The 128,309-nt window shown below is 44.8% G+C and overlaps 3 protein-coding genes across 3 annotated transcripts; 2 read left to right on the top strand and 1 right to left on the bottom strand.

The window, feature by feature from the left end:
• Positions 1-7,544: 7,544 nt before the first annotated feature.
• MRPL20 (mitochondrial ribosomal protein L20) lies at positions 7,545-14,962 on the bottom strand. Its single transcript, XM_068112357.2, has 4 exons — positions 14,765-14,962; positions 12,307-12,417; positions 10,214-10,291; positions 7,545-7,941 (listed from the first exon to the last, which is right to left on the bottom strand). Exons 1-4 carry the CDS (start codon positions 14,849-14,851, stop codon positions 7,771-7,773), a joined length of 447 nt encoding a protein of 148 aa, XP_067968458.2. The 5' UTR covers positions 14,852-14,962; the 3' UTR covers positions 7,545-7,770.
• Positions 14,959-89,134, top strand: LSG1 (large 60S subunit nuclear export GTPase 1). Its single transcript, XM_078775725.1, has 14 exons — positions 14,959-15,276; positions 15,724-15,850; positions 18,398-18,518; positions 24,538-24,624; positions 24,958-25,044; positions 25,207-25,267; positions 26,235-26,405; positions 27,948-28,322; positions 28,417-28,518; positions 75,566-75,711; positions 76,045-76,166; positions 78,080-78,159; positions 88,146-88,337; positions 88,470-89,134. The coding sequence occupies exons 1-14, from the start codon at positions 15,181-15,183 to the stop codon at positions 88,647-88,649; spliced, it is 1,947 nt and encodes a 648-aa protein (XP_078631851.1). The 5' UTR covers positions 14,959-15,180; the 3' UTR covers positions 88,650-89,134.
• Positions 89,135-99,698: 10,564 nt separating this feature from the next.
• LOC137426096 (transmembrane protein 88) lies at positions 99,699-105,397 on the top strand. The gene is made up of 3 exons (XM_068114795.2): positions 99,699-99,788; positions 101,005-101,362; positions 104,631-105,397. Exons 2-3 carry the CDS (start codon positions 101,018-101,020, stop codon positions 104,916-104,918), a joined length of 633 nt encoding a protein of 210 aa, XP_067970896.2. The 5' UTR covers positions 99,699-99,788; positions 101,005-101,017; the 3' UTR covers positions 104,919-105,397.
• The last annotated feature ends 22,912 nt before the right edge of the window (positions 105,398-128,309 follow it).

The raw sequence follows: 128,309 nt of genomic DNA, 5'->3' as shown, positions 1-128,309 counted from the left end.
GTGAGTTGACAAAGTGGAAGACGCAGAAAACATGCTATGATATGATATTTCGCTCAAGGTTCAGACATACATGGAGGCGGCCATCTTGAATTTTGACGTGGCGAACCAATTTTCAATAGGGTTCTTCCTTATGCCTAGATACACCCACACACCAGATTAGAAGTTGGTACTTCGCTTATTTTTCAAGATATTCAGCTCACAAGGTTCAGACATACATGGCATCAGACATACATGGCGGCGGCCATCTTGGATTTTGACGTGGGTTGCACCCACACACCAAATTCGAATGTGGTCCTTCGCTTACGCAAGCACGCCCGCACACACGGACGGACGGACGGACACACGGACAGAGGGGAAAACCATAGTCCCCCTTTCGCTCCGCGTTGCGACGGGGGACAAAAAAAATGAGCCATGTCTTCCAATGGTAAACAATCCTTCAAAAAATTCCTGGATCCGGAATAATATCCTGAGCTTCACCAAAAACTAATCAATTCTTCCTTATCCCAAGGGCAATCATCCCACCAACTTTCATCCAAATCCGTTCAGAACTTTTCCAGATATCTTGTTCACGAACACACACACACGCATGCACGCACACACACACGGACACGATCGAATGCATTACTCCCTGGCGGGAGTATATATATATATATATAAATTCCCTTGTTATTTATCTTGTATTGTTAGAGGTGTTCAGATAATTCCTTCAGGATATTCTCAGAAAGACATTTTGCTGGATATGTAAATAGCTCATCAGTGAGGCATTCCATATCTATGGAAATGGAGTGATGTCAATAACTCGGCTCCCTAAACTTCAATGAGATGGCGTGTTTTGTAGGATTTCAACAAAGCAAAAGCAGTTCCATGTGCTGCTGGTTTGGTACTCTCAAGTCTTCTATGAACTTGGGATTGTCTTTCAGCGGCTTGTTCTTGTCACCTAAGCAACTCATCCCTTAAGTGTTGTCCGAACCCATACACAACTTTTTGAAATATCGTGTTGTATGTCATTTTTTTGCCGCATTTCAAAATGGTGAAGAATAAACCTGATAATTAAAAAAATAATTCTCATATCTCGTCTTCACAAAAATAGAATGAATTCGTCCTTGTCACACTCCCAACCTTTCCACCAAGTTTTGTCTGAATCCATCCATAACTTTGAGACAGACAAGGGTGAAAACATAACATCCATCCATCTTGATGGTGGACTTAACAATTCATGCACTAAAAGTAAAATCATTTCTATGACATGATAACTACACGAGTGAAAATTGGAAACGGTGTGGGGATAAAAAAAAAAACGAGGAACAACCATCACCAAAAGTTTGTACATATAAATAATTAATACATTTTAGATGCATTCACATAAAGTTTTGCTCATGTGGGTCTGGTTAGCCAATTTTGGGCATGAGCGGTTATGCACAAATTCCTTTTGAGAGTGCCACACTTTAACGCTAATTTGTGAAAAAGCGTCCAAGCAGATTTTTGTCAGATTCAGATACCTGAGACAGTTTAACCCTAGAAACCAGCCTCAAACCTTTTGAGAGATAAAATAAATAATAATAACGAGTTTATGCTCACATACATACAATATATACACTACATGACCAAAAGTATGCGGACACCCGAACATAGAAACATCTCATTCCAAAATCATGAGCATTAATATGGAGTTGGTCCCCCTCCACTCTTTTTGGAAGGCTTTCCACTAGTTGTTGGAACATTGCTGCGGGCATTTGCTTCCATTCAGCCACAAGAGCATTGGTGAGGTTGGGCACTGATGTTGGACGATTAGTCCTGGCTCGCAGTCGGCGTTCCAATTCATCCCAAAGGTGTTCGATGGGGTTGATGTCAGGGCTGTGTGCAGGCCAGTCAAGTTCTTCCATACCGATCTCGACAAACCATTTCTGTATGGACCTCGCTTTGTGCATGGGGGCATTGCCATGCTGAAATAGAAAAGGGCCTTCCCCAAACTATTGCCACAAAGCTGGAAGCACACAATCGTCTATAATGTCATTGCGTAGAGATTAAGATTAGCGTTAAGATTTCCCTTCACTGGAACTAAGGGGCCTAGCCCGAACCAGGAAAACAGCCCCAGGCCATTATTTCTCCTTCACCAAACTTTACAGTTGGCACTATGCATTTGGGCAGGTAGCATTCTCCTGGCATTCACCAAACCCAGTTTCGTCCATCGGACTGCCAGATGGTGAAGCGTCATTCATCACTCCAGAGAACGAGTTTCCACTGTTCCAGAGTCCAATGGTGGCGAGCTTTACAGCACTCCAGCCGACGCTTGGCATTGCGCATGATGATCTTAGGCTTGTGTGCAGTGGGTCGGCCGTGGAAACCCATTTCATGAAGCTCCCTACGAACAGTTGTTGTGCTGCCGTCACTTCCAGAGAAAGTTTGGAACTCGGTAGTGAGTGTTGCAACCGAGGACAGACGATTTTTACACGCTACGCGTTTCAGCACTCGGCGGTCCCGTTCTGTGAGCTTGTGTGGCCTACCACTTCGCGGCTGAGCTGTTGTTGCCCCTAGACATTTCCACTTCACAATAACAGCACTTAGTTGAACGGGGCAGCTCTAGCAGGGCAGAAATTGGACGAACTCACTTGTTGGAAAGGTGGCATCCTATGATGATGCCATGCTGAAGGTCACTGAGCTCTTCAGTACAGCCCATTCTACTGCTAATGTTTGTCTATGGAGATTGCATGGCTGTGTGCTTGATTATAAATATCTTTCAGCAATGGGTGTGGCTGAAACAGCCGAATCCACTAATTATAAGGGGTGTCCGCATACTTTTGGTCATGTAGTATGTGTATATATATATATTATATAGTGTGTGTGATGTGCATACAAGAAGTGCTTCGACAGTGAATGTTTAAAATGACTGAATAATAATGAAATCAAAATTTTAGAAGGCTTAAAATTCCCTACTCGACTGGAGTACAGGCTTTCGATGGAAGGCCGATCACACGCAATCTTTTTACGGGCGGTCTCTACTGTCCCATTGAGTCGGGATCGATTGTTCCGCATCGAGCTGCTATACCAGACAGTGAAAGACAGTGTTAGGACACTATCACTACCCGACAGATCAACACAGGATGGCCCACACCAAAACTTTTCAGCCTTCTAAGAACGAACCGTTGCTGAGCCTTCACACAGTGATTGGTGTTCATCTCCCACCTATAAAATTGTCAGCTCTTGGACTATTATATTTACAATATGTCGATAAGGGATATCTTTGGAATGCATTTATTATTATTTTTTTAAATCACTATAACCAACAATACTTTTTTGCATCTATTTCGATACTTTATTACTATTGTAAAAATATATATATATATTTTTGCAGTTTCCAAATATGAAAGGGGATAAATTTTTCTGCAATATTTTAATTGGATCGCTACCAACCTGAATATAATAAATGAAAATGCTAGTTGAAACACTATTTTGATGTCATGGAAACTACTCGCCTTAATGCGACCGCTTTTATGTCTAATACTATGCAGTAGTTGGGGAAGAGAGTGGCACTTGTATTTTATAGCCACGGGTTTCTTTCTATAGCGTAACTGATACCGAAAAATTGTGCTCTGACAAAACCACGTCCGGAGCTGCTGAAGCCATCAAGACTTGCGACTGCAGTGGTACCTACTTGTTCACGCTTTCTGCAGCTGTTGGACTGGGTGAAGCTGAAGAGCACCATAATAAGAAAACGTTTTTTTTAGGGGGGTGCTGATTCTTTGCAATCTTCCATAATGGTACTAAACATTTGAGGCTGCCATGCAGCCTTTTGCACAGTTTAACTAGACGACTTAGCCAGCAAAGGGCATTGTTGGCAGCAGCGAGTGCGGTGCTCCTTACCCGGTGCCCTTTTCTACAGATGCAACTCTGGTATTGCAATCGAGGCACAGTTGATTGATGCAGTACCTTGTGACAGTAATTATTATTTTTGATCCACAAATGATGTCTTGGTTAAAAACCAAAGATTGTGAAAATTGAGACTTTATAATGAAAATCACATTGTGTTCTATGGTGCTGATTTAATTTCTCACATTATACTGTTTCGTGAATGAGCCTTATGTAGATATACATTTGTCGAGTTTGTAAATAAACAAAGTGCAATGAAAAAGCGCTTGTGGAATGCAATCTATGGAACCGACTTCCCATCAATGTCGTGAAAGATTTTCTGCAGCGGAATCCATGATTTGAAATGGAAAACTGATTCTGATACGACAATCCAAAAACAATGTCGTAAATTCCAGAAAAAAAAGACAAGATAAGGTCCAATTTCAAATAAAATATGCAAGAAAGTCTGATTTTGTGTGTGCGATTCTCCACAGACATTTCCCACAGCGTAATTATGAAAAGTACTAAAAAAAAAAGACCATAATTCAATGCACAAGGGATACCCGGAGTGCAAGCACAGCCAATGCTCCACTTACGTCAATCGCAGCTGCTCTGGCGAGTGTCCCTGTGAATCTCGATTGCTGGCACTAAATACTGAATAAAACTCCATCCAACAATCTCTGGAGAGCCCAATCGGTGAAATTCAATTTGAAAGTCACCTCACTTTGTTGAAAATTCAGTGAAAATATTCCCTGAAAATACAATTGCCGACAAAAGCAAAATGTCGGACATCAACTTTTGAGAAACCTGTTTTTTTATGGTTGAAAAAAAATACAACTCCTCACTCCCACCCCTCACCCCTCCGCTGGCGAGATTGGAGAGACGACTTGTGATTTTTTTTTTTCCTCTACACGAAGAATAGTGCAAGTGCTTTAACCACTGACCCCTGCTGGAGGGAGTGGGAATTGACACCATGTTTCACAGGTGTTACTTGTTAAACGAGATGGTATTCATAGAATACTTACCCTGCGCAGTCAACTTGTTGCCAGCAACTCTTCTATTTTTGAACTTTTTTTTCTTTGATCCAATATGGCTGCCAGACCACGTGAGCGATGACATCATAAATTTATATTCTCTAGTATAATTGTTGCATAGATCACGCTCAATACATTTCAAACTGATCAGACTAAGCGTTGTCCCTGTCATAATTATGGCACCAATGACGTCATCGTTAACGCCTATTCCCCTTATGGAGTTCATTAAATGAGCCATGTTTCAATTTTTTCCATTCAGTGGTTTGGGAGATATAGAGGTGTAACGTTTTTCCAAGATGGCGTCCGTCCATACCACTTCATGGCGTCCGTCCACGTACCACTTGACCTATGACATCGTAATTATGAATAAAAAAATTCTGCAGGCGGAGGCGTTTCTTTGGTAAAATTTCGTGTCAATCGGCCCAACGGTTGCCGAGAAAATGAATTTTTAAAATGCAGACACGTAAGGCACACGGCCTCACCTGAATGCTTAACCTCGCTTTTCGCTTCGCGAGCGCAGGGTAACTAGAATGGCACGCGGTCGAGCTCATACTTCCACCAGCGTGAACAGTTTACACTTTGTATCCCATTGTTAGGCCGGATCCGGATCTTAAAAATCGAACAGATTCATTCTGGTAACACAACCAACCAGTCCATCAGGTTTCGTCCGAATGTCCATAAAATTTCGAATTATCATGCTTTGTATCGTTTTTGGCCCCATCTCTCAATGGTGAAGAATCATTTAAAGAATTCTAGGATCCAGATCCGGATCTTCGCCAAAATCGAATCCATTTATCATCGTCACACAACCAACCTGTCCACAAAGTTTCGTACCAAATCGGTCCATAACTTTTTTTAATATCCTGCTCAGACAAACAGACAGGGGTGAAAACATAATGTCCATACACCTTCGTTGGTGAAGGTAATAAACCCGTCAGGCTCTGCACTTGATTTTGCTGTCGGGAGTGGGGAGTGGAGGTGAGGATGATTGGTGTGGCAAGCAGAAGAACAGTGTTTTGAGATGGAAATTAAATTAGTTTTAACTATTATTTTATTATGACTCTCAGTACATATTCATCACCTGGTGTTCCTAAGGATCCATACCACCACCTGGTTGGACATATCACTCAATGGTGAAGAATCACTTTAAAAATTCTACTGGCGGGATCCGGGTCCGCATCTTCACCAAAATTGAATCGATTCTTCCTTGTGTCACACACAACCTCTCCACCAAGTTTCGTCCAAATCCGTCCATAACTTTTTGAGATATCCCGCTATGTATCGTTTTTGTCCCTAACTCCCAATGGTGAAGAATCACTTTAAAAATTCGAGTAGCCGGATCCGAATTCGGATCTTCACTAAAATCTAATCATTTCGTCCTCGTCACAAACACTACATCTCTGCCAAATTTCGTCCGAATCCGTCTACAACTTTGAGATAGATATTTTGTTCACAAACGGACACACAAACAGACAGACAGGGGTGAAAACATAACCTCCATCCACCTTTGGTGGCGGAGGTAACCAGCAGCCGGGTGCGCGCACACGAACCACCCATCCAGGACATATTCAAAAAGTTTAATTTGGAATAGCAAGACATTTAATCTTCATTTGTGGAGGAATTCTTCAAAACAATTGCAATTAACAAGCTCTGTAATATGCAATACTCATTTATGTATGACAACAAAATGCGTTTTTTTTTTGTATACAAGGTCGAGGCTCGTGTAAGAGCTAGGATTGATCACAAAAACACAAACTGACACATAGAACATAAAACATATGATAAAGGGAGCGGGAGACAAGATGGAGAGCAGGGACATCGGGAGATCTGTGGGAGGGAGAGGGCTTGGGGGGAGGACGCATGGGAAGAGGGAGGGGGGGGGGGGGGTTGGAGAAGTAATAAAACACATGGACACTGCGAGGACTTCCAGGAAAAAAGTTGGTATTTCAAAAAAATGGATCTGGGGTGAAATTAGTGGGGGTAGAAAAGATCAAGGTTTTGGATGGGGGAAGATACGAGATGGTGGTGAACAGCTGTTTTAAAGACCTGGAGGGAGGAGTGGGATTGAAGAGAGGGAGTTTGTTCCAGAGGCAGGAGAACAGAGGAATGAAAGAGTGAAGGTGAGCAGAGAGCCTAGATTTTGGCAATTTCACCAGACAAGGGTTGCAGGCAGATCTTGTCCGACCTGTAGGAATATTCGGGGGACAGAGCACAGACAGATCTGGGGGAGCTAGGCCGGAGAGGAGTCGGTAAAAGACAGAAAGACCACCAACCTGCCTGTGGTGAGTAAGTGAAAGGCCCTCAGAGTTAGCTTCATCGTGGGAGATTCCAATGATTTATTAACGAACCAACGGAAAATAATCATCCCAGCAATGGATGGTCAGGTGAAATAAATAAAGTGGGTTTCCCAAATATCACTTTCATTTGCATCCTTTTTGACGTCAGTTTTTCACATCATTTTCGGAGAAGCATGTCCCCAGGCCCCCGAGTAAGGAGTCGTTTTTCTTGGTACTTTCCTTTTGTTTTCAAAATTCTGCAGTTTCCCCCATGAGAAAGTATTTACTACATATCCTAGATCTTCCTGCTACTTCAGAGGCAATGCAAGAGCCGACCATAAAGTGTGCATGAAACCTTATGAGAAACATGAGAAGTGTTCAAGGCAACTCAAACACATCCGTTTTATTGCACAACTGCAGACAGAAACAAGGAGTTGTAGCATGTTCCGTAAAAACACGTACAGATTACAATCCAAACGCTTATTGTAAAATAAACAACTTGCAGAAACTCTTGAAGTCACATGTTCCTCCACGTGAAGACAAAACGGCTTTTAAGCTTTCACAAATAAAGCAGGTATGAATACATCGATCTAACATACCTCATTTACAGAAGATTACCTTTGCTGTACAATTCTAGAGAAAATTCCCGGCGGTTCTTTGTCATTGAGAAGAGCATGAAAACCCTCTTGTCTCCGACGTTCAGCCAGTGCAGCCAAGCACTTAAAGGTCTTTGGCTCTGTAATCGCCAGGTCTGCCAACACTTTACGATTCAGGTCCACTTGGCACTGGGGAGGTGGAGAAGCAAACCACAAGGATGAGCAAAACATATTTGTGTCCCATTTGTAGTCAATAAAGGGTTGTACCATTATTAAATAATCCATTACTGTGCAATACGGAAGTTTGAGGTTGAACAATGATGCAACTTTGACTTCTCTCCGATCTGCATTGACTGAGCGCAGTTGATCACGACACTGCACATGGTGTTGGTGTTATGAACCGCAACGCATTGAGGCAATCTTTTTTTCTTTTTTTTAAACAACGATCCTGGTACATGGCAGGATAGTTCAGGGTAATGAGCACTCGCCTTGAGCTGCCTTTCCTGGGTTTGAATCTCGACCCAACTATGGACCGTCATCCTGATGTTTCACAGGCAGGGCAAGGCATCAATATGTGCGTCATCCATCGAAAAGACGTTAAATTGGATGGCTATGACACCATGACAACCTATGCGAGGGGTGGTGGATTCATTGATGCGACACGCTCCGCTCTATGTGAAGCACCAATAATAAAGTTTAACCTTGGGTCGAAAATCAAATCCAAACAACACCATCCTGCCTGACTCGAGAGTGAATAGATGTTATTCAACAAAAGTGGCCACTTCGCTATATTGATATTATACACGCATATATATTGTTACGTTTATAGGGGAGGGGGGTGGAGGGGCTTAAAGATGATTGGTGGAGAAAAAAATAATAATGCTGATTTCATCGGTCACGTGGTTCGGCCGCCATATTTGTTTTAACACAAAAGCCTTAAAAACCACTGAAAACACATCCTGGTGAGGGTCTTCTGCAATCTCTGATTGCTCGTTTACAATGTGAAATGCAGCAAAGGGGAGCGTGTGGTGCTATTCAAGCACTTTCTTCCACAAGGCAAGCAATTGGGATATTCATGCAATCAAAAAGAGGGGGAGCAAAAATGTACAAGGGGAACAATAATTGCAAGCAATGAAGGTGCAATACACAGCAAACGAAATTAAAAACACCTCACAGCCACGAAACACGAAATTAAAAACACCTCACAGCTACGAAAGAAGTTTCGGGAAATGAGTGGCGTGCTGATGATGAGGGGAGTGTCGTTGAAGCTGAAGGGAAAGGTGTATGCTGCATGTGTGAGATGTGTTGATTTATGGGAGCGAGACATGGGTAATGAACGTAGAGCAGCAACAAAGGCTGGAAAGGGTGGAAATGTGAATGGTTCGGTGGATGTGCGGAGTATCGTTGAGAGAGAGGAAGACAAATGATGAATTGCGAAAGATGATGGGAATAGAGCCTGTGATTGATGCTGTGAAGAGGAACAGGTTGAGATGGTTTGGTCATGTGTTGAGGAAGGATGAAAGTGACTGGTTGAGAAGAGTGATGGAAATGAATGTAGAAGGAAGTCGAGGACGGGGAAGACCGAGAAAGACTTGGCTAAAGATGGTGGAAGAAGAAATGCGGGCAAGGGGGTTAACAAGGAGAGATGCAGAAAATAGGGCAAAATGGAGAAGATTGTCATGGGGACCGCAAGGCTAGCCCCCGCTCTTGCAGGGAAAATGGCCTTAAAATGCATGTTGTGTTTGTTGTTGTCACAGCTACGAAACACGAAATTAAAAAACACCTCACAGCCACGAAATTAAAAACACCTCAGCCTCGAAACACAAAATCAAAAACACCTCACCAACACGTTATTTAAAAACACCTCACCACCACATAATTCAAAACCACCACCACGTTATTAAAAACACTTCACAACCACGGAAACAAAAGTTTCAGGGAGTAGTTCAGTGACAACAGACACTGCCCAGATATGTAGATATATAGATAAATGTCTGTACCTGAGTTGCTGTTTTGTCATGGTTTACACCAATCATAATTCAAACAATCATAATGCACAAATGTATTTGTAATATACGTGATATTACATTTTATAAACAATTGAAGTTGGGGAAAAAAAAAATTCCCACCCCAAAAAAAAAAATTGAAATTTTTTTCTAAAAAAAAAGAATACCCTTAGGACATACCGACGGGAGAGATAGGTGCATACCAGAAGTTTGGTACGGTTTCACAAAAGTTTGAGAGAGTAGTTTAGTGACAACACAGACTATATATTACACATTAATAACTAACACTAACACTAACACACACACACACACACACACACACACACACACACACACACACACACACACACACACACACACACACACACACACACACACACACACACACACACACACACACACACACACACACACACACGACTTTCTAGGACGTGACTTTTTACCTTTGATCTCACCTTTAGGAGGCTTGTAATGAACTGAGAATACTTTAGGCCGTGCTCACCAGCACCCGCTGCGATTCTTGTAATCCAGAGCTGGGAAAGACAAGTCAATTGGATAATGTTATGCATTTGTAGTCACAACACTAGGCAGAAATTTTATTTAAAACTTGGAAATCTAAAAGCTCTTCGATTCTGTCCTGCTTCTGTCTTTTAACCTCAATTTGTTGGTTGTGGTTGCCTTGTTTATTAAACTTTAAGCCTTTGTGCTGGCAATGGCACAGGAAGCCTTTTAGTGGATATTGCATTGCACTGTGAATGTGAAACATCCATTTGTTATTTTTTGTGACTTTTTCAAAATATTTGAAAGTTTGAGCCTTGGCTTTTGGAGAATATGAAGTACAATGTATCAAAGAATAAATGCCTGCCGTTGCAACACGTCACACTAAAACGATGCAGAGATTGCAAAGGTACAAGAGCACAACCGCATAACCGACTTGAGATTTTATCTGAGAACAATGGCAGGGAGGTCCGAGTTTTTTGACCACAGAACAACCTTCAACTGGAACCAAGCATGACATATTCACAAAGCCCTAACATCCCTGTTCCCCTACAAAGAAGGAAATGTGAGGTGGGGACAGTTGCCGAAAGGAGTGAGGCGAGAGATGGGGCGAATCGAGGGCAAGGCTGGGGCGAATCAAGGGCAAGGCTGGGGCGAATCAAGGGCAAGGCTGGGGCGAATCAAGGGCAAGGCTGGGGCTAATATTCTAGCTACTAAACAGAAAACACTGCACAAATTCCCCTCAAACTATTTTTTATTTCGATATCCAGTAGTCTTTACAGAGCGTTGGTGTGCCAAAGCAGTTACTTGGCATGGGTTATACTGTGTGGTTTGCCATTACCTTCCCAGCGTTGTTTGTCTGTGCTCTATCCGTTTGGATGCTGAACATCAAGCAAGGAAACACCACGTACCCTTAAAGGTTTTTGGTTACGACTCGTACGGGGTTTGAACCGCCGACTTACCAGACTCAGAGTGGACGCTCTAACCATTACGCCACTGAGTCTCGTTCCTTAACCAAAACGAAAGTACATTTAAGAAATAATCACATTCAGGGCACATTCAAATAATTTCATGCTCGAAAACTATGAATATTCCACATTTTCATTCTTCTTTTGTAACAAACTTTGGTTAAACATTTAGTTTTTTTTCCTTTTCATTTCCTTTTTCTCCTTAACACGCCCTTTGCCTTAACGCCCCTACTTTCCATTGTCCTTCCGAACTTTCCTTATCATATTCCCCAATTTTATCTTTCCATTGTTACACACAATGACCTTATGGTTACAACATCCACTCAGAATCCGATAGTCTGGTGCTTCAATTCTGACCCTGGCGAACTCATACTTAATACTGTCTTTTAAAAATGGTACATGCTGCTCCGTTGCTTCACACTCAGCATTTAAAAGATAGAGCATGGACAAATCCCATAGGCTATCATCTGCTGGGAAGAGATTTCTCCTTGATCGTCTCACTTAATCTGCAGAGAAAAATATACATCATAAGATTCCCTCGCCAACACGGGTGAGGAGTGCCATGGGGGCCAGGGCATATTGGGCGTCTCGTTTGCCAGACCTCACGCAGTGCGATTCCTTATTGTGGGGCTTTCTTTTGGGCAAGGTTTTTACGCAACTCAACAGCGAACATTCAAGACCCAAAAGAGCAGATTCAAGAAGCCTTTGGATAAATTACATTCGGATTGCGACAGAAAATGGTCTTGGAGTGTCGCAAAAGGATGCACACACCGCTTGAAAATTCACGTAAAAATTCACAACTATATTTTGTACACTTCTGAATTCAATAAAAAAAATTTTACCACCAAAACTTGAAATATGTTGCTATATCCTGTAAATTCTTTGTTCAATTTTGTTTCTTAGCAACAGTATTGCAGGGGTACAAAACCATGAACAGATAAATGACCCACCCTGTATATAAAGCATCGTCAAAGAGGCTTTAAAATAAAGTGGTAAAAAAGCAATGTTGTTGTAAAAATAAAAAACAACAACAAAAGAAAACATTTTGGTTTCATTTGTAAAACTCCTCAACAGCTACTCACCTGCCGCATATCTCTTTTTTTCAGATGACGCCCAATTGTAGCATATCTCCAAGCTCGGCGTACCGTACGGATGGCCAGCGAGTAGCAACGGTTCTTGCGTCCACGGAAATGCTGGAGGGAGTAGTGGGCAACGAGGGTTCAGCGTCAGTGACAGATACCTCGTCAGTTATCCTTTAAATATATTTTAACAGTATAAGTGAAGCTCATGAGGGGATACATTGTAATTATTTACATTGAGCGAGCCAAAAAATAATAATAATAATAATTATATATACAGTATATATATATATATATATATTTTTTAAAACAAACCAATATATATATATATTTTAAAACAAACCAATATATATATATATGTGTGTGTGTGTGTGTGTGTGTGTGTGTGTGTGTGTGTGTGTGTGTGTGTGTGTGTGTGTGTGTGTGTGTGTGTGTGTGTGTGTGTATATATAATATATAAACAATGAAATACCTTAGTAGAGATAGAATTGTATAAATTAGCAGGCTCCGAGTCGCGAAGAAGCCATCTCGATGTACATAAGTAGGCCGCCTGTCCGGGTAAGAGCATTTGCATGTCACCATAAGGGGCATGGCTTTGTGCTAATTAATGATAGGGCTTGAAGATTAATTCCCCAGTATGTAATTTTCTTCCTATGGTCTTCCCTTCGGTTGTATTACATTCGGCCAGCCAGGAAATTGAGGGCTCAGTGAAACAACGAAAGCACTGCAGTGGGACTCATGCGCTCACAATGCCGCTAGGGCCGACAGAAACAGCATTTGCCGATCGGCAAGGGAACGACGTCATCCGAACATTCCTGAACAGAGATTAGACTCTGCCACCCCCCGCCCGCCCCCCTGCCGACGACGACGACGACGACTTGAAATGAGGAGGCCACGACCCGGCCTTCGTGATTCGTGAGAAAATACAGCACTGGATTATCAAGGGTAATCTGGATAGGATGTGGGTTTTGGTTGAAACTCCTCTACCCTCAAACCCTCCAGCCAGGTGAAGCCTTACAGAAACTACATGCAAGATTCACCCTTCCATAGACAACGGAAAAGAAAGAAGACAAGAAGAAACCATGCACGCGCACGCGCACACACACACACACACACACACACACACACACACACACACACACACACACACACACACACACACACACACACACACACACACACACACACACACACACACACACACACACACACACACTTTTTTCACATTTTGTTATGTTGCAGCCTTATGCTGAAATCGTTTAAATTCATTTTTTCCCTCATGAATCTACACTCAATACCCCATAATGACAAAGAGAAAACGGGATTTTAGAAAGTTTTGCAAATTTATTTTTTTTAAAGAAGAAAAAAAGCCCACTTGTTGTTTGCAAAAAAGCACCTAAAGGACTCTGACTGAGAGAAACAAATTCCAAGCAGGCTTTCATGTGTCTTTCACCGAGGAGAGGCTTCCGTCTGGCCACTCTGCCATAAAGCCCAGATCGGTGGAGTGTTGCAGTGATGGTTGTCCTTCTGGAAGTTTCTCCCATCTCCACCCAGGATCTCTGGAGCTCAGCCAGAGTGACCATCGGGTTCTTGGTCACCTCTATTACCAAGGCCCTTCTCCCCCGATTGCTCAGTTTGGCCGGGCGGCCAGCTCGAGGAAGAGTCCTGGTTGTTCCAAACTTCTTCCATTTAAGAATTATGGAGGCCACTGTGCTCTTGGGAACCTTCAATGCAGCAGAGATTTTTTTTTGTAGGCTTCCCCAGATCTGTGCCTCGACACAATCCTGTCTCTGAGCTCTGCAGACAGTTCCTTCGACCTCGTGGCTTGGTTTTTGCTGTGATATGCATTGTCAGCTGTGAGACCTTATATAGACAGGTGTGTGCCTTTCCAAATCATGTCAAATCAATTGAATTTACCACAGGTGGACTCCAATCAAGGTGCAGAAACATCTCAAAGATGATCAAGATAAATTGGAGGCACCTGAGCTAAATTTCAAGTGTCATAGCAAAGGGTATGAATACTTATGTAAATGTGATATTTCAGTTTTTTCTTTTTAATAAATTTGCAAAACTTTCTAAAATCCTGTTTTCTCTTTGTCATTATGGGGTATTGAGTGTAGATTGATGAGGGAAAAAATGAATTTAAACGATTTCAGCATAAGGCTGCAACATAACAAAATGTGAAAAAAGTGAAGGGGTCTGAATACTTTCTGAATGCACTGTGTACACACACACACACACACACACACACACACACACACACACACACACACACACACACACACACACACACACACACACACACACACTTTTTTTTCTCCAATTTTTGACCGCCGTTGCCTTATTACAGTCAGTGCGATACACATCTGTCATTTCGCAACAATCACCGTTAAATTAATAAATAATGTTATGGTGTGAATGTCAAGCATACAAATTACAACACGAGACACGAGGACCTTACCCGTGCATGCTTGAGCAGCTCCTGGTGTTTCCAGTAGCGATCCGGGCCGCGGTTGCGCATTAAAAGGGCCAATGAAAGCAAGACCATGACGCGGACGAGTCGGAAGAGCCGCCACAAAGACCGAATGAACGCGCCGGATCGAAAGCACGGCGGAAACGGTCCACAGGCCTCACGGTGCCCCTTTAAAGGTCAAAGGGCACTTCCGGTTTGAGCGCGCCGATCATGGCTTGGACGAAGAGTTCGGTTTTATTCCCCGTTCGCGCATAATGACCGTTACGTGACGATCGTGGCGAGTTTGTGCGGTGATTGTAGCGAATGTTACACGAGTAGTGACAAAAAACACGCGCGGCGCCTGTAAGGACTCCATTGGTTACCGACCCGAGTCCCTTCAGCACGCAGACGCCAGAGGGCCCAACATGGGGAAGAAGAAGCAGCAGGTCATGAGTCTTGGTCGCGCCATCATCAAGGACAGGAATTTCACCACAAGAAACCAGCGGAAAACGGATTCCTGGGTTTGTCGTCATGTTTTTTTTTGTAGTTGGGTATTTAGAAATCATATAATCGCACGTGGTTGAAAGATAGCTGCGAATTTGATTAATCTTGGAGAACGGTGACTGATGACAGTGATATGTTGCCTGTTGGTATTAATCAGTGAAGCATCCGCATTATCTTTCCGAGATTGTTTATTTCCGAGAAAGAATGAATTTTAAAGCTCTCGTACTGATACCCGAAACTGCTGCTAACTATTCCACTTGTGGAGCATGGCGACACGCACAGGACAGAAACTGCATTTTTTTTTTTAAATTGCATATAAACAAGCAGACGTGAGTTTAATCGATGTAATCGATTGCTATTCGCCATTTATAACAGATCGTTATTGTTGGTAAACAATTAATGAATATGCTTATTTGTATATCACAACTTTTTATTAATGTTATACCTGTGCTTTTGTGTCACAGCTTCACACCAGCGAGCTAAACGATGGAAGTGATTTGGATCGCCTCAACCCCGCCTCCATCACTGAGCAGAGCTCCATGGATGATTTCCTCCTCACGGCACAGCTGGCAGGCGCAGACTTTACAGCCGGTCAGTTCACCTTTCCCCAGCGAAGCATGTTGTTGATTTAACAGGTACCACGCACTCGCCTCTCAACTGTGTAGCCTGGGTTCGAATCCCGACCCAGCTACAAACAGCCATCCTGGTGTTTCACAGGCAGGGTGATTCATCAGTGTGTGTGTGTGTGTGTGTGTGTGTGTGTGTGTGTGTGTGTGTGTGTGTGTGTGTGTGTGTGTGTGTGTGTGTGTGTGTGTGTGTGTGTGTGTGTGTGTGTGTGTGTGTGTGTGCCGTCCCTCGGATGGACGTTAAACTGGACGTCCTATCTGTCGGCATTTAAGTTGGTGGACGCCAAAGATCCCGCAGTGTCCTTCACGAACAGTAGGCGAGCTACTGCTGGCACCGTGAACAAATGACTAATTCCTGCCCTAACCTACAGGGGGCACTGCATCAGCCGCACAGTCACACCCTCAGTCAATGATGCTATTCGCCATTTACAGCATCAAGGTTCAAATGCCGAATTTGAAACCCCCGCTACCTTGTGCTGTGTACTTGTGCTGATGATTTAAGTAACTGAACTAGAACGGCACTCGGCAAAGCACGTACCTTTGCCAGGCTGAACAGTTTACATTTTGTATCCACTGATAGGTCGGATCTGCATTCGAGCCTGAACCAAAATGTAATTGGCTTGTTCTTGTCACCTAACCAACTCGTACCCCCGAGTTTTGTCCGAATCCTTCCACAACTTTTGAGATTGTCATTTTTGGCCGTATCACTCAATGGCGAAGAATCACTTTTAAAGTTTTCTGATGCGGATTCGAATCTTCACCAAAAATGATTCAATCCCTCCTTATCCCATACCCAACATGTCTGCTAAGTTTCGTCCGAGTCCTTTCAAAACTTTTTGAGATATCGTGTTATGTATAGTTTTTGGCCCGATCTCTCAATTTTGAAGAATCGTATAATAAAATTTCGTATCCTGATCTGGATGTTTGCCAAAATCTAATCATTTAGTCCTCGTCACTTATCCAACCTCTCCACCAAATTTGGTTCAAATCCGTTCACAACTTTGTCAGATATCCTGTTTACAAACAGACAGACAGGAGTGAAAACATTCGTGAAACCTTCGGTGGCAGAGGTAATAAATTACTCGGCGTTAATTGTTTATTTAGCCAAATTTAATTTTTTGTGTGTGGTGACTCAGACTCGTGTTAACTTTTATTTTAAATTATCATTGATCGTTCTCGTAATCTAAGACTCGTAGAAGAGCCGAGGAGCTTGCACATTTTGCACATGTCACTTCCAAGGTAAACCCATGAGTAAACAAGCATCACTGTACTTTTACATTAATTACAAGGATATCGGTAGACGATCGACAAACGCACATGGGGTATGGGATTTGAACCTGGGTTCCCTACATCCCAAGCAATGGGTTCAAATTGGTCTCTCTCACATGTTGTCTTTGTTTTGCATCTTCTGGCAACAATATTCTCTGTTCCTGTTCTAGCCTGGGCACGAGTGAGCAATGAAAATCAGTTTGAGCTGTTTTTATTCCCACACTTTAAAAAAAAAAAGGGGGATATTCTAATTGACTGCGTCTTTCTGTCCGTCATGCTATCTCCTAAATGGTTGTGCAGAAATTCATCAAATGTGGTACTTATGATCACCACATAACAAGAAGGTGCGAGAGCAGTATCACTTTTGGCCTCACCCCCTGAGGCAGCATCAAAAGTTCAAATACCCCAAAAAAAAAACAATTCCAGGCACATTTTACACATTTTAGATGAAACGTTGAATATGCAATCAACATTGGCAGCCACATGAAATTTAACGAGCATTTGGATTTGACCCCTGGTTCATGCCCCCCAGGGGGTGGGGACCTAGGGCCACAGGGGTCGAAACAGAAGATTTTTATTTTAACTCAAAATTTGATATTGGATTATTCTTGGTGAAACTTTCTGCTATCTTTCAACCTTACTTTAGGTGGGAAGCGTGGGGATTTGCAATGGCGTACCATCAGCATTGGTCTCGTTTAGTATGGTGGCATTTGCTGTGTTTTTTAAACCACAAATGCTGAGTATAAGTGAGCGATAGTTTGATGCACGTGTGTGTTTCGATTGAAGCACGTTCTGCTTTGGTTACTGTTCGTAGCACCATGAGCATTCTGTAACTTGACCTTCAAACTTTAACCGAGATGGTAAAAGTTGTACGAGTAGATATTATTTTCCAGTTTGATTGCCAATATTCTGTCCACTTTGTACTAACCAAGTGAGCAAACTGGTGCTTCTTTCACTGAACTTTTCTTTCACTCACTCCTCCCCTTGCTCTCATTCTTCCCCTCACCCATTCTTCCTCCAAGTGGCCCGTTATTGCATCCCTCTTCCCCTGCTATTGGTGGTTTCCACAATTTATATTGTGTTTTGTTCTGTTCTTTTGTGTTGTTGCTCTTCCACAAGCCTAACTGTGTTTCCAAAAAACACATCCACCTGTTAGAATAGCGTTTCTTAATGAATTTAAAAGCCTGGTGTTGGATTAACGGTTAAAGTGTTATTTATGCCAATTTGTGTTTGTGAACCGCAGAAAAGCTGAACGTGAAGGTTTTATCCACCGGAGTTGATACGGGGTTGCCAAGCTATGAAGAGACCCAGCAGATCCTCAAGGCACAGGAAGAGAATAAGCAGTTTCTGTCTGTTCCCCGAAGGTACAGGTTTTACAAGTATCGAGCATGACCTACGTTCTGCTCACGATCCAATAATTGTGCATATTGCTGATGGTGCCGTGATCCTGAGTTTGTATTCCATATTCTGCATTGATTTTTCTTTTGTCTCCTAATTGTGAGAGATGACGGGATGCCTCTATGGACAGGTGGCAGGAAAGAAGCCATTACTGAAAAAGACGCATCTTAAAGCTCATATGTAGTTTGCAAAAAAGCATTTTAATGATACTGCAGGCATGTGGAGAAAAGTGTTGTGGTCAGATGAGACAAAAAAAACAAAACCAAAGCATTACGTCTGGCACAAGCTGAACACTGCACATCACCCAGTCATCACAATCCCTACTGTCAAGCACGGAGATGGCAGCATCATGTTATGGAGCTGCTTTTCATCAGTAGGTACTGGCAAGCTTGCCGGATAGAAGGAACAATGGACGGTGCAAAGTACAGGAGAATACTTGATGAAAACCTGCTTGGGTCAACCATGAATCTTAAACTGGGTAGACGATTCACATTTCAGCAGGACGATGATCCGAAGCACAAAGCTGAAGCCACACTAGAGTGGATGATTAAAAAGAAAATAAATGTTCTTGAGTGGCCGAGTCAAAATCATGACTTGAACCCAATTGAACATTTATGACGAGTCTTGTAGAATGCAGTCCATCGACGATCCCCATCAAACATGGCAGAACTAGAGCAATTTTCATCTGAAAGATTTCACCATCTCACTTTGCAAAGCCGGTAAAGACTACCCAAAAAGACTCGTAGCAGTTATTGCTGCAAAAGGTACTTCCACCAAATACTGACAAGGGGCTGAATACTTTTACAACCAGTGAATTTTGATTTGTACATGTTTTTTACAGGTATTCCTGACATGTAACCTCCTTCAGCTATAATAGTGTGTAGTTTGATCTCCTCGGTTATGAATAAAAAGTTCATTTGGAAAAATCATTTCTTCACAATTCGTAATTCATCTAAATGTGACATTATTGGAAGGGGTGAATACTTTTTCATGCCACTGTACATACTAGCATGGTCCTTGTTACCCCGTGGGCACGAAGCGAAAGCGAGGTTAAGAAATTGGTTCACTTCTGTCTGTCTACAAGCATCATGTTATGACCGAGGAACAACTTCAATTGAATGTTATATTTTGAACATGAATCGGAAAACGAGCCTGCAGTTTAGCAGTACTTTGGCTTTGAATCTCATCCCGGTCGTGCATGCACAGAGAGGAGAGATTTTTCTTTAGTGTCTGCCTGTCTGGCAGTGAAACAACATTGAAAATCATTCCAAACAGAAATCTCACTGTTTTTAAGGACATCATAAAGGACACAAACAACAAGCATGAATAACTAATGTAACGTGTTAAAGAAGATGGTGTAGAAGATGCTGCATTAACAGCAGTAAAGTTCTGGGAAAAAAATTCTACAACCTTTAAATTCTTTTTCTTTCAATTTAATTATATACGTGAACACTGTAGCACACAAATGATCCACCACGCGGTGACCCGGGTTGCCCCGTGATTTTTGACCATTTTACATAATTAATTAATTTATTTTAGGGGGAGTGTAACCCGGGTTCGCGTGATAGGAAAATCCTTTGTGTACCCATACTTTTTGGCAAGAACAAGCACGTTTCCATGCAATACACGTGCGCGTACCATGATTATTGATTGATCACTCGGTTCAGTACGACGTCGTGCAGTGTCTATAATTATACTGGGGCTGGTCTACGCTGGTACAGTCGTGTACGCAACCTATTGGATCGCCAGTATTGGCATTATTTTCCCGGTTTATTTTGATTGTTGAATTTGGTATCACATCTAAACAAACTTTATTGAAGAACTGCATGCCCAGTGTGGATGTTCTGGATCATTTTAGCCTTCACGAGAGAACTGGTTACTGTTAACTGGCCCCGATTTGAGAATTGCCGTATCTCACGAGGTAACCCGGGTTAATCAATATGGCGGCGTCATGGCGTAACCAGGGTTACCGCGTGGTGGATCAAATCACCTTATTGGCACTTTCAAAAATCTTTCGCTTAGCAGTACTTTTTACGACGGCATTTTTGCATCATCTCGACCAATCAAATTTTCCACTCGTATTGAGTGTGATTTATGTGGTACCTGTAGTCCAGCACGGTGCAAGATCGATGGCCAAGGCATTATATGCCCTCAACATCTGTTTAGGCGCCAGCTTAAGCTCGCCTCCATGAGAAAAGATTACTCTGTGACTTCTGTATCTTTGTTGTTTGATTCTGCCTTAGGATATGGTTCACTGCTGCTCATGCCATTTCTGCTTCTTGCAATGACCTTTGATTTGTACAACATCTAGTTAAGTATGAGAAGTTGAATTCTGCTTTTTCAGAATAGGCCTGTTCTAAATTTGCTGAACATCTTTGGTGTCTCAATAAGTATTTGATTTCCACTGTATCCACCGAGTCAAAACGAGGAATGTTAAAGGTACTAAATGAAAAGGAAGGCATGGTTAAACCTCGAAAGTGCACCCAGTTGATATATCCCCAGAAATCTGAAAAGCTGTCGATTTAAGATTTTGTCGCAAATTATGCAATGGACTTCTTCACGTGCCTCAAAATTTCAGATGTTTTCTGGATTCTTACCCCCTAGTTATGGGAGAGGATTGCAGGGAGACACTGCAGACAGTTGAGCACTTGAAGGTTGAAAATGACAATGCTGAAACATGCATGGCCCTTTTTTAGGAATATAACCACAAAGAAAGACGAACAGCAACAATTCCTCCAAGTTGTGTAAGACCATAGAAGCTGCTTCCCCAACACCAAAAAGGAAACGATATTGAAGCAAAACTCAGTAACCTTGCTTGGCCATGCAACTGAAGTCCAGAACTCCATCCTCGTTGAACAACCTCTAATTATGGTCAAGAATAGATGAATTTTTTTTTGGACATCTATCTATAATTCCAGTAATCTCTGTGTGTATGTTTGTATGTTTGTATGTTTGTATGTATGTATGTATGTTTGTCTGTGACCGCTGTTTCTCGACAACTACCGGTCCGATATACTTTAAACTTGCCAGGTATATTGCTGGGGACCCGAGGATGTGCCTTTTCAAGGTTTCATATTAATCGGACAAGTAGTTACCGAGCTATGGCGATTTCTTTACCAAACTCCGCAAGCCGTTCGCTTTGGACCAAACCATTGCATGTAAATAGAGGGGGGGGATTGTCACCGTACTCGCAAGCCGTTCGCTTTGGACCAAACCATTTCATGTAAATAGAGGGGGGGGATTGTCACCGTACTCGCAAGCCGTTCGCTTTGGACCAAACCATTTCATGTAAATAGGGGGGGGGGATTGTCACCGTACTCGCAGGCCGTTCGCTTTGGACCAAACCATTTCATGTAAATAGAGGGGGGGGATATAATTTTAGATATATATATATAGTACGGGCATGCCCTAGTTGAAACAAATTTAGCAAGTGATAGCTTTAAAAAAATTTACTTTCTATTTTACCTGTAAATAAAGATCACCTTAGTTCATATATTAGTAACTAGCAGGGTACCCTGTGTTGCCCAGTCTATTTTTTTTGGTGGGGGCCTAAAACACTTCCCACTAAGGAATTGGCTCAGGGATCATTTAATATATCACTTTTCACAACGCTACAAAGTAGTGGTGGGCAATACCATCGATTCTTTGTAATCGCGATTACTGATTACTTTTGCAAGGAGTAATCGAGAGTAATCGACTACTTGGTCTGATTTTTGTCACTCAGTTTTTTTTTGTGTTATTTTTGGGGGGGGGGGTCATGGGGGCGGTTCGAGACGGGTTGCTGTTTGTTGTTAGAGATGGGGACTATTTATGTATTGTAATCTTTGAGTTGATTTTTTTTGGGAGGGGGGTGTCTTTTCAAGTTTATTTTTCAAATCATTGTTACAATCGCAATGCAAAAAATGAAAATAAAGACGAAATAAATTTATTTACAGCAAGTTTTTAACGACATGTACAATATAGGAACATGACTTTACAAGTTCTTGTTAACGAACAAATACATGTTGACATGCTTGTCTTTGAGGCGATTTCTCTTCTCTGATATCAGCTCTCCGGCTTTGGAATAAAGTCGCTCCGACGGCACAGATGTTGCTGGTGCGCAGAGATATTTTTTTGCCTGCTTTGCCAACAGAGGGTATCCAGCGGCGTGTTCTTTCCACCATGCGAGGGGATTTTCTTTCATCCCAATGAGCTTCACTTTCATATAGGAATCTGTTTCCACTGTCGCCTCGGTGAATTGGGTGCGGTGACTTTCAGATGCCTTGGCTTTCTTGCTGAATCAGGACCACATGTCGTCGTCTTCTTCTTCCTTTGTTCCAGCTGCAAATGAAGTGCTGCCACCTGAAGCTTCAGCAGTTGCGTTTGACTTCATCTCTGAGACAAGACGAGCTTGCTGTGTGCTCGCTTGTTCATCATCAACAAATGGGATCTTCTTCAGTCGTGGATCCAACAATGTGGCAGCTGCCAGGGGAAAGTTGCTTTCGTAGTGGAGGAAGCGCTTTGTCATTTTTTTGTTCAACTCCTCAAGTAGCCTCTTGCCACTGTTTGAACTAATCGATTCCCCGCTCATTTTCATGACATTTTCTCTCAGTGTCCGTATATTGAAGATCACGCTTGATATTGACACGTGGAGGTCAGCACTCATCCCTGTCGTGATTTTCTAGAATGGGCGCAAAATGGTGATGGTTTCCCTCATGATGTTGATTTCATCTGTGGTTAAGCACATGTTGTTCTTCCCAAAGAGACACAGTGTCAAAGAAATGAAAGCAAAGATAGAAAAAGAGAAACGGTGTCAGCAATGAAAGCAAAGATACGAAATGCGAGTGAACTCAGTGTACAATGCAGCGAGAATATAAAATTAATAACAAATTAACTAGCTAAATCTAAAATAAATCGAAATAAAGCAATTTAATAGCTCTTATAACAATTTAATAGAATTTGGCATCTGTCAATCACGAGGACATCGGCGACCATCGACTCATCCAAGTAACCGACTACTCATGAAGTAACCGATTACTCCACCATTCTTAACAGTAATCAAAGTAATCGATTACTTTTAATCGATTACGCCCATCACTACTACAAAGACTAGGCACTATATAGCGATCTAAAATTTTAAAACTCTAATTATTTTGCAAAATTTTAAAAACTTTTTTTGCCTAAAACACTCTGCGGCGATCACTAATGAACCTCTAAGTTGGACGAAGATCCGTTCAGCCATCGCTAAGAAAAATGATCACACACAGACACACACACTATGGCAAATGGCTCTCTTGCAGTATAGATGTGGAAGATATCATGTGACATTTCTATATGTTACATGGCATAAAAAGTGGCCGATAAACCTAGTAAGACCAGCTGGAGGAGACAGGGCTTCATTCCTTATGAAGGAGGCGGTTACGAGTGGATATAACAGAGATGTTACAGATAATTAAGGGTATATACAAAATAAGTGCAAAAGAGTTATTGAGCACAATAGACAGTGATAGGTCCAAAGTCTACAGTCTGAGTGTAAAGAAGAGGAGTCTTAGCAAAGAGATTAAAGAAGAGTAAGGCAAGGGTCTTTCACTCAGATCAGTTATTGCATGGAATAGTTTACCTGGAAAGGTAGTTGCAATATAAACAGTATGCAGGTTTAAATTTGAATTTCATAGGTACCTAGTCTAAGCATTGATGACGAAGGGGTACAGGGATATTGGCAGGAAGCGTAGGCAACTGGGTCATTATCGTTATATGAGAGGGTCTCATGAAAAAGTGAACGTGCTGTCTGTTTGTTCGTTCCTCACTCTACAACAGTTGCATGATGTCTTTGCCTGCCCTCACTGTTCTCATCCCCACTCCACCACCTATCCCCCCCCCCCCCCCCTCTCCCCTGTCCCCTTGGTGAATTTAAGTTGATAAATTGTTAAGATTGGATATTCATGTGGTGTTGATGTAGTGCAGTCCTCACAATAATTAGTTGTACTTATGTGTACCACAATACAGACCAATGTGGAATGCCGAGATGACTGCAGAAGAACTAGCCCAAGAGGAAAGGGCCAGCTTTCTGCAGTGGAGAAGGCAACTTTCCAGGTGCATGACTGGGCCATCATCATTACTTATTGAAATAAATAAATAAAACGGTACATGGGAATCCTGCCTCGTGGAGGAGGTAAATAATAGAGGGCCGCAGGTTCATCGACTGACAGAGGATCGAAGGAATAATGGGAGATGAAGACATCGCATATGAGGGGCAGAAAGGAAAGTTGGGGGGTTGGGGGGGAGGAGGGTGGGGATTGGCGGTCAGTGAGACAGAACAGCGGGGGGTGTGTGGGTGGGCATCGGTGAGATTTATCATCCTGGGCACGTCTGAGGAGGAGACTGGAACTTTTAAGAGAAAGGACGAAGTGATGCTTTCTATTACAGGCTGCAGGAGAAGGAAAACGTGACTCTTACTCCATTTGAGAAGAACCTTGACTTTTGGCGCCAGCTGTGGAGAGTCATTGAGAGGAGGCAAGGATTTTTTTCTTTAATATATATTTGGACCGATTTTGTAAATCAGGAAATCGTGGAAAGTATATGAAAGTTCTGATTCCATCCAAAAAGGTTACTTTAATAGTAGGATTGACAGAATTAAAACCAATAACATGATTTATTTTGTTATTCTCGCTGCAGTGACATTGTGGTGCAGATTGTTGATGCCAGAAATCCCTTGCTTTTTCGCTGTGAAGACTTGGTAAAGAAATTTTACCATTTTGGGATGAAAAATACCGATTTATTTATTTATTTATTTATTTGTGTGTGATGGAAGTCGTGGTGTTGTGCAGTTAAACTGTCTCACATATTCAGTGTAGGATCAGAGGCCTTGCGCAATCAATTTTGAGCTGCATCTCACTGGCTTTAAAACAATTGTGTTACATACAAAACCAAAACGACATTCAGTAGAGCGCATACCTCCATCAGGCTGAACAGTTTACATTTTGTATCCCATTGATAGGCCTTTCCCCTATCTCTCAATTGTGAAGAATCACTTAAAACATTCTAGTTTCCAAATCTGGATCGTCACCAAAATCAAATCAATTTGTCCTTGTCACACTCTACCTATCCACAAAGTTTTGTCCAAGTCCATCCATAACTTTTTGAGATTTCCTGCTCACAGGCAAGAAGTGAAAACATAACCTCTGTCCACCTTTGGTTCGGTGGCGGGGGGTAAATGTAATGCAATTAAAGAATCCTGCTGATCATAACGGTTACGACTCAATTCATTTTACGGAGGAGTGCATCTTGTTGTATCAAAGAAGATTTTAAAAAATAAACACAAAGCTTCATGAGAATTGCTTTTTAAAAGTCTGGATAAAGCGCATAGTGATTTGAATGTACTGAAGAAGATGCACAAATAACCTAATGTGATGGAGCCGTTGATGATCTTCAAATGCAATTCTGAAGATGTTTTGGCTGAAATAGTCTTTAATCTGTAATGAAGAACAAGTCTTGCACGTGAAGGTTAAAGTCGATCTGTATTGACGGACAGATAGACCAATTAATAGATTCAACGAAGCGTTGATCAAAGTATGATAACTGTCATGGGAATCAAGGAGAAGCTGACATTTCAGGCATTAACCATTCGTCGGAGCAAAAGAATAACCTCTTACTCGACAGACAACAGCTGACTGTGCCTTTGCCGTGTTTTGTGAGCATTGCAGGAGCTGTATGTGAATGAAGTTTCGCCTGAAAAGGAGAACCTCGTCTTGCTTAACAAGGCAGATCTGTTGAGTCCCACACAGCGGCAGGCTTGGGCCCGCTTCTTTGAGAGTATTGGTGTCCGTGCTGCATTCTGGTCCGCACTTGCCGAGTGTGACCGGCTTGATCAGTTGGTAGGTGTTGCTGCCAAATTGTAGCTGAATGGAATGTGACGTTATTTTTGCTAGTTTGTCATGGTGTCGGTGGTACTTCACTGGCATGGAAGTGGTTCTAATAGCAACCACACTGAATTGGCATTTAAAGGTTGTGGTTTTCAGTCCAACACGCCCTGCAGCATAACTTCCTTTTCTCTGCTGTGATTTTTTTTCAAGCAAGTAAATCACCTATCCACTTTATTAAGCTGGTTTATTTATGAAGCACAGAATCTTGTTTCTCACAGTCTGAGAGTCCTTTAGGTGCTTTTTTGCAAACTCCATGCGGGCTTTCTTGTGTCTTTCACTGAGGAGAGGCTTCCTTCTGGCCACTCTGCCATAAAGCCCAGATCGGTGGAGTGTTGCAGTGATGGTTGTCCTTCTGGAAGTTTCTCCCATCTCCACACAGGATCTCTGGAGCTCAGCCAGTGACCATCAGGTTCTTGGTCACCTCTCTTACCAAGGCCCTTCTCCCCTGATTGCTCAGTTTGGCTGGGCGGCCAGCTCTAGGAAGAGTCCTGGTTGTTCCAAACCTCTTCCATTTAAAAATTATGGAGGCCGCTGTGCTCTTGGGAACCTTCAATGCAGCAGACATTTTTTGTAGGCTTCCCCATATCTGTGCCTCGACACAATCCTGTCTCTGAGCTCTGCAGGCAGTTCCCTTCGACCTCATGGCTTGGTTTTTGCTCTGATATGCATTGCCAGCTGTGAGACCTTATATAGACAGGTGTGTGCCTTTCCAAATCATGTCCAATCAATTGAATTTACCACAGGTGGAATCCAATCAAGGTGTAGAAACATCTCAAAGATAATCAAGAGAAATGGGAGGCACCTGAGCTAAATTTCAAGTGTCATAACAAAGGGTCTGAATACTTTTGTCAATGTGATATTTCAGTTTTTTCTTTTTAATAAATTTCCAAAACTTTCTAAAATCCTGTTTTCTCTTTGTCATTATGGGGTATTGAGTGTAGATTGATGAGGGAAAAAATGAATTTAAACGATTTCAGCATTAAGGCTGCAACATAACAAAATGTGAAAAAAGTGAAGGGGTCTGAATACTTTCTGAATGCACTGCACCTGAGGCTCATAGACGGGTTTGTGTAAAAATCACATGCAGAGCAGACATTAGGAATTACAACTTCCCTGGTAGGCAATCGACATATGCATAATCCATGTATTAAATGTGATGTGAACCTGAGTTCCAATCATTGTGAGCAATCATCAGTTGAGATGGGAACTCTAATCAAACAATATGATATCCATTCACATTTTTTTTTACCCTTTTTTGCCCAAATCAAACGGAAGACATCGACAAACAACAAGCTTGCTTTTCAAGTGCCGTATCGTACTTAAAACAGTTTTACATTTGACTTTTGCGTTTGCATTATGGTTTTTTTCTTTACACCGCTTTGATCCTTTTTGCATTGAATTTCATTATGTTTAGTTTATCATAAAAAAATAATTTACTGTTCACAGATTTTGACGTTTCACACGTCTTCATTGTAATGCTTCTCCATTTTACAGGACAAAGGGAAAAACGATGACGAAGATGAAATTGCAAATAAAGATGGACAAGGAGATGACATAATCAGCGATGGTGAAAAAACTGAGGAGGACTTTTACAGCGATTTTGAGATTGTTGGAGAGAGTAATGAAGAAGATGATTGGGAGACTTGTGATGAGCCTGAAGATTACGCTTCAGGGATACCGTGCAATGAGGGCAACCCTAGCGTGCAAACATTGGATTCCAACGATGGCGAAAAACAACAGTCGGGTGCTGGATGTTGTCCCCGAGTACATAATTCTCATCAGTTGTTACACAGAGACGAGCTTCTAAGGTTACTGAGAAGCCTTCACAAGGGTCGCAAGTTCAAAGAGGGTCAAACCACAGTGGGTCTGGTGAGTTGGGGTGATGATTGTAAGGTCGAGCGAAAGCATCTCGGTAAAGACAAAGTGGCACAACTTTTTGAATGTAAATGATTTTTTTTTTCAGGTTGGTTATCCAAATGTGGGCAAAAGCTCAACCATCAATACCATTTTGCGCAATAAGAAGGTGCCTGTTTCGGCAACTCCCGGTCGTACAAAGCACTTCCAGGTGAGCTCTTTCATTTTGAACCATCGTCAGTTTTACAAGTTAGCTTTTCCATTGTGGAATGCAGTGATTTTTACATTACTCTCATGTAAAAAACAACATAATTCAGCTTGGACAAATATTGTTTCTATTATAAGCATCGAAACAGTGGATTCTGTCATTGTCATCAACCTTGGAAAAGCAGACCAAGCATTGCCACCTACCTAGAAAGCTATATTGATGTTTGTATGTATATATATATATATATATATATATATATATATATATATTGTTACGGACACGACTTAAGATGTTGCTTGACCGAGCGGAATGGCCGCCGTGTTCGCACAGTTTACCCGATTACCCCCAACTCACCCGATTCCACTCGAACGTTGACCAAATCGCGCTATGCTAAATCAATGAAGGAAAGGACACAACGGCTGGGATTAATGAAACGACACAAGGGGGTACAGTTCTCAAGACCTCCGGAGGAGGATATAATTTGTGATGCAGAAACGGGTAGATTACACGGTAAGAGGTAAAGCACAGAAAAGATGGGCACTTAGACACAGTCTTATCTATCCCCGACAGACCACAGACAAACGGGACAAGACTGACTTACACAGGGATTGATGGCGGGGAAGGACAGGCAGTCGATAGCACAAGGTGCACCTTGGCTCAGGGACAGGATACAGCACGATCCAGTAGATGCAGGGAGGTGTCACAGCGCTCGGTTGGTGGCGTCTCTCTTCCTTCAAGTCCAGCGCGCATCTGACGTCACCTCCCTCTCTCTGCGCATGCTCAGCGGGGAGTCACACGCCCTCGGCTCCTTGGCTCCGCCCCAGATGGAATCGGTCCGCCGCTTCTATTGGGTGCGGGGGGTTACCAGGCTCCGCCCTTGACGAGGAGCTGACAGCGAGCCCATGCGTGGTAACCCCGTCGGAGCACATGTTCGATGGCGGCTAACCAAGCCGGAGTGAGGACGCACACTCCCCGCGCCGCCGCCGCTGTTGTTGTTGTTGTTGTTGTTGTTGTTGTACCATGAGGAAGAGCTGCGGGGAGGTATTGGGAGGTCCTAAACTTTCTAACGGTGCCATACAATCACATTCTGGTGCAACGAAGAGTCAGAATTAATGGAAACGAGTCCTTAACTGACATAGACTAAGAATAACTAGCAAGATGTCCTATAGTTGTCTACGTGAGATGCGGTGGACCTGGATGCGACATTTAATGGGGGAAAAAGGGGGAGGTCGGGTCTACAGAGTGTTGTTTACAGAAAATGGGACTAGGGACTAGGGAATGGGGGATTGGGGATAGTTGGGAAGTATTGGGGAAATAGGGGAATATTTACAAGCGGATATGGATGGAGGCCAATCTCATATCCGCAACAATATATATATACACGTAGTGTGTTCAAAAAGTATCCGACCTTTATTTTTCGTGCGTAAAAAAAAAGAAGCTAGGGAGGCGTTGATTGGTGCTCGTATGTAGGCGATCCTAATGCGCACGCGTGAATTTTTTCCCACCTGCAGAAGCTGTCATTCGACGGCAGACCGCCGATGAGTGAGGACATGTAAGTGAGCGCCGTCGGATTTTCGTTTTTGACAAAATGACGGAAAAACTTGAACAACGCTACTGCATCACATTTTGTGTTTTTTGGCCTCGGGGATGTTGGATGCTTCCATTGTGATGACTGCAACTTGGTTTCTGGGTCGTACCCATAAACCCAGGACTCATCGCCAGTGATCACTGTGTTGAGGAAGCTGGGATCGCTGTTCACAGTCTCCAGCATGTCCTGTGCGATCTCCAAACGGAGTTGCTTCTGCTCAATCGTTAGCAGCTTTGGTACGAACTTCGCTGAGATTCTCCTGAAGCCCAAATCCTCCTTCATAATGGAATGAACGGTGTTGAATCTTGCGGATCGTTTCCACTTGGGAATCGCCAAGCTTTACACAAAATTTGATGCAGTAGCGTTGTTCAAGTTTTTCCGTCATTTTGTCAAAAACGAAAATCCGACGGCGCTCACTTACATGTCCTCACTCATCGGCGGTCTGCCGTCGAATGACAGCTTCTGCAGGTGGGAAAAAATTCACGCGTGTGCATTAGGATCGCCTACATACATGCACCAATCAACGCCTCCCTAGCTTCTTTTTTTTACGCACGAAAAATAAAGGTCGGATACTTTTTGAACACAGTATGTATATAGAACACTGTATATATGTATATGTATATATGTATATATGTGTATATATGTATATATATATATACAGTGGAACCTCGACTTACGAGTGCCCCAACTTACGAGTTTTTCGAGATACGAGCCGTCACTCTGGCAGTTTATTGCTTTGAGATGCGAGCCGAGATCCGAGTTACGAGCTTTCGCCACCCGGTCACGTGGTTATCTTGCCGTTCAAGTACAGTATCTCTGTCGTATAGCGCTAATGATATATAACGCCGCCGATAATGATATGATAATTTATGATAATCTATGCAGCACGACGTGGTCCTCACGTCACACAAGGCGCCTTTGCCGGCGCAAAACGGCTCTCTCAGGGTCAAACTCGGTATCGTTTTGAGCGCACGGTTCAGACCTTCAAGAAAAAGTTTATTTTGTAAAAATCGAGCCACGCGTTCAAAAGATATGACCGGTTTTGTTCGCCGGCACGTCGGCGCTCGAATCGAATCGAGTTAAAACGAACACTGCCGTTGTCGGGTCCGTCTGAGACAACCACCGGGCCTAGAACGCTGGGACCGGTCTCGTTGGATAGGCCTGGATCAGATCTCGAAACGCTGGAAGCTGCACCTCTCTGTGATAATCTTGTGGACCATGACAAGAGATCGTGCGACACGTGGTTATCATGCCGTGCAAGTACAGTATCTCTGCCGTCAACTTGTTCAGAGTGCCGGCGATAGCTCGCCTTCTCTTTGTGGAAAACACGGTGAGATCCTTAACATCCAACAACTAATGGGACGCAAACGGGGCGCCCAGTTTAGCGGTACACCCATTGATGAATCACCCTGCCTGTGATTCACCCATGACAGGTTATAGCTGGGTCGGGATTCAAACCCAGGCTGGACAGTTTAGACTTTAGAGTCAAGTGTGCGTACCTCCAGTCCAGGCCATCCTGCCAACTTGTATGCTGCATACAGGTGAAATATAAAGCGCGAGATATTTTTATATATACTGTATATTAAAAAAAAAATTGGTGTGGTTTTTGGCGGGCTGGAACGGATTAATAGCATTTCAATGCATTTCAATGGGGAAATTTGATTTGAGATACGAGCAATTTGAGTTACGAGCTCGGTCACGGAACGGATTAAACTCGTAAGTCAAGGTTCCACTGTATATATATATATATATATATATATATATATATATATATATATATATATATATACACAGTCATGCATCGCTTAACGTCTGTTCGAACAACGTCCGATCGCTTATACGTCCGTGGCCCATAAAAACTAGCATTCTGAGTATTGCGCTGCAATACATGTCCCCTACCGGCAGTCTGTCGTCCGGAAAACTGTTGGGGAAATTACCAAAGTTCAAAGTGCCATAACTTTGTGAAAAATGATCGAAACGTCGTGAAGTTCGAACTTGATCTGTAACTTATCATGAGGAAACCATGCACCAAGTTTGAAATCATTACCATTAAGAGTTTAGAAAAAAAGTCTGGAAAACTGTTCTTTGCGTGACGGACTGACAGACAGACTGACAGACGGAGGGACGGAGTGCAAACCTATAGTCCCCTCAGGAGTACACCGGTAGGGGACTAATAAGCCCCCAAGGTCGCTCTGTGGAGCAGCCTGCACGTATTGCACTGTGTACAACAACAACAACAACAACATGCATTTTAAGGCCATGTTCCCTGCTAGAGCGGGGGTTAGCCTTGCGGTCCCCATGACAATCTTCTCCATTTTGCCCTATTTTCTGCATCTCTCCTTGTTTAACCCCCTTGCCCGCATTTCTTCTTCCACCATCTTTAGCCAAGTCTTTCTCGGTCTTCCCCGTCCTCTACTTCCTTCTACATTAACTTCCATCACTCTTCTCAACCAGTCACTTTCATCCTTCCTCAATACATGACCAAACCATCTCAACCTGTTCCTCTTCACAGCATCAATCACAGGCAATATTCCCATCATCTTTCGCAATTCATCATTTGTCTTCCTCTCTCTCAACGATACTCCGCACATCCATCGAACCATTCGCATTTCCACCCTTTCCAGCCTTCGTTGCTGCTCTACGTTCATTACCCATGTCTCGCTCCCATAAATCATAACACTTCTCACACATGCAGCATACACCTTTCCCTTCAGCTTCAGCGACACTCTCCTCCTCATCAGCACGCCACTCAGTTCCCGAAACTTCTTCCATGCACATCTCACTCGAGCAACCGTTGCCGAGTCTGATCCACCTTCTCCATTCAGCATGTCTCCGAGGTAGCAAAATGTTTTCACACCTTCCAGCTTCACGCCGTCTCCAAGATCCAACTCAACATTTCCTCCATCTGCAGCTCCCTCTGTGCACACCTTACATTTGAATGTAGCTGCCACACTGGTTAATGACCCTCTCAGACCACTACATTTTTGATGAACCCACTCAGCACACATTGTACATTGAATGGAGTTCACTCCGACACCCTTCCTGCACACAGCACACGGCCACTTCCCAGTTCTTTCCACCTCACCACATGCTTTACCACTTGCCATCACCTTTGTCTTTCCGATATTCACCTTCAGACCTTTTGTCTCCATACATTCCTTCCACTTGTTCATCTTTTCCTTCAGTCCATCCATACTTTCCGCAATCAACACCAGATCATCTGCATACAACAACTCCCACGGTAAACCCTCCTTTACGTTCTGAGCCAGCACCTCCATCACAGCTACAAATAGTAGTGGACTTAGTACCGACCCCTGATGCACTCCCACCTTCACCTCAAACTCACCACTGTTCCCGTCCTTCGTCCTTACAGCTGTGCGTGCTCTTTTGTACATTGCCATCACTACTCTGATCAACCATTCCTCCACTCTTAACTTCCTCAATGCCCATGTCAATACTTTGCGTGGAACCCTATCGAATGCTTTCTCCAGATCAACAAACCCAAAAAACAACTTCTTCCACTTATCCATGTACTTCTCCTGCAACTGCCTCACAATGAAAAGCGCATCTGTCGTTCCTCTTCCTGGCATAAATCCAAACTGCATTTCGTCGATCTTCACTTTCTTCCTTATCCTCCTCTCCAACACCCTTTCCAATACCTTCATTCCATGCTCCAATAACTTTATCGCTCGGTACGAGCCACACTCCAGAGGGTCACCTTTCCCCTTGTATAGAGGGACGAGGGTACTCAGTTCCCAAACCACTGGAATGCGGCCTTCTTTCACCACCAGATTACAGATCTCTGTCATTCTCTTCACACCCCAACTTCCTGCTGCCTTCAACATATCTCCCACAACTCCCGTCGGCCCTCCCGCTTTTCCACTCTTCATTGCTTTTATCGCTTCCTCAACTTCCTTCTCAGTTATCTTCTCTGCCGGTCCTAAAACTGGGTTACTCTCTATGTTGCCATCCCATTCATTCTCTGTATTGAACAGCATTTCCATATATCTTTTCCATCTTCCTTTAATTCCATCTGGGTCGACAACGATTTGTCCCACTTCATCCTTCAAGCAACTCACCCCCATCACATCACACCTCTCTTTCGCTATGTGCTTTGCAATCCTGAATACTGCTTTCTGACCCTCTTCCGAATCCAAGCGTTCTCCGAACATTTTCCTACATGCCTCCTGCGCCTTTGCTACCTCTTTCTTTGCAGCCTTCCTGGCTGCCTTATAACTTTCATGCTCTGCTGTTTCTGCTCCCGTACCCTTCGCCTTCTGCCACTCTTTGAACTTCTTCCTCTTCTCGTCAATCCTCTTTCCAACCTCAACATCCCACCACCATGTTTCCGAGTGCCTCGGTGGTCCTTTTGTCCATCCACATACCTCACCAACGGCTCCCAACAGACTAGCTTTCATTGACATCCAACCACTTTCAAGCTCAACCACATCATCCTCTACCCTACTCAGCCTCTCTTTTAATGCCTCCCTTACTGTCACCTCTTTCAACCTCCACACCTTCATTCTCGGTTGGTACTTCACCCGCCGAGCTCTTCTCGCACCTTTCACCCTTATGTCGCAGACAACCAAGTGGTGCTGTGAAACAGCCTCCTCCCCCGGGATCACCTTTGTGTCCCGGAGGTGCCCCCTATCTCGCCGACGCACCATCAGGTAGTCAACGGTTGTCGTCGACCCACCTGACGTGTATGTAACAAGCTTATTGTGCTCTTTCTGGAACTGAGTATTACAAATCAACAAATCAGCTCCATCAGCAAACTCCAAAATCCTTTCACCTTCCCCATTTCTCACACCATATCCGTATCTCCCATGAACTCCCTCAAAACCATCCATACTCCTTCCCACATGTCCATTCAGGTCTCCTCCCACCACAACAACTTCCTCATCTTTCACGTTTTCCATCAGCTTCTCTATCGCACACCAGAACTTGTCCTTCTCTTCATCGCTTCGACCAACCTGCGGAGCATATCCCGAGATGACGTTCACCAAGAGCTTTCCAATCATCATTTTCACCATCATCACCCTATCACTCACTCTAGTCACACTCACCACACTGTCTACAAACTCCTCAGAAAACAGGACACCAACACCATTCACGCCCTCCGGGCACCCTTGCCACACAAACTTGTATTTCTGTCCCTGCCTACCCTTCACCATTCTCACACCACTTCCCTTCCATCTCGTCTCTTGCACACAACATATGTCCACTCTTCTTCTGACCAATACTTCCACCACTTCACCTGATCTCCCTGTCATTGTCCCCACATTCCATGTCCCAAACCTCAGAAACCGATCTCCACTTCGGGCTGCACCCTGCCCATATGTACTTGTGATTGTCATGGTTCTCTTTTTGAGGCAATGTTTTTATGGCCGGATGCCCTTCCTGACGCCAACCCTCTTAGTCGTCTCTTACGACACACAGGGATTGCACTGTGTGAATTATATAATTACCAACTCATGGTCTGAGGTAACTCGGCTAAAAATTATCCAATTTCCACCAAATAAAGTTTATGAATGGTTGCACAGACCCCTACTTCTTACTAAAAGTGGAAACAGAATGTAAAGTTGAGTTAAAACAAGGAATATTAACAGCTCTGACTTACCGCACTCCAAATTATAGTCCAGAAAACTGTTGGGGAAATTACCAAAGTTCAAAGTGCCATAACTTTGTCAAAAATGATCGAAACGTCGTGAAGTTCGAACCTGATCTGTAACTTATCATGAGGAAACCATGTACCAAGTTTGAAATCATTAACCTTAAGAGTTTAGAAAAAAAGTCCGGAAAACTGTTCTTTGCGTGACGGACTGATGGACGGACTGGCAGATGGATGGACGGAGTGCAAACCTCTAGTCCCATCCGGTGTACACCGGTAGGGGACGAATAATAAGAAAATAATTGGTATTTTAAAAAAAACGTTCAGACAACTGGACGTAGCGGACATAAGTGGCCTTAGAGGGGGCGCGCTCACGCATGCATCACGTGTTCTTAAACAAAATAGATTGTGCTGCCAGGCGTATGATGATATAGTACAGTAACTATGCAGTATATCCATAATATGTTTTGATAGATATAAGAAATGCCTATGTTGCTGGTTTATGTTTTTTGGCTATTGTAGTGTATAGTACTTTTAATTTGATTTCCTTACTTACAAAATAAAAAGTTTACAAACAGTATTACAGTGTATGCTTGGTTTTGCCTCGTCGGCAGCGCCGCAGCATCATCAGCATCCACTCTCGATTACCCCCGCGTATCGTGAGCGTTATTCCATTGTCTTTTCATTTGATTTCATTAAAATAAATCCACCCTAAAGTTAATCATGGGCCCCGAACGCAGCGCAACCAGTCCTAGTGGTAGCAGCAGCACGAAACAACGCAAGAGCATTGATTTGGAGGAGAAGCAGAAAATAATAAGACAGCGTGAGGGCGGCAAGTCTGTGAATGCTATCGCACGTGATTTCGGCATGTCGCACTCTACGATCACGACGATAATGAAAAACAAAGAGAAGATTCTTCAAGCGGTAAAAGGATCGGCTTCAATGAAGGCAACAAGATTGACCAAGTCTCGAGAGGGGCCGAACACGTAAGTATAAATACAAAGTTCACAATGTGATCTTCGGACAACGTCCAATTCGGTTAACGTCACGTTTCCAAGAACGTATCTAGGACGTTAAGCGACGCATGACTGTATATATATTGTTACGGATCTCTACGTCGGCCTTTTTCCCCTTAAGAAGGGGGGATTTATCCCCTTGTGTGTGACTGACCGACGTGAGTCCTGAAGTTGCCCAAGCTCCCTCCGGAGAGGCAGGTGAGCAACCTCATTCGCGACCGCGGACACGATGTTAATTGCCGAGCGGATTAGCAGCCGCGGCACGAACCATTAGCAAGTAACTGACCCGATTCTTAACGTTGGCCAAATCGTGCCACAGGTATTCAATTGGGAAAAGACAAGGACGAAACGGATGTAAAGGAAAGAAGGCAAGGTAGGAAGAACAAATATAATTTATTACTACTATTTACACAATTAAAGGAACCAAGGAGAAGGAAAGATACGAAAATAATTTACAGAAGGATGGAAGGACCAGAAGGACACAGAGCAATTTCTAGCTTATACAGGCTTACTTAAACACCAGGACAACACAGAAGACGGACAACAATCAGACTTACACGGGGAATGATGATAGGGATGAATGGCTGGAAGGAGAGGAAGGTTCAGCTGGAGCAGGAGAATGGTCGGGCCGGGAGTGAGCAGCCGCCGCCCCTCCGCAGGCGTGTTCGCACGGCGGCGTCGCTTTGTGGCCGCAACTGCCATCACCGCTGTCGACGCTCAAAGCTGCGGTGGTCAAAACTGCTGTTGGTTCAAAGCTGCGGTTTGTCCAAAGCTGCGGTAAACTCCTTTTGATGAACTTCTCCCTTCTCTCTTACTCTCAGCAACAACCACCGGTGGACTCTCTCTGACGCATCTGAACTCCTCTCAATCATCTCGGTGGGGGCGTCGCGTGACGGGTTATATAGGTCACACCCTCGAATCTCCGCGAACCTCCCCGATCGTTCTTTTTCCGCCCTCTCAAGCCAAACCCCTCGTGCTTGATTGGTCGGCAAGGGCTGGCTCACTCCTCCTTCCGATGACGAGGGCGGAGACACGCCTTTCTTCTCCGAACCGACCGCGTGTTCAATGGAAGGCGAATGCAGTTGGCAATTGCGGACAAATGGGGAATTGAAAGGGGATCTATCTTATTTGAATTCGGTGCAATGTAGAGTCAACTAATGGGAAACACAACCTTAAACTAATACACATAATGAAGAAATAACTATTTAGAAGGGTATATGGTGGCCTGCGTGTATGTATATGGATTAACTAGGAGGACGACCTTTGACCTTTACACACCAAACGGAGATATATACAAGAATTCATTACACTTACAGAGGGTGATATTTACAATAATTACACATGATTCTCAAATCCATAACACTGCACCCTCATCTCCAGGCACGTACTCAGGCCTATAAAACTTTAACTTAGTGTGACACGTAGGTGTAGTTCCCTCTACATTTAACCTGACCCTGAGTGTGACAGTTTTAAAACACAAATAAGTATGTCCCCCTGCTGCATTGCACCCTGCCTAACAGATTTACGCCCACAGCTAACCGATTGTGGAATTGTCTTCAAACTCAACATGAACGGTGGGGAGCATTATCTACAAGTGACACAAAACGCAACCCAGGACCTGCGATTGTTCCTTTTGGGGGGGGGGGGGGGGGGTGCACAGTCACCACAGTTCTAACAAAAATAAACAAACCCCTGGTGCTGGTCTTCCTCTTCGGCTCCCTCTGCTGGCCATTGTTCTTTCAGATGTTGTCTTTCTTTGTCTTTTGCTGCCTATTTGGTGGAAATAGGCTCGAAATTATCTTTTGGTGTGTGAAGTTATTGTGTGCAACTTTGGTTGTTTCTCGGTGTTTATCTTTCATAAATTGATCGTCTGTTTGCCGTGTCGCGAGCAAGGCCTTTTGCCGCGTCGCGAACGATTTGAAATCGAAGTTAAGTGATTGTTCCCATTTGTATTTTCGTTAAAACTGTATTTATTTATGGTGTTGTACGTATATTGTGTCCCGACGAAGATTTTTCGGTGCAAATCTTTCATACCTGTATTGAAAATCGTGTTAATTCGTGTCGTGTCTTGAGGCCTTGTACAGTGTGCACTGTACAACCTTGAGGCTTTGTTTTTCTCTCAGCGGTCCGTCGTTTGTGATCCAATAACTTTCGTTCTCTGTATTCCCAGTCTTTTCACCCATAGCCTACTTCCTTGTGTAAATCTCAACTCAAAAAAAAAAAAAAAAAAAAAAAAATTCCTTCTCTGTTCTCATTCGTTTATTCATTCTTATTCGTTCGTTCGTTCTTCGACCACGTGTTTCTCCCCCATTTCCCCAGATAGTTTTCACTCATTAACCTTCAATGTTTACACTTTCCCCTCAAGTTATGTATTCCGTCATATTTTATAACACCTTTTGCTTCTTCTTCTTTAAAAGGCTGCTTTCGACTTGCTCACCAAATCAATTCATCCCAAAAAAAATATCCATCTCCTATAGTGCCTTTTTTCTACATTCCCTAAACTCTCCTGCACTCCATCCTCCATACAGCGTCCTTAAACGTATTTTTAACTCGAAGGTCACAAGAAACTCATTTTGCAATAAATGTTCGTTTCCCATAAATCGTACACTTTCAAAAATCCAATCTCACCCCTCCTCTCCAAATCTTCCCCATAACCCCTCCCCTCCAAATCTTCCCCATCACCCCTCCCCTCCAAATCTTCCCCATCACCCATCCCTTTCAAATCTCCCCCCTTGCCCCCTCCCTCCTAAACTACCCCCTCACCCCTCCCCGCCAAGACGCCCCCTCGCCCCTCCCCTCCTAGACTCCTGCCTCACCCCTCCCCTCTCACTCCCCCTCCTCAAAGTGTCCTCCCCGCTTCTTCCCCCTTCAAACTCTCACCTCCATCTCCCCCAACCTTCTGCCTCGCTCTTCCCCCTCCTCAAATAACACCTCATTGTGGCTCACCCAATCACCATCAAACCTTTTGTCCGCCCCATCCTTCCCTTTTTCCGAGCTATTCTGAAATCTCTGACACACCTTCAACAGCTCTCCCTACCTCTTCCACCTCTTCCACCTCTTCCACATCTTACCCTACCCCTCCTCCCCCCTGTTCTGTATCTGATGCTCCCCCTTCCTCTTCATTAACGGTATGGACCTCAAACATCCGGGGCCTTCATTCAAACTTAACTGATCTCTCCATACAGGTTGCTTCTGTCAAACCAGACGTGATCTGCTTAACAGAAACTTTCCTCCTTTATGATGTCTCTGATTCCATAGTATCTCTCCTGGGCTACTCCCTCCTCTGGTATGATAGACCTGAGCCTCGTCCTGGAGGCGGGGTTGCTATCTTTATCAAAAACTCTCTTCCTCACTCGCCCTGCACTGCACTCTCTCCACCTCACCCCCAGGAATACCTCTGGCTACGGCTTCCCCTTCGCTCCCACCTCTTGTTCATATGTGTGTTGTACCGTCCACCAAACAGTGATGACTCCATCTACATCTCGCTGTCTGATGATATGGACCAACTTCTATCTACTCATCCCAACTCTCTCTTCCTCATATGTGGTGATTTCAACTGTCATCATGCCAGTTGGCTGGGTGTGGGTACCTCTCTCACCAGCCATGGCTCCTCAGCAAAGGACTTCTGCGACTCACTGGGACTGACACAATCTGTCAATTTCCCGACCCGGATCTCAGTCAACGGAGCATCTTCTCTTCTGGACTTGGTTATGACTAACTTCCCTGAAAATGTCTGCTGCTCTTCTTCTGCTCCGATCGGATCATCTGATCATGTCCTTGTTAAAGTGGACATCTCTCTGACCATCCTCAGGGAGCCTGCTCAGCGTCGACGAGTCTGGCATTTCACTCAGGCCAACTGGCACGGTCTTCAAGCAGCCATCAATCATCTGGACTGGTCTCCCATCTCTACCACCTCTGACATCAACTCATCCTGGGAATTCTTCCAAAGTAAATTGCTCTCTCTCATGCACAGATTTATCCCATCTCGTCTTCAGTTGTCATACCCTTCCTCCCGTCCATGGTACACGGAGTCTTGTGGTGAGGCTGTTGCCCAGAAACAACTTGCCTTCGTCTCCTGGAAAGCAAATCCAACGGAAGGAAATCTCATTTCCTTTCACAAAGCCCGAAACAAGTGTGTGTCCACCCTCAGGAGAGCCAGGAAACAATATCTCTCCGTTCTCAAGACCGAACTCTCTTATCTGTCTCCCTCTTCCAAATCCTGGTGGCGTCTGGTCAAATCCGTTTCTGGTGTTTGTTCCCCCTCCATCCCCTCCCTTACCTCAAACGGCTACACAGCTGACTCCGCACGTGAAAAAGCTGAATGCCTCAACTCTGTGTTTGCCTCTAAATCTTGTGTCCCAAACCCATCCCTCTCTGTACCCACCATACCCAGTCGTACCCTGCTGCTCCTGGACTCCGTGTCCTTTCCTCCTGACAAGGTGGAAAAGTTTCTGTCAACCCTCGACTCTGATTCTGCAACTGGACCCGACGGCATCAGCCCACGGGTCCTAAAATCCTGCTCTGCTGCTCTATCTCACCCTCTCTCTGTTCTCTTCACCCTCTCTTTTGCTCAAGGTCAACTGCCATCTGCTTGGAAATCGGCCAACATCACCGCTTTGCACAAAAAAGGTGCAAAAACAGATCCTAGCAACTACAGACCAATCAGCCTTCTCCCAATTATCAGCAAAGTCATGGAATCCATCATTGCTTCGGATATGAAATCTTTCCTCTTCTCCAATGGCTTGATCTCTGATCATCAATTTGGTTTCAGACCAGGTCACTCTACTCTGGACATGCTGCTTCTGCTGTCTCAACAATGGATGGAGGTCCTCAATGCCAAACAGGAAATCAGAGCTGTCTCCCTTGACATATCAAGGGCCTTTGATACGGTCTGGCACCCAGCTCTGCTCACCAAACTCTCCTCCTTTGGTATCCATGGAAATCTCCACGCATGGCTGGCGGACTTCCTCTCTAGTCGTCGTCAACGTGTGGCCCTGAATGGGTTTCTCTCATCTCCTCTTCCTGTTCAGGCTGGAGTTCCCCAAGGCAGTGTTCTGGGCCCCGTGCTTTTTCTGGTCTTCATCAATGATCTCTCTGACTCTCTCGAAAATCCTCTCTATCTCTTTGCTGATGACTCCACCCTCTGCCGCTCCATTCCTCTTCCCTCAGATCGGCAGTCTGCTGCCTCCTCACTCTCTGAAGACCTAGACAAAATCACAGACTGGTCAAACAAGTGGAACATGTCTTTCAATCCTGACAAATCTCACACTCTTACTATGTCTCTCCGAAAAGATCGACTGGACAACCCTCCCATCTACTTTCTCAACAATCCTCTCCAAGAAGTTCTGTCGCTCAAGATTTTGGGTCTCACTATCTGCCATGATCTTTCTTGGGAAAACCACATTTCCAAGCTGGCCTCCAAAGCCAGTCGCCGACTGGGCATCCTCCGTCGTGCGAAGTCTTTCCTCGGCACACCTGAGCTCCTCACCACATACAAGGCTTTCATCCGCAGCTCAATGGAATACTGTTCTCCCCTATGGGCCGGTGCTCCTGCCTCACACCTAGCTCGGCTTCACGCTGTTGAAACCAAAGCTTTCAGAATTATTGGAATCTCCCGCGATGAAGCTATCTCTGAGGGCCTTTCACTCACTCACCGCAGGCAGGTAGGTGGTCTTTCTGTCTTCTACCGACTCCTCTCCGGCCTTGCACCCCCAGCTCTCTCTGTGCTCTGTCCCCCAAATATTCCTACAGGTCGCACAAGATCTGCCAGCAACCCTCTGATGGTTAAACTGCCGAAATCTCGGCTCTCTGCTCACCTTCACTCTTTCATTGCTCTTTTCTCCCACCTCTGGAACAAACTGCCTCACTCCCTTCAATCCCACTCCTCATTCCAGGTCTTTAAAACAGCTGTTCACCACCATCTCTTATCTTCCCCCATCCAAAACCTTGATCTTTTCTACCCCCGCTAATTCACCCCAGATCCACCTTGTTTGAAATTCCAACTTCTTTCCTGGAAGTCCTGGCAGTGTCCATATGTTTTATACCTCTCCCACCGCCCCCTTCCCATGCCCCCCCCCCCCCCAAAGCCCTCGCCCTCTCTCAGATCTCTCGATGTCTCCATGTCTCTCGGTCCCTGCTCTCAAATGTTGTGTTTGTGTCCTTCCCCCTCTCTCCCCATCTTGTCTACCGCTCCCGATGTTATATGTTTTATGTGTCGGTTTGTCTTTCTGTGTGATTAATGTTCGCTCTTTCACGAGCCTCGATCTTGTATACAAAACAAACAAACAAACAAAAAAAAAAATGCACAAACGTGTCCGTTTTTTATTTATGGCCCACAGGGGCCGACTCGGGGTGGTTCACCTGTGTGGCATAGGTGCCACGTCACCGATGTCCGCAAGCAAGATCTTGGGCCATCGTGGCCGGTTCCAGCAGAGGGGCCATGCCCCAACCCGTGGGGTCCATGAGTGGTGCTCAGCCACAGACATGTGGTCCATAAGTGGTGCATCCATGCAGACAGCTGGTTGCGGGAGTTCTGGCACACAATGGCGGACTCCCGCACGCTCCCCTCGTTGCCCAGAGACCACGATCCATGGGTCGGGGAAGGAAGACGGAGAGGGCAGGTTAGCGAGGGGTAAGGTCACAAGGGTACACATCAATAAAGGCAATGCAAGGCGAGGTGCGTCTGGAGAATGAGCGGAGAAAAGCTCGTCCCTACCGTACGTCACCCCCCCCCCCCCCCCCCCCCCCCGTTACCTGTTCTACCCTTGCCCCTTACCCCCGTATTTACAACAATTTACACATTACAAATTCGTCACTACTGTCTCGTCTTCCCCATATTTCCCCTAATACCAAATTCGTCACCACAATCCCTCTAATTCAAAATTTGCCATCACCAATTCATCATCAATCCCTCTTAAGGAGGGAGAGATGGAAGATCAACACAATGTCACACCCACGTCATGATGCGCCTCACAATCCAAAACATTTGCACAAAAATACCCAAAAACCTGGCATGGCGTGGAGCTCTGTCACCCCAGGTGAGTGGATGTAGATGGTGCGAGGAGATTCCAATCCTATCTACCTTCTAAATGACATTAACACACTTTACACTACCCGGGGTCTTTCCCTGCCAATCCATTGGCCATCTTACTCTATGCGGTTTTAAGAACCAAATTCCCATTGACCAAACTGGGGTGCTTCATCAATTTGGGGTCTCACTCCCCCGATTCAACTCCCTGTGCCTTTGCACAATTTCAGGACTGGGTCGTGTGGCTCTCCCAGCAGGTCTACCCACCTGCACACCTCCACCACTGCAGTTGCCTCTGAGCTTACCTGCTCCTCACCCTAACCTATCTACCTGGGGAAGGCCCTCTGGCACTCTCCCCACTCGGTGCCCTCTTGCACTGGGCTACCCGGGTCCGTCCTCCGGATCCTCGGGCCCCATCCACAACTCTAACGGCTCCCAGAGCCCACCTGCGGCCTCAGCTGGCCGACATCCTCACAGTGGCGGAGTGCCCATTCAACTACACACACTAACAGGCCACACGCCCAGCCATTTCCACGTCACTAATGCACCCATCCAAACACCATTCTTCCACACGCACCACAGATGCCAATATCCAACCACAATTTACCTACTCCCTCTACCTAACTCTTAAACTACCCTCCCCGGGTATTCGTGATGGGGTCCATCCTCCCCATCCACTGCCTTCGCACCATCCACTCCACTCCACAGTTTTCACCACACTCACTCCACACCATCCATTCCATACTCCATGTATTCCACACAACCATGCTCACCTGTATTTTCACACCTGTGCCATCACTCCTGGTGCCACCTGCACCCTCCTTCCTCCAGGACCATTTGCTCAACATAACACTCAATCGCTATTACTCACTCATACACTGCTCCATACACCTGTTCACTTGCACACCTGTGCAAACACACCTGGTGCTTCCTGCACCCTCCTTCCTCCCAGGTTTCTTCAATCATTCCATACAATGCACAACCACAATTGTTCCTCATGCACTGCTCCATACACTTCCACGCTCAATACAACTCACAATCACCTCACTCACTCATCCACTGCTCCATACACTTCCGATTCTCAAACACACGGCATCATCTAATCTAACTACTCCCCTCTGAAACTCGCGCTTCCCCGTCGCCCCTTACATTATTGCGCTCCCTCGTCATTATCATCCATTCTAACCTCTCTATGTCCCCGACTACCTGTCCAATGTTGCTACTTAAATCTACAGTTACCTGTGGTCATCTCTTCTCTAGATCCCTATACAATTATCCTAACCCTCCCTCGGCGAGCTTACACTGCCATAAACCCCATAGCTATTGCTCATGTGCCCTCGCTTTATGTGAGTGGATGTCAGAGTTGCCATCCCCCATATCGGGCATGTCCCACTATCACCCCCCCAGTCCTCTGACACTACGAGCCCCCGTCGCAAGAGGTACTGAGTCCTGCCTCGGCATCTAGAGCCGAGGCTATCCACGAGGGCGCCTGCTCGCCGGCATAAGGTCTTATCCGGTCGGCATGGACGATCCGAGGGAGGGCCCGTGGCCCCATTTTGATCTTAACGACCACGTCACAGACTTGCGACAGGACGACTCCCGGGCCTTGCCAGGGGGAGGTGAGTTTTGGGCACCTACCCTTCCGCCTCCGGGGATTAAAGAACCAAATCTTCATCCCCGGAGCGTACTGACTCCCCTGGCTCCGGTGCTGGTACCTGCGCTTCATCTTGGCCCCCGCCAGATGGAGCTGGCGGCGGGCGAAGGCATGGACCTGCTCCATGCCTTCCTCCAGGTGACGTGCGTAACCCTCCCTCGGCGGTGTATCCGTGGTGTCTGGCACGGGACCGCATAGCAAGTCGGCGGGAGCCCGCAACTCCCGCCCATACATAAGCAACGCTGGACTGCATGCAATGGCTCCGTGCTGGCTAGTTCGGTAGGCCATTAACAAGTACGGGAGATGCTCGTCCCAGTCATCCTGACGGGTGGTGGTGAACAATGCCAGTTGTTGGATCAATGTTCGATTGAATCTTTCCACCATCCCGTCAGATTGTGGCCGCAAGGGCGTGGTCCTGGTTTTCCGAATTGACAGGAGTCTGCACACATCTTTTTAGTAAGGGAAACATATGAAAATCTGTTAACTAAATTGTTACCAAAAAATTTCTTCACCAATATGTTTGTAAAGGTGTGTAATAACATGTGTTAAAATGTTGAAGGTCAACTCCCGTGGGAAACCCAGAAAAAAAGCTGTTGAATTCGGGTACCGAAAAATTATTTTCGAGAATTTTTATTTTTTTTAATCGGCCCTTAAGTAACTTATGAGGGGTCAAATAAGGGTTTTTCATGATTCTGAGTTGATTGTTAACATTTATATTTCACCACAGACACAAAAAAACCAAACTTCCAAACCAAAAACCAAACCAAACTTATTTCACCAAAAAAACTACAAATACTGCTTCCTTAATAGTAGGAGTGGAGATGATGTTCCAGATACTTCTGGCACTCTTGACACCATTGTGGAGGAAACCGATGAACAGATCAATGATGAGGTTGCGGTTGATGCTGCGCTTGAGGATCAATCAGTGATGACAGCCAAAGTGCCAGCCAGTGAAAGTGAATTGTCAAGTAATGATCAGGTGGTCTTTATGGAGGTTGGGGAAACAAACAATGCAGTCACTCAGTTTGTTGGAGACAATATAGATTTAAACATTGTCTCTATTCACGGAAACACTCCCTTTCACTCAATGGGTTGGATCGAAGTCACCTCTCCGGCACCACCTTTGCCAGATCCACAGACAACAGCAGCTTTCCCCCGGGTGAAGTTGAAGGCACTCGACAAAGCTAAGATCCTGAGAGGAACTGAAGTAAAGATTATTCCATTTACGAACAGGAAACAGATAGGAACGAACGCGATCATGTTTCTCCCCCTCGCTGAGCTTTCCTCCTCCCTGGCTCATGATCAGCCACTCCTCACTCCAGGTGACACACTCTGGGCAGCGGGGTGGGTGATCAAAGCCAACGATCCTGAGTTCCCACACTCCAACTGGAATGGCTGGATGAAGAGAATCCATGCTAATGATGCAAAGCAGAGCACACAGATCGAGTTCCTCCCAGTTATTGAAGGAGACCCTAATGACCTCAACACCATCTTCACCACTCTGAAAGAGTGCATACGGCGTGCTGGGGTCGCTATAGTGACCTTTGATCTTCCGATTTGGCTGAAGACTGTGAATATAATAAAGCAGGCAAATCTACCCGTCATTCCAAGGTTGGGTGGTTTTCACCTGCTGAAGTCTTATCTTGGATCAATGGGTAACATCATGGAAGATTCTGGACTACTAGATGTGATCCAGTTGATCTATCCTGGAAGTACGACAGCCAACCACATCATGGATGGAGGATGTTTTGACAAGGCAATCCGTGTTCACCTCCTCATCGATGCAGCCATCTATCAACACATCATGAAACTTGCCTTCACTGAGGAGGAGCGTGGTGACATGAAGACCTTCATGGAGAAGGTGGCTGATGGGAAGATGGGAGCCAGACACTCAGACCCAGTAGTGCCAGTGTTTGAGCAAAGGTTTGAAGAAACCTTCAAACGACTCGCAAAAGGAGGAAGAACACCTGCACTCTGGGTGGAGTACCACCACATGGTAGATGTGATCAAGGTCTTTATCAGAACCGAGCGACTTGCAGACCACAATGGGCATCTGTCCTGCATTGTTACCAAGATGCTTCACATCTTTGCCGCTGCAGGCCATCATCAGTATGCCAAGGGCGCACGGCTGTACTGTCAACTCATGAAGGAACTAGAAACTTTGCCTGCTTACAAAGACACCTTAGAACGTCTCACTGCCCACGGGAACCACGTTGTCCGTTACTCAAGTCATGAGTGGTCCGGCACATGGTGTGACATTTGCATTGAGCAGACATTAATGAAGGCAGCCAAGTCACAAGGTGGACTGAGCAGAGGAAGAATGAGAAACAGTTTTTCTGGCCACAAATGCTGGGTGCTCACCCTCAGTCACCTGTCTGATGTCAACCGGCGGATGGAGGAGGATGTCAGTAAACATGTTCCAGTCCACAGAGCCCCAGTGACTATGGATGGACAATAGGTGTGCATGGGTATGAGCCAGTTCCAACACTGGACCCCACGGCTCCTGAGGAGCTATTGCAGTTCACGAGCTGTAATTGTCATGGAGAATGCAGCAACCGGCGATGCAGCTGCAAGAAGAATGGGGTCACGTGCATCTCGGCCTGTGGAGTCTGTAATGGCATTACATGCAGAAACTGCAGTCATGATGTTGTTGAGTCTGAAGAAGACATAGACAATGACTGTTGAAACTTCTGACATTGTGAATGAGAAATAACTCTTGAGTATTATATATGTATGTGAAATAAAAGCTACTTTGTGTGTAAATGTAAAAGTGAAAATATAAATGTTAACAATCAACTCAGAATCATGAAAAACCCTTATTTGACCCCTCATAAGTTACTTAAGGGCCGATTAAAAAAAATAAAAATTCTCGAAAATAATTTTTCGGTACCCGAATTCAACAGCTTTTTTTCTGGGTTTCCCACGGGAGTTGAACTTCAACATTTTAACACATGTTATTACACACCTTTACAAACATATTGGTGAAGAAATTTTTTGGTAACAATTTAGTTAACAGATTTGTGAAATATCTCATAAAATGCCCTTACTATTTAGCAATTGGCTTTCAAAATTTCGACCCTGATCGATGTGCAGCTCCTGTGGAATCCCGTGCCGACATACAAATCCTTCCACGAAGGCCTGCGCTACAACCCCGGCTTCTTGGTTGGGGAGGGCGTAGGCCTCCGGCCACTTGGTGAAATAGTCCATTACAACGAGGATGTACTTATTACCTTGGCGGGTGCGGGGTAGTGGTCCTAGGATGTCCATAGCCACCCGCTCAAGGGGGGCCCCCACCTGGTGTAATCGAAGGGGGGCCCTCATCCTCCGTGCTGGCCCCTTTTTGGCAGAACAGGCGTCGCATCTCCGACACCAGTCCTGTATGTCACGCCCCATATTCACCCAATAGAACCTCCGGCGGACACGAGATGTTTTCTTTGTCCTGCCCAAATGGCCGCCGGAGCGGGTACCATGCACCTGTTGTAATATGACGTTCTTAAATTTGTCAGGGACTATCACCAGCCAGGAAGTTCTTTCAGAGGGAACCTCCACCCACTTGCGATACAACATGTTATCCTTCAATTCCAGGGTCTGCCACTGAGCCCAATACGCCTTTGTTTGCGCCCCGAGGGGGGTGACCTCTTCCCCCTTTGGTCTTTGCCCCAATTTGACCCATTTGAACACCGGCCCCAGAACGGGATCCTCCTGCTGGGCCGTGCTCTACGCCAAAGTTCCAAATTCTTCATCTGCGGTTAGTGGCAAAATTGGCCCTCTCACCCGGGTTGTCCGGACGACGAGAATCGGGGCAGAATCGCCCAATTGCTCCCTCTCCTCGTGTCTTGCACAAAATTTGCAGTTTTCCCCCAGACAAGGACGCCGAGAGAGTGCGTCCGCATTACCATGGGCCTTCCCGGCCCTAGGGGTCACATTAAAATCGTACTGCTGCAACTTTTCCAACCACCTTGCAATTTGGCCCTCCGGTTCCTTGAACCGAAGGAGCCATTGCAAGGAGGAATGGTCAGTTCGAACCGAAAATTTCCGCCCGTACAAGTACGGGTGGAAATGGTTCATGGCAGCCAGCATAGCCAATAATTCCTTGTGGGTTACGCAATAATTTCGCTCGGGCCTACTTAAGGCCCGACTATAATAACCAATCACTCTCTCCACGCCCTCCTGTGTCTGAGACAAAACTGCGCCCAATCCTTCCTGGCTTGCATCCGTGTCCAGGGTAAATGTCCCGTCACCAGTGGGGTAAGCTAGAAGGGGTGCGGATGTCAAACACCCCTTCAATTTTAGGAAGGCCTCTTGGCACTCCCTTGTCCAATTAAATCGCGTCCCCTTCTCCGTAAGCCAGTGGAGGGGACGGGCCAACTCCACAAATTTCGCCACAAAGCGCCGGTAGTAGGAGCAGAGTCCCAAAAATCCCCGCACCTCCTTGATGGTACGTGGTGCGGGCCACTCCTCTACCGCCGTAATTTTGCCTGGGTCCGTTTTTACCCCCTCGCGACCGATAACATGACCTAAATAGGCCACCTCTCTTGCAAACAAGGTGCACTTACTCGGGCTCAATTTCAACCCTGCCTGTCTGAGGCACCCGAACACCTGGTCCAAATTAGCTAACGCCTGGGGGAATGTTTTGGCATGTACTAGGACGTCATCCAGGTATACCAGGCATGATTGCCATGGCATGCCGCCTAGTACATGTTCCGTTAATCGCTCAAAGGTGGCGGGGGCGTTACACAAACCAAACGGCATCACAGTGAACTGATACAGCCCCTTACCTGTGGAAAATGCCGTTTTCTCCTTCCCGGTCCTATCCATCTCCACATGCCAATACCCACTCTTGAGGTCGAAAGTTGTGAACCAATTTGAGCCCGCAACGGCATCGAGGGTGTCATCAATTCTTGGCAGGGGATATGAGTCCTTGAGTGTCACGTTGTTTAGCTGGCGATAGTCCACGCAGAACCGCGTGGTCCCATCTTTCTTTTTAACCAGCACAACAGGTGACATCCAGGGACTTCCCGAGGGCTCGATGACGCCTGCATCGAGCATCTTTTCAACCTGCTCGTCAGCTTCCGCCCTCTTGCTCCAAGGGAGCCGTCGGGCGGGCTGACGAATAGGCCGGGCCTCACCGGTGTGGATCTCATGTTTCACCAGGCCCGTACGTCCAATATCCTCGGGGGACAAGGAGAAGAGATCCAAATGGGAGCCAATCAGTTTGTGTAAGGCCTCCCTCTGGGTACCTCCCAACTCTACACTACTACGATTTACCATCTCGCAAATGGGATCGGGCCAATTCCTAGTATTTATTGAAGGCTCCCCCTGGGGCCGGCTCGGCTGGACGTTCTCGCCCCTCACTGACGCGACTTCTCTAACTGGGGTGCAGCCAGCTACCTTTGTGCCCCTCACTATAGTGCGTGGTTCTGTGCTAATATTAATTACTCGGACGGCCACCACCGGCCCGTCCGTTTTTACAAGGATGCGGCCCACGATTAAACCAGGTATGGATCGTGCTGCCACCGGTTCGACCAGGCCGCAGGACTCCTGCCATGTCGGGCGAGCTAACCATTGGGCCGGCACTATGGCCTCGGCCCCCGGAGGGATGGTCACGGCCTCAGGAGCCTCCAGCTCCACCCTCTCGGCCATACTCACCCCCTCCAATGGTAGCTCTTCCACTCCCACTTGCAGGATCCCCCGGCTCAAGTCGATTTTACAACCGCTGGCAGTCAACAAATCCAGCCCTATTAAGCATGGGTCGCACACCTCCGCCACCCAAACCTCTATCTCTTGCTTTACCGATCCCAACTTGAGGGTCACAAAACCACGCCCTATGATCGGAGCCATTGCCCCGGTAGCCAACTGCAAACTATGATTTTCCAGACGCTGGATTTTACCCCAGCCATCTGCACTCGAATTAAGGATCACGGGGCTGATGATCGTAGCGCTGGCTCCCGTATCCACAACGGCGTCTACCCCCATGCCGGCAATTTTGCATCGAATTGTTAAACTACCGATTCTAATTTGGCCACAATGAATGACCTGTCACGTCAATGAGGGCTCCTCTCCATCCCCTACTGCCGAACACCGCCCTGCATGCCCGGCACGTTCTAGATTCCCAGACCCTGGCGGGGGGTGTCTGAGGTCGGCTAGGCCGATCGATACGGGGCAGAGTTGAGGGCATCGGCTGGCGGGGAGCGTCCCGGCACGGAGCTCGACACTCCCACGCATGGTGACCCAGCCAAGCACAATTATAGCACCTCACCTGGTAAGGTGCTTGCCTCCGGTATTCCAAATTCCCCCCCCTGAATGTCCGAATTGGTGTACTTTGCCGTGGACTACCGGGTGCCACCGCTGAAGCCGCCTGCCATGGTCCAGGTCCCGCCAGGCGCCGATCCACCAGCCTCCGGACCATGCTCTCCAGGTCAGGGCCCCCTAGGGGGGCCGCCACCCATCACGGGCCCTACCTGACGCACCGCCACTGCGTGGCGCTCGCCTCCCCGGGCCAGCGGCCTCGCTGCTTTCCAACGGGCTGCAGCGTCGGCCGCCTGACTCATGGTCTGCGGGCGCCACATGGCGAGCTGTTGTCGGAGCTCCAGATCCGGAAGGGCCTGGATAAAGTGATCCAGCCCCAGGCTTTCCTGGGAACTCGCTGCCATGTCCACGTGTGCGATTCCGACTGCGCAGCGAATGTCATGGGCAAGTTCCCCGATGGTCTCCTGGGGCTTGCGTTTACGCTGAGCAAGCTGAGCTTTAACAAGCTCGCTTTGCTGTTCAATACCAAAACGATTAATTAAGGCCGTGCGGAGAGCTGGCAGGGTGAGAGCACCCGGTGGTAAAGCTGTCAGCACCTCCGCCGCCGCACCGCGCAGTGCCCCCACAAGGTGTACTCCACCTTCGTCCGGATTCCAACCGTTGCCTCTGCACACGTATTCAAACTGCGCCAGGTACGCCCTCAGATCACTCTTGTCATCATACGGCGCGAGTGGGACCTTGTGGGCGCCTGAAGGCCGGACCCCGTCCGTCACTCCTTGCGGGATCAGCGTGAGACCCAACCGTTCGGGCCCCCACAGTACACTATTCCCGGGGGGCTCCCGCGCATCCCCCGTCCCTCCAAACACTACCCCTCTTGGTGTCGATGCCTGGGTCGCCCTTCCGCAACCCGCTACCCACTCCATACCCGCACACCCTTGCTCACCAATACCCCTCTCACTCCCCATAGTCAGACCTCCTTGCACACCTCTATCCATACACTCCGGACCAGTCATACACCTCACCATTGGTCCCTCACGAACACCCGGGTCTACACCAACACCCAAGCCGACTGAATCTCCCCTCACACCATATACATTTCCGAGTATATCGCCACTCACCTCAGCACCTCGTCTCTGCTCCTCCTCCGCCACCTGCAAACTCTTTATTTGGTTAGTAAGCACATCATCATGATTTGAGCACAGACCTTGTACATATTCCATCACTTCCTCCTTTATCTCCCTCTTAGTTTCCCTCCGTCTCTTCTTAATTTCACTCACCCCCTCTTCCACATTCTCTAATTTTTGCTTCACCTCTTTCATTTCCCGGTGCGCCCCCTCAATTTCGTCCTCTAAGGTCACTTTGATCGTTTCTATGTGTGTCCTCACCTCCCGTTCTTTCGTCTCCATTGCCTCTATTACCTCGTCCAACCTCTTTGTCAACCCCTCATGTACCATCTGACATTCCCTCTGTCGCTATGAGTTCTTTCTTTATCTCCTTCTGCGTCGCCTTTAACCCCCCGATTATCGCAGTGTTCTTCTCCACTTGCTCCACTAATTCCTTTTGTCCCACCGTCAGCTGCCCTACTCCCCTCGTCAGATCCTCTATTCCCCCCTGTAACCTAGCCGTACTATTTCTCACCTCTTTCTCCATACGCTCCTCACCTCGCTTTACCTCCTCGCGTACCCCCGCGACCTCCTCACCCACACCTCGTCTGATCTCCTCCCCCATTTCTCCCATCACTTTGGTAGATGCTGCCCTCGTCTGTTCCAAATCATTCCTCTGGGCATCCAATTTGGTTTCTAACCCGATTTTCACCTCCTCTATCTGATCTCCCATTTGTTTAATTTCCCAGGCGGATTGCTCCCCTATTTCCCTTAATTTGCCTGCCATGGTGTTTTCTAACCCCCCTAACCCATTCTTCACCCCTCTCATCTGGTTCTCCTGGGCAGCCATTCTATTTTCCAACCCCGTTAACCCCTCCTTCATTTCCCAAATTTGATTACCCATGTCTTCTAGTTGGCCCCCCAATTTACCTTCGAGCCCCCCGATTTGGCTTTCTAATCCCGCAAATTTATTGTCTAAACCCTCAAATTTATTGTCTAAACCCTCCAATTTGCTGTCTAACTTCCCAATTTGGGCACTAGTACCCCTTGCTTCGTCCCTCATTGCCCCCAATTGCTCACTGGTACCCCGCGCTTCGTCCCTCATTGTCCCCAATTTCTCACTGGTACCCTGCGCTTCATCCCTCATTGCTCTGATTTCCGCCCTTGATTTGTCCCCCTGCAGGTTCAGGGACGCCTGCATTTGTGCCATAAATTGCTCCATGAGGGCCTGCATTTGGACCATCCCCATTGGTGCAGCGGGCGTGGCCGCCGCAACCATGTGCGAGCCGCCATTTTGTGCGCCTCCAACCTCGTGCGTGGCGTCGCCATTTTGTGCGCCTGAAACCTCTACAACCACATCCTCACTGCTCTCCTCCTCCATCGTTACTCCCACCTCCTCCCTGGGGTCCTGGGTTGATTCTAACCCCTCCTCTAATTCACCCACCAGCATCCGATCGCCTTGACTATCCATGGCACGATTTTAAATTTAGGATATTATAAATAAAAATTTTATACCACTCGTAATTTGAGTGCGCTAATCGCACTTCAGGTCCGAATCCCACTCCTGGCACCAATTGTTACGGCCAATAGCACAATTGGTGTCCAAAATTTGGGCTAAATAAATTTAATCCCAGGTTCGAATCCCACTCCTGACACCAATTGTTACGGATCTCTACGTCGGCCTTTTTCCCCTTAAGAAGGGGGGATTAACCCCCTTGTGTATGACTGACCGACGTGAGTCCTGAAGTTGCCCAAGCTCCCTCCGGAGAGGCAGGTGAGCAACCTCGTTCGCGACCGCGGACAAGATGTTAATTGCCGAGCGGATTAGCAGCCGTGGCACGAACCATTAGCAAGTAACTGACCCGATTCTTACACGTTGGCCAAAATCGCGCCACAGGTGTTCAATGTGGAAACCTCAAAGACGAACGGATGTGAAGAAGAAGAAGGCAAAAGCAGGAAGAACAAATATGATTTATTACTACTATTATGTACACAATGAAAAGTAACCAAGGAGAAGGAAAGATAAGAAAATAAAGACAGAAGGATGGAAGGACCAGAAGACACAGTGCAATATTAACTTACCTAAACAGTCTTACTTATACCCCCAGGACAACACAGAAGATGGATGACAATCAGACTTACACAGGGAATGAAGGCAGGGATGAATGGCACGAATGGCTGGAAGGAGAGGAAGGTTCAGTTGGAGCAGGAGAATGGTCGGGCCGGGAGTGAGCAGCCGCCGCCCCTCTGCAGGCGTGTTCGCACGGCGGCGTCGCTTTGTAGCCGTGGCCGAGAACGGCTTGCGACGCTCAAAGCTGCTGTGGTCAAAACTGCCGTTGGTTCAGCTCCGGTTTGTTCAAACCTGCTGTTTGCTCAAAGCTGCGGTAAACTCCTTTTGATGAACTTCTCCCTTCTCTCTTACTCTCAGCAACAACCACCGGTGGACTCTCTGACGCATCTGAACTCTTCTCAATCATCTCGGTGGGGGCGTCGCGTGACGGGTTATATAGGCCACACCCTCGAATCTCCGCGAACCTCCCCGATTGTTCTTTCTCCGCCCTCTCAAGCCAAACCCCTCGTGCTTGATTGGTCGGCAAGGGCTGGCTCACTCCTCCTTCCGATGACGAGGGCGGAGACACGCCTTTCTTCTCCGAACCGACCGCGTGTTCAATGGAGGGCGAATGCAGTTGGCAATTGCGGACAAATGGGGAATTGAAAGGGGATCTATCTTATTTGAATTCGGTGCAATGTAGAGTCAACTAATGGGAAACACAGCCTTAAACTAATACACATAATAAAGAAATAACTATTTAGAAGGGTATATGGTGGCCTGCGTGTATGTATATGGACTAACTAAGAGGACGACCTTTGACCTTTACACACAACGTGGAGATATTTACAAGAATTCATTACACTTACAGAGGGTGATATTTACAACAATTACACAGGATTCTCAAATCCGCAACAATATACATATATTGTTGCGGTTTTAGAACCCACACTTTTGTAAATAAATACTCACTTGTAAATATGACATTAAAGGTTAAAGGTAGCACCCTTAGTTAGGCCACAGCAACACGTAGGTCACCATAGGAATTCCAGTTATTTCATTATTATGTGTTAGTTAAGGCTGTGTTTCCAATAGTTGAATCTGCGTTGCATCAATCAAATAAGGAGTAGGCCCTTTCGTCCATTTTGCAACCTCCCTCTCCAAGCGCCGCCATTACGCGCCTTGTTAGCAGCGTTTGCTGCCCTTGAGCTGAAGCTCGTTCAAATGACGCCATTAACCATGCGGTCAGGTTCGAGGAAGAAGGGGGCGGGACGCCAAGAAGAGGGTGTGGCCACGTCAACTCACCATCAGGGTGTGGCCGGTAAGCACTCACCAACCAACCAGGGCTGAGGTGAGATCGCTGGCGGGCGTAGTTTTGGAGCGCGCGGAGTGATCTTGGCTCACGTTATATAAGCGCGAGCGCAAAGCCCTATTACGGACTTGCACGGACTTCTTCTTTTGGTGGACTTGATGAGAGAGCACTGAGTGCATTGCAAAAGCCTATACGGAGCGCACATTGGCAAAGGAGGACTCACTCGCTGGCGCTGAATGAGAACTTGAGAGAGAGAGCGTTTTACACGACCATACGTTTATTATGTACAAAGGACACCAGCCCTCCCCCCCCCCCCCCCCCCCCCGCCATATGTAAGGTCCAGTCGCATTCCAACTACGCGCGGAGCTGCCTGCCGGGTTTCGCCCGTGTGACCGGAGCCTGGACCCCATCGCCTGGACCATCCACCTGGACCTTCCACCCTACCAGCTACAATCTCCGTGTGAGTGTGTCTGTTTGTCTGGGGTCATAGAATAAGACTGTAATAAGACTGCCCTGTGTCCTGCTTCTTCTTCTTCTTCCTGTACATCCTTTCGTTTCCTCTTCTTTCTGTATATCTGAAAATAAATTACCTTGTTCTTTCTTGGTTTTCCCTAATCCGATCGCATCCGTACTTTCTCTCAATTGAGTACCTGTGGCACGATTAGGAACCGCTCAGAATCGGGTTTAGTCTTTGTTAATAACTCGGATCGCGGATTGCTAACCGCTCGGCATTATCCATCGTATCCGTGGTTCGAGCGGGAGTTATTTCCCTGCTTTACGGTCGGGTTAGTAAGTAGGTATTTGGGACTACCTTGACCAATGACCCTAGCTAATTCCGACCGGAAGGAGCGTTATAACTTCCAAGGACTCGGGACGGCCAGCTAAAAGGACAAGGGGATTAACCACCCCATGATAAGGGGAGCGCCGACTCCCGAGATCCGTAACAATATATATATATATATATGTATAACATAAAGTCCTGGGCAGCTGGCATGGTTTTGTTTAACACTACAAATCGTTACCTTTCAGGTTTCCAAGGTTGATGGCCCTTCCTTGGGGATTGTGCTTGCTCATCTTAATTACCCTACACACTGAAGCGAAAAGTGGGGTTAGCATAGCAATTGGTTCACTTTGTTTGTCTGTCCACAAATATCAGTTTAGGATTGAGGAACAACTTCATTCCAGTTGAATGTCATATTTTGAACACGAAACGGGAAACGAACCAGTTGTTTAGCAGTACTTTGACTCTGAATTTGTCACAATTGCATATGCACAGAGAAGAGAGAATTTTTACGGCGTAGCCCATCGGGCAGAGCCGTCTAGAACAGTGTTTGTCCATCTGTATGTATGTATGTATGTCCCCTCAAACGTATACTAATCAGAGCTGAGAATCTGGTCACATGTCAGGGTGATGCGATTACGTCTGATGTCATTACGGCTGTGCAGCGGCTGACTCTCCACACACCGCCGTTTTGATGTATATGCCGTTCATGTCGAACATATCGTCGAACCTGTCATATATCACAATCGCCATTCTCTACCTTTACGTTTTTCATTCATTGTGAAACACAAACAAACCGATTGTTAAAATGACCATCAAATATCGAAAGCATCGGCATTACGTCTCTTCCAACAATACCGTACGGTACGTATAGGCCTTAGACGTTATGCTTCACATTCGGACCGCTTCGGACAAATTAAGCCCAGGTTTCTTAATACAGTAGTGTATCGTTTTCGTGGTATCGTTTTCGTAATAATAATAATAATAATAATAATATAGTGAATATAACCATAATACTTTAATTCCAATGTCGTGAATGGAAGGTTAATGGATTGAAGCGGTTTATGGTCCATGATCAGTGATAAGCGTTGTTCAGCACTAATCTTACTATAATTCACCAAATGGCTGTCTGTCTGTTCCCAGGTACCGCAAAAACGGCTGAACCGATAGCAACAAAATTTTGGGTGGGTAATCCTGTGACCCCCTGGAGTAAAATTGGCTATATTGTTTTCCCAATTTTCCAATTTTTCCAAACACGATGGAATAATATTTACCGATATGAACAGTGATGTGGCTTTTATTGAAATTCTACAAATGCTGTTTCGATTTTGATGATATGCGTGTGATATGATTTAACGGATGTTCATATAAATCGTTTAAAATAAATCGTTTGTACCGGCAAAACAAGTACGGCGTGGCCCGTAGGGTTTGGCGGTGGAGGTAATGACAGTTATCAATGCAAACTGAGATTGGTGGGTTGTTTTTGGGAGAAGGCAGTCCCTGGTGGGTTGTTTGTGGGAGAAGACAGTCCCTGGTGGGTTGTTTTTGGGAGAAGGCAGTCCCTGGTGGGTTGTTTGTGGGAGAAGGCAGTCCCTGGTGGGTTGTTTTTGGGAGAAGGCAGTCCCTGGTGGGTTGTTTGTGGGAGAAGGCAGTCCCTGGTGGGTTGTTTGTGGGAGAAGACAGTCCCTGGTGGGTTGTTTGTGGGAGAAGACAGTCCCTGGTGGGTTGTTTGTGGGAGAAGGCAGTCCCTGGTGGGTTGTTTGTGGGAGAAGGCAGTCCCTGGTGGGTTGTTTTTGGGAGAAGACAGTCCCTGGTGGGTTGTTTTTGGGAGAAGGCTGTCCCTGGTGGGTTGTTTTTGGGAGAAGACAGTCCCTGGTGGGTAGTTTTTGGGAGAAGGCAGTGCCTGGTGGGTTGTTTTTGGGAGAAGGCAGTCCCTGGTGGGTTGTTTGTGGGAGAAGGCAGTCCCTGGTGGGTTGTTTTTGGGAGAAGACAGTCCATGGTGGGTTGTTTGTGGGAGAAGGCAGTCCCTGGTGGGTTGTTTTTGGGAGAAGACAGTCCCTGGTGGGTAGTTTTTGGGAGAAGGTAGTCCCTGGTGGGTTGTTTGTGGGAGAAGACAGTCCCTGGTGGGTTGTTTGTGGGAGAAGGCAGTCCCTGGTGGGTCGTTTTTGGGAGAAGACAGTCCCTGGTGGGTCGTTTTTGGGAGAAGATAGTCCCTGGTGGGTTGTTTTTGGGAGAAGACAGTCCCTGATGGGTTGTTTTTGGGAGAAGACAGTCCCTGGTGGGTAGTTTTTGGGAGAAGGCAGTGCCTGGTGGGTTGTTTTTGGGAGAAGACAGTCCCTTGTGGGTTGTTTTTGGGAGAAGGCAGTCCCTGGTGGGTTGTTTTTGGGAGAAGGCAGTCCCTGGTGGGTTGATTTTGGGAGAAGGCAGTCCCTGGTGGGTTGATTTTGGGAGAAGGCAGTCCCTGGTGGGTTGTTTTTGGGAGAAGGCAGTCCCTGGTGGGTTGTTTTTGGGAGAAGGCAGTCCCTGGTGGGTTGTTTTTGGGAGAATGAAGTCCCTGGTGGGTTGTTTTTGGGAGAAGATAGTCCCTGGTGGGTTGTTTTTGGGAGAAGACAGTCCCTGGTGGGTTGTTTTTGGGAGAAGACAGTCCCTGGTGGATAGTTTTTGGGAGAAGGCAGTGCCTGGTGGGTTGTATTTGGGAGAAGACGGTCCCTCGTGGGTTGTTTTTGGGAGAAGGCAGTCCCTGGTGGGTAGATTTTGGGAGAAGGCAGAAGCCTTCAATTTCTGATATTTTGCCTTTTCATTTGGGCCTCCCAATTGAAGCCCGCCCATAGGGCGGGTGCCGTTGCTCGTATTAATAACCGAGGAAGTAAGGAATTCACCTCGGTTTTTTTATAGTAATATCATTTTCGAAATAATGATAACGTAACGTTAATATGATAGTAAATGTAACCATAACACTGTAATCCTAATGTCGTGAATGGAAAGTTAATGGATTGAAGCAGTGTATGGTTCATGATCAGTGATGAGCGTTGTTCGGCACTAATATTAATAACCGAGGAAGTAAGGAATTCACCTCGGTTTTTTGATAGTAATATCATTTTTGAAATAATGATAATGTAACGTTAATATTTTTGTAAATATAATCATAACACTAATCCCTTCATCATGACTGCAAACGTACTGGAAGTTAAAATATATCATGTTCTACATATTATAGAAGCGGCAGTTTTGTGTCCGTTACGTCATTACGTCTATGATGTCATTATGACGGCTGCTCCACTGACCGACATTTTAATTTACTAGTAGGCCGACACCTGCTCACTACGGGAGCTGCAGAAAGGGTCATTCCTCTTTGGGGTATATAGATTACAGTCAATCTATGGTCGGGTCTCAAGAACATTGGGTGTGTGTTCATTTACCAAGTTTATTGTGGAGAGATCGCCAAGTGGTTTAAGCATTCGAGCAAGCACGCCATTCAAAACCATTAAGGAACAGCTGGCTTGGCAACGCTAGCTAGCTGCTTGGGAAATGAGCACACCTCCAAACCTTGTGGGGTATATAGATTACAGTAGATCTTCCCTCAGTTCTGTAAGTAAAACTTACCTCATGGATGTCGAGATTCCTCCAAATTTCTTTGTTTAATTTTATAAGCAGCATTAACGACTGTTTGAAAAGCTAACAATATGTGTTTGTGGTTTATAATATTTGACAAGCCCCACTACGCCACTGTTAGACTTTTGGTCTTATTTTTACTCTGTCTGCCTGTCTAGTAGTCAAACAAAATTGAAGATCATTCCAAACAGGAAACATTGTTTTTATCAACATAAAATACACAAAAACAACACGCATGAAGAACTAATGTAACGTGTTAAGTAAGGTTACGTAAAATATGCTACGGAAACTTCCAGAAAAAAGTTTCTACAACCTTTAAAAACTTTATTTTGTTTCAACTGAATCATTTACTTGAACACTGTAAAACACAAACTGCCTTATTGGCACATTCAAAAACCTTTTGTTTAACAGTACTTGAATAAAATATTACTCCATTTTACATCATCTCAAACAATTAAATTTGCTGGTCGCAGACTCCGCCCATGTCCTTTTTTTTTTGTCAAGACTGCGCATGGTAACGTGTTCTATGAATTCTCTAGTTTCCTCAGGATTTGATTTGGTTTTCTTCTTCTTTGTCTTCCTTATAGTTCCATCGTGTTCTTTCCTTTTCTTTTTCAAAAATGGCTCTGTCTGTTCCCAGGTACCGCAAAAACGGCTGAACCGATAGCAACAAAATTTTGGGTGGGTAATCCTGGGACCCCCTAGAGTAAAATTGGCTATATTGTTTTCCCAATTTTCCAATTTTTCCAATTTCCAATTTTCCAGTTTTTCCAAACACGATGGAATAATATTTACTGATATGAACAGTGATGTGGCTTTTATTGAAATCCTACAAATACTGTTTAGATGTTGATGATTTTCGTGTGATATGATTTAACAGATGTTTATATAAATCGTTTAAAATAAAAAAGCCTTCAATTTCTGATATTTTGCCTTTTCATTTTGGCCTCCCAATTGAAGCCCCGCCCATGGGGCGGGTACCGTTGCTAGTATTAATAACCGAGGAAGTAAGGAATTCGCATAGGTTTTTTGATAGTAATATCATTTTCGAAATAAAGATAACGTAACGTTAATATTATAGTAAATCTAATCATAACACTTTAATCCCAATGTCTTGAATGGAAAGTTAATGGATTGAAGCGGTGTATGGTTCATGATCAGTGATGAGCGTTGTTCGGCACTAATGTTAATAACCGAGGAAGTAAGGAATTCACCTCGATTTTTTGATAGTAATATCATTTTCGAAATAATGATAACGTAACGTTAATGTTATAGTAAATAATATCATAACACTAATCCCTTCGTAGTGACTGCAAACGTACTGGAAGTTAAAATATATCATGTTCTACATATTATAGAAGCGGCAGTTTTGTGTCTGTTACATCATTACGCCTATGATGACATTATGATGGCTGCTCCGCTGACCGACATTTTAATTTACTAGTAGGCCGACACTAGTAGGCCGACACAATCGGTTGTTGTTGTGGCTGCACTACAAATATACTCATTCGTTTCGGGATTGGTAGAGGTGGTATAATGTTCACAGGTACGAAATGTATTCATGCAATTTTCTTTTTTTGTTCCTACATTAACAGACTATTGTTGTGGTGCCACCTTCAGGCAGAATGATTTTCTGCCACAGGTGTCACCAGGCAATTACGAGTTGAACCCTCTATTGAACTTCCGGGCTATAAACTGGGAGCCTTTTGTTCTTGCTGGAATCATTATTATTTTCTTTCTGCCAAATCTTGTCACTCGTATTTCTCAAAAACTGCTACTCTCATAACCTTGAAACTTCACCACAAGTTATTCCAACTCCTCAGATCTAGTGCTGACGTTATATTTCAATGGTACTGATTGGCGGAAAAGCTTGGTGGCCATGTTGGATTAATGATTTTTTTCAAAGTCATTTTCAAGATCTACTTCTCCAGAGACGACTGAATAAGTTGATAAAAAACGTTCAAATAAATCGTCAATGGATTGGTGCGCTTCATGTTTGCAAAGGGGAAGTATCTCGGTAAAATGATATAGCCGCCTTGGAGCAACATTGTCTGTTTTTCGACAAATTGATGAATTGTTTTGAGAAAAATTGATATAAATAGGTTATACTGATTATGACTTGAATACTTTACCATATCCCATGATTCCTACCTTAGCAACCAATATGGCATCCATAGTAACTCAGACATTAATACCAATTCAGACAAGAACTGATTTTCATTGGTTTGTGGTATAAGTTATTTTTAAAATGCTAAATTTGGTGGTGTCTCATGGTTCCTTATCTCAACACTAGATGTTATTGCTTGGAAGCCTTGAAAGTTTCTTGCAACTCTAATTTATGACTCACACCGTGGCAAAACAAAATGGAGAAGATTGTCGTGGGGACCGCAAGGCTAACCCCCACTCTAGCAGGGAAAATGGTCTTAAAATGCATGTTGTACACTGTGGCCTTAGGCCAAGCACATGATTATTGTGATGATCCCGTATGTGTGTGTTTCTCAGCAGATTAACTGGACAATGAAGGCAGCTAGAATGGCCAACTTTGACACAAAGCTTCATGTTGTGAATGTCTCAGAAATGCTTAACTTTGAGCTCCAAGAAAAACCTATCTTTTAATTTAGAGCAGGACTATATTTACTCATGCCGCGGTCATAGGCCGTGCATTACTATTGCGATAATCGTGTCTGTATGTGTATAAAATGAAGCTCTCGGCCAAACTTAGCAATTCTTGCTGCTCATATTGTTGAGTTATTCTGGTGACAAACAGGCAAACACAAAGATGTTTTGATCACAATACTCATATGCCATGCAGAGACAGGAAGCAGGTCCAAAGAGCTCAACAGACTGGAGTTGAGAGGGATAGAGAGGCGACTTTCACAGGTTTTACGATCTCTGTTGAAATCAGCAGCAGCCGTGACCAAGGAGCAGAAACAGCTGAGACCGACCAGGGTAGAAGTCAATGTCTGAAGCCAGAGTAAATGAGATGACTGCAGAGTAAAAAGTTGTGGTTTTAAAAAGGTACCAACAAAGCTACACAAAATGAATATACACCACAACATAGGCAGTTTCTCCCCATCCTCAGAGGTTAGGGGGCTAAAATTATTTTGCGTCCATGAGTACCTTGAGCACGTATGCAAATTTTGAAGGAAATTGACTGAGCAGTTTTTGATTTTGAAGTTAGAGGCCATTCATAATAAAACCAAACATTAATACAGACAAATCCTGGTTTGAGAACGAGTTGCGTTCCTGGACCCTGTTCTCAAAGCGAAATGGTTTTCAAACAGGGACACACTAGAATTTGATCGAAACCAACATATAAAACACCATATTAATAGATAAAACCATGTAAATCGTCATTAAGGAGGATTTTTTTTTTAAACCATGGAGTGTAATGAAGTTATTATTGAAGTCGGTACAGCACAATAATACATGCATATGGATATAAAACAATACAAACGCACTTAAATGAATCAAAATGTACATCGATCAGCCAGTCATGCAGACGAAAATGACATCTGTAGCGGACATTTTCAAACCGAACATCCTCAAACCATGAGTTGTCTGTACCCAAAACAGTAAATTATAAAACTGTAATAGAAACCAAAACTGCAAGTCATAATAAGAGAATGAACCAAATGGAAGAAATGTGCCATCTCTACATACTCGGAACATGCCTGCAGTGAGTTAGTTTACTTATAAAATTTTTGTTCTCGCAAATCAAATTACAAAACAACCGTAACTTATAAGAAGAGAGACGACGGCGTGAGCCAGCTTCACCCACAAGTGCATTATAGTTACTAGCAACGGTACCCGCCCTATGGGCGGGGCTTCAATTGGGAGGCCCAAATGAAAAGGCTAAATATCAGAAATTGAAGGCTTTTTTTCTTTTAAACGATTTATATAAACATCCGTTAAATCTCGATCGGTGCGGCCATTTGTGCGGCACCCGGGAAAATAACGTCATGCGGGAGCAAGTATCAGCGGGATGTGGCAGTGTGCGAGTCCACGTTTCTGATCCTCCATGCTGAAGTAGCCCACCACTTCTCCAAGCATTCCGCTCTTCAGATCCGCCATGACAGATTTAAGTTTGATACTGAAGACGCGTGCAGTTAGTACTCCCGATGTTGTATGTACTCCCGTGTCCTCTAACAACCCGTGTCCTTATAAAAGGTCTTTGTCCGAGGTCACCGAGTTTGATCGGTGCAGCCGTTTGTGCGGCACCCGGGAAAACAACATCGTCAGAATGAGAACATCGTCACAATGAACGTTATGCAAACGCGAATGTTAGCAACGGTACCCGCCCTACGGGCGGGGCTTCAATTGGGAAGCCCAAATTAAAAGGTAAAATATCAGAAATTGAAGGTTTTTTTTATTTTAAACGATTCATATAAACATCCGTTAAATCATATCACACGCAAATCATCAAAATCTAAACAGTATCTTAATATAATTCACCAAATGTCCCACAGTGATCGATACACTATGATCGTGATGGTCGTGGTCGTGAATCGTGATCGATAATTGTGTTCACAATCGCTATGTCGTATGTACTCCCGATACGTGTTTCCTTCAGTTGGAATGGGTTAGAATTCTCTCAAGCAGGGATTCAACCCATGTCCTGATCGTTGCAGGTGCAGCTGTGCAGCGATCGGTGCAGCCATTTGTGCGCGCACCCAGAAAAACAACATCGTCACAATGAGAACAATGAACGTTATGTGAACGTGAATGTTAAGCGTGAGTCCAAACGTGAGAATGCTGGAGACAAAGCTGAAATTGGGAAAACTAAATAGCCAATTTACTCCTGGAGATCCCAGGATTACCCACCCAAAATATCTTTGCGATCGGTTCAGCAGTTTTTACGGTACCTTCGAACAGACCGACCGACAGACAGACAGACAGACGGACGGACGGACGGAGATTTGGTGAATTATAGTAAGATTAAGCCTCGCCTCTCGGATAGGGGAGGCTTATTGCTGTTGTAGGGTTTGTTTCTACAATTTTCTACAAAAACCCCAATTTTTAGTGCTACCTCAGGGTTTCTTGGACCCCTAGGCGAGGAGTATTAAACCACCATTTAGATTTTGGGTTTTTTTCTTTCTTCTTTTTCTGCTAATGTATGAGATTTATCTCAGAGCTGGCTGAGACTTTCGGGATGAAATTTAGCATCGATAATGGGTATTTAAATTATACGGCATTGACATTTTGGACATTGACTTAATTTTAATAGTGGACATGTTAAGTGCTAAAAATAGGGTGCTGACCAAGTCATGATGAAAAGGTCCCTTTGGCATAAAAGTTCCTTAGTGCCCTAGGAACAAAATTGTCCAAAGACACAAGTTGTATCTTAAAATCCAAGATGGCCGCTGTCAGCTATCTTGGAAAACATGGCCAACCCATAGCCCAGGAAGCCCTTGTCATATAAACTATTATGATGTTTCCCAGCGAATTTGAGGTCACCCGACCCAATTTCTTGGCATCACTTCTGCATTTCAGATGCATTAAAAGGTCAAATTGGGGAAAAATTCAAATTCTAACAATATTTCTTGGTTTCATACCATTATTTATTGGTTTTCACATACAGAACACAATGTTTGGTCAGGTAATTTTAGGTAAGAAGATTGTTCCTCATGGTATATCTAAATAGTACAATAGTACAATACTCGACCAATAACTAGCCGAATCAAATATACAATCACACATTGTAGTAAGTGTAAGCATTCACATTCAGCACACACACACATGTGCACATTAAGCTAAGTCCTCTATCTAACTATCTAACTCAGCTAATTCCTCATCTGTACCTCACACATCGTTCCAGTGTTGGAGCATGAACGTTTACAGCTACAGAGAAACATGCATGGCTGCCCCTGCACGCAGCACTTACAAGGAGCCCTACAGTCCGTCTTACACTGGCAAATGGCAAGCTGTGGCAAGTTTCGTGAAATGGTGGGAGTTGTGGTAGATCTCTGGATAGATCATCATCGAAAACAAGAGACCAGCATCGGTTCATTTTTACTGCCTTGATGTCAGGAATGATGCGCTCAATATCCTCTCTAAGGCATGTTGTATTACATTTGATGTCAGGAAAATCGAGAGCAGCAAGGTGCTTGTCATAGAGGGTCGTCTAGTGAGCCTTTGCTAGCGACTTCCCTGAACCACGGTTATCTTCAATGAAGTCAAGTAACTCATTGAGACCATGTGCTCGCATCACCTGAGTGTTATGACTCAGTCATGTCGCGTCCAACCTTCTCCACTTTCCTGTACAGCTGAGTCAGGCACGCGGGATGATAAACAGCATCAATAGCGATCAAGTCACTAGCAAAAAGTTTACACAACAGACGTTTGTCACCTAACACTTGAGCACAATCCTTGACTTTCTTATCCAAGCCAAGAGTAGCAGCCTTCCTCAGCTCTTTCTTGTTGCGCACTTCGTCACAAAAGAGACATGGAGTGTCGACTGGTTCGCTGAAACATGTAGAGGGTGAGGGTGAGGCCTGTGTAATGGACCTGGCACCACTGTTCATGCGGCGAGTTTTCACTGGGCTAACTGACTTGGCTTTGATGCTTATTGCTCGCTCTCTCCACTTTTTGATTGTCGACAACATTCCTGCAAGATTTGTGCCACACTACTTGATGAAACATCATCAGCTGCACTATATTCTGAGTACTACTACCACCACCACCACCATCACCGCCAATGTTATCTACGACGACAAAGTCAGGCAGTTCACCAAATTCCTTAAGTTCCTGGATATTGTCCACAACTTCTTTGTAAGTGGCTGAAAGTCTTTGAGAGTTGGTTCTCAATTTCACAGATGGATGATGAGGGATCCATAGTTGGTTTATTTATTTCGTCTGATTGACATATGTAACATAAGCTCCAGTCACGAGTGTCCATGTTTTACAGTTGCCAGTATTCATTTTGGATTGGTCACTTTGAATCTGAAACATAGAAACGTATTGTTGCGGTCCGCGGATTAGGATGTTATTTTTACCGAGCGGAGGTATAACCGCGGCCGAACAGTTGTTCCCCGACTAAACCCGATTTACCCAAACGTTGGCCGTATCGCGCCACCGCTATTCAATCGGGAAAAGACTAAGACGACACGGATGTGAAGAAAAGGAAGACGAAGGCAAAGAAAGGTTTGAAATACGATTACTATTTATTACTATTTACAGGCTCAAAGTAACCAAGGAGAAGGAAAGATAATAAAATAATATACAGAAGCTTTTAGAGACACAGGGAAAATACTAGCTTATACAGACTTAATTATCTACCCAGGACAGAACAAACAAAGACGACTCACATGGGGAATGATGATAGGAATTGGCTGGAAGGAGGTGTGTGGCTGGAGGGGGAGGACGGCACGGAGCTAGCTGGAGCTTGATCCCGCACGGGACGTCGGGCTGGACCTCTACGGCCGCTGATGCCACCGAGCCTGTCGTGTGTGCGGGATCACGGGTCGGAGCTGCTTGGTGGAGCCGACGCGCTGGTGGGGGGTCTGGCGTGACGGGTTCTCTCCTCTCTCTTTCTTGGTCCAACCACTCTTTCTCCACCGACAACTCAACGCAACCACTCAACGCAACCACTGACCACCCCTGACGACCAACTCAGCTCTTGTCATGGACCTCTCTACGTGCTCTGTTCTGAGCCTTTCAGCTCCCCTCTTGGACTCATCTCTTTGGGGGACACCCCGCGGCGGGTTATATAGGCCCCGCCCCTCAACCTTTGCAAACCTCCCCCAAACGCTCTTCCTCCGCCCTCTCAAACCAAACCCCTCGTGCTCGGTTGGTTGTTCGGGGCTGGCTCACTCCTCCCCTCTATGACGAGGTGGAGACACGCCCTTCTTTCCCAACCCTGCCTTGTGGCCAATGGTGGTTGAAGAAAACCGCCCAAAATGCAGTTGGCCATTGAAATGAAATGAAAGGGGATCTACCCTTATTTCACTTGGTACAATGGAGTATTTAAATTAATGGGAGACACAGCCTTACCCTAAGACACATAATAAGATATAAGCTACTGAACAAGGGTTTTATCGAGTCCTGCAATGTGGTGTTTCATGGAATAACTACCGAGACGCCCTTTGACCTTTACACTACGGAGGTATTTACAAGGATCATGACATTTACAAAGGGTGATCTTTACAACAATTTACACTACAACAACAACAACAAAAAAAACATTCTCATATCCACAACACTGCACCCTCCTCCTCTTAGGCACGTCCCGGGCCTACAACTTAAATTTAGTGTGACACGTAGGTGTAGTTCCCTCTACTTTTAACCTGACCCTGAGTGCGACAGTTTTAAAACATAAATAAATGTGTCCCGCTGCTCCATTGCACCCTGCCTAACAGACTTACGCCCACAGTTAACCGAATTGCGGAATGGTCTTCAAACTATACACTGACGGTGGGGAGCATTATTTACAATTGACGCTACTTTTATTTACAAAACTAACCCAGGACCTGTAATTGTTCTTTCTGGGGGGGGGAGACAGTCTGCTCTGCATCGACGCACCATTAAAGCACCCTAACGCAGCAATACACCCTCAAGCACCAATCGGTGCACAGTCATCATTGTTCATCACTGTTCATGAATAATCAAAATAAACCAACAACCCCTAACCCTGCAGGTGATCTCTTGCTCTTCGACTCCCTCTGCTGGCTATTATTATTTCTTCCAGTTGTTGTCTTTTTTTCCTTTGCTGGCGGCCTATTTGAACTGAAAATGAAATGCACCCAACGTGTCCTTTTTTTATTTATTTTATTTATGGCCCACAGGGCCGACTAGTGTGGTTCGCCTGTGGGGCATCGGTGCCCTGTGGCCAAGGTCCGCCAGCAAGATTTCGGGCCCTCATGGCCGGTTCCAGCAGAGGGGCCATGCCCCAACCCATGGGGTCCATAAGTGGTGCTCGGCCACAGACATGTGGTCCATCATGTGGTGCATCGATGCAGACAGCTGGTTCTGGGAGTTCCAGGCGCACAATTGCGGACTCACGCACGCTCCCCTCGGCGCCCAATGGCGCACAGGTCATGTGGGAGACAAAAGGGGGAAGACAAATGAGCGAGGGGTAAGGTCACAAGGGTACACATCAAACAAGGCAATGCAAGGCGAAATGCGTACGGAGGGCGAAGTGAGAAAGCTCGTCCCTACCGTACGTCACCCCCCCTGTCACCTACACTACCCTTGCCCTTACCCCATATGTACAAAAATCTACACATTTACAAATTCGTCACTACTGTCACGTCTTCCCCATATTTCCCTTACACCAAATTCATCTCCACAATCCCTCTAGCCAAAATTTGCCATCACCCAATTCATCACCAATCCTCATAAGGAGGGAGAGATGGAACACAAAGCACAATGTCTCACCCACGTCATGATGTGTCTCACAATCCAAAACATTTGCACATAAAAAATAATCAAACATGGCATGGTGTGGAGGTACCTGTCACCTCAGGTGAGTGGATGTAGATGGTGCGAGGAGACTTCAATCCTAACTATCCTCTAAATGACATTAACACGCGTTACACTACCCGGGGTCTTTCCCTGCCAATCCATTGGCCACTTACACTATGGGTTCTAAAAACCAATTCCCATTGACCAAACTGTGGTGCTGCTCAATTTGGGGTCTCACTCCCCCGATTCATGTCCTGGTGCCCTTGCACAATTTCTGGGCTGTGACGTGTAGCTCTCCCAGCAGGTCTACCCACCTGCACACCTCCACCACTGTAGTTGCCACCCGAGCTTACCTAGCTCCTCACCCTAACCTATCTATTTGGGGAAGGCCCCTCCTGGCTCTGTCACCTCTTGGTGCCCTCTGGCACTGGGCTACCCGGGTCCGTCCTCAGGATCCTCGGGCCCCATCCACAACAACTCTACCGGCTCCCAGAGCCCACCTGCGGCCTCACCTGGCCGACATCCTCATAGTGGTGGAGTGCCCAAACCAACTACACACACTAACAGGCTACACGCCCACGCCCAGCCATTTCCACAACACTAATGCACCCATCCAAACATCATTCTTCCACCCGCACCACAGATGCCAATATCCAACCACAATTTACCTATACCCTCTACCTAACACTTACACTACCTGCCCCGGGTATTCGTGATGGGGGTCTATCCTTCCCCCATTCACACCTTCGCACCATCCACTCCACTCCATTGTTTCCATCATACTCACTCCACGACCATCCATTCCAATACTCCATATACTCCACACTCCAGGTAATCCATACAATCATTCTCCATTCACCTGTAGTTGCACACCTGTGCAATCACACCTGGTGCCACCTGCACCCTCCTCCTCTTCCTGGACCATTTGGTCAACACGACTCATCTCACTATCACTCACTCAAACACTGTTCCATACACCTGTCCAGTTGCACACCTGTGCAATCACACCTGTTCCTTACACACTTTTCACAATACACTTCCAATCCTCAAACACACGGCATCATCTCATCTAACTACTCCCCTCTGGAACTTGCGCTTCCCAGTCGTCCCTTTAAACTATTGCGCTCCCACGTCATTATCATCCACTCTAATCTACCTGCGTCCCCACTACAGGTGTCATTGTCACTAACTAACCTTAACGTTACCTAATGTCAATCTCTAGATCCCTACACACGATATATCCTAACCCACCCGGGCTAGTTTTCACTGCCATCAACCCCATAAATCTAGAGCTCCTTTGCCCCCCTCTGTGAGGGATGGTGGATTGGCCATCCCCTCACATGGGGCATCTCTTACTATTAATTTTGCTCGTCCAATTTCCACAAATCAAAAATTTTCCAATTACTGCCAAGTCTACTCACTTTTCTAAATTTCGTATCAAATCACTATTACTATTACCATCATCACAGTCCGCTATATCCTAGCCTCGGTGCGTCATGACATCATTAAACTCGGCTTCGCAAAGCCGAGCAATGAATTTGGGTGGTTTGGTCGCCTGCAGGTTGAATCCGTCCGGCTTTCGGTTCAAGGGAGGTGGTTTGGTCGGGCCGAGATTCCACGCACCATCTCGGCGTGGTTCCTTGCGGTCCCGGGCCCGATGGCTCAATCTCCCCCGGTCGGAACCCTGTCCCCACGAGGGGGCACCGTTCCGCTTCCTCCCACTCGCCCTTGAACCGTACTGGTCGCCTCGCCCGCCAAGGCCCGGACTCGACCGTGCGGGGCGGGGCCAAGCCCGAATCGGCAACGACGCTTCGAAGAGAAACGACGCAGCTTCGATCTGCGCCAGGCCTCGCATCCAACAAAGCACACCGCGCCCTGAGTGCTCGCATCGGCTATCCGTCGCCCTAACCGCTAACCCGGTTACCGTCGATGCTTCACCTGCATGCTCACACGCATACGCTACCCCTTTCACACTCCCAAAACCCGGCGTTCCAACGCCGTCCGAACATTCCACCAACGCTCTCCCTGTTACACACCACACCTCTTGCACACACTCTTGCGCACACTCGCCGTTCGCACACCTCGGTCCACACCTCTCCTCCGTTACGTCCTCCGTAACACTCACCATGGGCGTGCACTCTTGCATTCACCCACTAACGCGCTCAGATGGGCTCTCCCACACTCGCGCTACCACCAACTCAGGTGTGCTTCCTCGCACACGTTCCACCACCACCTTACTCTCCGTGTCACACTCCGTACACCCCGACGTGCATTCTCGCTCGCACTCGGTTTCACACTCGCGCTCCGATGTGCCCTCTCGCACCTGCGCCATCACCAACTCACTATTCGTGTCACACTCCGTACACCCCGACGTGCATTCTCGCTCGCACTCGGTTTCACACTCGCGCTTCGTAACACGCTCACCCTTTGACGCACACTTTTTTCTCACACGCATTTCATTTTTACTCACACGGGGCCCTTCACCAACGCCCGGATGCCTCCTCGATCCCAAGCGCGTGAAAATTCTTTTGTCGCCAAACATCCTCTTACAAAATCTCCCCGCACAATACACAGCACGTCTCACCTTAGGGGTTCTTCTTCCTCCCTGCACCAAAACCTGCAAACTCTTTATTTGGTTAGTGAGCACGTCATTATGAGTTGAGCACCGACCTTGTACATATTCCATCACCTCCTCCTGCCGCGAGTGGTTTTCTAAGTCCCCGGTCTCTTCAATTTCAATGCCCACTTCCACTTTTTCTTTACTCACCTCGACGACCGCTGGCTTTAATAAAATTCCCTCTACCTCATCGGTCGCCGGCTTTTCCAAACCCCGTGTCGCGATTTCTACCCCCGTCATTGTACCCGCGCTTTTCTCCGCTTCGTTCAACCAGTGCTTCTCGACCCGCGTTACCTCCTCGTGCACCCCTGGGACCCTCTCGCCCACCATGCGATCCATGGTCTCCCCACATTTTTGCATGCGGTCACCCATTCTGTTGGTTATTGCTTCAATTTTATTACTCAATTTCTCCTCGTTTATTCTCAGCATCTCGGTGAATTGCGCCATGAAGGCTTGCATTTGGACCACCGTTGGTAGTACAAGGGGTGCGGCCGCAGCTGCCCCAACCTCGTGCGCGAGAGCGCCATTTTGTGCGCCTGATACCCCCTCAACCACATTGCCATTGTTGCCCTCTTCCACATACATTTCCCCGAGGTCCTGGGTCGATTCTACCCCGTCTATCTCTCCCACCGACATCCTGTCGCCTTGACCAGCCATGGCGCGATTTCAAAATTCGGGTTTTGCTTTACAACACAAATTTTCAGCAGCTCGTAATTTTGAGCACGTTAAGCGCGCTTCGGGTCCGTATCTCACTCCCCGACACCAATTTGTTGCGGTCCGCGGATTAGGATGTTATTTTTACCGAGCGGAGGTATAACCGCGGCCGAACAGTTGTTCCCCGACTAAACCCGATTTACCCAAACGTTGGCCGTATCGCGCCACCGCTATTCAATCGGGAAAAGACTAAGACGACACGGATGTGAAGAAAAGGAAGACGAAGGCAAAGAAAGGTTTGAAATACGATTACTATTTATTACTATTTACAGGCTCAAAGTAACCAAGGAGAAGGAAAGATAATAAAATAATATACAGAAGCTTTTAGAGACACAGGGAAAATACTAGCTTATACAGACTTAATTATCTACCCAGGACAGAACAAACAAAGACGACTCACACGGGGAATGATGATAGGAATTGGCTGGAAGGAGGTGTGTGGCTGGAGGGGGAGGACGGCCCGGAGCTGGCTGGAGCTTGGATCCCGCACGGGACGTCGGGCTGGACCTCGACGGCCGCTGATGCCACCGAGCCTGTCGTGTGTGCGGGATCACGGGTCGGAGCTGCTTGGTGGAGCCGACGCGCTGGTGGGGGGTCTGGCGTGACGGGTTCTCTCCTCTCTCTTTCTTGGTCCAACCACTCTTTCTCCACCGACAACTCAACGCAACCACTCAACGCAACCACTGACCACCCCTGACGACCAACTCAGCTCTTGTCATGGACCTCTCTACGTGCTCTGTTCTGAGCCTTTCAGCTCCCCTCTTGGACTCATCTCTTTGGGGGACACCCCGCGGCGGGTTATATAGGCCCCGCCCCTCAACCTTTGCGAACCTCCCCCAAACGCTCTTCCTCCGCCCTCTCAAACCAAACCCCTCGTGCTCGGTTGGTTGTTCGGGGCTGGCTCACTCCTCCCCTCTATGACGAGGTGGAGACACGCCCTTCTTTCCCAACCCTGCCTCGTGGCCAATGGTGGTTGAAGAAAACCGCCCAAAATGCAGTTGGCCATTGAAATGAAATGAAAGGGGATCTACTCTTATTTCACTTGGTGCAATGGAGTATTTAAATTAATGGGAGACACAGCCTTACCCTAAGACACATAATAAGATATAAGCTACTGAACAAGGGTTTTATCGGGTCCTGCAATGTGGTGTTTCATGGAATAACTACCGAGACGCCCTTTGACCTTTACACTACGGAGGTATTTACAAGGATCATGACATTTACAAAGGGTGATCTTTACAACAATTTACACTACAACAAAAAAAAAAAACCATTCTCATATCCACAACAGTATGTAATGGGTCATTTGCAGCAAAAATCAGCATGAGAAACTCTAATATGAATGAGACAGTCTCATTTCCTTTCTCATAAATAAAATGTTATCAAAATACCCCTAAAGCCTGTTGTCATTAATTTTATTAAAATGTCGAATTTATGTTTCATTTTCCTGACTTTACCTTTAATTGCATCCATAATGCAAAAGTGATGCCACAAATGAGTTAGGTGACCTCAAATTAGCTGAGAAACATGTATCATAATAGTTTATATGACAAATGCTTCCTGTGCTATGGGTTGGCCATGTTTTCCAAGATGGCCGATGGCAGCCATCTTGGATTTTAAGATACAACTTGTGTCTTTGGATAATTTTGTTCCTGTGGCCCTAAGGAACCTCCATGCCAAAGGGGACCTTTGCATCATGAATTGGTCAAAAAGCACTTGGCATGCCCTCTATAATGTCATGACCTAATTATAGACAATTTAACAGTTTTCACCAAAACTCAACTAAGGCTGATCACAAATCGGAGCAAAATTGCCCTCACTAGATAGCTTAGAATATGGTGCATTTACGCTTGATTTACATCATATCCTTCTGGGTTAAAGGTCAAGGTCAAATGACGGTCTGATCAAAATAATGTCATTTTTGTCACTGCTCAATTTTGCCAATGCGGAATCTCAGACATCTGGCTTTCCGAGATGTTCTTGCATCATAATAGTGTATCTGCACGGAAGTTGTGCACCTGATATTTGATTCATGCTTGACCTATTTTTTCGGACTGTGACCTAATTAACAAAAAACACATTTTTGATTTATAACTTGAATAATGTTCCTCCGATTTTCATGATGTTTTTTTAATTGATTGTAGCTGGTGACACATTTATCTAGTTATTATTATGCTTTCTTCTTTACAACATTGAAAATGCAGTTTTACCTCAAAATGAAATGTTTAGTGATGAGAAACAAATTCGTATTTCTTGAGCTTCACTGAGCAGTTCTGGGACTTAAAACTGCCTTTCTCTGTTTTCGTTCATGCAGACATTGTACGTAGACGCGAAGATGTGCCTGTGTGACTGTCCTGGTCTCGTCATGCCTTCCTTTCTCTCCAACAAGGCAGAGATGGTCTGCAGTGGGATCCTTCCAATAGACCAGATGCGTGACCATTTGCCACCTGTTTCACTCATATCCTTCTTTGCCATGGCCTGAGCTCGCTCAAGAAAACCGGTGCACTGGGAAACAATGAATGGCATATTGCTTTTATATTTGTCTTACAACTTTGATAATCATTATTTTGTGCACTCTGGTGTATGGCAGCACTTTTCACAAAATTTTTGGTAAAGATTTAAACTTTAGCTTCAATTAATTTGCAGTGTCAGACATAGTGATAAGTGAGTGTGATGGGCTTTGAGTTGAAACTCAGTCAGTCTCATGCTCTAACTTTTTAATAACCTTCGTTTAATCAATTTTTAAATAATGAGGCCTTTATATAAGACTGTTTCCATAACAGCACGCTATGCTTGCCAGCGAATTCCCCATCATGTACTGGAGTCCACCTATGGTATCTTCCTGCCAGCTCCTCATGAGGGGGAGGATCCCAACAGACCTCCTACATCCGAAGAACTACTTTGTGCTTATGGCTGTATGTACTGTTTTCTTTCATGTTTCATAGCCATTTTTGGTGTTGGAGTAAGATTTCGAATAATAATATAATATATGGTCACTTACAAGGAACTTGGAAGTAGGAGAAGCCATTAGGCCCATCAGAGGTTGTGCTAGTATTCCCAACTTATGCTAGTATTTCTTGTGCTGGTATTGTTTGTCTGTGCTCAATCCTTTTTAAATGCTGAATGTCAAGCAAGGAAGCAGCATGTCCCATTTTTAACATACTAGGGCATGCCCGTACTATATCTATATCTAAAATTATATCCCCCCCTCTATTTACATGAAATGGTTTGGTCCATGAAATGTTTTGGTTCATTCGCAACGCCAAAGCGAACGGCGAACGCTTTACATGAAATGGTTTGGTGCATGAAATGTTTTGGTCCATTCGCAACGCCAAAGCGAACGGCGAACGGCTTGCGAGTACAGTGACAATCCCCCCCCCTCTATTTACATGAAATGGTTTGGTCCAAAGCGAACGGCTTGCGAGTGGTGACAATCCCCCCCCTCTATTTACATGCAATGGTTCGGTCCAAAGCGAACGGCTTCCGGAGTTTGGTAAAGAAATCGCCATCGCGTACACAAACGCGCAGGAAAGCGAATGAATCGCAAATTCGTTTTTATTAGTTGTAAAACATAGTTTAACGCCAACATAGTTTGCAAACGTGAAATAAATGAATACGCTCTCAAATGTGCCATCCGAGGCAGAGTGTGCCCGCCACGTTCGGCACACGCGATCGTTCGCTGCTCTCTGATTGGTTGAATCGTTTTTTGGACATAGCTCGGTAAGTAATTGTCCGATTAATATGAAACCTTGAAAAGGCACATCCTCGGGTCCCCAGCAATATACCTGGCAAGTTAAAAGTATATCGGACCCGTGGTTGTCGAGAAACAGCGGTCACAGACAGACAAACGTACAAACGTACAGAGATTACTGGAATTATAGATAGATTTGGTGTGACTTGGCCGGGGTTCAAACGGCCGACCTCCGAGACTCAGAGCGGGTGCTTTAACCATTAAGCCACCGAGTATGTTTCAGTCTGATGTTGGCCTTGTCACAAAAACGTTTTCACACTCCAACAAAAGTTGGCCCTATATGTTTTAGATGTTTCCACCATCGAGATGACGTGCTATACATTGATAGGTATGTCACATGATGTCGTTGGTCTGGTATAAAATTTTCTTTTTAATTTATTTATAGTGCTCATTGCTTTTTGAGGAGCTTGTACTTATAACATGGATGCGAAGCATGCTATATCAGATTATAAATTTCAGGAAATGGGAATTCAACCAATACTTTCCAGATTTATACATCAAATTCAGAGCAATTTGTCTGTTCAAAGTATTCAAAACATTTATTAGGTAAGTGAATTAATTGACTTCATTGAGGGTTGGGATGGGGGGGATAGGTGAGTGTAGGCATATTTAATTCCAATATTGTAGTGGTGTTAAGCCTGGCGTTGGCTTAGCGGTTAGGGTGCCGGCTTGGGATCCTAGGATCCTGGGTTTGAATCCCGGTCGATCGCTGAATTAACGCCAGGGGGGTTGACTCAGCCTGTCATCCTTCCGAGGTCGACAAATTGAGTACCAGCTTGCTGGGATGAATGATCACGGTGTGTACCCCGGTTTAGAATAGGTACACCGCATCCCTGCGCATCGCAAGAGGCGGCCAAGGGTTGGCGTCAGGAAGGGCATCTGGCCATAAAAACATTGCCTCAAAACAGGGAACCTTGATTGTCATTGGGCCCGCAAGGCTAACCCCCGCTGTAGCGGGGAAAATGGCCTTAAAACGATCATTCATTCATTCATTGTAGTGGTGTTGTATTTTTATTTTCTGGTTTAATGTTTCTCCCTTCACCACCCCTCCTCCTCCCTTCTCCTCCTCTTTTACAGATATGAGAGGATACATGACAACACATGGCCAGCCTGACCAACCACGCTCTGCTCGGTATATTCTGAAGGATTATGTCAACGTGAGTCTATGATCATGAAGGGGACTGTGATTGTGATTGAAGTGTAAACCAACACCGGATGTTTAATCGTGTCCCTGAACCATGATCTGCAAATGATGTCATTAGTTTGAGGCACACTGCTGCAGCTGGAATCCAACATGGAATTAATACTTGCAGAAAAGGTCCAACAGAGAATAATCATAAAAGTTATGAAAATCAGTGTTCATAGTACACAGGGTGTTTCAAAAAAGTGGACTATTTGAGCAGCTTGATATTCTGTCGTTTCTAATGCTGTGTATACTCTTCTCCCTTGCAGGTCAAGATGATGGTGGTAGGCCATTTCTAGCAAATAGTCAGTAGGACCCTTAGTCAACTATGGTGTTCTCAGTGGAACAAAAAGTGAACATCGTGACTTTATGGTTTGAGACAAAATCCTATGTGCAGGTGCGCCGACAATACTATCAGGATTACAATGTTCACACCCGTAATGGACCTTCCGATGGAAGCATTCAGCAGTTTGTGGAGCACTTCCAAGAACATGGAAGTGTGAAAAATCAAAATAAAGGCAACAGTGGCCACCTACCATGTGTTACCAAGGACCAAGGGAAGATTGCTCTTGTGAGAGATTCTGCTATAAAAAATCCTAAGAAATCCCACCGTCGGCATTCCCGAGAACTGGCGATCTCAGCCTCATCTGTGTGGTGCATTCTCAATTCTGAACTCAAGCTTTACCCCTCCATCATATCTGTAAAGCATAAACTAACTCTGAATGACATGGCAAGACGAGTACCAATGTGTGATTAGTTCAGTGACAAAATGGGAAGGCACCCAAATTGGATCAACTCCTTGTGGTTCAGTGATGGAGCACACTTCCATTTAAATGGGGCTATCAACAATCACAACATCATCTGGGGGTGTTGAGCCACCTGAGGAGGTGTCTGAGATGTCTCTCAAGGGCCCCAAGTCCACTTGATCTGTGCATTGAATGCAAGATGGGGTATAATGGTACGTAAGACGGTGACAGTCAATGACGAGCAGTACCACAAGGTGTTACGCAAATTCCATGCTGATCTTGCTCAACTATGGTCACCAAACCAACTCAGACTTGCATGGTTCATGTAGGACGGTGCCCCACCGCACACTGCAGGTAAAACCATCGGCTTGCTCCACTGGCTGTTTGAAAATGGTGTCATCAGCCTGGGCACAGCGCATGAGTGGGCGCCCACAGCCCGAATTTGAATCCATTAGATTTTTCATTTTGAGGTGCTGCCAATGGTCAAGTTTACGCCAACAAACCTCGAACACCGGCTTTGCTGAAGCAGGAGGTCGAGGTCTACCCTCAGGCTACCACTCCAGCCAGCCACTTGCAAATGACTTGTGGATAATTTTGGAATTGAGATCAAAGCCTGTTTGAACAGAGGCGGAGCACACCTTCAAAATGTCAATTACAAGCAGCATGAGTGATTTTGAAAATTGCATGATGTATGCTTTCCATCAATGTATCACTGACCTTGCTACCTTTTGGAATTTTTCTACAATAAAATGTCAAATAGTCTACTTTTTTTTGAAACACCCTGCATATACCTTCCAGGATGACTGGATAATTAGTTGCAAGCACTCCTTGCAATTTATGCACTCGGCCATTACTTTGGAAAATGCATCCACTGCTCACGATAAAATAAGAAGCTTTCATTTTTTATTTTCTCTCTACTGCTTGTTCTACACTAAATTGAATCGACTTAAAAGTCACATTTTGTAACAATTTTTTGCAATACAATCTGAGAACGTTCATTTTTTTTTAAATATAGGCAGTAAAACTTAAACCGATTTGATACAACCATTATGCGAAAGTCTATCTCATGATCATTGTGTTCCTCACTTTATATACTGTTCATATGTATTTCTTATTCCATTGTATTTTGCTACAATATAATGTTTAATACGTAATAGGAATTGTATCGGATGTTCGGCTGTTGTGTACAGTATACAGGAGGGCTGGAAGGATAGCTTTAGAGGTACGCACCTCTGAAATGTCTAGCCTGGGTTTGAATCTGGACCGAGCTATACACAAAGAATTAAGTTAAGCACCCCTACACAACGAATTAAGGTAAGCACCCCCTAATATATATTCTTTGTGTATATGTATACATTGGCATATATTCTAAGGTATGTGAGATCAAATAATGATTGGTATGACATTAGCAATTATCCATTGATGAAATTGAGTGATCAAAGTGAAAAAAAGTGATTGGTTGAGTCAGTGATCCGATCACGTGGGTCCTACACACGTTATTGACGCAAAGATCGCTAGAGGTCTTCTCAGAACAATGACTGTACGTTAGAAAACATAAACGTCATCCACACTGTCCGTGATGGACCTATAGCTCCATACTTAAATTGAGGTGAAAATATGCCTAAAATTCCCAAAAAATTTCACCTTAAATTATTCAGAATAAAATATTGAAAACGGCATGATTGTTATGTTTTTATGTGACCATAATATCACTTCTCCAGAAAATATAGCAATATCATGGGTATATTACACTGTTTTGACGACAACAAACTTGTAATGTGCGAGGTTGTAAAAAAACGGGGGGGGTGCTTAACTTAATTCTTTGTGTATATAAACCGCAGGGCAAAGCTTCAATATGTGTGCTGTTCATCGGTTGGATGTTTATCTGGAGGACCCGTCTGCAAGCACTGTGGTCGTTGGATGTTTATCTGGAGGACCCGTCTGCAAGCACTGTGGTCAACAACAACACACAACAACCTGCATTTTAAAAGGCCATTTTCCCTGCTAGAGCGGGGGTTAGCCTTGCGGTCCCCATGACAATCTTCTCCATTTTGCCCTATTTTCTGCATCTCTCCTTGTTAACCCCCTTGCCCGCATTTCTTCTTCCACCATCTTTAGCCAAGTCTTTCTCGGTCTTCCCCGTCTTCTACTTCCTTCTACATTCATTTCCATCACTCTTCTCAACCAGTCACTTTCATCCTTCCTCAACACATGACCAAACCATCTCAACCTGTTCCTCTTCACAGCATCAATCACAGGCTCTATTCCCATCATCTTTCGCAATTCATCATTTGTCTTCCTCTCTCTCAACGATACTCCGCACATCCGTCGAACCATTCGCATTTCCACCCTTTCCAACCTTCGTTGCTGCTCTACGTTCATTACCCATGTCTCGCTCCCATAAATCATAACACTTCTCACACATGCAGCATACACCTTTCCCTTCAGCTTCAACGACACTCCCCTCATCATCAGCACGCCACTCAATTCCCGAAACTTCTTCCATGCACATCTCACTCGAGCAACCGTTGCCGAGTCTGATCCACCTTCTCCATTCAGCATGTCTCCGAGGTAGCAGAATGTTTTCACACCTTCCAGCTTCACACCGTCTCCAAGATCCAACTCAACATTTCCTCCATCTGCAGCTCCCTCTGTGCACACCTTACATTTGAATGTAGCGAGGTCACGTCACGGTGAGAATCTCGCGAGATCACGGCGAGGTCACGTCTTTTCGAAGCTGCTCCATGCGCTCACGCTCTCGAAGCTAAGTGATCTATCACAATCGTGTTTTTGTCGAGACTGTATCTATCTTTCGGTGTGTGTACCTATAGCGTATCTTTTGGAAAATTTTCGGTGCTAATTTTTCGTACATGTATACACAATCGTCGGTTAATGGTATCGAGTATTCTGCGGCCTAGTACTCGTAGGCTTAGACTACCGTACCGTCTCCGACCTTGTGGTTTCGTTTTTCTCTCAGCGATTCGTCGAATGCGCTGAAAATTATTTTTCGTTCTCTGTTTCGTACCAGTCGTTCACCCCGTACCTCCTTGTTTAATATCTGTACTCACAAAAAAAAAACCCCCCCCCCAAAAAAAGATTTCCTTCCCAGGTCTTATTCGTTTATTTGTTGTTCTTTTTGTTCGTTCGTTCGCGATTACGCGGTTAGAAATGTATAATCTCTCCCCTGAACAACTATTTTCTCTCATATATTATAACACCCTTTTCTTCTTTTCCTACAAAAGGATGCTTTCGTCTTGCTCACCAAATCTATTCATTCCAAAAAATATATATAATACCATCTCTTACAGTTCCTCCTTTCTACATTCCCTAAACTATCCAGAACTCCACCCCTCCTCCAGTGTCCTCAAACGTATTTTTGACTCGAAGGTCTCAAACTCATTTTGCAAAAAATGTTCGTTTCCCATGAATCGTACACTTTTCAAAATCCAATCTCACCCCTCCCCTCCAAATCCTCCCCATCACCCATCCCTTTCAAATCTCCCCCCTTGCCCCTTCCCTCCCCTCCCTCCTAAACTCCCCCCACACCCCTCCCCTCCGAGACTCTCCCTCGCTCCTCCCCTCCTAGACTCCCCTCTCACCCCTCCTCCTCAAAGCATCCTCCCTGCTTCTTCCCCCTTCCAACTTTCACCTTCATCTCCCCAAACCTTCTGCCTCGCTCTTTCCCTTCCTCAAATAACACCTCACTGTGCCTCACCCAATCTCCATCAAACCTTTTGTCCGCCCCATTCTTCCCTTTCTCCAAGCTATTCTGAAATCTCTGAAATCTCTGACACACCTTCAACAGCTCTCCCTACCTCTTCCTCCTCTTCCACATCTTACCCTACCCCTCCCCCCCCCCCCCCCCCTGTTCTGGACCTGATGCTCCCCCTTCCTCTTCATTAACGGTATGGACCTCAAACATCCGGGGCCTTCGCTCAAACTTGACTGACCTCTCCATACAGGTTGCTTCTGACAAACCAGATGTGATCTGCTTAACAGAAACTTTCCTCCTTCATGATGTCTCTGATGCCTTGGTATCTCTCCCAGGTTACTCCCTCCTCCGGTATGATAGACCTGAGCCTCGTCCTGGAGGTGGGGTTGCTATCTTTATAAAAAACTCTCTTCCTCACTCGCCCTCCACTGCCCTCTCTCCACCTCACCCCCAGGAATACCTTTGGCTGCGGCTTCCCCTTCGCTCCCACCTTTTGTTCATATGTGTGTTGTACCGTCCACCAAACAGCGATGACTCCATCTACATCTCACTGTCTGATAATATGGACCAACTTCTATCTACCCATCCCAACTCTCTCTTCCTCATATGTGGTGATTTCAATTGTCACCATGCCAATTGGCTGGGTGTGGGTACCTCTCTCACCAGCCATGGCTCTTCAGCAAAGGACTTCTGCGACTCACTGGGACTGACACAATCTGTCAATTTCCCGACCCGGATCTCAGTCACCGGAGCATCTTCTCTTCTGGATTTGGTTATGACAAACTTCCCTGAAAATGTCTGCTGCTCTTCTTCTGCTCCAATCGGCTCATCTGATCATGTGCTTGTCAAAGTGGACATCTCTCTGACCATTCTCAGAGAGCCTCCTTAGCGTCGACGAGTCTGGCATTTCACTCAGGCCAACTGGCACGGTCTTCAAGCAGCCATCAATCATCTGGACTGGTCTCCCATCTCTACCGCCTCTGACATCAACACATCCTGGGAATTCTTTCAAAGTAAATTGCTCTCTCTCATGCACAGATTTATACCATCTCGTCTTCAGTTGTCATACCCTTCCTCCCGTCCATGGTACACGGAATCTTGTGGTGAGGCTGTTGCCCTGAAACAACTTGCTTTCGTCTCCTGGAAAGCAAATCCAACGGAAGGAAATCTCATTTCCTTTCACAAAGCCCGAAACAAGTGTGTGTCCACCCTCAGGAGAGCCAGGAAACAATATCTCACCATTCTCAAGACCGAACTCTCTTATCTGTCTCCCTCTTCCAAATCCTGGTGGCGTCTGGTCAAATCTGTTTCTGGTGTTTGTTCCCCCTCCACCCCCTCCCTCACCTCAAACGGCTTAACGGCTGACTCCGCACGTGAAAAAGCTGAATGCCTCAACTCTGTGTTTGCCTCTAAATCTTGTGTCCCAAACCCATTCCTCTCTGTACCCACCGTACCCAGTCGTACCCAGCTGCTCCTGGACTCTGTGTCCTTTCCTCCTGACAAGGTGGAAAAGTTTCTGTCAACCCTCGGATCTGATTCTGCAACTGGTCCTGACGGCATCAGCCCACGGGTCCTAAAATCATGTGCTTCTGCTCTTTCACTCCCTCTTTCTGTTCTCTTCACCCTCTCTTTTGCTCAAGGTCATCTGCCATCTGCTTGGAAATCAGCCAACATCACCGGTTTGCACAAAAAAGGTGCAAAAACAGATCCCAGCAACTACAGACCAATCAGCCTTCTCCCAATTATCAGCAAAGTCATGGAATCCATCATTGCTTCAGATATTAAATCTTTCCTCTTCTCCAATGGCTTGATCTCTGATCATCAATTTGGTTTCAGACCTGGTCACTCTACTCTGGACATGCTGCTTCTGCTTTCTCAACAATGGATGGAGGTCCTCAACGCCAAACAGGAAATTAGAGCTGTCTCCCTTGACATTTCACGTGCCTTCGATACGGTCTGGCACCCTGCTCTGCTCACCAAACTCTCCTCCTTTGGTATCCATGGAAATCTCCACGCATGGCTGGCGGACTTCCTCTCTGGTCGTAGTCAACGTGTGGCCCTGAATGGGTTTCTCTCATCTCCTCTTCCTGTTCAGGCTGGAGTTCCCCAAGGTAGTGTTCTGGGCCCTGTGCTTTTTCTGGTCTTCATCAATGATCTCTCTGACTCTCTTGAAAATCCTCTCTATCTCTTTGCTGACGACTCTACTCTCTGTCGCTCCATTCCTCATCCCTCAGATCGGCAGTCTGCAGCCTCCTCACTCTCTGCAGACCTGGACAAAATCACAGACTGGTCAAACAAGTGGAACATGTCTTTCAATCCTGACAAATCTCACACTCTTACAATGTCTCTCCGAAAGGACCGACTGGACAACCCTCCCATCTACTTTCTCAACAATCCTCTCCAAGAAGTTCTGTCGCTCAAGCTTTTGGGTCTCACTATCTGCCATGAACTTTCTTGGGAAAACCACATTTCCAAGCTGGCCTCCAAAGCCAGTCGCCGACTGGGCATCCTCCGTCGTGCGAAGTCCTTCCTTGGCACACCTGAGCTCCTCACCACATACAAGGCTTTCATCCGCAGCTCTATGGAATACTGTTCCCCCCTCTGGGCTGGTGCTCCTGCCTCACACCTTGCTCGGCTTCACGCTGTTGAGGCCAAAGCTTTCAGAATCATTGGAATCTCCTGCGATGTAGTCAACACCGAGGGCCTTTCACTTACTCACCGCAGGCAGGTTGGTGGTCTTTCTGTCCTCTACCGACTCCTATCCGGCCTTGCTCCCCCAGCTCTCTCTGTGCTCTGTCCCCCCAATATTCCTTCAGGTCGCACAAGATCTGCCTGCAACCCTCTTATGGTTAAACTGCCAAAGTCTAGGCTCTCTGCTCACCTTCACTCTTTCATTCCCCTTTTCTCCCGCCTCTGGAACAAACTCCCCCACTCCCTTCAATCCCACTCCTCCCTCCAGGTCTTTAAAACAGCTGTTCACCACCATCTCTTATCTTCCCCCATCGAAAACCTTGATCTTTTCTACCCCCGGTAATTCACCCCAGAGTCCTTGCAGTGTTCATATGTTTTATTCCTCTCCCACCTCCCCCCAGTCCTCCCGATGTCCCTGCTCTCAAATGTTGTGTTTGTGTCCTTACCCCTCTTCCCCCTCTCTTTTGTGTCCTTCCCCCTCTCTCCCCATCTTGTCTGCCGCTCCCCTTGTTTTTTGTGTTTTGTGTGTCGGTTTGTCTTTTTGTGTGATTAATGTTAGCTCTTTCACGAGCCTCGATCTTGTATACAAAAAAAAGAAAAGAAAAAAAGAAAAAAGCTGCCACACTGGTTAATGACCCTCTCAGACCACTACATTTTTGATGAACCCACTCAGCGCACATTGTACACTGAATGGAGTTCACTCCGACACCCTTCCTACACACAGCACAGGGCCACTTCCCAGTTCTTTCCACCTCACCACATGCTTTACCACTTGCCATCACCTTCGTCTTTCCGATATTCACCTTCAGACCTTTTGTCTCCATACATTCCTTCCACGTGTTCATCTTTTCCTTCAGTCCATCCATACTTTCCGCAATCAACACCAGATCATCTGCATACAACAACTCCCACGGTAAACCCTCCTTTACGTTCTGAGCCAGCACCTCCATCACAGCTACAAATAGTAGTGGACTTAGTACCGACCCCTGATGCACTCCCACCTTCACCTCAAACTCACCACTGTTCCCGTCCTTCGTCCTTACAGCTGTGCGCGCTCTTTTGTACATTGCCATCACTACTCTGATCAACCATTCCTCCACTCCTAACTTCCTCAATGCCCATGTCAATACTTTGTGTGGAACCCGATCGAATGCTTTCTCCAGATCAACAAACCCAAGAAACAACTTCTTCCTCTTCTCCATGTACTTCTCCTGCAACTGCCTCACAATGAAAAGCACGTCTGTCGTTCCTCTTCCTGGCATAAATCCAAACTGCATTTCGTCGATCTTCACTTTCTTCCTTATCCTCCTCTCCAACACCCTTTCCAATACCTTCATTCCATGCTCCAATAACTTTATCGCTCGGTACGAGCCACACTCCAGAGGGTCACCTTTCCCCTTGTATAGAGGGACGAGGGTACTCAGTTCCCAATCCACTGGAATGCGGCCTTCTTTCACCACCAGATTACAGATCTCTGTCATTCTCTTCACACCCCAACTTCCTGCTGCCTTCAACATATCTCCCACAACTCCCGTCGGCCCTCCCGCTTTTCTACCCTTCATTGCTTTTATCGCTTCCTCAACTTCCTTCTCAGTTATCTTCTCTGCCGGTCCTAAAACTGGGTTACTCTCTATGTTGCCATCCCATTCATTCTCTGTATTCAACAGCATTTCCATATATCTTTTCCATCTTCCTTTAATTCCATCTGGGTCGACAACGATTTGTCCCACTTCATCCTTCAAGCAGCTCACCCCCATCACATCACACCTCTCTTTCGCTATCTGCTTTGCAATCCTGAATACCGCTCTCTGACCCTCTTCCAAATCCAAGCGTTCTCCGAACATTTTCCTACATGCCTCCTGCGCCTTTGCTACCTCTTTCTTTGCAGCCTTCCTGGCTGCCTTATAACTTTCATGCTCTGCTGTTTCTGCTCCCGTACCCTTCGCCTTCTGCCACTCCTTGAACTTCTTCCTTGGAACACTTGGATGTTTATCTGGAGGACCCGTCTGCAAGCACTGTGGTCGTTGGCGGCCGTTATAAGCTACCACGGTGTGTTTCGTGAAGAGAAGGCGAGTTATCACCGGCACCTTGAACAAATTACTAATACCTGCAACCTTCAGTTCAATGTCAGGCCTGGCCAACCAGTTCATGTAAGACTTAGACAAAAACCTTCTCCAGCCAATCCTATAATGTGGGAGGAGGAGGAGGAGGAGGAGGAGTAGTAGTAGTAGTAGTAGTAGTAGTAGTAGTAGCAGCAGCAGTAGTTGTTGTTGTTGTTGTTGTTGCTGTTGTTGTTGTAGTAGTAGTAGTAGTGATAATAATCATAATAATAATATATGCTGGAAATGTATCAAATATGGAATGTAAAAAGGTGATCCACTAATTACTCGCTTTGGCCGTTTTGTTATGGCCGGCTCTAGCCAGACTCGAGTGTGAAATAAGGAAATCTGTAAAATGTGACTTGTACTATAATTCAATCCTCAGTATCACTCAATCTGATTATTATGTATTTTTTTATATACTTGGTCCTTGCATGAATAAATGCACTATTAAGCAGCAAATGCAACTTCAGTGGATTAGAGGTTGATTAGTGTGGAGGCCACCATATTTCCTCTCCAAAGTTGACTGTGAAACACATGACGTCACATTAGTGTTTGTGGGCCCATGACTGGCTTTGAAATTTGAGACACAGACACCTTGCGCATGTAGAACACATGCTTTTATATGGTTGTGCAGAAGTCGGATCACTCTTTGTTGTTCTGCTCTTTGATGAGCTTTGACATCTGTTGATAAAGATCCAATTCCTTGCAGGGAAAGCTGTTGTACTGCCACCCACCGCCTGACATAGACCCAAAGGATTTTCAGCCAGAGCAGAACAAGCTTCCAGATCAATTCCCTGATCCCAATATGGACACAACTTGCAACAATGTACCTGGAAAGCAAATGCCAAAGCAAAGAGCCAAGATGGCTATGAGTGAAGTTGATAGAAACTTTTTCCAGCAAGTAAGTACTTCTCTGGGTTGGACTTGATTGTTTTTGAAGAATTATTTATTTTAATTTATTTATTTAATAAACTATGATTTGATATTTGTGTATCACAATGAGACAGTTACTCCCATGCTTATATCTCTTCAGAGTAACGTGCGTGCACTAACAAAGGGAGTTCAGCGGACCTTGGGCTACCCATCCGGCACTGGTGTGGGCACATCGGGGAGCGCAGAGACAGTGCAGCAACTTGGGAAGCCTTGGAAGAAACACGGCAACCGGAATACAAAGGAGAAAGCACGGCGCTTGTACAAATATTTGGACAATTGAGTTACCAGTTTGCACTCGAGGCCTCTTTTGTTTCATAGTTATGAAGCTTCTGAGGAACAAATTGTGAGTTTGAAGAACCTATAGACTCGTCCTCATGCAATATACGATGGTGAAGTTTATGCATTCAAACGTCAATTACATGTCGCACTAACTCGGTAAAAGCCTTTACCTGACTTTGAGGTTACCTTGCTCGTAAGAAGGTACACCCAAACCACATGATGGTTACCTTTTTTGATGGTGTTCTTTTTGCAACTAGTGGAAATTGATCTTTCTCCAGAAGTGGTGTGTGTTCGAGTGATGAGCTTGCAGAATATGAGTCCAGGTTGCAATTAATTGGCTTTGTGATGGAGGAATTTGTATATTCGATTTTGCTTCCTTCATCTATGAAACACGTTTTAGGTAAAATTTGCACCAAGTGTTCAATTTTTTTTTTTTTTTTTCTACAAAGAATTAACATTTCACCAAATACATTTGAAGTGAAATTCTCCAATCTACTGTACTTTCTTCTTTTGGCATCTGAATTTTTTTTTCTTCAGGAACTTTTTCACAGTTGTAGCAACTTTACATTTTCTGCAGAGCATTGTTTAAAGATAAAAAATTATCGATAAATGGAATGATTTATTTGTCTCGAGATGCTCTTATTATACCTGATCCTTGAGAATGTCCGATTGTACGCTTCGCAATCAGCGCCTTTGCTGTGAAGCATTCCTTGTTTGCCCTCAAACTAGCCTTCCCGTTACTGCTTTGGGTAAGAGACATGCGATCTGTCATGTCCCTTATCCAAAGCCTTCACTTGTTTTACGAAGACAAAACAGGAGGCACTCCAACACAACAAGAACGCGGAACCTATGGACAGAAAAGCACCAGGAGCTGATAGCATATCACCAGGTTTTCTCTGTGTCAAAGGGTGTTTGACCCAGGAATGTGTTTTTTGTAAATTTAACTGATAGCAAAGGGGCTTTGATTCCCCCCCCCCCCCCCTTATTTTTACTATTTTGGATTCAGCTAGGTTTTTATTTATTTATGAACTGTTGATTTTAATTGGGGGAGTGGAGGAAGTCACTAATAACCTTGAAAGAATCTCTAACCATCAGTAAGCTGCAGAACCATTTTTTTTCTCTGGATAGAGAGCATTTGTGTTTCACCCTTCTGTGTTGTTTCAGGAAAATATAATCGATGATTACTTCAAGAAAATAAGACTATGTGCCTTATGGCATGCTATAATGATTCAAAATACATTAGAGTCAATTTTTTTTTAATCTGACATGTCGCGCATCCCACTCTACCTGACCTGTCGCGCGTACCTCTAGGCCAACTACCCATCGCACGTCCCACTCTACCTCCAACCCACATCACAGTGCGGCCCACCTCTGACGCACGGCACAGTCCGACCCACGGCGCAGTCGGGCCCTGCCTCCGACCCAGCGGCTTAGTCAGACCCCACTGTGTGTCCCGCTCCCCTGACACACTCCACCCACTCATCTCCTTTTCCACCCTCCCTCAGAGTGTGGTCCACAAATATTTGAGGTCTCTGGTCTGATGTATTTTTCTGATCTCTCCATTCAGAGTGCTGCTGCTGCTCTGGACATTGTTTAAAAGAAACGTTTCTTACTCAATATGTTTCTGATCCCTCTGTTTCTCTTTGGATATTCTTCCTGGTGGTGGTGTTGCTGTGTCCTCCATTGCTCATGGTCCATTATTAGCCCCAGTTGGACTTGGCCCGAAACAGGGGCTTATGGATTGAATCTCGTCCGTCCATCTGTGCGTGCATGTGTCCACAACCATATCTCGGAGATGGATGGACCAATTTTGTTCATACTTGGCACAACGACAACACATGATGGTATACATATGCACATCATTTTGTTGCGCGATGCCATTAAATATGGCCGACTGGCAGCCATTTTATTGGAAAAAATCCCGATATTGAACACGTCCTGTACCATTTATTTGACATGCATTTACTGATCTTGTTCAAGCTTTGCACACATAAGAGGTGTTGCAAAACATTTTACCTTTTTTTCCCCAGAGGCATGCTTCCTTTGATGCACGTTAAAATAGCCGAGAATAGAATAACACACATGCGACGCGTTATTCAGTCCGTGACAAAACCATCACAGCAACGACAAGCGAAGAAAAAGTGACGACATGGACGCAAGGTACGCACACGGCATGTATGCACGCACAAGTCATGTCCGAATGCATGCACAACCGTAATGGGTTCTCGTGGGAAAAAAAGGTAAAATGTTTTACAACACCCCTTACTTGAGGAATGATGGCTGTCATGCATGTCATTTCTTTTTGAGGTCAGATCTAAGATGGCTGACTGGTGGCCATTTTGTTACATAAATGTGTCCCAACGATTTCTTGAACATGCATGGTCCGATTTTGTTCAAAGTTGGCATAAGAAAGCCTGACTGGAGTTTTCCAAAACACGTCTGAACAAGCCGAAATCCTTCTGGGAAAATGTCCTGTGGACAGATGAGACCAAATTAGAACTTTTTTGTAAAGCACATCATCTCTATGTTTACAGAAAACAAAATGAAGCCTTCAAAGAAAAGAACACCTTCCCTACATTCAAACATGGAGGAGGTTCAGTGATGTTTTGGGGTTGCTGTGCTGCCTCTGGCACTGGGTGATTTGAATATGTGCATGGCATCATGAAATCAGGAGATTACCAAGGCATTTTGGAGCTCAATGTTCAACCCAGTGTCAGAAAGTTGGGTCTTCATCAAAGGTCATGGGTCTTACAGCAAGACAATGACCCCAAACACACTTCAAAAAGCACCCAGAAATGGTTCAAGACAAAATGCTGGACTGTTCTGAAGTGGCCAGCAATGAGTCCAGATCTAAATCCCATTGAACACCTCACCTGTGGGGAGATCTGAAAACAGCAGTTGGGAGAAGGCACCATTCAAATCTGGGAGAACTGGAGCAGTTTGCACAAGAAGAGTGGGACAAACTGCCAGTAGAGAGGTGTAGGAAGCTCATTCATTGATAAAGGAAGCTCTTGTCTGCAGTTAATTTTGTCCAAAGGCCGTGCTACCAAATATTAAGTGTAGGCTCTTTGGTGTCAATAATTTTGTCATTGCCATTTATTTTTATTTTCTGATTTAAAAGGATATATTAAGTTCTGAATCAAAAACAAAGGTTCTGTAATATTAGCAGTGAAATAAAGAATTGTGAAGACCAAATATTTTTGTCAATTTCAACTTATTTTTGGAGAAGATTGTGAGTTATTTGAAAAAAAGTGCAAGGGTGCCAATATTTTTGGCCACGACTGTAATTACTTGGTTATTAAGACTTGAAAAGGGAATCCTACTATATCTTCTTTTATACTATGAGAGCCGTGTGTGTTGCCATTTCTCTCAGAGATAGCTGAATGGATCTTCGTCAAACTTTCAGAGGTTCATCAATCAGTGCCTGGGATTGTTTTGAGCAAAAAAATTTGGATTTTTTTTTTAATTGCCTTGTCGTGCCTAAGCCTTTGTAGCTGTGTGAAAGGTAATATTATGGGATGATCCCCAGCCTTAGTGGGTGTACGGAGGTGTTTTAGGCCCCCACAAAAAAATAGAAAAAAAAAAACAAATTGATTTATTCAGAATGCCTCCAGGATTATAACAACACTGGGTACCCCTGCTCGTATTAAATGAGGCAATTCGCTATGTATGTGTGTACATCTGAAAATCATACAAAAAGCAGGGCTAGGCCGATCTCCACCCAATCTTGCATACGTGTTAATAGTACCCAGAGTCCGGTCATGGGCACACGATCCCCCACATGGGGCAGGGGGGGGTGGGGGGGAGGAGGACTTGCTATTCTTGCCAATAGAAGTGCCACAGTGCAAGTGCTTTACTGACCCCTGCTGCAGAAGAGAGGGGATTATTAGCGACTGCACAAAATATATTTGCTCCACCTCCCCTACTATATTATCTATTATTATTAGTATTATCTACTACTTATCCCCTACTATATTCCTCCTCCTCCTTCACAGGTTGCTCCCGAAGGGAGTGGGTGTTTTTTTTTTTAGTACTTCAAAAAACAAATGTTGCAGTTTCATCTTCACACGTGTAATTTTCTTTCCACCTCTGGGGCTTGAATTTGATTCATTAACTACACGATTTGCCTGTCCTGTCCCTCTGTGCCTTTTAAGCCTCTGCATACGAAGTCGCCGGAGGCATTATGTTTTTGGGTTGTCTGTCTGTGCGTCCGTCCGTGTGTCCGTCCGTCCGTGATAGGTTTTCGATACCACGATAACTTGAGAACGGCTCAAGAGATCTAAGTCAAACTTGGTACAGGTATGTATAATGATGTAATAATGTGGGCGGAGACATGTCGGTCCCCAGCAAAGTGTGCCATTCTAGTTTATATATGAAGTTAAGACTTGTGGAAGAGCTAGAGCACAGTACAGACCAGATGAAGAATATTGGGGAAAGGGGGGGGGGAGCTTCAACAGCAGGGTATGTGTACATCTGAGGGAAGAATGGGGGGTGGGGGTGGATGTGAACAAGGGGATAGGGAATATGCAGGGGGTGAACATGCCAGATACATGCTCAAACACACCAAGAAGAGAAAGAGAAAACCGAGGTTAGAACAAAGTGAAAAATTGAATGAGGAAAGGGGAGGGGGGACGCAATAACCTAGAAAGGAAGGGATGTGCTTGACAAGGGTTAATGAATGTATAGAAGATCATGAGTATGAATGAGGGATGATCTCGGTGCAGGTAAACAGCCATCTTTAATCTCTGGAGGGAAGACTGGGATTGAACAGACTGTGGAAGTTGGTTCCACAGGCAAGATTTTAAAAAAAAAGGAACAAATGAGTGGAGATGAGCAGTGAGTCTGGATTTTGTGAGTTCGACCAGAAGTAAGTTACCTTGTACACCCTGTAGAAACTTTGGAGGTATGTAGAACAAGGAACGAGCATTTGGTGCAAGACCAGAAAGGAGGTAGTAGAAGAGGCTGCTGGGCTGTCTGAGTTGTGGATGGTTGTGGGGATTTGGGGAAAAGTGCAGCTCTATGTGCAGAATGAGAAAAACAATGGACAGCCTTGTTTTAAAGTGTCATTATATGAGAGAGCTGTTAATATTGTTTCGGATCCCTTCTCGAGGGGGGGATTAGTCCCCTCGTTTGTGACTGACCGACGTGGGTCCTGAAGCTGCACAAGCTCCCTCCAGAGGCAGGTGAGCAGCTTCGTTCGCGACCGCGGATAAGATGTTAATTTGCCGAGCGGATGGCAGCCGTGGCACGAACCGTTAACAGAAACTAGACCCGATTCTCAAACGTTGGCCAAAATCGCGCCACAGGTTTTCAATGAGGGAAAAGACGACAACGATGGATGTAGAGGAAAGAAAGGCAAAGGGTAAGAAATACAAATATGATTTATTTACTATTCACACAATTGAAAGCAACCAAGGAGTAGGAAAAGATAATAAAATAAAACAGAAGAAGAAGAAGCGGACACAATGAAAATGCTAGCTTATCTATTACAGTCTTAATTAACCAAGGGACAGCACAAACAAAGACAGACTCACACGGGGAATTGCAGAGTGGATTGGCTGGAAGGAGGAATGGGAAGGCCCTGGCCACTTTAGGCGTCGAGGTCCGGCTCCAGGAGTCGACTCGCGTTCTTGGCGGGAAAACCTTGGTGTCCAGCGGCGCGTATCGTTCACCGCGAGCGGATGGGCGCTTCGTGCTGGACTCCGGGCTCCTCAGCTCCACTTCAGCGCCAATTCACGCCACACTCAACGTCCTTCCCTTACGCAACTCAGCAACTCTCCTTCTTCAGCCACTCTTGAACCCTCTCACTCAACAACCCTAAGGCTTGCTGTCTTCTTTCAGCCACCAACAAACAACTCCTCACCACCAACCCCTGTTCTGACGCATGCGCACGCGTTTTATAGCGCGCCTCGGCCTCTCCCCGCGAGCTCTCTGGGCACGCCTACCGGGTCGCTTACTGCCGTGCCGGTTGGCTAGCACGGCCTCTTTTGGCTCCGCCCTTGATGACGGGCGGCCAACGCCCTGGATTCGGCGGCTCCTCCCCCTTCTTCTCCGAGCCCACCTCATGGCTAATGGAGTCGCGGTGAAAACCGCCAAGCAGCTGCGGCGAAAACCGCAAGCCCAAAGAACAGCGGAATGCAGCAAACCGCGCAGAGGAATTTGTAATGCGGCTGACAAAAGGGAGATCCCATGGAGGTTCTGGGGAAATTGAAAGGGGATACTACCTTGTTTGAATTCGATGCAATGCAGTGTTAACTAGTTGGAAACAGAGCCTTAACCTAATACACAAACAGAGGCTTAACCTAAAAAAAAACTTAAAAAAAACAAGGAGGAAATCTATGATGTGGTTACGTGATGGTATATGACCTAACTAAGGGACGCCCTTTGACCTTTATACACAACAACTGGAGGAAGGAGGGTGATATTTTACAATTTATTACACAATAAAAAAATACAATTCTCATATCCACAACAATATATTGGCCATGCCTAAACCAAACTCTCCTCCTATGGTATCCATGGAAATCTCCATGCATGGCTTGCGGACTTCCTCTCTGGTCGTAGTCAACATGTGGCCCTGAATGGATTTCTCTCATCTCCCCTTCCTGTTCAGGCTGGAGTTCCCCAAGGCAGTGTGCTGGGCCCTATGCTTTTTCTGGTCTTTATCAATGATCTCTCCGACTCTCTGGAAAATCCTCTCTATCTCTTTGCTGATGACTCCACTCTCTGCCGCTCCATTCCTCTTCCCTCAGATCGGCAGTCTGCAGCCTCCTCACTCTCTGAAGACCTGGACAAAATCACAGACTGGTCAAACAAGTGGAACATGTCTTTCAATCCTGACAAATCTCACACTCTTACTATGTCTCTCCGAAAAGATCGACTGGACAACCCTCCCATCTACTTTCTCAACAATCCTCTCCAAGAAGTTCTGTCGCTCAAGCTTTTGGGTCTCACTATCTGCCATGATCTTTCTTGGGAAAACCACATTTCCAAGCTGGCCTCCAAAGCCAGTCGCCGACTGGGCATCCTCCGTCGTGCGAAGTCCTTCCTAGGCACACCTGAGCTCCTCACCACATACAAGGCTTTCATCCGCAGCTCAATGGAATACTGTTCTCCCCTATGGGCTGGTGCTCCTGCCTCACACCTGGCTCGGCTTCACGCTGTTGAATCCAAAGCTTTCAGAATCATTGGAATCTCCCGCGATGAAGCTATCTCTGAGGGCCTTTCACTCACTCACCGCAGGCAGGTAGGTGGTCTTTCTGTCTTCTACCGACTCCTCTCCGGCCTTGCTCCCCCAGCTCTCTCTGTGCTCTGTCCCCCAAATATTCCTACAGGTCGCACAAGATCTGCCAGCAACCCTCTGATGGTTAAACTGCCGAAATCTCGGCTCTCTGCTCACCTTCACTCTTTCATTCCTCTTTTCTCCCGCCTCTGGAACAAACTCCCACACTCCCTTCAATCCCACTCCTCCCTCCAAGTCTTTAAAACAGCTGTTCACCACCATCTCTTATCTTCCCCCATCCAAAACCTTGATCTTTTCTACCCCCACTAATTCACCCCAGATCCACCTTGCTTGAAATTCCAACCTCTTTCCTGGAAGTCCTGGCAGTGTCCATATGTTTTATACCTCTCCCACCCACCCCCCCCCCCCCCTTCCCATGCCTCCCGCCCAAAGCCCTCTCCCTCCCACAGATCTCTCGATGTCTCCATGTCTCTCGGTCCCTGCTCTCAAATGTTGTGTTTGTGTCCTTCCCCCTCTCTCCCCATCTTGTCTACCGTTCCCGATGTTATTTGTTTTATGTGTCTGTTTGTCTTTCTGTGTGATTAATGTTCGCTCTTTCACGAGCCTCGATCTTGTATAATAATAAATAAATAAAAAACCAAGGAGGAAATCTATGATTTGGTTACGTGATGGTATATGACCTAACTAAGGGACGCCCTTTGACCTTTATACACAACAACTGGAGGAAGGAGGGTGATATTTTACAATTTATTACACAATAAAAAAATACAATTCTCATATCCACAACAATATATTGGCCATGCCTAAATCGATGATTGACTAACGAAGTTTCTTGATTCGAGTTTTGCAAGTTTTAACAAAGTTTTTTTTTTTTTTTTTTTTTTTAAATAAATATTTTTTCTCTGATGTCGGTCGTTTCTGATATATATATAGATGTGCATCACAGATATACCAATAACTGGCATATCAATATTAAAGTTTGTAAAACTGAAACTCATCCCTTTAAAAGCTTTCAGATGTAACCATTACAGCTTCTGCGCCTCGTGCTAATGGTCGCGTTCAGGAGATCGCGGACATCCAACAAATGCCGTATGGTAAAGTCGACTTCACGCCTGTTGATCCCCATCTGGCATTTCACTTTGACAGTAAAAGGAGGAATAACACCCCGGCACCACCCTGAGCCCAGGCCCTTGGGGGATTAGTAACAGAGGGCATGGTGGCTTTGGGGAGATGGAATTGGATTGTGACTGGGGTTGAGGGTTGTTTAAATAACAGAAATGCAAAGCTGAGACAAAGACACTAAAGTGGTTTACATTGCATTGGGTATGTAAGTTGTTTTATGGAAACTCTCATAAAAAGAACTTTTCCCTTTCTTTTAACTTCTTTTTATGGAAAGTGTTTATTTGCCTTGTAACTTGTTTGAATTCCGTTAAACATCATGGCATGGCTTTAAATTGATGCAAATCATCTCTGAATCCCTTTAAACCCCATAAATAGTTGATGTAAAATTTAGCCAGACGAATCTCGCTCTTTTACTGCGTTTCTGTAACGTTTATTCGCTTAAACTGCATCTACTTGCGATAAGATTGGCAAATCTCACAGCTCTCATTTTATTAGCGGAAATTCCGACATGTGCTACAAGTGTCTTGCTATTCTCAACCAGCTGAATGAGAAAACTTTTCAAGCTAAAACATTGCTTCCTTTTCACGTATTGTGCAACTTTTTCTGACATTTAAAGAAAAATAGGTTGTTCTCTTTGAAGTTTTTCATGACAAGATAATTTTGATTGCAAATGGATAAAGTGATTGATGTCTGCGTATAAAAGTTTGCTCTTAACAACTCCAACCACTAATTTGACGGCCCTGATTATTTTCAGTTTCTTATGGGGACAGCTGAAAGTTTTTGACTCGAGTCGTGCACGAACTGGATGGCCAGGTGTGACTTTCAACTGAAGGTCGCAGGAATTTGTGCAGGGTGCCGGAGATAACTTCCTTACTCTTCGAAAAAGAAAAAAAAACAGCATGGGAACCTTAACATCCACCAACTAATGCTAGCAGATGCGATGCCCAGTTTAATATCCATGGTCCATCCAAGGGACGGTGCACATATTCATATATTGCCCTACCTGTGAAGCACCAATCAGATCGTTTATGGTCGGGTCGATAAATGGAACCTCGATAGGCAACTAAAATGTGTGTTATATCTGTATTATCCCATTGGACTCCTTTTGGACTGTTGGACAATGTAATTAAGAGACAGGAAAAAACTATATATATATATATATACAGTGCATTCAGAAAGTATTCAGACCCCTTCACTTTTTCACATTTTATGTTGCAGCCTTATGCTGAAATCGTTTAAATTCATTTTTTCCCTCATCAATCTACACTCAATACCCCATAATGACAAAGAGAAAACAGGATTTTAGAAAGTTTTGCAAATTTATTAAAAAGAAAAAACTGAAATATCACATTGACATAAGTATTCATACCCTTTGCTATGACACTTGACATTTAGCTCAGGTGTCTCCCATTTCTCTTGATCATCTTTGAGATGTTTCTACACCTTGATTGGAGTCCACCTGTGGTAAATTCAATTGATTCGACATGATTTGGAAAGGCACACACCTGTCTATATAAGGTCTCACAGCTGACAATGCATATCAGAGCCAAAACCAAGCCATGAGGTCGAAGGAACTGCCTGCAGAGCTCAGAGACAGGATTGTGTCGAGGTACAGATCTGGGGAAGCCCACAAAAAAATTTCTGCTGCATTGAAGGTTCCCAAGAGCACAGTGGCCTCCATAATTCTTAAATGGAAGAAGTTTGGAACAACCAGGACTCTTCCTAGAGCTGGCCGCCCGGGCAAACTGAGCAATCGGGTGTGACGTATGCCACTTCATAAATGTATCGGTTTCTTAGAGACAGATTTATATGAGTAAACAAAATAATAATGTTTCTGATTTCACTTTGCAAAATTCCTTTAGCAAGTCTTTCACACCTATTCTGCCATTTGACATTCACACAAAAATGTAGTATCGTGACATCTGACATTATTTTTCCAAAAGTCTAACATGCTGTAGAAACATACCAAAATAGTTATATATATATATATTTTTTTTCTTTTTCTTTTTCTTTGATTTACACCTCTGTTCATATTTTAAAGAGTCAACGGTGAAACACTAAAACTCACATTTTTTCCCTGCCATTCCCCTGTATTTGAGTTGATAAGAGATGAAAGTTGGCAAAAAAATGAAAAGTTCTTTCAAACAATAGGTATTCGCAGAAACATTTCGTATTAGTCGTTTTCGGGATTATCCAGGGGTCGCAGGTCACAATTGGTTGTGATATTAAAGATTTTGGCTTGCCGTCTGTTTATTTCAACCAATCCAGACCGGAATGTCCGGTTTCACCCTTTTATTTTTTCAGGGGTCGTGGATTGAGGATATTTTTTCACATTTTGTTGTGTTACAGGCTGAATTTATTAAAAACGTATTAAATTGAGATATTTTTTGTCATTGATCTACACATAATGTCCAAGTTGAATTTTTTTTTTTTTTTTTTTATTTAAGAATTTTTTTCTTTTTTTGTGGCCAGGAGTATCATTAGAGGTGGAGGTGTTGAAATATTTTGCCATATTTGAGAACGTATTAAATAGATGGTCCCTAATGTAAATAGGATTGCACTTTTTGGCCGCTGCATCGCTCATGGTAGTCTCCGCTCGTTGGTTGACCTGAGAGATTGTAAATCGGTCACGGATTCCGAGGGGAGGTGCTCGTTCCTGTCGAGGGAGAATTGATCTCTCCATGGCCCCCTGGCTCGGGTTCATCTGCCTCCCTGTTCAAAAGCAGCCCCTGTCGAGACCGAGAGGCAGAGCAGCGACGCCTTGGGAGACTCGAGGTGAGTCTGGCGAGACGTGCGTGTTCAAAGCGGGTGGTAGAGAATGGTGTCCTAAAGGAATTGCCTCCATCATAATGTATAGGACATACTGCGTAGTTTGCGAAATGATCGTTTCTGAGCGTAACTCTCGTTAACATCCTCTCTTTACTTTTAATATGCCATTGATGTCATTTTACACCACCAAGGTTTTGGAAGGATGGTTTGAAATGTTCAAACCAAATTGGTCATGCCAGGGTACATAGGTCATACTGCTGTGATCCTATATGAGCTAAATCCCATATAACCTGCCCATTTTGTTCATTGTCTCCTATATGATGTAATTGATGTAAATGAATATGAATTTCGTTCTTATACTTGTCCACCTGACTCATGTGTGTTCTAAAAAAAAAAATCTTCACCTAAAAAGTCATCGCTCCTGAAAACAGCTCCATTGTGACGTCATAATTGGTGATGGAGTAGACGTGCCTTTTCATTAGAAACATCTCAACGTTGTTATTGGTGAATAGATGTACAATTTATTTATTTCATTTACATATTGCATTTATAGATGAAATAAGGTGCAATTCATTAATTTCGGATTTTTGTGACGCGTGATGCGGAGCATCCCCATTGGAACCATGCCGTGACCAGGGCTGATTATCACCGAGGCCAACGGACGTGACCCGTGAGCTCTCAGCACAGATTTAAAATGTCGGCCTCAAACTGTAATGTCCTCTCGTGCTGTCGCTTTGTGACTTCCACTTAAATGGTGGAGATTGTACAAGTTTAATGAGTTAGTTAGCTCTTTCTATTCCAGCTCCGATGAAATTATTTGCATCACAATGCGAATGTGATGGAGAAATCAACATGGAACATGATTTGTGAACCTGAGGTCTTGACACAGGGAAGGCAATGCTCAGATGGGAACATCAAGGACAAACCATTTAGTGCAGTCTTTTTATTTGCTTTCAATGAGCATACCATATAAGTTCGATGGATCACTGAGTTGGCTTCTTTTTTTTGGTGTTGTTTGGTACTTTTTGGTCACGTGACATCCGTTTTGCATTGTTATGTGATCTTAATATCCTGTATGATCGAAAATATCTTGTGTTAAGGACAACCATCTGTCATCATGACATCACGAGGAGCCATGAACTTCGCCATTTTGGGTTAGTAATGCTTAACCAAATCCCTTAGCATGTACTTAGTGCATCACATGTTCATTGTTACCCAGCAGGTCACTCTTCGACATGACCCGCAATTCTCTGGAGCGAGGAAGCTTCTCTGCGGTCTCTCCGGCCTCCAATAGCGGTGACGAGACACACCCAAGAGATCCCAGTTTGTGCCCTCCACGGCACTCTTCGACCTCTCGAACCCCCAGGCACGTTTCTGTGCCTCCCCCGTACTCTGTAGCCGGGATGGAAGAGCCTCAGACCCCACGCGAGCCCCTTGATTGCTGGGCTTGTGCGGTGTTGCTCACAGCCCACAACACATGTGCAGCTCTGCTCAACCTGCTCCTCCTGACTACGGTGTTTTCCCTCCTGCTGCTTCCTGCCCTTATCATGGTGGGCCTTGGATTGGCTTGTCATTCCAGGGTGAGTTCTGCCCTTTTCGGCTCGCCCTCCCACTGGGAGGTTTCTGATCCTTTTCACATCCTCCAGTTCCAGGCTCCCCTATTCCATTTGCTATATTATCTCTTCCATCGTGAAATAGTGGCTGGGAATCCTACCTCATCCTCCCCATAACCACATCTTTACCTTCACCTCCTCACCCATTCTACTTGGCTCACCCATCATCACCATCATGCTCACTTTAACACTCTGCACTGTTTTCTTCGGGTTCCTGTATGAAACGATCTAAGGATGACATTGGTGAAGTTTTCAACACTACTTGATTCCAAACACTCTTAGGGTCAAAGTTCAAAGGTTGATAATGAACAAGGTCACATAAGATGTTGAAAACCTCTCATGATGAGAAATGCCATCCTTTTGGTGTGAAACTCCTTACTTTTATAGATACTGTGAGTTTAGGATAAAACTACAAGATAAGATCGAATGAAATAGTTGTATCACAAAAGAGTTATGTGCACCTTTCATTGGAAGCAGAGAATCGGAAGAATAATGAAGGAATTAAAATTCCAGTCTGATCCGGATGCCATATCCAGAGGGAAAGACTGAGGAAACGCAGGCCTGGTCCGAGCACACGAGGGAATTTTAAGGAATCCTGGGGTCAAGGTATGTAAGGTTGAGGATGGTATGCAAGAGAGAGAGCAGGGGTTTTTCTGCCCTTTGGAGGTCATGCTTGGATTGGTCATCGAGAACTGCTGCACCCTCAGCTCGATCCTGGGTAAAGACAACGATTGCTATCTTAAGGTGAAAAGGTCAAGTAAGACCTATATCATTAAGGCGGTGATTCTACTCGCAAATGCTCAAAACCTATCACATTCAGCTGATTGGAAATTATTTATTATGGAAGAAAGGGGGATTGGACCCATGTGTTCATGGTATATATATATATATATGTGAATCACAATCTTGTATTGTTTATTTGCAAGATTTTCCCCTAAAATATTTGTAAATTTTAACTTTTTTTTTTAGTAGATCTTAATTCTGTGTATCTAAGTACAAACCCCATACCCTTTATTAATTTGGACATTTTATAAACCAGCAATGGTCATCCAACGTTTATTTGTCTTTGTATACTGAATCGAGGCTCGTGGAAGAGCTAACTCTCCGACTCCATCCCAAATTCACCACCATACACTTCCCTGATTGGTTAGACATGTGTGTTAATTCCTGATTGTTATTTATGTGCAAGGCACCTTGGTGTCAGAGTTGGTGTTTAAGAATCGAGCCTGCATTTGCAGACTTGGTGTTTTCCTGCTCTTCTGAGAGTGGACACGCATGCTGTTGGCTTTGTGGAATGATCTGAGATTGCCTTCAGTCGGGGTTGCTCTCCGGGAAGAAAAGGCAAATTGTTTCAGAGCAGAAACCTCACCACGGGATTCAGTGTTCCATGGGTGGGAAGATAACTAAAGACGAGATGGGATGAATCTGAGAGAGAGAGAGAGAGAGAGAGAGACAGAGACAGAGACAGAGACAGACAGAGAGACAGACAGAGAGAGACAGAGAGAGACAGACAGAGAGAGACAGACAGAGGCAGACAGACAGAGGCAGACAGAGAAAGAGACAGAGAGACAGATACAGACAGAAACAGACAGACAGACAGAGACAGAGAGAGACAGAGACAGAGACACACAGAGACAGAGACAGACAGAGACAGACAGACACAGACAGACAGAGACAGACAGATGGAGACAGACAGACAGAGATGGACAGACAGAGACAGACAGACAGAGACAGACGGAGACAGAGAGACAGACAGACAGAGACAGACAGACAGAGACAGGCAGACAGACAGAGACAGACAGACAGAGACAGACAGACAGAGACAGGCAGACAGAGACAGAGAGACAGACAGAGACAGACAGACACAGACACAGACAGAGAAAGAGAGAGAAGGTTTCTGTGGAGAATTGCCAGGCAGAGTTAACATGAGGGGCAATAGATATGGGAGACCAGTCCTGAAGAGAGATGAATGATTGCAGTCCCTGCCGATCTGCCTGAGTGACATACCAGATGCACCGATGTTGAGGCAGCTCTCTCAGAACAGCCAGAGAGATGTTGGCTCTCACAAGTATATAATCAGATGGACAAATTGGAGTAGAGGAAGAGCAGGAGATGCTTGGGGGGAGCTTTGTCATCACTGAAAGGAGAAAGTCCCGAAAGGAAAATTTGTATTGGGAAAAATCCGGGTTGGAAAGTTCACAGATTGCGTCAGTCCCGTGGAGTCACAGAGGTCCTTTGCTGAAGTGCCATGGCGGATGAGAGAGGTACCAGCCAATTTACATGGTGACAATTGAAATCGCCACATATGAGGAAGAGTGAGTTGGGATGAATGGTTAAACACCATGTTGTCAGAGATAGAGGTAGATGTAGATGTAGATGTAGGTGTAGATGTAGATGTAGGTGTAGATGTAGATGTAGGTGTAGATGTAGATGTAGCTGTAGATGTAGGTGTAGATGTAGATGTAGGTGTAGATGTAGATGTAGATGTAGATGTAGGTGTAGATGTAGATGGAATCGTCACTGTTTGGTGGACGGTACGACACACAGACAAACAAGATGTGGGAGTGGAGGGGAAGTCCCAGCCAAAAGTACTCCTGGGGGTTTTGAGGTGTAAGAACAGTAGACGGACAGGAAGAAATGGAGTTTACTTAAAGGTAGAGACAAAATAAGTGTGGAATAAATTTTCAGCAGAAAGGACACTGACGGAACAAGGGGGCACAGCGAAAACATAAAAAGGAGGATTAGGATATTAGTAAATCAAGGATACTTCGCTCAGAGAGTGGTGAATGCATGGAATCATCGCCCAGCAAAGGTAGTGGTAGTCGAGTTAGTGGATAGTTTTAAAAATTTTTAGATTGAGTTGGATAGGTGTTTGCAAGTAGTGGGGATGTGGGAGTACGAAGACGTTTGCATGATGTTGCGTGGGGCTGGGGGTGTTTAGATCAGTGCGTATCTGGTGAATACAGCAGAAAGTATTTTCATTCAGTGAGATCTATATCTTCTAAATGTTACTGTTGGTATTTGGTGAAGAATTTGGCACATATTCGATGGTGAAACAATGAAATCCTTGAACAACCTCTCAGGATATGCAAGATTTTGTGAAAACTCTCTGGAAGTGGAAACACTTCATCACAGGTGCCGATGTGAATGAAACGTTTTCACCACTTCGGCTGAGGCCTTTTATTCCCATTTGCAACCTCAACATGCCATGCATCTCTGCTCTGTCATTCTCCAGGTGTTCAATGCATCTGCAGGACCTTGTGGAACCTCCATTGATGACAACGGTTCCACGGTGCTCACTGTCGCAGGATTTGTGCTGCTTTCGCCCCTACTCGTCCTGGCTCTGGCCACCTACTGCAGGTTGGCTCGTCGGCTTCGCTTGGACCTCTGCTTCATGCCTTACAGCCGCGCTGTGTACAAACCAACACATCCAAGTAGCTTGCTGCCCCCTCATCCAGTTTTCCTGTGCTGCTGTCCCTGCCGTCCCAAGCCACCTGATGCTTCTCACACAGTCTGGGTGTGAACGTCACACACATTAATGCAGTATGATATATATATATATTGGCCCTATGCATATTACTTATCAAAGAAGGCAATATGTTGATACTTCCTCCCTCCCACACACAAATTACACTCTGAGTAAGACGAGACAAAAGAAATGGAATGTATGGAACAATGAGAGTGTGGAGAGGAGTGTGTCAAAATTCCCCTTTTTTGCATACGTAATATATAAATGGTCTTATTCTTTCTTTTCTTTCATCACCCTCCTCTTTTCACAACATTTTCCCCTCCTTACCCTGTACAAGGAAATATTGACTTAGGAGATGGTTAATGGGCCCATAATGCCTGTCACGTCCATATCCCTCAACCCCAACTCGATCGCCATATCCACAGGCACACTCACTCCACGACACCCACCCAATCCAACCCATCATCCACTCAATGGGAAGAGGGAAGGCAAACAGCATGAGCAAAGAAGGACAACATAGGCAGGACATCAACAATCACAACACACACATATATATATATATATATATATATATATATATATATATATATATATATATATATATATGTTGGAACCCATCTGTGGATCGGTCCCATCGGCCGATGGGTCTGACCCATCTGTGGATGCACGAGAAATGACAATGCAGACCCATCGGCCGATGGGTCTGCGCCATCTGCGGATGTGTTGTTCACCTTGAAGGAATGTGTTGACAGAATGGTGCTCTTCAATCAGGTACACAGTCATTGGAATTACATGTGGTAGGAATTTAACAGAGATGATTTTTAAATGTTTTATTATCTATTTCTACCCATCTATTTATACATTTTGTAATTCCAATGTAATTCCAATACATTTTGTAATACAATCCACATGTAATTCCAATGACTGTGTACCTGATTGAAGAGCACCATTCTGTCAACACATTCCTTCAAGGTGAACAAAACATCCGCAGATGGCGCAGACCCATCGGCCGATGGGTCTGCATTGTCATTTCTCGTGCATCCACAGATGGGTCAGACCCATCGGCCGATGGGACCGATCCACAGATGGGTTCCAACATATATATATATATATATATATATATATATAAATAAAAGAGTGGGGAGCAGTTAGTTGGCAGTCGCATTAACACTTGAAATATTGATGGTTGACAACACTCTCAACACAGAAAATCATTGTCAAGATACTTAATTTCTTTTTATGTTCAGTAGTACTTTTAGAAATGTTTAACTATTTAATGATGAAACATTTTATTTTTCTAATCCTTTTTCACAAATCATGTGCTGTCTTTTTGGGTCGTGACTCTCTAAATCAGTTTTATTCTTCTTTTTATAACAGAAACGTGTTTAAAGATTAGTTAGGAGCATTTTCAAACATTGAAAGAAATATTAATAAGAGACTACTACTGTCTGAAGTAAAGTTGATTTTCTCATCCTACATTTAATATCGCATTTGTTGTCATTTATCTCAAACTATGTGTAGGTTCTGAGATATAATTGACCTCAAGATGGATTTTTCAGCATTGCTCGGTGGCTTGTCCTTTTCAAAGGCCCTCAATGTTTCAAAAATAAAAACTTCATTGCTTTGCTTCAAGTCTACCAGCTCTTATTTATTCTACAATAAATTTATGAATTGGTTATATCAATTTATGAAAATGTTCTGTTTCATTTTCAAGAGCTATTGAGTAGCAATGAGTGAGTAGCTTATTTCACGACCATCACATCAAGTAGCAAGAGTTCATGGAACATGGCACCCCACACAGTGATCAGGTATATACTTCAAGCGAAATTAAATAATGATTTTAAAGTTCTTATTTTTTTTTATTCTGGAAGTTAAGCTCAACTGAAGCAGTCTTTTAAAGACCATCTTTTTAATACGTACTGTGTCTACGTACGTAATTTAATACGTACAGGTTCTTGGAAGTGAGAAGAAGGTGATCTGTGTTCTACAGTGTTAAAAGTATATAATTAAATTCAAATAAAATAAAGATTATAAAAGTCGTATTAAAAAATTTATTCCAGAATTTACCGCCGTTGATGCAATGACTACGACAACACCTTATCTAACACGGTGCATTCGTGCTTCGTGCCTGTTGGTTGTGTCCTTTACAATGTCTTTAAAAACAGGAAGTTTCTTGTTTGGAATGATTTTCAATTTTGTTTGACTGCCAGGCAGACAGAGTAAAACATTATCTCTCGAAATCTAGACTCTCTGCTCACCTTCACTCTTTCATTCCTCTTTTCTGGCACCTCTGGAACAAACTCCCTCACCCTCTTCAATCCCACTCCTCCCTCCAGGTCTTTAAAACAGCTGTTCACCACCATCTCTTATCTTCCCCCATCCAAAACCTTGATCTTTTCTACCCCCATGAATTCATCCCAGATCCACTTTGTTTGAAATTCCGACTTCTTTCCTGGAAATCCTTGCAGTGTCCATGTCTTTTATACCTCTCCCACCCCCCACCCCCCTCCCATGTCTCCCCCCCCCCCCCCCCAAAGCCCTCTCCCTCCCACAGATCTCTCGATGTCCGTGCTCTCAAAAGTTGTGTTTGTGTCCTTCCCCCTCTCTCCCCATCTTGTCCACTGCTCTCCATGTTATATGTTTTATGTGTCGGTTTGTCTTTCTGTGTGATTAATGTTCGCTCTTCCATGAGCCTCGATCTTGTACGCAAATAAATAAATAAATAAATAATCTCTGCATGTGAGATCGAGACAAATTCAGAGCCAAAGTACTCCAAAACAGCAAATTGTCTTCCTATTCATGTTCCAATTTGTCTTCAAAATACAACGTTCCATTTAAATAAGTCTTTCCTTGTTCATAAACTGATAAAACAGACAGACGTATGGATGGACATGAACCAATTGCTTGACCCCGCTTCGAGCACGTCACTAAATCAAAGGCGAAGGCCATCTCTGTCATATTCATGTTTCTGCATTCCATCCAACTTTAATTTGTGCTGATACTGCTAATTTAAGGCTAAGCCTAAGCAGATAATTTGGACAAGGTACCAGTGCACAATCATCAACTCTAAGAAAGTGTGGAATCTTTAAAACCCACAACCAAAATACAGGCAGGAAAGCCAACTTTACGTCTCATTCCACACCAGTGTGATCCGAGATGCAGCGCCCCCTGTTTGCAGTGCAGGAAAAACTGTCGGGGATCGGACAACTCGCAGCATTCTCCCAATGAAAGACATCTCATTCCTTTACCTCTTCTGCATCGTTGCTCTGTAGTCTATCGGTTATATCAGGCAATCGGAAAAAGTAGAGCCGTTTGTTTTAACCGTAATTACCTTGTGCTGAAAGAAGAATGGCAGAGATGGCTCTCCTGTTGAAAGACCATAAATTTATCTGATAAGAGCACGAGTTCATCAGAAAGACAAGGCAAGTCATGATGTATGCCAGGAACACAAGTCACGGTCTTGAAACACGACAACTTTGACCAAACATGTCTTTGTCTTAGAGCAAACGTCTTTGTCTTGAATTGGAACAAAAGTCTTGATCTTGGAATATTTGGTCTTTCAATATGCAGTCGTGGCCACAAATATTGGCACCCTTGCACTTTTTTCAAATAACTCACAATTTTCTCAAAAACAAGTTGAAATTGTCTAAAGTATTTGGTCTCCACAATTCTTTATTTCACTGTTAATATTACAGAACCTTTGTTTTTTATTCAAAACTTAATATATCCTTTTAAATCAGAAAATTTAAAAAAATGGCATTGACAAAGTCATTGACACCCACAACTTAATATTTGGTAGCTCATCCTTTGGACAAAATAACTGCAGTCAAGTGCTTCCTTTATCCATGAATGAGCGTCCTCCACCTCTCTACTGGCAGTTTGTCCCACTCTTCTTGTGCAAACTGCTCCAGTTCTCCCAGATTTGAAGGGTGTCTTCTCCCAACTGCTGTTTTCAGATCTCCCCACAGGTGTTCAATGGGATTTAGATCTGGACTCATTGCTGGCCACTTCAGAACAGTTCAGCGTTTTGTCTTGAACCATTCCTGGGTGCTTTTTGAAGTGTGTTTGGGGTCATTGTCCTGCTGCAAGACCCATGACCTTCGACGGAGACCCAGATTTCTGACAAGGGGTTGAACATTGCGCTCCAAAATGCCTTGGTAATCTCCTGATTTCATGATGCCATGCACACATTCAAGGCACCCATTGCCAGAGGCAGCACAGCAACCCCAAAATATCACTGAACCTCCTCCATGTTTTGTTTTTTTTGTATACAAGATCGAGGCTCGTGTAAGAGCTAACATTGATCACAAAAAGACAAACTGACACATAAAACATATGATAAAGGGAGCGGGAGACAAGATGGGGAGAGAGAGGGAAGCACACAAGTACAACAGTAGAGAACAGGGAGATCGGTGGGAGGGAGATGGCTTAGGGGGAGAAGGCATGGGAAGGGAGGGGGGGGGGGGTGAGAGAGGTATAAAACACACGGACACTGCTAAAATGTTTGAATGTGGGGAAGATGTTCTTTTCATTGAAGGCTTCATTTTGTTTTCTGTAAACATAAAGATGATGTGCTTTACCACAAAGCTGTAATTTGGTCTCAACTGTCCACAGGACATTCTCCCAGAAGGATGTTGGCTTGTTCAGGTGTGTTTTGGCAAACTCCAGTCTGGCTTTCTCAGCAGTGAGGTCTTCCTGGGTCTCCTACCATAAAACCCCCTTTCATTGAGTTGGCGACGGCTGGTGCGAGTTGAAACTGTCGTACCTTGTGTCTGAAGCTCAGCTTGAATCTGTTTGGCAGTTGATCGAGGTGCTTTCTCCACCATTTGAACAATCCTTCGATGCAATCTTCGATCAAGTTTTCTCTTGCGGCCACGTCCATGGAGGTTGGCTACAGTGTCATGGGCCTTAAACCTCCTGATAGCATTGCATACGATGGACACAGGAACATGAAGGTCTCTGGAGATCGACTGGCTTGTAGCCTTGAGATTGTCCATGCTTGGCTAAAATCCTGTGTCTGACCTCCTCAGACAATTATTCTCTGGTTTTCGTTATTTTCTCCAGTGACACAAAACAGCAGAATGACTCCGTTTCTCCATTCAAACTGGTTGAATGAGTGATTTTTATATTGCAGGCACCTGCAACTCATCATAGGTGAGTTAAATTCCAAAGTAAAGGAGAATCACCTTCTTGAAATTTAATTATTTCTAACAACTTCTAAAAGTTGCCAATAATATTGTCTGGGCCATTTTAGGATTCCTGTGTGGAATAAGCTGAGATTTAGTAATTTTTTTCAGATATTTTTTTTTTTTTTCCACTGCAAACCAAAGAAATACATTTGTCGACACCAAAATATTTTTTCATTTCAACAATTTTCTGGAAGAAATGGTGCATTTTTTTTTTTTTAAGTGCAAGGGTGTCAATATTTCTGACCACGACTGTACATTGACGAATTAAGGTGAATATGGAAGATTATTTATCTTAGAAATCTCATTTGAGTGATCTCGAGAATAACTGTCAATATTTTCCAGATTTCTGTTCAATATCATAAAATTACTCATTATATTTTAGGCAAACACAACTGCTATTCCTGTGCAATGACAGCTGGGGGCGCTGCATTTAAATTGTGCCCTCATTTTTCATCTTTCTTCTTTCTCCTGTGCTCAAAATACGAAATGACCCTCACATGTGAATACTGTAAACATAGGCAAGCTCAAATTGAAATCGAAAATGTGTGCAAACATGCAATTTATGTCCTAGAGCGAAACACAATTAGTGGTTCATAACAGAAGAAAGCAATCCTTTCTTGTTTGCATTACATAGATTAGAAGCACCCGCTCCTTAACGGGAGTGAACAAGGAGAAGGGGGTCGGGTAGGGGGGTTCATGTTATTCCTATGATTATTAATACCATGTCGGCCCAACTTTTGTTGGCAGTTTAAAGTGGTGATATTTCCACAAAGTGGTACATTATTCTGGGACATCACAAATTTTAGCACATTCACCACCAGAGGGCACTATTTCCATCACATACGTACCTACATACAAGATACATACATACCCACATAAGCCATAGCTCCATTATATACAAGCAGTGTACCCATGCCACGGGCGATCTTGTTCCAAGCCTGCAACATGTTCTTCTGACACTGTATAGGCAACAGACTGCCTCGATTGCTCCCAAAAATAAAATAAACCAACCTGAGTTGCACACATGAAGCAAAAACATGTGTATTGGTTATATGTATATATTAATACATCATGGTTATGCAGCTCGGATAACTTCAAGTGCACCTCCTCCATTCCTCCATTCCCCCGCCATTCCTCCATTCCTCCTCCATTCCAGCCAAAGGAAGAAAATGCCAAGATGGGAGAAAAAAATTCCAAACTTGATGCAATCAAACAAAACTTTAAGAAACACACTTTCAGAGTGTTCTGAGTAATCACTGAAAATTTCAGATTCCTAGTCCAAATCCTCAGAGGTGTAGATGATACACACTGTACATACAACATACACTTAGTCCTCGGTTTACGTTGTGGTTAAGTCCTTGAAAACCACGACGTTAAATGAAACGACATTCAATGGATCAATTTATCTCAGAATAATTAATGTAAATGGGGGAGAGGGGTTAGGTTCATTCACCCCCATTAAATGCATCACCTTTAAGTAAATTCACACATTTTTCATTGTTTAGATATTCTGTATTGTACATTGCAATACAGTACCGTAAATAAATGTAAAACTAGATGGTATTAATGGAATACTCACCCAGCGCAGTCTTGATAAGGATTTGGTGCGAGCCAACTCTTCTGTTTTTAAGGCTTTTTTTCTTTTATCCAATATGGCTGCCAGACCACGTGACCAATGACGTCATCTTTATCAAACCATATTTCTCATGGGTAGTTCATCAATTAGTTACATTTTGCATTCATAAGTTAAGCGGTTACAGAGAAGAATATTTTCAAAGATTTTCGCTTGGTTCCAATATGGCTGCCAGACCACGTGACCGATGACATCATAAATTTACATTCAGCCAATATAATTGTTGCATAGACCACACTAAATAAATTTCAAACTGATCGGACTAAGCGTACTGATCAAATTATGATGTCATAATTGAGGCACCAATGACGTCATCAATAACAACACATTTCCATATGGAGTTCTTTACAATGAGCAACATTTTTCGGTTTTTCCATGATGGCACCTGTACCACATAATAACCTATGACGTCATAATTATCATTAATGCATTTGCATCTGAAAATTTTGTGTCCATCGGACCAATAGTTGCAGTGAAAAGAAAAAATCATACTGATCGGATCAAGGGTTGTACTTGTCGAATTATGACATCATAATGAAGGCACTGATGACATCATGAAAAATGTATCTTATTCCCCATGGGGAGTACTTGACGTTTGAGGATATATAGATGCAACGTTTGTCCAAGATGGTGTCCGTGTCACGTTATGTATGACGTCATAATTATCAGTAAAAAAAATAATTATACATGAGTATACGCATACTATGGTAAAACTTTTATGTCAATCGGACCAACCGTTGTGAGAAAATGAATTTTTTTAATGCAGACATGCACACACGACATACGTACGACATACGTACGCATGTACGTAGCCGATCGTTTAAGCCTGCTTTTCACTTCGCAGCACAGGGTAATAAACGACAAAAAAATCACCCTTTAGTACTATAAATCAATCGACCGGTGGGGAGTGCGAGGGTGGCGAGTCACTGATACCCAGAGGGTTATACCTCTTCCCCAGTTACCGGGGGTCCTCCAAGGCTGCTTCTCTCTCCTCCTCCTCCCTGACGACGTCATAGTGAGTTATGGGTTCATATATTTTATTTATTAGTCTGCAGCTGGTGGCTACATGGCTGCATCATTTCCTGTGGGCGTGGCTGTGCTCCTGATGCAATGCCCCCTTACCAGCTAGCTGGTACTCATTTTGCCGACTTCGGAAGGGTGACAGGCTGATTCGACCCACCTGGTGTTAATTCAATGGTGGGACAGGGGCTTTAACTCAAGACCCTAGGATCTTAATCCAGCCACCTTAACTGTTAAGCCAACACCAGGCTTGATTTACAGGTAAGTAATCAAGACGTTTTTTAACGCCAATTGGTACGTAATTATTATAGACATTGTAAGGAAACAACGTTAACCGGGACGACGTTAAGCGGGGACACCGTCTACTTTCCCTCCATTATATATACTCGTACATTATAATAATAAGAAATATTTCAACACAGGAGGTCATTAGGCCCATCAAGCCTCTTGCATTGCAGGTTACCAACCAATGGTTGTCGGTTCCCTATCCTTTTTAAATGTTCAGCCGTCAAGCAAGGAAGCAGTACGTACATTAAGAGACATCAGAATACTTTTTGCATGAGCTGGTTGGTGTACGTTGTCTTTCGCCAATGAGTAGTAGAATTATCACTGGCACCCTAACCAAATTCTTGGCACCTCCAGTCAAGCGATAGTGCTCATGGCCAGCCATCTCATGAAATATTTGGCAAACCGGTGGCTGGTTGGAGATCTTAGTGTCTTGTGTTTGAGCCCCTGTTGGACCATTGAAGTAACACCAGGTGGGTTGACAGCCTATCATCCTACCAAGGTCGGCAACATGAGCACCAGCTAACTGGTAACAGGGGCACTGCATCAGCGGCGCATCCACGCCCTCGGCCAATGATGCTACCCCGCATCCTTGTGTTGAATACGAAAGAAGAAAAGAGGAGAGGCCGGGAAAACAATTCAAATGGAGGAGGAGAGGCCGAGGAACCATGAGGCAGCCCAGGTCGACATTCACAGCAGGATGCAGAACCAGGTGCAGGGATTCCCTGCAGATTGTCCAAGCAGCTGTTTCATCTCAACAGCAGATTTTGAAAATCCTCCGGGTGATTGCACAACAGATAATATTGTTTCTCTCCTATTTCCTCCAACTAATTTTCACAAAGCATACGTTTCTTTTTCTGCCATTTACAACGTTGTAAGTGTGCCTGTCTGATTGGAGAATCTCTTTTGGAGTTATTTGGAGAATCTCTATTGGAGTTATTCGTTTGATCACCTTTCTGGTAATTTAAATGTAATTTGACTGTTTTAAGGGTTGCTAATCAACCATATAAATAAAACTCAATATATCATGCAGTTTGTGTGTTTGTACAGATATCTGCCCCCGTCATAAGGGTAGGTTTTAAAAGCCAATCTTTGAACATAGTCCGGCAGCTAAGCTAAATATAGCATAACAATTGTGCATTTTGTGAGGAAAGCACCAAATTTGGCACACTAGTAGACTATCATATTATGAAAAGATCTGGATATTGGGCCATCTCAGATTCAGAGATTTGATTTTTGCAAGATTTGCAGATTTGCAAGCTGAGATTGCAACGCCAGGGACGGCCGACTCCTTCCTGCGAGCTGTCCACGTCACCCGCACAAGAAGAGCTCATCAAATCACTGCAGCGGCACTGCACATCCTGCAACACCGTGCGTATGAACGCCACTGTATGACATATGCTGATGATGCAGAAGACCTGCCTGAGTTCGAAGACTGGTGTCACCAGAGAGGAGAAGACATTCCCAACTTTCAGTACTGAGCAACTGTGCTGGAACTAGAGATGTTGGTACTGGTCTACGTGCGTTCTCTGTGGCAGGCTTCATTCACGACGTACCTTGATGCCCTGACGGAACTGGTCCCATGGTTCCATGCCCTAGACCACACACACTATGCCAGGTGGGTCCCTGTACACCTGAGGGACACGGTTGCACTCCCAATGAAGCACCCAGATGTAGCCAGAGAATTCAGGGCTGGCAACTTCACTGAACAGAAGACGAAGAAGGTGTTCTCTTCGATCCCAATCGAATCGAAATCTTGCAAAAATCAAATCTCTGAATCTGAGATGGCTCAATATCCAGATCTTTTCATAATATGATAGTCTACTAGTGTGCCAAATTTGGTGCTTTCCTCACAAAATGCACAATTGTTATGCTAAGTTGCCCCACTAACACGAATGTGTGCTCACTGCGGCCTAATTTTGATGATAAAACAAACTCGAAAAACATTTTCTAAAAAAGAGTAATCATGTCTCTTCTATTGGAATTGTAGATGGTGGCTTGCAAATTGAGCCTCAAGGGCGGTGTACAAAAGCCTTTTTTTAAATAACAACAAGCGTTATAGTCTAGGGCGATCACGGAGGTATTATATACCTCCGTGAGGGCGATTAGTAATTTCGTGTTTTTTGTTTGTTAAAATTGATTTAGCAATGGATTCTGCTTCAGAATATTATAGAGATGTAAAAAAAATAGGGTTCCATTTTTTCTTTTACGTCTAATAGGTAGTAATTCGAAGAAATCCAAGATGGCCGCCATAAAATTTGGAAAATACACTTTTGTGCATATCTTTGTATCTAGATATCATATAAACATGAATAATATGTCCTTTTATATGTTTTCAGACCCAAGGAAGCCATATCTGCCATTGTTTTTACAGAAAAATGCAAGGAAATTAAAATAGTGGGCAATATACCAGCCAAAATGGAGACGGCCGTCGTGAAATCGGATCGTATAATTTCCCAATTAGAATCGATTCAATAAACAATCTTCACTGATAACATTTATTTTGAATACACACACACGCACACGCACACACACACACACACACACACACACACACGCACACACATACACACACACCTAAACATAAACGATGAATGAACATAAACGATCACATAAACGAATGCCTCATTCATCCTCATCCATATCTATCACACGCGGTTCATTGATGTTTGCTTTGTTGTTACAACTGTAACCCACACACCCACAAACTTCAGTACAAGGAATATTGTTATTGCGACAGCTACATCTTCCCATACACCCTTTCTTGCACCCACAGTTCACGAGATTCATTATTGCTTCTGGGGCTGGAGGATTCAGGCATCGACTTGGGGCATAAACCCCATCATCCGAAAGTAACTGCCAACCATACTCGACAGGTGATGGAAGGGACGGATGGCTTTCTGCTGCCTTTCTCCATATCATTGCGATATAATGTGCTCGCTGAACGTGTAACTTTAGCGAACCAGTGGTAGGTGGAAGACTCTCTCCCTCAGCAGCACGGTTGGAGAATAAGAACCAGCGAAGCTCGTTTACTTTCGTGTGAACTTTAGACTTGTACAGCAGACAGACGAAGCGTTCCAGCTGGGAACACACTTCTGGTGACGGATCAGTTTGTCCCAAAGACTCCAGAGCCTCCCATATCTTGTTGTCACATGTCATGAAGACCTTAAAGCACCAGTCCTTGCTCCTGCCAGCGAACCTTCCAGACATGTCACTTCCCGTGAATGCGTGGAATCCAAGTATTGCAGACGCACGTTTCTCTCCTAGCATGCCATGAATAGGTTGGACTGCAATGCTCCTCCTCAACTTTCCCTTCCCAGTGAGAAACCTCGTAGCAGGTGGTAGATCGTGAAATCTCTGAATCAGTAGGAGGAAGATATCGGTATCTGGCGAATCAATGATAACTTCTGCATCTTTGTCGACTGTGAGAGCATGCAGAATTAAGAGTGTATCGGCCTCTTCTTGGCTGTGCGTGAGTAGACTGTCTGGAACTTCAGTGTTGCCCGTGGTCTTAGTTCCTGATGTCACCATGAACTTCTTCAACTTGTTTGGATGAGCCTTGCTGTAAGATAGACACTTCACAGCCAAGTACTCTGTAAGCTCTGCCTTGGTCTTCACATTGGAAAGGAAATCTTTGAGTGAAATCTTCTGGATCAATGTACTATCCCTGACGTGATAGTATGTTGATTTCCCCTTTGTCCTCTTTAGGCGCATTTTGTCTTTCAGTGAGTTATCGATGTATCGGTCGAATACCAACCTCACGTCATCATAATGCACGGCAATATTTTCGAGGCGTTCAATGAACGATTGAGCAAAGTCACTGCATGTAATCATTTGTTCTGTTTTGGAGATCCCGTTAACAAGAGCCATGCCATCAATGATTATCACTCTATGGCGAGAAGTAGTCTCGTTTTCATTGATCACTCCTGATCTTGTGGTTGTGTCTGGGTTTTGGCTGATCTGAGAGGGTTCCTGCAAATTTTGGCTTGAGATTTCATAGTCAGTTGATGGGTCATTAGTTTCTTCCCCAGCGTGTGCTGCTGCATCATTCAAAGCGGCAATTCCCGCGTCTTGATGCTCATTGATTTCTGTCGAAATAGGCACTCCTGGTGGATCATGTACATCCTGCTCTTCAGGCTCAGCCAGATGCTCAAGTTGACGAAGGATTTTTGCCTTGTCGTATGCCAACAAGAGGGATCCATCAGATGCAAATAAAGAACGTGGAACGATGCCAAATTCATAGGTGCCAATACATTCTTTCAGGTCGAGCTCTGGTCGGCTCCGTGAGATAACGATGAACCTCTGCAACAATCCTCGCTCTTCTTTGACTTTGATCAGCTTGTCGCCCGATCTCACTTCTGTTGTGGCATTCGAACTCTTGAATGTTCGAAGTTTTCTTTTCGTCATTTTGTCCCACACAGAAAGTTTTCCCTCAGCTAAACGATCTGTGGCAAATTGCTGGAACATCTGTTGTCCGATCTCGTCGCGCTCTAAGATGTCGCTGGACACTTTTTCATTCATGACTTCTTTGGTGAGCAGGTTGTAGACCTCGTCTACTTCCTCTTCCATAAATGGATCGCCATGTTCACGGAACACCCTAGAAAGCTTGGAGGCATGGCTCATCACCCGGGAAAGCTTTCCCCCCGTGATTTCGTGGTGTTGTTTTCTGCTCTGGTTTTCACCAAGACCATATCCCTCCGCAAACTCGTGCAGTGACTTTGACAGCTCAGGTGCAATGAGGAAGAACTTGTCAAGCGCCTTCTCATTTTGAGTTATCCCTACGATTCCTCCAATCACCTTCAGTGTACGGTTTTCTTGCTCAATGCCATGGTCTGGGGCTATTGATGTGAAGCCTGCCAATCCTTTTGTCACACAGAAGTTCCCTTTCATGAATTCCCTCCACAGTTCTGGGTGCTGCTTTTCAGTCTCCTGCATTGTTGAAATGTAGAGAGGGAGCAACCGAGCATAGTTTAGATGATCGTGAGCGAAGAAGTACTTCGTGAGAGACTCGATGCTCTCCATATGCAGCAGCAGATCACGTTGTCTTGTACTTCTAATGAACAGAAGGATAGTCTCAAACTGTTTCATGTAGTTCAGGATGAAGCGCTGTATCTTGTTTGTGCTGACCTCAAATTGTTCCAGTTTTTTGGTCATATCTCTGGACTCCATCATGGCCAATGTTTTTTTGAGAATGTCGCATAGATTCTTCTCTGGCTCCATGCTCCCGCTGATGTCTCTCTGATATGCCTCTCCCAGACGAACAGATGACTCGTTCAGATAGGCCCTTTCTTCAGGTTCCATTGCCAGGAATCTCTGGAAGTACAGGTTGTACAAAGCGATCAGTGTTACCATGTGTGCCTCCAGAGCTCGATACAAGTGCCTCCCATTTAGTATTTGGCTCACTGTGGTTGGCGAGAAAAGTCCAGCCTCGACCCATGCCTGATCAATTCCACTCCCTTCCACGTATTTTCCTAATGCAGCTAAGGCCCAAAACACAACATGTAGCTCACCAGGTCGGAAGAGGAATTGCTTCCTGATGTCCTCGCGTTCCACCCACAGCTTCATCGCCAGGTCGTATAGCTGCAAATCGAGAGTCATGACTGTGATTGCCTCACTCCCCATAACACGAGTTGTGATGTTGTGAGCTCTCATCAGACACGTGTACAGTGTATCATAGTCTGTAGGAGGCGACCTTATCAACGGAGGAACGAGAGCAACATTGGTCTTCTCACTGGACGAAGATAGCAAGGAATTGAAGGCTCCCCACGTCCCCGGAGCTGTGAGTTTGACGTCAACTTCTCCTTCTTCCTCGAAGTTCAGGCATCCAATCATCCAGGTCATATCGGTTTTCTTGTTCTTGTCTGTCTCGGGTTTTGATGTGAGCAGCTTGCAGTCGCTCTTTCTCTTCTCGGGTGCTGGCTTCTTGCAGGTCAACGTTTTACAGCCAACTGCAGCATGTATCGTTTGAGCTTTTGATGACCGGTCAAGTTCAATTGGTGGTATTGAAGGAGCTGGGGCTCCCACGTCGATCGGAAGAATGGACGCGACAAAAAGCTAGAATTCATCCGAGTTGCTTTAATGAAATCAAACACTCAGGCACTCTGAAAACCCGTTTATCCGTCAGCAATATATATCTATTAACCCAGGGGGTTTGCCCAGGCCTGGCGCCAGGGGGCGTGGCCCAGCGTCCTGGCTGCGGCCTGGCAAGTTGAGGGCGAGCCTGCCCGGGCATGCCCGGGCATGCCCGGGCGTCCCGACCGAGGCCTGGCAAGTTGAGCGCGGGCCTGCCCGGGCGTCCTGGACGAGCCCGGCATGGTGATCGCTCCGCGTCCTTGATAGGTGCAAGGCGATTGTGAAACCCCAGCGGCAGCCGCTACAGTATCATGGGTGATTTCTCCGGTGATACAGGCTGGTAGATCGCAATTGCTGTACCATGAAGGGTATTCATCCCGCAAGGAGTTGACTCTAGAAAATCGATGTTGTCCATGGCAAACCAGACGAACGTGTCCTGAACCAACCATGGTGGTAGACAGATGCCTCCGGTGGACTCCATTTGCTTCAGTACGGAGTTGGCAATGCTGGTCTCAATCTCCATGACCTTTTTGTAGGAGATGGCGAGGTCCAGATGTGCGAGTTTCTCTACAAGCGCCTTGGATCGTGTGTTTTTGTGTATGTCGAGAGCTAAGCCCACACTCAATGGAGTTTCAAATCGTTGTTTGAATGATCCATCCTCGCTTCTTGGTTCGTACGATACCTGTCGGTCAGATTTATAAGCACCGACAAAGTGCTGCGCCAACAATGATGCACTCACACCAATGGAGTCCTCCCTGTTGCTATTTCCTACTTTCCTTGTTCCCATGACTGCATGCTTGCAGAAGATGTTGAGCATCGGGGGTGGCTTGTAATCAGCAAAGGTTCCATTAAATTTCCATGCTGGGGAAGATGCGATGTCTTTCCTCAATATTTTCGCAGCTCGCAAAAGTACTTTAAAATCGTCTTTGATGCTGTCTGCTGTAATTGTGCTTGATATCATGTGGTCTTTGAGCTTTGTGGAAAGAAACTGCTCTGGCTTTGTTTTGTTTGAGGGCCGGCTGAAATGAACATCGGCAATGTTGTCTAGGATCAATTGTTTCAGGTATGGCTTATAACTATGGTTGTCTGAGACCGGAAAGTCGTGCTCCTTAAGTAAATTGACATAGGTTACATGAATTTCATTCATATTCAGCACAGCATTTTCAGTAGTATCATTCAACGCAGTTTCAACAATTTCAATGAGTTCAAGGTCTGATAACACCTGACCAAAGTTAACATTGGTTGTTTCTGTTTGTTTTTCCGTCTTAACTATAGCACGTTTGGCCTTAACTACACATGGTAAATGATATTTCATGTCCTCAGCCATTGCTTGCAATGGGTCAGGCGAACTTATGACACTGTTTAGTCTCACTTTCAGATTGTCATTACTTGTTTCTTGGCCAATGTTTCTGATCTGGAGTCCCATGTTCTTTGTTGACACATTGTGTAGTTCACTTCCTCTGTCTTCCTGGCATATGACACATCTGAGCGCGTCAAATGTCTGTTCTCGGGAACACCTTCTGGATGTTGACGTGCTTTCCCCTAGATCACTAGAACTTGGTCGTCCTCTCTTTTTCAGTCGGATTTCTGCGGCACTGCCTGATGTTGTTCCTTTCTCAAACCTAGCCTTTGCTCGATCAATGTGCATCTTATTGGTAACATCTTTGTAACAAGCTTTATGGTAGCGGAGACCTTTTGCGAGCAATTCTTCAGCAGAGGAATATTGCAAACGTCTATTCAATGATGCAAACTTTGTTTCACCATACGTGTACTGTTCCTCAGCACCTGCCATCAGTTTCTCGACAGAGGAGAGTTTTGGTTTCGTTACAAAGGTTGTATAGTCTGTTTGCCCTATGGCCATTTGGCATACAAAACAAAGTCCGAAATCTACTGACTTCTCAATCTTCCTGGGTGGTGAGTCACTCATCTTGAAGGTAGGTGTAATTTTCTAGACACTCTTGAACTGTCGTCGGTCCTGCAAAGATAGATACTACTATTCAGATTCACATTTCGTCAACACAGTCAAAACCAGACCTTAACTAGATGGTGGAAACTTAATTAACCGATTTCATGCCGGCCGACCCCACTTTGGCTGGTATATGTCCACTATTTTATTTTCCTTGCATTTTTCTGTAAAAACAATGGCAGAAATGGCTTCCTTGGGTCTGAAAACATATAAAAGGACATATTATTCATGTTTATATGATATCTAGATACAAAGATATGCACAAAAGTGTATTTTCCAAATTTTATGGCGGCCATCTTGGATTTCTTCGAATTACTACCTATTAGACGTAAAAGAAAAAATGGAACCCTATTTTTTTTACATCTCTATAATATTCTGAAGCAGAATCCATTGCTAAATCAATTTTAACAAACAAAAAACACAAACAATATTGTTATGACATATGGGCCTGCACTATTACGCCTAGGTCCCCCGTCGGTGAAGTGATGTGAGTTGACAAAGTGGAGGACGCAAGGCGGCCATCTTCGATTTTGACGTGGCGACCTAATTTCCAATATCGTTATCCCTTATGCGTAGATACAACCACACACCAGATTAGAAGTTAGTAGTTCGTTTATTTTTCAAGATATTCCGCTCACAATGTTCAGACATACATGGCGGCGGCCATCTTGGATTTTGACGTGGCGACCCAATTTTCAATAGCGTTCTCCCTTATGCCTGGATACACCCACACACCAGATTAGAAGTTGGTACTTCGCTTATTTTTCAAAATATTCTGCTCACAACGTTCAGACATAAATGGCGGCGGCCATCTTGGATTTTAACGTGGTGACCAAATTTCAATAGCGTTCTTCCTTATTCCTAGATAAACTCACACACCAGATTAGAAGTTGGTACTTCGCTTATTTTTCAAGATATTCTGCTCACAAGGTTCAGACATACATGGCGGTGGCCATCTTGGATTTTGACGTGGGTTGCACCCACACACCAAATTAGAATTCGGTCCTTCGCTTACGCACGCACGTACACATGCACGCACGCACGCATGCCCGCACGCACGCACGGATGGACGCACGGACGGACGCACACACGGACGGAGGGGAAAACCATAGTCCCCCTTTCGCTCCGCGGTGCGACGGGGGACAATAAATACAAGGCGCAGGAAAGTGAAATTCGCTGCACATGATGTGCAATGTACGCAGAGTAAAACGAGTGTTCATTTACATCCGTAGGTTGTCTAATAAATTAAAAAAGATATAAGCACATCTGACACAAGGCCGAGGCTTCAGACTTTGGCATGCTCACGAGGCTGCACCGCCGAATAAACTGTTCCAACCAGTCATTTTGACGGGCTTTTTACTGAGTCTAAGATTGACTGCAATGTCCATTATGGGCCACCTCTGACATGCTAACCTAATATGTTGTGAGTTATACTGAGATCAACATACCTGTGTCAAATTCTGTTCTTCAACATTAACTCATAAGATACGATTCCTCTCGACTTGTATCATTGATTGTCCTACCAACAACTATTTATGCTCAAATACCCCCCCGGAAAGCTCCTCTGCAGTTTTCGGATGTTCAACTGCAGTGCTTGGTTGGGGCAAACACTTTTTCTTCAAATTTGGCATGAAAGGTCTGGTAGGTAACCTGTCCTGGCATAACTTTCTGATGGAGAAAAAAAGCCTTTCATCTCTAGTGAGCACACAGTCACCTCATCATGATCTCAATATCTTTCCATCTTACCCCTGGACCCTCCAAACTATGAGGTGCCACCAATAGGATGGAAAATGAAAGAAACAGGACCAACAGTAATGAAACATCTGCATCTTGTTTCCCCAACTACTATGGTGAAGGAAGAATTTGTAATATCCTTCATTTAACCAAATTGGTGTGGCTTTCCGGTCTGGTAAAGATTGAAGATTTCACTTTATTACTGCGTGTGTTACCTCTGTTGCTGTCTGCTATGCCTGGAATATGCTGGGTATAAGATTGGGTGTTAGATGGTGGTTCAAGGAATCAAGGCTAACATACACACCCACTCTTTGAAACTTGCACCACTCAAGCACATTTCTGTGTGATCTATCAACAGATCAGCCAGTCTCCTCCAAACTTCATCTGGATTGACATTTGAATAAATAGGAAACTTTATTACTGCAGGCTACTGATTCCCAGCAGAGGACAGCATTCGCCACAGTCTTGGGAACACCCATGCTTTGCACAGAGGTGGCATTTACTTCGCACAGGAGTTGCCAAATTCACAACGTACATTTTTAGCGGACTCATTTTTTAAAAGATTGTGTAGAGTTGAAGGTTAACTTACATCTACCCCATATTTAATTATTATGCAGTCGTCTCATTTGCCCCAAGTTTGTTTTCACCCCTGTCTGGCGGTTTGGATTGCCTGTCTGTGAGCAGGATGTCTCAAACAGTTATGGACGACTTATGACAAAACTAGGTGGATGCGTTGGGTAGGTGACAAAAACAAGCAGATTAGATTTTGGGTCAGGTCCGAATCCAGATCCGGCCCCTCAGTGGGTACAAAATGTAAGCTGTTCAGCCTGGCGGAGGTATGCGCTCAAACAAGTGCCGTTCCAGTTGTCACCAAAGCGAAAAGTGGACAGAAGTATTTGGTTCACTTCTGTCTGCCCTTCCGTTTACAAACATCCGCTTATGATTGAGGAACAATTTAGTTTCAATTGAATGTTGTATTTTGAACTGCTAATCGGAACATGAATCAGTAAACAAACCTGTAGTTTATCACTACTTTGGCTCTGTCTTTGTCCCAAGCAGGCAATATGCGCAGATGAATGCGATAAGTTTTTTAACTACCTGCCTGTCTGGCAGTGAAACAAAATTTAAAAACAATCCAAACAGGAAACTTACTGTTTTAAAGGATGTCATAAAGGACACAAACAACAGGCATGAAGAAGTAATGTAACGTTTTAGATAAGGTGGTGTAAAAGATGCTGCGTCAATGGTGGTACCCTTACATATTTTTTTCTACAATCTTTAAAATCATTGTTATTTCAAGTTATATTACCTACTTTAACAGTGGAGAGCACAAATATGCTTTCTTAGCACTTTCAAAACCCCTCCGTTTAGTAGTACTTGGACATGTTAAATGAGGTGGTGTATAAGATGCTGCATCAACGGCGGTAAACTTCTGGAATTTTCTTTCTACGACCTTTAAAATCTTTATTTTATTACCCTTACTAGAGGAGAGGATATTGCATTTGCATCTGGTTATTTTTGTCTGCACAGAATGTGCTAACGAAGGCCACACATGCCACCAAGTGGTAACCAGCCATGCACGTTGTCTTTTTTCAACCGATTACCTCCATAAAGTATGTACAATTAGAATGTGATTACGTTTATAAAATACATACTACTAGTACCCGACTGCAAAGCCGCAATGAGCCGGCGAAGCCAAAGCCTCTTGCCACTATTTTACCCATCACTATGGCATCAGTATGTTAGGTAGTTGGTAGTAGGTAGGTGTAGTAGGTACCGTACCTAGTTCAAAATGACACCATTTGCATTCTGGATGAGATTAAAATTGATAAAATTTCCTTCTTGATTAATTCGGTGAATTCCGTCTCAACTTCGGATATTTCCGGCCGTGAAAAACTATCCCCTACCCCCGCGAGATTTCTAAAAAATAATTCTTCGTCAATTTTAGAATATTTGACGCCGTTTTCAGCCTCCGAAACGGTAATAAGCTTTTTTGAAATATTTTTTCAAATGCTCGAATCTCATTGGTTCCGGTTTTTGGTGACGATTTTCGTTGAAGACAACGAGGGCCCGTGTGGGCCCAGGGAACGAGGTTGGTCTTAAAGTATTTTAATTACAAATTAGAGGTGCATAGGATTGTGAATCAAACAAAGACGGGTGAAACAAACTCCTATTGAACTTTTTCTCAATTTTTTATGCATACTTCAGCATCCGGAAGATGGCGGCCTCCATGGAGCGATTTGATGCGTCAAAGCTTGGAATTCTCAAAGGATCCAGCAAAATCTGGCTTTTTAACATAATACGTATGCGTTCATTCACAACACCGGCTTCGACGGCTACTAGTACCCGACTGCAAAGCCGCAATGAGCCGGCGAAGCCAAAGCCTCTTGCCACTATTTTACCCATCACTATGGCATCAGTAGGTTAGGTCGTTGGTAGTCGGTAGGTGTAGTAGGTACCGTACCTGGTAAGACTTGGTAAAAGAGAAGAGAAGACAGTCCTCCCCAATACCTACATACAATAAATGTCACAAGAAGCTTAAGGAAGTAACTATACGATGTGCTAGCTTAAGGCCTATTTTAAGAAATTTTAACTGGGCTTAACATACGTTTTCACAGTATGTGTGTCATCTTCTAACTTCAGTCGCTGTCAGGACTGGTTCTCTCCGGACACTGCGGCTTCCTCCACCAGAAGAAGTTAGCTTGCAGTAAGATCAGTGCCGACAGGTCAGACGATAGCGCCGTTTCAATGGCAATGTGTGACTGTCGTTAATCAAACCGTGTCGATGGCGCGGATTGGCTGACCTAAGCTGATCGCTGATTGGTCAGCTCACAAAATTTCGCAAATTCAGACCTAAAATGACACCATTTACATTCTGGATGAGATTTACTTCTTGATTAATTCGGTGAATTCTGTCTTAACTTCGGAAATTTCCGAACGTGAAAAACTATCCCCTACGGCCGCGAGATTTCTAAAAAATAATTATTCGTCAATTTTAGAATATTTGACGCCGTTTTCACCCTCCGAAATGCGTAATAAGGTTTTTAAAAATATTTTTTCAAATGCTCGAATCTCATTGGTTCCAGTGTTTGGTGACGATTTTCGTTGAAGATAACGAGGTTGGTCTTAAAGTATTTTAATTACAAATTAGAGGTGCATAAGAATGTGAATCAAACAAAGATGGGTGAAACAAACTCCTATTGAACTTTTTTCAATTTGTTATGCATACTTCCGCATCCGCAAGATGGCGGCCTCCATTGAGCGATTTGGTGCGTCACAGCTTCGGAATTCTCAAGCCAAGGGATCCAGCATAATCTTGTTTTCAACATAATACGTACGCATTTATTCACAACACCGGCTTCGCTGGCTATAAAACCAAAACAAAACAAGCCCTGGCGAGGGTCTGCAATATTTCATACAATTATTGATGAATTCGGACGAAACTTGGTGGATGATTTCGGTAGGTGACAAGAACAAGGTGATTCGATTTTGGTTAAGGTACGGATGTAGATCTGGCCTATCAGTGGGCTATAAAGGTAAACTGTTTAGATTGGCGGAGGTTTGCGTTCTAACGAGTATCGTTTTAATTTCAATTCAAATACATGAACACTGTAGAACACCAAACTCTTCCGTTTAGCAGTACCTTGACAAAATATTACGGCATTTTCCATCATCACAACCAATCAAATTTTCCGCTCGTCAACCCTGCCCATGTTATTGTTTCTCAATACAGCGTGGGGTAAGGTGTTCTATGAACTGTTAACTTATATTATAAATGTAATTAATTTTTTTAATGATAAAATGCATTTGTCTTTCCTCTTCTCCAATGGCTTGATCTCTGATCATCAATTTGGTTTCAGACCAGGTCACTCTACTCTGGACATGCTGCTTCTGCTGTCTCAACAATGGATGGAGGTCCTCAATGCCAAACAGGAAATTAGAGCTGTCTCCCTCGACATATCACGTGCCTTCGACACGGTCTGGCACCCCGCTCTGCTCACCAAACTCTCCTCCTTTGGTATCCATGGAAATCTCCACGCATGGCTGGCGGACTTCCTCTCTAGTCGTCGTCAACGTGTGGCCCTGAATGGGTTTCTCTCATCTCCTCTTCCTGTTCAGGCTGGAGTTCCCCAAGGCAGTGTTCTGGGCCCCGTGCTTTTTCTGGTCTTCATCAATGATCTCTCTGACTCTCTCGAAAATCCTCTCTATCTCTTTGCTGATGACTCCACTCTCTGCCGCTCCATTCCTCTTCCCTCAGATCGGCAGTCTGCTGCCTCCTCACTCTCTGAAGAGCTGGACAAAATCACAGACTGGTCAAACAAGTGGAACATGTCTTTCAATCCTGACAAATCTCACACTCTTACTATGTCTCTCCGAAAAGATCGACTGGACAACCCTCCCATCTACTTTCTCAACAATCCTCTCCAAGAAGTTCTGTCGCTCAAGATTTTGGGTCTCACTATCTGCCATGATCTTTCTTGGGAAAACCACATTTCCAAGCTGGCCTCCAAAGCCAGTCGCCGACTGGGCATCCTCCGTCGTGCGAAGTCCTTCCTCGGCACACCTGAGCTCCTCACCACATACAAGGCTTTCATCCGCAGCTCAATGGAATACTGTTCTCCCCTATGGGCCGGTGCTCCTGCCTCACACCTAGCTCGGCTTCACGCTGTTGAAACCAAAGCTTTCAGAATTATTGGAATCTCCCGCGATGAAGCTATCTCTGAGGGCCTTTCACTCACTCACCGCAGGCAGGTAGGTGGTCTTTCTGTCTTCTACCGACTCCTCTCCGGCCTTGCACCCCCAGCTCTCTCTGTGCCCTGTCCCCCAAATATTCCTACAGGTCGCACAAGATCTGCCAGCAACCCTCTGATGGTTAAACTGCCGAAATCTCGGCTCTCTGCACACCTTCACTCCTTCATTCCTCTTTTCTCCCGCCTCTGGAACAAACTCCCTCACTCCCTTCAATCCCACTCCTCCCTCCAGGTCTTTAAAACAGCTGTTCACCACCATCTCTTATCTTCCCCCATCCAAAACCTTGATCTTTTCTACCCCCGCTAATTCACCCCAGATCCACCTTGTTTGAAATTCCAACTTCTTTCCTGGAAGTCCTGGCAGTGTCCATATGTTTTATACCTCTCCCACCGCCCCATTCCCACGCCCCCCCCCCCCCCCAAAGCCCTCGCCCTCTCTCAGATCTCTCGATGTCTCCATGTCTCTCGGTCCCTGCTCTCAAATGTTGTGTTTGTGTCCTTCCCCCTCTCTCCCCATCTTGTCTACCGCTCCCTATGTTATATGTTTTATGTGTCGGTTTGTCTTTCTGTGTGATTAATGTTCGCTCTTTCACGAGCCTCGATATTGTATACAAAAAAAACAAAAAAAAAAACTGTGTATTACATGTAATTTTCACTTTTTTAATATTTGATTTTCTGACATGCACTGAAGTTTATTCGCATAAAGACAAAATACATTTTCCGAAGACATTGTTACACTAGCTAATGTAAGCCCTATTTAGTGTTTTAATGCCTGAACAGAATAGTTCCAGAAGA

Source organism: Myxine glutinosa, chromosome 4 (assembly GCF_964187855.1).
Source record: "Myxine glutinosa chromosome 4, kmMyxGlut1.1, whole genome shotgun sequence".
NCBI classification, from domain to species: Eukaryota; Metazoa; Chordata; class Myxini; order Myxiniformes; family Myxinidae; genus Myxine; species Myxine glutinosa.
This window is presented reverse-complemented; position numbering and strand designations above follow the sequence as displayed.

Coding starts and splice junctions, on each gene's coding strand:
- LOC137426096 (XM_068114795.2), top strand. CDS start 101,018: ATGACCCGCAATTCTCTGGAGCGAGGAAGCTTCTCTGCGGTCTCTCCG. Junction 101,363..104,630: donor GATTGGCTTGTCATTCCAGG/GTGAGTTCTGCC, acceptor GTCATTCTCCAG/GTGTTCAATGCATCTGCAGG.
- LSG1 (XM_078775725.1), top strand. CDS start 15,181: ATGGGGAAGAAGAAGCAGCAGGTCATGAGTCTTGGTCGCGCCATCATC. Junction 15,277..15,723: donor AGCGGAAAACGGATTCCTGG/GTTTGTCGTCAT, acceptor TTTGTGTCACAG/CTTCACACCAGCGAGCTAAA. Junction 26,406..27,947: donor GTGACCGGCTTGATCAGTTG/GTAGGTGTTGCT, acceptor TCCATTTTACAG/GACAAAGGGAAAAACGATGA.
- MRPL20 (XM_068112357.2), bottom strand. CDS start 14,851: ATGGTCTTGCTTTCATTGGCCCTTTTAATGCGCAACCGCGGCCCGGAT. Junction 12,418..14,764: donor AGCTGCTCAAGCATGCACGG/GTAAGGTCCTCG, acceptor TACTCCCTCCAG/CATTTCCGTGGACGCAAGAA. Junction 10,292..12,306: donor AAAAAAGAGATATGCGGCAG/GTGAGTAGCTGT, acceptor TGTCTTTCCCAG/CTCTGGATTACAAGAATCGC.